Below are 123492 nucleotides of genomic sequence, written 5' to 3' on the forward strand. Positions count from 1 at the left end.
ATTTTGCATTGTAATCAAGGTAAAATTTACCAGATGAGCTAACTCTACATTCATCCTTCAGAGAGCCCAGGGTTATGACCTGTAACCAGGGCTGTGATACGTGACCCTGTTTGGACAAGAGGAGTTCTACATTATCAGCTAAGGCTAGCATGCCTGGTTTGTTTAATGCATCCCTAAACACTATGTGCACAATGCATACACACACACACACACACACACACACACACACACACACACACACACACACACACACACACACACATAACTGCTAATTAGGGCTAAGGAGCAGGCAAATCAAGTAGTAGTATTTCATTAAGCAAAACTGAGGCACATACTTCTTGGAATCCTCTACCACATACCTGGCCATATAAGTTGCAGATAATTCCATTAAAAATGTTCTAAAAGGCACTAGCACTACAAACACAGTCAAGAGGTCCAGTTCAATGATTCGATTAAACACAAGTATGGTCCAGTAGACAGCAACAATCATGTGGCAGCACACAACTTTAAAAAACATTCACTTCCTGTAAACTGTTATGAAGAGAGAAAAAAAACACATTTTTTATACAAGGTTATAAGAATGTTATCTTCAAAGCTGAAGTTGGGGATTTTAGCATGGATGTATATGAGGATTATCTTGCTTTTGAAGACAGCCTCAAGTAACCATCAGAGGACCTGCAGTTTGTGGCTACATTTTTCAGCCTTAGAGGTTCTTGCCATCACTCAAAGGCAAGCATTTTTACAAAGGGATCAATACTACAGTCTACAGTCATACTAGCACTACAGTTGTTAAATAGGCACAGCTGTAATGTAATGCCAGAATGATGACATCCTCAAGGAACATTGTAAAATGCTAACACTTTATATGTTTATACATGGTTAGTTTAGTTGTTAGCTATATAAGCTGAAAATTCAAGAGCTACAGTTATCAACTGTTCATCCTGATAGAGGTGTGTATGTCTTTGCCAGATATCATAGCAATATCTGAATGTGAACCACATGGTAATAGTGGGAAAGTCATGGGACCATCACTTAGAAGCCATCTTCCTAAGACTGTGAACAATTGAACCAATTTTGGTGAACTGTATGGTCTTTACCTTCCAGTATAGAGTGTGTTGAGGTGTTGTGATTTGGTGCTATAGGGAGTGGTGGCCTAGGGGAGAAGAAGAGGGTTCATCACTGAGAGGACCCTGGTTCAAATCCTCGGGCTGGCATCACTGTGGGTCCCTGAGCAAGCCCACCCCCCCAGGTTGCTCCCCGGGCGCCCCTTGGCTGCCCCCTGCTCCATGCTGTGTTGTGTGTACTACATACTCCATGTGTGTGATGGGTTAAATGCAGAGAATGAATCTCACTGCATGTATATGTATGTGACAAATAAAGCTCTTTCACTATATAAATAAAATTTAATTTAATTTTCATGCTAATCCTTCCACTATTTGTTGAGACTTTTTTCAGTCTAGGACTAAATAGTCATTCATTAAGCCATTTCTGCAGGTTTGTCTAAAAAGCCCAGAAGCGATGTCACAAAAACCAATGCTTACGGCACCTTAAGGTGGTACTTTTTTTTTTCTTTTCAGTACCGTCGGTGCTGTTGGCAGCATATGTAGGCTGTCAAAAAAAAAAAAGATACTTAAATTGTAAATGGCACTAAAAATTACTATCAGTTTGGATTCTCATTTGCAGCTATATTGATACCAACAATACTGGTGTCTTGGCCTCCTGATGCAGCATCTGGAACCAGCTCCTCCCCTCACCATAAACTGAACACGTGAACAGTAAAACTTTGCAAAGCATCTTAATTACTGAGACCCCAGTCTTTATGAAGGTCAGAAAAGCTCTCATTTCAACAAAATTTAAGCATTAAACAGTTATAATGGTAACCTGGCTAGCACACATGTTAACATTAGCCATTTATCTATTAGCAGTTACTCACATTAGCTGCCTGTTATCATTGAGATAGTTGCTAGTGGCTCTGGCTAATGGCACTAGGCAGCAAACACTATCAGTCCTGCCCATCTACAACATTAATAGACTGTGTTAATTTAATCTGTAACAACACCTGGGGATGTGTTGCATTCCACGTTTGTAATAATGAGACTGATGAGAGAAAATACTAAAGAATAGTCGATATTGAGCTCAGATGTTTTAATGCAAGTTCAGCCTTAGCATAGCCTTTTAGCAAAGATAAGTAGGTGATGTCAGTTGAGGGTCTTTGTCAGACTTAACAAAAAGCTTAAGTGAGTTGGATTTTTATCTGTCATGCAGTACCAACAGAGGAGATTTATTCTGCAGCAAACATAAAACTGGTAGTCCAGCAGATGTTACAGCTGCAAAAGAGCACAGGATTTAATTTTGAATCAATCTTGAATATCATAAAGAGACAAATGGTTACCTAAATCCACACAACTGTCGCTAGTTGTCCAAGATACCTGGAACTACATACCTGCCAAACACGTGCAGGTGGCAGAAGTCGATTTGTGAACCAGTTGCAGTAACATTTTACTGCTTTCAACTTGACATCATCACTAAACTTTGCAGGTGTGTGATGAAGATCACAATGAAAGCCAAATTCAAACAAAGGTGTGATACTCCATCAACATGGTCTCTACTTGATTTCTGTTTGCTTTACTTTGCATGAACTTAAGCAAGAAATAAAAAGATAAAATCATATCTAGAAGCGTCCTGAGTTTATTTTTGTCTCTAAAACATTCGAGCTGCACTGTACATGCATACATTCAGTTGCTTTTATGGGGTAAGTAGACAAATATAGTGATGTTTACTTGTAGAATTGGTGGAGCATGGGCACAACAGAGGATTAGAAATGTTGTGCATTATGTAAATTAGTTACACTGAATCTATATTCTAAGCTGACTCAAAAAGCATAAAAAACATATTTTCAGTGCACACTTAGTGTCAACCAATCTGTTTCCTAAATATGGAAACAAGTTCAGTCATTCACTACCCAAACATTTTTAGACAAACAGCAATTATAGTCATGTAGAAAAATAATAAATTATGTTGATGGATTCACTTTTGTGGATTCAATTTTCATCTGATATTTTGCAAAGTAAAGGCAAGATTAACAAGCCTGTTAACTTTGTAGGAGAAACTTAAATCTTCAACAAGATTATAAAACACTGAATTAATTGATAGCATTACCCTGACGTTATTTCAAGTGTGTTATCCAGTGATGTAAAACGATAAATTCCTCCTCCTCAAAATACATTTAATAAAAAGAGAAAAAAAAAAGGAATGGCGAGAGAAAGGAGCACTTCTATTCATGAGTTAAACTGCTGTCTGAAGTGTAATATTTACATGTTCCTCTTTACTGTAACTGTGTTGGGGAAGTTTACAGTGGCACTGTTCATGCTGAGTATTTCACATCATATAAAACATACATCTTGTATGTGCCCATCATAAATACATTTGCAAATAAATCCATAAAAACACGAAGAAAGAATCCCTGATTGGAAACAAAAGGTTGAATTAAAATGACTTAAATACTCACAGGAATGTAAACATTGCATGTGTTGTTTTAAAAAAAAAATGCACCACTTTTCTATCTTACGGTCTTTCACTGCTTTTTCACAACCTGCTTTGGCAGAAGTGTGACAGCTGTCCTTTAATGCAATAAAGCACGTGGACATTTGGATGGCTGATGGTATCTTTTCTACCAGTTGGAGTCGAAAACCCGCTTGCACATGTTAGAGTTTTCCTGGTGAAGAGGGAATTCGGAGCCGGGAACGAGCGACTTTCTGCCCTTGCGTGACACGACATTCTTCCCCGATGGCAGGCTCTCATACTTGGTCAGATATTCACTGAAGGAAGAACATTACAAATAAAAAACTGAGCAATATAGGAGATGATTCAAATATAGCAGCAAGTCATTTACTTTTTTTTTTTTTTGTCTTTTTTTTTACCTGACTGGGAAGGTAGTTTTGTCCATCTGCATGCACACCAGGAAAGGGTATTCTGAGAACTGGACAGTGGTGATGAAGTCCAGGGATGCCTCTGTTTCGAAGCTGACCTCCATACCCACTCTCAAAAAGTCCATGTCCACAGTAACATTGCCAGTGACCACTAATGCTCCCCTGAAAACAAGTGTGAAAAATCAGGTTTGAGACAAAATAGCAACATTAAAATATATTATACCCAAAGGTGATGCTTGCCACCAGGCAAGGCAGGCAAATAGTTGCAATGTGAAAAGTTTGCAATGACAGTATGAGAGGCCTGACCTCCTCAAGGGGGCCCCACCTGACTCCACTCACTCCTACTGCAAGTGGATTACATGATTCTGTTTAAACAAGCCTAATGACAAAAAGAAAAACCACTCAACAAAAACAAGGAGTTATCCTTCCTGGAGTGAACTCTGGTGAGAGATGATAAATAATTAAATATAAGATTAAAGATATGATCTGCTTCTTCTTTTAATATGTTATCAACACACTGGTGGCATACATGCAGTTAATTTAAGCCTGTATCTTGGTGGGCTTTATCAAATGAATGAGGGTGAAGTGAATAGAAGTTAACCATCAGTTAAAGAACTTCCACACTCTTGCCTTACAGAGATGATGGGAGATATGTGTCAAGTAATCAGTTTAATTTTTGCCAAAACATCTTCATTTGGCAAGTAAATAAAAAAAAAAAAGAACAAACTGGGTGTATAATAAAGCACGGACAATCCTCTGATTCCATGTAAACTTGGTTTGGTTGCTCCTCCTATGTTTGCTTGTTTATTTTTTGCTTCTAATGCTTTTAAAGGCTCCCCTGCCTGTGAGTATTGCTGAGTCTAAGTGTGGCTATTTGATGGGACCAGTGAATACTACTGGTATTTTTTCATCTTCAGTTACAAAGATATTATGATGCATTGCACATGATTGTCTGAAGTGTATTGCATTTGAGTAATGGATTTGTGTTATTAATCTGTGACATGAACTTCTGAAATGTCTTTCACCTGATAAACTCAAATTTAAGATTTTTTTTTAATTATTATGAAAGTACATTTTTAAAATGTAGCCAATCAGTAATTAGCACATTCTGTAGACTTGACTTATAAGACATTATAAATCATTTCACCAACCAGAAGGAAAAGTAAGCTTGCTGTAAGTTTGCTCATGGAGACATGGTGAAATGCCAATGTGGTTTGTTCTGCTTCTATAGATAGCCTGACAGTCTATTATCAGAGTAGAAGAGGTGCAACTATGGCAATCCATTCACCTGCCTCTGCCATTCCCCTGCCCACAAATAATCATGAAGTCCAGCTCCAAGATGTGACCCCCAACAACGGTCTACAAACTGAAACACTGTTTCCAACATCAGACAAAGACAGCTGATGACAACGAGCCTTTTGGCTCACTCAGCTACATCAACATTTATTTGAATGTTGACTATTGTATATTCTCATTCTCTAAATAACAATAAATTGACCGAATCTGCCTTGACTAAAATACTGAAATATTCGTTACCTTTCCTAATTGCATCTCACTGAAGCTTTACTTTTTAATGTTTCTCAGTGTTTAATGAATTAGTTAAACAGTTCTGGGATATTCTAGACACAAGCTGTTGAGATTTGATGTGGAGCGCTTTCTTCCACAGGAATGTTAAAAATCTGTAGCATTACTCTTTACCCTCTGTTTCATCACCGGATGCCGAGAGCTAACTGATACCAACCCAGTGACGTGTAGTTACCATTTTGCATTGACTGTAATGTTTTTAAAATAGAGAACCAGACAGACCTGATGTCACATCCACACAAACCTACAAGTGTGACAGGAGTGAAGCACAATACTGGAGCGTGTCCAAAGTGCCGATGGAACAAATGAATCAGGCAACACTTATAGACCTTCTAAAGTTCACATAAGTCCAACATCAACATAAATCTATTTGCAGTCGAGTGATGTGGTTTAGAATCGACGTTCAGAGATTGTTTTCTAAGAACTGCCTTTCAAAGGCGCTTTGACCTGTTTTTATGCCACTGGGAAAGTTGTTTATTTCATTGTTTTGAGGCTGTACCTGTTATTGACGCTGGTCTTGGACTCTCTGTACCACAGACTGATCTCCATGCCTCCAGAAATGTCAATGGCTAGCCCTCCTTGAAACTCTGCACTTGCCTTCAGACCAGACTGCAGCTCGATGACCTGCAGGACAGCAAATAGGAACAAATCACACAATGGATGCTAATTAAGATAGTATATGAAAAAAAAGAAGGAAGGAAAGTCCCATTCTGATAATTGATATGACAAGTTCTCCTTAATGGGGCATGAAAATATAATAAGTCTTTCTAGATATTCAGTAATGTAAACATGTGAAAATGAATCCTAAAAAACAAGCAGCTGTGTCTTCTAGTTTTCACTTTATATCACATTTAGTCTTTGTGTATAGTATGCAAAAAACAGACCAATGCATATCATCACTAAGTCTTCATCACAGTCTGACAAACATAATCAGTCATGAGTATCAGTCTACCCAACACATGTGGCCTATTATATATCCCACAGATGGTGCTAAAAAAAAAAAAAACCCAAACATATATAAGCCTGTAATAAGACAAAAAAAGAATCTCTCTTTTTGCATCATAAAAAAAAAAAAACCAGCAAATGCTATTAAATATAGGCTGTTCTTTTTACCGTCAAATGAAAAGACCAAAACTAAAAATGAATCACTTTTACTATCCAAACTAGCTGACAAAACATAAATTAATCTATGACTGAAAATAGCCCCAACAGAGCGCGGGGCTACAGTCACAGACAGGGAATAACCCTTTTCCTCTGACCGAGTGCAGTCAGAACCAATTCCATGTATCTCCACCAAAAAGTCGACACCAGCAGAGCACCACCGGGCCCAAAAAAAGCATAAAATAACACAAACCTTATCCTTAGAAAAGATATTAAAGTAAAATAAAAAGCATTGCTTTTAAAGTAGTCACAGTAAAAATGCCACATCCTTGTATCAGCTTTACACATTTAGACCTATTCACATTGGCATCACTCCCCTCAACAGCTGGAGTTATTAACTGTGATCCTTTGCTCTCTCTGTCTGTGTACACATACTGACCAATTGCATCTGAGCCCAGCATGACTCATGTGAGCTTTTTCAGCCCTGCGTCCTCTACGGTTCCTAAACATTTACTTTAAGTTTGACTTCAGCGTTCAGTCTCCTCAGTCTCCGTCTCCAGTGTCAAAGTCTACTTATTGCACTCTCAGTCATCCACGTGGCAACATGATGTAGCGACAATCAAGGCACTTGTGACTTTACAGTGTACACATGTATCTTTTTTTGATCAGTGCTGTTTTTCCTCAATGTGACCTTGAAGAGAGTGCACTGTAATCTGCAAATCTAACACTGTGCAGTTGATTAATGACCTTATTAATGACCTGATTAATGATCTTAATGCAGTGGCTTACCTCAGAATGATCTGATAGCAGGATGAGACCCTTCACTACATTTATGGGGTCTCCAGTCATAGAGAACATTTTGGACATGAGGTCACTGTAGCCCTTGAAGAAGGTGACAGGTCGCAGCTGTATGTCAAAAAGCAAAGCCGACATCCCAGCAAATGACTCCAGGTCTTCCTCCCCCTCATCAGGTGTGGCAGCAATCAGAGACTCCAGACCCTGGGCCTCGATCGCAACCTGGAAGAGAAATATTCACATTTCATGTCTCAGTCTATGTAGAAAATTCAGTGATTTTCATGATACTCGCTAAGTTTGTAATCACTGTTGGTTTACCTGTAATCCATGCAGCGTTGCTCCGTTACTAGCACCGAAAATATTCATGTTGCTTCTTCTCAGGATCCCAGAGCCTGAATACAGGATGTCCAAACTGTATGTGGAGGTCACATCAGCAGCCTCTGCAGGGAGCAGACTTTTACTTATTACTAATTCAAGAGCACAAGCAAGGCATTAAAAGTGCTCTGTTAGCATGCTTGTATCTGTGTTTGCTTAAAAAAACTGAGAATGAAGACTGGTAAAGATGGATATTTTCTTTAATTAAGCTGACTCACTTTTTATATTTTATCTCAAATCATAAATATTTCAACCAAATTTTGTGGTTTTGTTTTTTTTTTCAATTTTATTTATTTATTTTTTAACTTACGCGCCATGAATCCTGAAAATGCAGATGATGAGCCAACTTTTGCAAAGCGGTCATAGTTATGGGCAGTCATGTCCTTCATGGCTTGCCATAGCACTTTGCTGAAAAAAAAAATGCAGAAAATTCTTTTGTTTAAACATATCATCCATATATCTGTAATGCTTTGATGCATCAGTAGATTATTTCCCTATAACACACCTGGCAGGCATCTGGAAGCGAAGGATGTCCTGGATCTTTGACAGCATGTACTTGTTCATTTCATGTGGCAGGTTTCCGATGGACAGAAGCAGATTCTTCACCTCCATGTATGTGGGGTTGCTACTGAGGATGACATCGGCAGCGGCAGCTCTCACATTTTTCTCATAGATGCGTCGATTCTGGTGGTAAACCCTGTTCACTGTTTGTTTGACCTAAAAAAAAAAGATTAGATGGTAGAAAAGTATCTTGGTGTCTAATTAACTAACCATAGAGTAACATTCGGTAAATAAACTGTCGTGTACCTCACTGGTTATGAGAGTCGCATCGTATCTCTGCAGGCCAGTGAGGGCGATGATGCTGTAGGCTCCCACTTCTGACTCTGCATATTTTGTTAAGATAGGAATGGCCTCAGGGAGGAGAGAGTTTTTTAGGGCCAAAAGGTACATCTGGACCTCCGACTCAACCGTTGTGCTGTCGGGACCGTTTAATATCACCTTCTTCACCTGCTCCACAGTCTGAGGGATAAACACACAGCGGAAAATCATCATCAGTCAGCTGTTGCTCATTTTGATGGCTTTTCCAATATATTCCAGTATATAATGTACATTTTCAGGTCCTTAAGAGACAATGGGTTTTATTTAGAGTAACTTCTTTTCTAGATGACTCACAGGTAAGTTGCAGCCTCCTTTCTGACAGAGTTTGTGGACCAGGGCTCCCATAATGATCACCACTGATTCTTTGATATCAGTACTGCCAATTTTTCCTTTAGAAATTTCCTGAAAGGAAAGCGCTTTTTATTACAAATTAGTGAAAACACTGACTGCTGGCAGGTAATCCCACGTGAATCCTGCATTATTATCTAGAGACCACCTGATTCTTATGATGCATACTAAGTGACAGACGTCCTTAGACTTTGCTTTAATGTGAAACTCACCAGCAGGGCCTGGAGCATCCTCTCATTGGGATGTGAGGCAAAGCCACATGCATAGAGAAACCTCTCCTGCAGAACCAAACCTTTGGCATCAGTGAAGTTAAGGAATTCAAGCATGGCCTCTAGAGATTCAGAGGTCTGAGAGGATGTTACAGCATCAACCACTTGAGGTCTGATATCAGGAGAAAGAAGTTAAGACAGAGCAGTCAGTAAAGAGGAAATAAGATGCGAAAAAATAAAATAAAAAGTGGAGGAAGGAGCTCACTTACAGAGACGTCTTGCTGGCACTCTTCAGCACTTTGAGGATCTCATCCTTAGGCGCCTTTCTAATGGTCTGGATGAGGGCCAGGAAGCTCCGAGGAGCCCTGGCTTTGGACAGGCTCTCTGGCTCCAGCTGCTTCTTTTCAGCCTGCCAATGTTCGAACAGCTAAGAGAGAGAACGCAGGGGAGAGGGGATTGGAACACAGATCATCTTCAGTAAGTAATGAAAGTACAAAAATACACAGTATCTGTTTACCAAGACTGTACTATTAAGAGTTATTTTATTTTAATGACTAAAACAGCTCAACCTGAACCCAGTTTTCATATTCAGAAGGAGATTTAAATGCACTGAAAGAGCACCTGGTTAGGAAACATTAGCTCTTAGTTCTTTCTCTGTCCTGCTAGAATGAATGTGAAGAGATATTAAGGTTCATTATGGTTATTTTAATTAGCATTTTTAAAGAACTTCTACATTTGTATCCATGGAATAGGATGTCATCAAAGTATGGCATCTAGCAGGACAACGCTGCGTGGGAGTGAAGATCTGGTGCCTGTAGTAAACAGTTACTTACTGTTGGACAGCCTTTACACTGGGATTTGACTTTCTCAGCCACAATACCAACAGCTGCCAGTTTGGCATCTATTGACTTGACAACCGCAGCAGCATCTTTCCCAGCAGCCTCCAGTGGTCCTGCCTCTGTACCAACCAATTTCAGGCTTTGCCTGGGAAAGAAGGAGGTACAATTTTAAGCGTGCAGTCATGAAACACAGAAGCACAGATGAATTCACCATTAAGGCATTTACCTGGAAACGACTTGAGCTGCAACAGATCTGCGAGCGTTGACAGCCAGTGAGTGTGTTTCTTCGGCCACAGCTGAGCGGATGAAACCATTTTCGAGTGTGAACACTGTAACAGAACTGGACTTCCTACTCATACCCAAGACCTGGGTGGGGGACAAATTCAAAGCATCTATAAGCAACTCACAAAAGCTGATATTTTAACATGTTCAGAGTTGAGGATGCTGACTGACCTTACTGTGAGTGGTAAATCCAGTCTCTTCTGTCTTACATGTCTTTAGGTTCTTGGTTCTTGTTACTTGACCTTTTACTGCCTTGTACTCAACTGTACACCTCCCAGACACATCGTTCTGTTTAAAGAGATATCTTGTTTATATTAGTTACATGCATGAAAATATGTTAAAATGAATGTGAAATAAGAATTAGTTTGTAGTTTACCTCTACGACCTTCCCGGAATTGAGCTGCACCTGCAGCAAGCTGGCCAGGCCTCTTTTTAGATTTTTGACTGTTGCGGGTTCTGCCCAGTAGGAATAAAATGCTTTTGCCTAAAGTGTACATGTAAAAAGAAATCAACATGTCAGGGCGGAATTTTACACTCTCAAACAATGTATCTTAAACTGCAGCAGCAGTTAAAATAGCTACTGAGGCAAACAACCTTCAATTTTGCACATGCTGCAACTGACAATGGATTTACAGGTGTCAGTTTTCCTTTGCACACTTGTGTACAGAAACATGTGTGCATAGTTGTGACATCAGGGACTATTTGCATTACATACAGGCATAAGTGTTATTCTTTGAAGTGCAGCTCAAAATCAAACCTAGAAGGGCTTTGGTATACATTTAATACAATTAATAAAAGATCTGAAGCAAACATAATGTAATGGCTAAGATATATTTAATTTTTTAATCATTCTAGTTTTAAATATATTCATACATCACACTTGTACTTTCAACACAAACAAACATACTGGAAGTCGGTTACTTTAGGCTTCCAGTATATTACTGTTCAACATATTACTGTAGAATATGTTGAAACAATTGAAAAAAAAAAATGAAACATGTCAGCTCTTTAAGGAACAAACTGAGCAATCAAGGCTCTTTTGAAATCACCTTCTGTATTATTGATGTTGCAAATACACACAAGCAGTGCCACACAAAACTCTCAAATATATTCTGAACCATGCAGCTCTGTCACTCAGGCTTTATAGTAAACAGACTTCAAATGATCCAGATCAGGTTGACCCTATATTTAAATTATCACACCACAAATTTCTCCAATGAGGTTTCAGTTTGGCTCAATAATGGACTTTGACTCTCAGTCATGAGTTTAGAGATCAGCCAGTTACATCATCCTACAGTGTCTCCTTTACAGTATGTAATTTATTCGTGGCCCTCAACCACAATATCAGATAGGACCACCATAAATATACCCTCCACTGCTACTCTGTGTATTTTTCCTGCCACAGCCTGCCATCGATAAAAATAAACTAACAACACCAAGGGAGACACTCTTCTATCACATTTCACACACGCTTAAAACTCTGCTCCAAACTGGACCTGAGGTGAAATTTTAGCTAAAATGTGTGAGGCTTAAAACACTGAAATATTAAAAAATATGTCCAAGCATATCAAAAGTTCAAACAGTATTTAAGAAGATATATTATAAGTAAAAAAAAAAAGACAAGATAAAATATTAAATATTTTAAAATAGCAAAATTAAAAAGATTTAAAAAAAATTAAAAATATTAAAAATAGCAAATATAATAATGCCAGATTGTTAAAAGGAAAAAAAAAATCATTTGGCTGACATCGATAACAAAACAACAAACTGTTTATTCGTCCTACAGTTTGACTGGTAAATGCTGCACAGGCAGTTTTTCTAAGCATTTTTATATTTTTATGTATCTCTGGTTTATCTTTTCCTTCTAGCCTTTTAAATTGTTTATCTGGGCAAGTTTATCTAGATGTTCAATATTTATATATTTTTGTATATTTTATTCCATTTAAATTTACTTCCCCTTCAACCTATTTTTTGTTTGTATGCTGCTGTCTCACAGCACAACACAACACATTGCTTCAAACAAACTGTGTCATGGGTTTATTGCAGGTCTTTGTATTATAGTGTATTGCATTGTATTATATTGTAATAAATTTTTAAATGACAGCAGTTATTACAAATCAAAAGCTGAAGCAAATTGATTAGATTTCTTTTTTTTTTCTTTTTTTTTACAAACTGGGAATCCAAAAGTTCATCCAGTCTCATTAGGCTTCATTACCTTTACCACTAATGTGCTCATCAGCAGTATAAAGCTTTGAAACTGATGATGCCATAACTATTTTTTGCTACAGCTTATAAAGAGTGGTTTAATGATGAATATCTTAATTTTTGTGGCCCTGCACCTGTAATCAATTCCACAAAAACAGACTCATTCTAGCAGTTTCTTCAACATGAGTAGGAAACAGGAATGAAACATCTCACAACCAGAATGATCCTCCACCAACCCACAGTCAGTCTTTTAGTTAGGTTCTGTCATTCGCTGATTTATTTATTGACCCTTTGAACCAGCTGACCTTTGCACATACACACACGCACATCTGTCTGGTATTTCCGCTGCCAGCATCATCACTTTATCATAATCAAAGTAAGCTCATTAACTCTCTGATGACAACAACAGTGCTGCGACTGCTGCGAGGACACTACTGACTTTCTATCACTGCTTATATCAGCATGTCTTCCCTTTAAAAGAAAGAACGAAAACAACAACTGGCATTCAGAAAATGCTGATGTTGTTAGATCAGAAACTACTCTGATGTTCACTGGCTAAGACTGAAGGTATAACAGTGGCAGCATTAACGTTCTTACCTTTCCATTTTTTAGATGCACCAAGAAAGGTTTTGTTAGAGCTGCTAGTTTGTTTTTCCCCAAAATGCTTTCAGTTGTGGATCCATGTAGGATGTTTTTTTTCTCCGATCTGGGAGACACAGGCTCTATCCTCAAATTTGAGATCTGTTAAAGAGAGATTTATTAATTCCAACAAAAACCTGACATCCTTTTTTGCTTGCCTTGCCAGCATATCACAAGCTAGCAGTGAAAGAAGCACGCAAGCTTGAGTATGAGTTTCATTAAAACGGATTTGTAGTTAGAGTTCTAACTTGATTTAACATTAAATAAATGTACAATATAATCACATCATGTTCTCTCTCAGGATATATTTGGGTCCACATACTGCCAGTTGAATCAGCTGGTCATCCTTGTTGCTCTGATCTCTCCAAACCAGGTTAACATTCACATCACTTGAGATCCTGTAGCCACCACTGCCCTCTTTTGACCCCCTGGCTCTGTCTACCAGGACCTCAGTGGTGTAGCTGAATTTGTACAGCTGGGTGTTGTTCAGCCGGGGTCCAGCAGCAGCAGCACCTGAAGAAATACAGGAAACAAAACAAGCTAGAGTCATCTATGAAAAGACTTTCAGCTCAGGCAATTTGTTATTATTATTATTATTATCATTATTATCCATCGCTGCAGCAATCGAGTCTTTGTTATTTTTAGGAGAATACAGCTGTGAGCAGTGACTGAAAATCTTTCCTTGTTATTCCTTGTTGAAGCTCCAAATTTTTCCTGGTAAGCTGGTAAGCTGAGGGTGTTTATCAGAAAATCACATCAGTAACACAATAGGTTAGGTTTGTGAAAAGCCAAAGACATATTTTGGGAGTTTATTTCATTTAAAAGGTTTCTGCTTAGTATGGCATTTTAAATCTCAGTCATCAAACTCCAACAAAGAAATGGTGTTCAGACACTGTCCAAAACAGTCAATGCAGCAAACTGATTATTAAAACACTGACAATAAGACTGAGCAATGAGCGGATCTGAACATTTACAGCAAGTCTGTGCTTGTAATTTACGATGTTTTTAATAAGAATGTTCAGATGGACTGTTATGAGGCTCTGCATCTCTACATTTATAAGTTGCATCCAAATAAAATAACATTCACATTATTCATATACATTTTGTAACAAATTCACTACAATAAATGCACAAATTGTCATGAGATTCCTCCCCTTGTAGAGCTGCTATAATTCAATCAGCGGTCATTAACTGGGTGTGTTCCAAGTGAGAGAAGATAAAACTCTCTGCCAGGCTCTATTAGTGACAACCTTTCAGTTAGATATGACATCAGTCCACCGGGGAAGACAGACTGACGTGTCAGTACCTGATTTCATCACTGGTCACTGTGCCCTGATTTGATCAGTTCGTGGATCCATCTGTTCACTGGCCACAACTAGAAGGATCTTTCAGAGCGATCTGAAGCCTATCACCATTAGAAATAGTACATATTACATGCTTTTTGTTGGTTTACTGCTTCACCTCTTATCAACTGATGATTTCACCACACAGCACCATGTGAAGCCACTCCACTGATATTGAATGTGGAGGATTCATTCATTTGTGGATTTGAAAGTTTCAGTGTCTCAGAGACATAAAGCAAGAAAATCATAAACAACTTAGAAAGACCAACAATAATTTCTCCAACATCTCTTTTCTGCAGGCGCCTCAAGACGACAGCAAAGTGTCAAAGTTTTGACCCATTACTCCAAATCGAGAAAAAGTAGCTATCTTCTAGTCCCGAATAACGCAATCACCCTTCACTATAACTCACTGCTAAAAACTCCTGTTCCCTCTAAAACCCCCAAAGTCCCCTCAGAAAAACGCATCAACTCACCTTTAGCAGAAGCTGAGGCGGAGGAGGCTGCGCAAATCAAGAACACAACAAAAGTCAGCATTGTGTGTCCTCGCGTTGCAGCCAGATGAATGAAAAAAAAGAGGAGTCAGTGGATGAAGTGGCACCACAGGGCCAAAAAAGAAAGGCAAAGCAGCTTCAAGCTTCTTCTACTTAGTTTTATCGGAGGGGAGGGCAGACTCCAAACTCCACGCTCAAGTACTAAGTACGAGATAACCAGCAAATCATTAACCTCAGCAGCACAGGTTAGACAGGAACATCTCTCAGCAGCTGCAGCCATGTGTCCCCTTTTAACGCAGCCGTGCAGCGTTAGTCTGCGCGAGGACTTAATCGATGAAACTCGATTATCTGATTGATTCAAGTCATCAAGTAAGTGAGACGTCTGAGATTTCAGGTCCGCGGTGCGCGCTGACTAGTGAGCAAACAACAGAGAAAAGTTACTTTTGAGCGAAAAAAATTTTTTTTTATTTATTTATTTTTTCGTAACAGGGAAAAATATTGACAGAGAGTTTAAATTAACCACGAGGGGTATGAGAGAGAGGGCTCCTCATGTTGAACACCTTTCACCTCATTTCATCGTGCCATGAACAGTCGATACTTTGTCGTCGTGTCTTGGTTGGAGGAAATGGGCAGTCTGTGGGAGAAACCAGCCCCGTGGGTCAGATTACAGCATCTCAGTGGACCCTAACATTTACAAATTTCTGCTGTGGGCCAGAATGTGTATGTGTTTTATGATCATACCATATATACTGTACATATGTAGTTGCTCTTGTGCATACTGTACTGCAAATCTCTGCGCTGTTAATTGTCTCGCCTGTGTGGACGCCGGTTGATTAAGATCCCACTAATTAAAATGGACCCCCCTTAAGTCTGAATCTCTTTAAGTTTGCTTCTTGCAGAACTGTGACTTGTAGAATCTTATCCTTGTGAGTAAGGGGGCAGGTGAATAGCCTTACTGAGCTGAAGCTAATATTATTTATTTTAATACTATTTAAATCATAGAGCGGGGTCAGCAGATGCTGAGGTGCATAATGCGCAGAGGCTGCCAACTTTCTACAGAGTCAGTCCCTACAGACCTCCAAACTTCATGTGGCCTTCATATAGGCTCAAGAACAGTGTGTAGAGAGTTTCATGGAATGGGTTTCCATGGCTGAGCAGCCGCATCCAAGCCTTACATCACCAAGCACAATGCAAACTGTTGGATGCAATGGTGTAAAGCAGGCTGCCACTGGACTCGAGAGCAGTGGAGATGTGTTCTCTGGAGTGAGGCATCACTCTTCTCTGTCTGGATATCTGATGTACGAGTCTGGGTTTGGCGGTTGCCAGGAGAACAGTCCTGAACTGTAAAGTTTAGTGGGGTGGGTTATGGTGTGGAGTTATTTTTTAGGACTTGGGTTCGGCCCCTTAGTTCCAGTACTGAGACATTTTGGATAATTTCATGCTCCCAACGTTGTGGGAACAGAACCTCAACCTGATAGAACACCTTTGGGATGAATTAGAGCGGAGACTGTGAGCCAGGCCTTCTTGTCCATTTGTGAGGTCTTGCCTGATTCCACAAATGTGTTTCTGGAAGAATGGTCAAAAATTCCCATAAACACTCCTAAACCTTGTGGAAAGCCAGAAGAATTGGAGCTGTTATAACAGCAAAGGGTGGTCCGACATCATATTAAACCCCATGGATTAAGAATGGGATGCCTTTCAAGTTCATATGTGTGTGAAGGCAGACAAGCGAATGCTTTTGGCAGTATATATTGTAGCTTTCCTGCAGATAAGTGAGAAAGATGCGCGTCAAGGCCTGCGGCATACATACAAACAACAGAACAGAATACAACACTGTACAAACACATAACACAATGAAAACCTTTCTTCAGATAAAGCATGAAATATAATAATAAAAGGACCAAACAGAGTGTCTCCTTTGAGACACAAATTCGACTGATGGCTTATATTGCATATACACATTTACTGAAAATGTAAACATATATTTAAAATGATTGACTTGTTTTGGAGCCTGTCCCAGCAGTCACAGGGTGAGAGATGGGATACACACTACAGCTTGGCAGTCTGTTGCAGGGCTAACACAGAGAGACAGACAACTATTCACACTTACATTCAAACCTATGGTCAATTTAGAAGTGCCAGTTAACCTATCCTGTATGTGTTTGAACTGTGGGAAGAAACTGGAGCACCCAGACAGAACCTGTGCAAGCATGAGAACAACTCCACACAGAAAGGCCCCAGCGAGCTGGTGGATTCGAAACCAGGACCTTTTGGCTATGAGGCAGGAGTTCTAATTACTGAACCATTATGTTGCCCGCATCATAACAATGGATTTTTTTTTTATCCTGTTGTAAAATTTTAAATTTAAAGTTTAAGTTTAAATGCCCACAAATGTTTTTATTTCAATTTAATTTATATAACACCAAATAAACAGTCCTGGGCCGGTGGCCCAGTGTTTTATGTTCCTTTTGTATAGTTCTGTTTTGTTATTTCTGTCTTATTTTGGTAGTGTCTTGGTCCTTGTGCTTTAGGTTTAGTTTGCTTCCCTTTGTCTCGTCAGCGTTATTGTGTTCAGCTGTGCTCCCTGTTGTTTCTTCTTCCCTCATTATTCCCTGGTGTATTTAAGTCCTGTGTTTCCTCTGCTTGTTGTTGCGTCCTCGTTGTCCTTCTCCTGCTGTGTGTGCCCTGTTGTTGCCTTATATCTGGAATTGAAGTCAAGTAATTTTGTTGTAAACCTGAACTGGTTCTGTTCATCCCTGCCTTCCATTCTGCATCTGGTAAATAAAGCTGCGTTTTTAATTTTACCTCTGCTTCGTGTATCCTGCACTGGGGTCCTCTTCCTACCTGCCACACAGACATTTCATGACAGAAAGCTAATGACCCTACAATAATTACAAAAAAAACATACAATAACATACAGTACCAGTCAAAAGTTTGGACACACTCACCCATTCATATGAATAGGTGAGTGTAGGTACTTTCCACAGGTCGCCTGTCTATCGCAGGGATACCACAGAGTGGGAGACAACCATTCACACTTAAAATCACAGGTATGGGAATCACCAGTTAACCTGACATGCATGTCTTTGAACTGTGGGAGGGAGCTGGAGTACCCAGAGAACTCACACAGACACAAGGAGAAGATGCAAACTCTTCTTGATGCAAGATATTTATATTAATTACAAAGCAGCAGTTCCACGTAAAGTTATTATACCTTGACCTTCTAAGTTGTTAGTGCATTGGGCATTAGGTTTGATTATTAAGTGATTTCTTTGACATGCAAACAAATTGTAGATGCTGGCATCCACACACTGCATAAAAGGGTTGCAATCAGTAAAAAGAATTAAATAAAAGGTATTCATAAAAGAAGAATTATAGCCTTAGAGTTTTTCTTCACAATGCTATGAGGCGCTGCACAAGTGAAAGCAACAATAAAAAGGTGTGACTAACTCCTGAACTCCAGATAACGCCAATAAAGTTATATTGTAATAGCCTATAAAGTGAGAAAATAATGCATGTAAAAACAACATTTAGTAAAAGAAAGGTGTGGAGCTCATTAACCTGTTTTCAATGCCTTCACTGCAATGACAGGGTCAGCTTTGAACAAGGGACAACATCACATTACAAACAGGCACACATGTGGTTAGAAGTCGTTCACAGTCTTCCTCTGTTTAACATGGAAAGACTAGGCATGACTGAATGGACCAAAAAATCTTTTTAATCTGAGTAAGAGCAAACAAAGGGCAGCAATAACAGTAAAACATACATTTTTGAGACATCTTATATTGTCGCTATCTGAAATCTGGATAAAAAGGTTGTTGATGGTATTGTAGATACATGAATGAATGACACACACAAGGAAACAAATTCCCAACAATGCCACTAATTTGGCACTCATAATCACAGGACAGGAGAGTGAACATGTTTGAGAGGAAGACTGATTATATTAGTGGGAAACATGTCAACCTTTTTTTTTTCTCTCTCTTTACAGCCTAAAAAAGGATCAAAAATCACACTGAGGCCGATAACACCTAATGTATGCCAAAGGTCAATCCCTGATAACTCAGAAAACAGACACTCTGTGCTGGTTATTGGTGACATGTTGGTAGAAAAGTAAATGTGTGGATGTGTGTCTATAGTTCTAATCTAATTAACACTTCAACTAAAACCAGTCTTAGAGTGGACTGCTAATTTTCTTTTTGAATACACACTTAATTTGAGTGTTTTTAACAGCTAAAAATTCAATCAAGCACTATTAAGCACATAATGTACTGGTCATTGCTGGCCAGTGAACAACAGTGAGGGCAGAACAAGGATGAAGGCAGAACTTAAGTATTTCATAAGCTGTATATAAACATTTGACACATTGTTTATGATACTCTGAAGTGAATATGTAAGCACGTATAAGTGTTTATCCATGTCCAACACTAATTCATTATGTGGTCACCAATAAGTAGAGGTTGCTCTGTTAACAATGATGCTGTTGATGGATTTATAAATCAGGCATAAAGAGAAAGTAAAGTGGGCTTCAAAATACTGCAAAAATTAAAAATTTGCCGGAGCTGAACCACACTGCAGTGTACATGTACTTTTTCTGAAAGCTAAATCAAGTGACACCAAACAAGTGTTACAGCATTAAATAATTTTGTTCTTCACAGTTTTGCCTGATAATTTAAATAGATTTTCAGAAATCATCCAAAATCACAAGTTAAATTGATTTTTAAATGGTTTCATCTCCTGTAACTTTCATTGTTAGGTCCATGTGTGGGCTTAATGGATCACAGGATGTAATCAGTAGTTTCAGTTGCATGTTGAACTGACTGAGCTGAAACACTGAAATGATCTATTCTAATAGATCATTTAATAGATCAGAGAGTGAATTCAAATTTTCTTTCTGGTCATTTAAAAGCTGATATATAAACTGTTTATGCCAGCAGACTACTGAAACTTGTCTTAGTGTGAAAACATGAGACTCTGTTCCCTTCAAAATTCACATGAGCAAGACCAGATCCCTGAAACTGAAGGAAAAAATGGAATTCAGCCAATATTTATACTCACCAGCTACCTTATTAGGGAAACAATTTTCTGTTAGTGTGAATATCTAACCAGGCAATCACACGGCAGTATTTAGGCATGTAGATGTGGTCAAGATCACTCCATCCATTCACTTCTGCTTATCCTGTTCAGGGTCGTGGGGGGGCTGGAGCCTATCCCAGCTGACATAGGGCGAGAGGCAGGGTACTGTTGCAGGGCTAACACAGAGAGACAAACAACATCCACACCTATGGGTAATTTAGAGTGGCCAATTAACCTAAGCCCAGTAAGTGCATGTCTTTGGACTGTGGAATCGAACCCGGGCCTTCCAGATGGTATTCTAACTGTGAGGCAGCAGTGCTAACCACCTCGCCACCGTGCTGCTGATGTGGTCAAGATGACCTGCTGAAGTTCAAACTGAGCATCAGAATGGGAAACCACAAAGGAAATTTCTGGCATGGCCTCACCTACTTCCAAGGAGCGTGAAGAAGAGCAGTAGTCTAAAGTGGTTGAAGATCCAGCAACACTTGTGATACGAAGAACAGCTTTATTACTTTATTACACGTTGCTCAAGTAATAAAGTTGTTCTTCATACCACAAGTGCTGCTGGAGCTTCAATCTCATCAGACTGGGGAAGAAAGGTGATTTAAGTGACTCTAAATGTGCTGTGGTTGTTGGCCTGATCTGAGTATTTCAGAAACTGTTGATCTGCTGGGATTTTTACACACAACCATGTCTAAAGTTTACAGTGAATGGGCTAAAAAAGAGAAACTATCCAATAACAGTAACTCAAATAACCACTTTTTACAAACCAAGGTATGTAGAAGAGGCTCTCTGAACACACAACAGGTCAAACTTTGAAGCTGCTACAGCAATGTTCAGACTTACTGGTTGTGGTGTGATGGTGTGGGGGGATATTATTTTTGGCACATTTTGGGCTCCTTAGTACCGAGCTTATTTTGAACACCCCAGCCTACCTATACCTATTGTTGCTGACCATGTCCATCCCTTTATGACTCCAGTGTAGCTGCTTCCTGCTGATGGCTGCTTCCGGCAGGACAACACACCATGACACGAAGTTCAGGTCATCTTAAACTGGTTTCATGAGCATGACAGCGAGTTCACTGTATTCAAATGACCTTCACAGTCACCAGATCTCAATCTATAGAGCACCTTCGGCACATTTGCTGCATACTTGTCACCTTCAGTTAACTTACTCCCTAACATTCCTTCTGTCCTCCACCATGTTTTAAATATTATTGCTTGAGTGTATAAATAAGTGTACACAAATGAACCTAAACATGTGAAACCTTCAGTTGGAGACCAGTTAGAGGGTCACGGTAAAAAATTGCTTTAAAATAATATGTGTTTCATACACAAGATGGCGGTAGTGAGCTTTCATTCACCCAGTATCACTGACAATTCCTCCTCAGTGCTACCATTAATTTTAGTCTTAAGTAAGTGTGATATCAACATATAATCCTGACAAAGTATACACAGAATCACAAACAAAAGCATAGAAAGAACAACATTTATTCAGGTGTATTTACATCTCAACACAATTATTTACAAGAATTAGGAGCACACATGAACTAAAGTATGGTTATAATCAGGAGTATGTAGAAATCGCAAATATGGCACTAAGTGGTAAGTAAACACCATTTTGGCATTTTAACATTTCTCTGTAGAAGATTATACATTTGGTTAGACACCAGAAATACATTGAATAATATAATTTTGTGGTCAATGCAGAGGATTTGGCAGTAAAGGAAAGTTTCACAGGTTCACATTTCCTTCACGTGTTAACAGAAAACCTCATGTTATTGTTTAATATCACTGTTTGAATTTGAAAAAATGCTGATGACAGAGCCTGTGAGCTTTCAAGTACTGTATCCATGTAGATCAAAAATCATTTCTACATTCAGTTAAGTGCCACCAAGCAGTTTTGTTACGGCCCTTAAAAAAGGCTATGCCTAATTTCCAGTGAAAATGTCCGTTTGTCAGTGTTCGAGTTATTTCAACACACTGGAAACAACTGAAAATAAAGGAAAATGAATGAATGAACACTAACGGACAGAAGGATTATGTGCAAGGAAGGTAACTACCCTAAAAAAGTTGCCAAAACAAAAAAATTTCAAGCTGACAATTATGAAGCCCCATGGAGTTATAGAAGCATTTTTATGGAAAGCGCCCCGTCCAGTGGCTGCGGCTTGACCAGAATAACAGTCTGTCATGACAGAAGCTGAACAGCTGCAGTGAGCTTCATTATCACTCCTCTATGAAGATTAAAGTGCTTAAGGCTGAGTTTTGATTAGATGCCACATTGTTGGGGTTCTCGCATTATTTATTACAAGTTTACAAAGCCTATCACATCCATCACGTCTCATCATGATACAACATGTCACTATAGCCCCACAAGTCAGACTGTAACCTGTAACAGTGTGGTCACAGATCCTAAGTTGGTTCTCTTAAGTAGACTCCACTGAACATTCAACAAAGTGCTAACCAGCCGGCTCACTCGAAATTACAGACTATTTTACAAATACTTTAAAATACTTAACACGGTTAGAAGCCGATGTCCTGTCAGGAGACAAAAGGCATGCAGTGCATTTCCAGAATCACTTTTATCTTTGTACACAACCCTTACATGCAGCTGTTAAAATCTGCAGCTGTGAGACATATAAAACCACCGACCTCATTCTAAACGAAGCATTACCTCAGAGAAACTCCCCTTCCATTTGTCATCTGCACAAAAGATATTTCGTTTCTCGTTTCCTCGACACAGCCTTTACTGTAACTGTAGCTTGTACTGCAATGAATTTGCATTGGTTTTGTCTGTGTAATGGTACATTTAAGAGGTGGTGCTTCATTTAAAATACAGAAACTCTAAAAATAATTCAAATTTTCCTATTTACATATGAATGAGACTGTTCATACTGGACATATTAGCTGAATAAAGTATCTCCCTTCATTGTTGGCGTCCGAGCCTCAAAGTCCTGTAAAAAAAAATTAATTAATTAATTAAATAAATTAAAAATTAAAAACATTGCAGTGCAGTCAGTCTACAAGAGGAGAGGATCAATAATTTATATTGCAATGCTACTGGTGAATGACCTGCAAGTGCTTACCCAGTTGCCTTTGAAAACTCTCTGGAGGTCTTAGGTAAACAAACTGCACAAAAACAGGAAGCAGATTTATGAATGGGCACAATAAAACAAAATCAAAGACAGTAAAAAGCATAAACAAAACACGCTTTGCTGGCAGCACTGGGAGGCAGAGGCTTATTTAATACAAGATGTTCATTTTGTGAATTATAGTCCCATATTGAGTGAAATAAATAACCAAGATGGCTACAGTGAAATGCTGACTAAATACTCAGGCTTCAAAATGGGACTTTGCAAACCAGCGGGTGACGCTGATATTTAAAGACTTGTGTGGGCTGCAGCACATTTTCAAGTTTCAAATGAAGTGGCCATTTTTAAGTTTTAGAATAGCTGGTTCAGCTTGTTGGCATGCAAACATTTAACACTTAGCACTAAAGATGTAATCCAGCTAAGGCTGTTTGTGATTTAAAAGATGTTTGCAACAACTTTTATGTTTTTGACCACGACACCTTTTTGACCTGGTGGTGGTGCTTGGTACAACTCAATAGGATGACACAACTCAACCATGTATGTGTGTAACAATTTGGTGTAGTAGTTTCACTCTGAAGCAAAAAGGTCAAGCTGCTGGAGGCAACGCAGCTATGGTCAGATGATCACAAAGTCAGGATTTCATTTGTGGACCTATAATGTGGTTCCAAAACTTTGTGATATTTTGGTTCTTTCACTTGGAACCATAAAACACCCAAAGCGACCACTGCAGCCACCAGCATCAGCGCTGTACACGTGCACTTTCTGTACTACTGATTTTTAAAAAATATTTTTAAAACTTCATGACTTGCAGGAGTTTATTCTATAAAACCTTTTATTTTTTTTTAGTTTGAAAATATTTTCAGTACATCACAGTAATAGATATTCTTTCATATTTTTGTATCAAAAAAACAAAAATTCAGATGGCACAACTAAAGACTAAAATGATAAAAAAAGTAAAAAAGACTATAGACTAAAAAAGTTTCTTAAATTATAATAAATTTCAAACAAAATACTCAAATTACTGGCATATTTTTAATTGTTAATATAGTCCAAATTTATAAATATTTTTAAAGCTTTTAAGATAATCAAAATTATTTTTATCAGCAATTTGTATGTTCTCCGATGTCAGGATGGTGCAACCTTAAACCTGAGACTTTTGTTGTGAAGTTTTACATTTACAAAAGCAATAATAGTGAAACGGACATTTCATCACACAGAGTGGTTTTTAATGACTGTCTGAAGAGGTTTTCAGTGCTCTCTTAAATATGGATAAAAAACAATTAAACTCATATGTAGATCGACACGCTTTCCATATCAGATGGTACAACTATTAGAATTATTATTATCTTACTACCAAACACAAAAGTTAATGCAGGTGTCTAAGCAGAAGCCTGTTTAAACTGCAGACAGCTGCAGAAACCAGGTGGTGCAACCACAAGAAATATAACTTAATCAAATCAATAATGTTATTTAAGATTATCTATCCATCCATCCATTCACTTCCGCTTATCCTGTTCAGGGTTGCGGGGGGGCTGGAGCCTATCCCAGCCTGTCGAAGGGCCAACACAGAGAGACAGACAACATCCACACTCTCATTCACACCTATGGGCAATTTAGAGTTTCCAGTTAACCTAACCCCAGTAAGTGCATGTCTTTAGACTATGGGATGAAAACCGGAGTACCCAGAGGAAACCCACGCGTGGGTAAGATTATCTATTCAATTTTTTAAAATTCCTATCATTTTTATTTTAAATGTGTTAATTTATAGAACAAACTCCTGCAAGTCACGAACGGATTTTTTTTAAACAAAAATGACGGATACAAAAATATGTACGTCACATCAACGACTCTTGCTACCTACCAGCTCTCTCTCACGGCCTCGATGTCACTCACAAGATTCTGCGCTAAACAGATGCCAAAAATCTAAAAAAAAAAAAGAGAGAAGCAGAAATGTTAGGGAGTGGAATAAAAAGAGAGCTTAGAAGTTAAGGATAAACCGATCCCCACCTGCAATAATGCAATCCCAATAAATATGCCTGCCACCACTGTCAGGTTATCTTGAAGCCACTTCTCAAACTGTGGTACGCAGCCTTTGATATAGATGAATGTCCTCTGCTCGGAGTCCTGTCAAAACATTTACAAGTCAAACCAGTTTTGCAGCACGATAATCAAGTTCAGCTGAAATATATTGGGTTTTACTTTGCTTCGCAACCCTTAACAACACAGTTATTTTTAATGGCACATGATTCCCCTTTTCATTTTGTGGTCTCCCCTAAAGCCTTCCACAGTGAAAGCCTCTGATCCACTGTTACGTAGTTGTTAACACACACTCAGCTCACTGTTTTCCTGCTCTGAGTCTGCTTCTCTCTGGCTCACGTTTAAAGTCACGAAAACAAACAGAGCCTTTTCCTTACATTATGCTACCGTGCAGTACGGCCAAAGCAAATGACCGAGGCGGGGAGGGGGGATTTCAGTTCCCATTGCATTGCTGCCGCATGAGTAATGCCACAAGGCCCAAAGTGCTGATGGAGAGCCAGCTGCTGTATTTTCAGGAGTGAGTTGAGAAACATACTGAAAGAGAAATATTGTGTCCAGGGTGGAGTAGTCGATGACCTCATATAGCCGAATAAACCTGCCTGAAGCAAAATAAACCAATTCATAGTTTTGACTCTTTCCACTCTTTTTTTTTAATCCCTGTTACATGTTTCCATGAGGATCTCAGTCTTGGTGATAAATTTAGGTATCTGTTTGTGGCTCACCGCTTTTGCTCGGATGTCGTATCCACACTGAGTGTTAATGACATCCTCCTGCGAAGAGAAGATACACATGCATTTTAGGTTAGTTAGAGACTCTAGACTGGCCCTTGGCATGAAAAAGAATAAAGTGTGAATAAACGTTAAAGACGATGGTGAGTAAAACTAGACAGAAATGCCAGTCCATGTTTATATAGTTATCATGATGAATTTTGCATAAAAACCCTGAATTTTTGTGTGGTTGCGTTTGCTTCCCTGTTATTCTGCTTGTAAGTTTAGTATGCGTCTAGGGTGTGTCTGCCTTTCTGGTCAGGTCAACCTTCATGAAACTGCATAGGACCACAGCTGCAGATTTGAGAACAGAAACTTGGACTTCAGTATCAGAAGTCAAGTTCTGTTTTCTTAAAAGCAACAAATAAAACTGTGACAGGCAGGTCTACACAATGTGTAAAAAGTGATCTAATTTTATACCAGTGTATGTAAAACACAGCCGAGAAAGGAAACTGTTTGCATGTAAAGTCTGGTGGGAACAATTTTTTCCCTTAATGGTCAGCCAAAATGAAACTGTATATTTACAGCATCTTTTTAAGATTCATATTTTGGTAGGACTTCACTGGATAGGGAGTCACAAACCTGGAAAAAAGTATTATAGAAGCAGAGCAGAGGTTTGTGGCAAACCTTTGCCTTTTCCCTAGATGGAGGAGAAGAAAAAGTCTGAAGAAGTCAAAGCTTCAGCAGTACTTGCAGCATGTAGAAAAACTAAAAGCATTTCAGCTTTTGGCCTTCATCAGCGTCAGCATGATGATGTGCTAGAAATGAAGCTGTTCTATAAACTACATGTCTTAACCAGATAGAATAGAGCATTTATGGTTGTTTTTCAGGGGGGAGGTTTATGGCATTTGGTGACACCAGGAAAACATTTTTCTTTAAATGTCAGTTTTTTCTTTTAAATTAACTGTCCTTTTGATTGAAAGCCAGCATTAAGAGAAGTGAAAAAAAAACTTCAACTGACTTGAAACTGTCACACCTGAGATTCTTTGACAAAATATAACTCCAAAAGACACTGTTACACAACTAAACTGAACCCAACAAAAACTGAAAGGTAGAAATGGTAGAAAATCCAACATTAAGTGCAAGTGATGCCTCTGGGAAATAATGATATCCAACAACTACCACCCCCACCCCACCCCACCCCTTCCCATAGAACATGACCTTGATAGGACAATCTGTCCTTAGATTGTCAATATAAAAACTTTGCTGTGTCTGTTTTGCTGAAGCGGAGTGCTGTCACTGCTGTGCTGAGCAGTTAAGAGCATTTTTCTGCCAAAAAATGCCTCTGTCCAGATCCCCGCCCATCCGCTTTCAGACTTTTCTTTGCTGGCAGGGCCTTACAGGACTAAACACAGTGGCCTCAGCGTCCTGTTGGAAGCCAGCCATGGTATCTGATAGCATTAGCCCTTCTTCTGCAGAACAGAGATAATACGCTATCTGTCACAAATAAGGCCTTCACAACTTCCCCTCCAAGTATGAGTCTTTAATTTAAACTCTAAGACACAAAAACACCCACAGACTTATTTTGGTAGAAAGACATACCGCTGGATCTTTGGTGCAGCAGGAAAAGGGCACTCCACATTTCTCACGACTCGGATTTGAATCAGTACAGTTGAAGTAGATGTTCAAATTCCAGTCGTCAGCTCCAAAAGCTCCACAGCACTCCCACTACAAGGTTAAATACACACACACAAAAAAAAAACCCCTGATACATACAAGGTCACACAGAAATAAACAGACATCTCTAACACAAGGTAAAACTACTGGAAAGAAATCAGTACAACAAATAAAGAAACACAGTGCTCACATATTCCTGGGTGAAGTCGATCAGGTTCTGCAGATCAATGTCATCTCTATAGGCCCGAATGTTGTTGTTAATGAAAAAATTGAGCTGGTCCTTGATCCAGTCTTTGAAGACAAAGGCTAGGACGCCAGCAGTCAGCTCAAGAAAGAAGATGATACCCAGGAACACGGAGAACTGAAATACATAAGCATTCTCTGAATTTAATAACTGTCATCGAACCAATAAATATATAAAGATCTCTGAGAAAGCCTTTAGAGGACATACAAACTTGAGCAGGAAAGAGTTTTCCCGGAGTGCTCCGATGCAACCAGCAAACCCAAGGATGAACATCACACCACCCACCACAAGGAATAGCCAGACAGGGTCAAAGCCCCCCAGGTCAGTGATGGACGAGATGTTAGAGAGAACACCCTGGGGACAAAGCACATGAAATGAAAAATCACTGAAGTATCACTGCTGTCCACTGGTCTTAAGTAAAGGAATAATTTGATAAGCCTCTATAAAACCCATCTTTCACAATGTAAGATCAAAGCCAGCATCAGCAGTTATTTAAAATGACCAAATAACAGAAAATGAGTCATCAATTATTTTTGATTTGTTCTTTAGAGCTAGTAAATATAAATATATTTAACTTAGCTTGCGTTTCTTTAGCTTAGCTTAGCTGCCTGGGTCTGTACAATGCTAAACAAACATAATTTGACTTTTAAAGCTAATTTTTATGTTGTTCATTTGCCCAGTGTACAAACAACAAGCTAACATTTTAGCTAACATTAGTTTCTGCACTGATAAACCAAACAAGTTTTAGCATGCAAACCGATAAGCTACAGAGTTGCTACTACAGTTGTGTCAGAAGCTTACATACACTCATTATGGGCATGAATGTCATGGTAGTTAGCAGACATAGTAGACTTTTAATAATTTCTCTGAACTGTTCTTTTTCCAGGGTGGACTGATTATACAGCATACATCTTTAAAATAAAAAGATTTGGGATTTTCTTTTACACAGGGCCAAAAGTATAGAGTCTCAAATATACACACACACTTATTTAAATCTTTTAATAAGTGGTGCTGGAGGCTCTACAGTGTCTTTTAACTCAATAAAGTCAAGGCCTATTAACTTCTTGTTCGTGACTGACTACCACTGGTAGTTTCTCCTTGCCAGCAAAGAAAGGATTTGTTGGCCATCACTCCTTGGATTGACCAATACTCAAAACGATGGGAAGGTTCAAGGAACTCAGTGAAGATCCAAGAAGGAGAACTGTAGTCTCTTGGAGCCTTTTCTAAACAAATGCAGATTCCAAGATCATTAGTTCAAACAACTGTATGAAAGTACAAGTTATTCTGATGTGCCACAACTTTGCCTTGGTCTGAAATAAAACCCAAACTTTCACCCTCAGATGAGAGGAAAGTGGTTAGGATGTTCAGGAACAACCCAGGAACCACCAAGACTCAAGCCTGCCCTGAACTGTAAACTGCTTAAACACCAGCATCACTGTCCACAGTGAAGCACGTCTTACATCATCATGGACTAAGAGGGTGCCAACCAAAAAAAGAAACTCCTGCTCCAAAATTGAGACCTTCAAGGTATAAGAAATTTGTAGCTGTCCACATGGAGAAGCCAAATGACTTCAGGAGAAACATTTTACGGTCAGATAATATAAAGACTGAGCTATTTGGCCACAATGACAAGAGGTATGTTTGCAGGAGTAAAGGTGAGCCTCAACCTCAACCCTATTGAAAATGTGTGGACTATACTTAAAAGCCAGATTCATACCTGGAAACCAACCAATTTGGCAGAGAGTGGTCAAATATCCAGCCAGAATTATGCCAGAAACCTGTTGATGACTACCAAAAGCATCTGATTGAGGTCCAACTTGGACATTTAACCAAATATTAGTGGGGGTGTATGTATACTTTTGCCCCTGTGTGGATTCGAGAAAATCCCAAAATAATTTCAAACTTGTGCATCCAATTCTTGTTTTTTAAAGTAATTAAAGATGTGTGCTGCACAGTCATTAAACCCTGGAAAATTGCCATTCATTAATGCCCATGGTGAGCGTATGTAAACTTCTGATCACAATTGTATGTAGATTTTCTTACCTCTAGAGCCAGGCTAGCTGTGTCTCGGTTTGTGTCAGAAGCTAACAGTTTAACTTAGCCCACAGCGTGTGTGGCATCAAACTCTTTTTAACCAAACTTTTGACATTACATCAATCTAACAGTTAATCATGTTATCAAGAAAATAAATTAGCAGTTAACAAATAATGAAATAATATTAGTTGCAGTTGTGTGTGTGTGTAGAACGAAGCAACAATCAAGATCTTCAAATGTACTTTGGTGAAATTCACAATGCTCTCAGTAGACTGCTTTCTTTCATAGTACACAATGAATGAATCTGTGAAATGCATCAGATCAATTTATAGCCCATTGTTCATGAGTCCCACAGGAAAGTATGAAATTCCTTTCTGAGTCAGTAAAGCCACTGCGACCATTTCATGCACACAGACTAGTGTAAACCACATACAATGACTGGCATTGATATACTGAGTTTATAGATTATTTGCAGATACTTGCAAGTGAAAAACTTCACAGAAATAATTCGTGCAACTTGTCATAACACGTGTGTATAGAACTCACCTTTTCACTCCATGCCCACAAACCAATGGCAAGGAAGGCCACTCCAAGGAACTGACAGAGATGAGAGAGAGAGAGAAAGAGAGAGAGAGCAGGTTTATTTTGCTGTGACTGCAACATGTAGTCATCACACAGACGCACACTGACAGAAACCACAGAGAGATTTTCCTGGCAGTGGTCCATTACTAAATATTTCTCATCCCAGTCTGCAGGATCAGCAGGAGGCTTCCACATTAGAAAGCATCTTTAAACAGCCAGACTGTACAGAACTGTACGCCGCAGTGTAACAGCAGTAATCAGGATTATTATTACAACAGTAATTTAACATTTTATGGAAGTTTGTGTGTATAAACCCCCCCCCCCCCCCCCCCCCCCCCCCCCAAAAGTCTTGTAACTGTTATTAAAATATGTAAAATTATGTATGTTTCAGTGATTTTTTTAACATATATTTGGGATTTTTTAAAATCACTTTAATATACTTAGAAAACTTGTAAATCCACCTAAATTTTACAGCTGCACTGAGTTTTGGCTTCTTATGACAACTATCTGCAATTTTTTTTTTTTTTTTTACATTAAACTCATCACAATGTACTTTTTTTTCAGTTTATCAGCAGTGTGTGGTTTCCCGTCAAGGACAGAGATAAACTCAGTTAAAAATACGTACAGTTCAGTTACTAGTGTGATGAACTATTATAAATAAAACTTGACAGGAGATGTGCTCCAAAAAATTAAAACAAAATAAAATAACTAATTAAAAACAGAACATATTATAAGACACATCATTTGTGCAAATTTCAACTGGAGATGCAGTAAATTTAATTACTGTTGGTCCAAATTTTTACCCAGCAATGCCTTCACTAATAAGATTAAAATCCCACTCAGTGGCAAGACTTTAAAAAGTGCTGAAATTAAGGTAACAAATAATTAGGTTTTTAAATAACTGTTTTTAACCAAAGTGTTTTGTTGCTTAAATTAGACCCATTTATTCATTAGATAGTAACACTAAAGATATTTTTCTCAGGTGAAAGATAATGAACTTTATAGACTATCTCAAGTATTACTTCTAAGAGAGATGATGAGGCAGGAGAGGAGCTGTTTTTGACGCAACCAACTTCTGCTGATGATATCTGAATGGCACAAGGCTCAAATAAGTCACTGGTCACTGCACAGTTGGCTGAGAGCTTCTGCAGGGCCCAAAACGCTTTTCTCTTTATCAATCTGCGATAGACCAGAAGCACACTGACGCCATTTATGGCTTAAGTGGCAGTTGAGCTAGCGGGAGTTAACGGGTCATTTTGACATTTCACTGTAATAAAATTACTGGTTTAAATACATTCAAAAAAAAACAAAAACATATATATACTGATAGCTGCTTGGACTCAAAGTCCCACACTCCCACACTGCAATGGCTTACTAGGACACTTGAATTATTACTAATATCGCCACATGTTATCAGCATCTGTGCTTTTCCTGCAATAACAAGGCAAAATGTCTGCTGTGGAAAAGGCCTAATATGGCCAATGTTGCAAATCAGTCAGTTGGACTGGTGTAATTTACTGTATCAGATAAACACAGACATCCACATCTGGTTATTTAATTATTTAACCATTAACAACAAACAAAGAATGGGCTGTATTTGAAGGCTTAGATCAAGCAGTTCATTTATTGGCAGAAATTCTCACAATTAACTAATTACTCTGGCGGCACAGGGGCCCAGGGGTGAGCACCAGTGCCTCACGGCCAGAGGGTCCTGGGTTCAAGCGCAGGTAGGGCCCTTCTGAGTGGTGTCTGCTTGCACAGGTTTTCTCTAGGAGCTCCTGCTATCAAAAAAGGTCCATGTTGCCCGGTATGTCAGTCTGGTACACGCTCAAAAAAGACTCTTAATGTCAAGGGTTAAATTCCAGTTTAAAAAGTGAAAACTGCCAAACATTCACTTGAGCTTTTAGCTTCACGCCATTATGTGAAGTTTTGTGTTGTAATTTGGACCAAACAGTCTATTGACTGATGGAAAAAAAATATGGCAGAACAATCAATAATGAACATAATGTCCCTGCAGTCCTTTCAGCCCTTACTCAAACTCATACTTCATTCATCAGTCAGTTGTAATGTTTAATTTTTTTGTTTGATTGTTTGTTTGTATATGACATTATTTCCTGTGACCAATCCCCTAAAGCCAAGAATTATTTTAACCTAAGTACTGGAGAGGCAGCCAATACTCCCATTTAACACCTGGAATCAATGGCAGCATTACTGCTTTAAATTATAAAACAATTAATGATTAGCAATTATTTATTTTATTTTATTATGCTCTGCTGTTAACGTTGTGAAGCACTTTGGAGTGAGAGGTGCTACTTGGGCTCAGCACTGTTAATAACTAGTAAAGCCTCCTCCACCTCTTCCCCGCAACAACCTGTGAAAAAGGACCCATGCAGGTATTGTTTCAAGCTGAAACTGGAGGCCCTGGGCGACTGTGGGGTTGATGTGGGTGTAAAGCATGAGCGGAGGTGTTTTTGTTTTGTTTTCCCCTCCCTGTGGTTTCACTCATGCACAGAGAAGAATGACAGCTCTGTTTTCTCAGCCCAAACATCACTACAATAAAAATACATAAATATATAAATAAGGCCTCAGCTGGGGCTACCGTGATGTAAACAAGCAGATGATGCCGAGAGTAAAGAGAGAGCTGCTCTCATCCTGATGGAGGACACAGGAAAACAAAAGCAGGCTGATGGGTGACAGAGGGAGCAAGTGCACAGGAGCAAGAACACAGAAAGCGAAACCACTTCGAAACCAACAAAAAGATGAAACAGCAACAAATAAATAAATAAACACACCTCACAGCTAATGACGGGGAACAAAGACACATCAGTGAGTTAAAGTGACGATGGCAGGCCTGACGTCGCAAACAGCAAACGCGGGACTTACCCAGAATATAATGTTGAATCCGAAGATGAAATACTTGATGCAGCAGCTCACTTCATGAGCCTTGAAATGCTTTCCTGACATCATCTGGATGGTTTTCTCTTTTCTTCAACGCCGCAGCGAGAAGGAATCACATCTACAGCTGTTCTGTGTGTGGCAGCCTCGCTCCTCTGGAAACACCCTTTTATTTTTTTTTTTTTTAAGGGCTCAACACATGATGCCGTTTTTAGCGTCTAATTATTAACACCATCCTGATTCTCTGCGGATAAAAGGCGCAGATGAAGCCGCCGAGGAGCGTTCAGTCTGTCTGAGTCCCTCCACAGATCTCACCTTATTCCGGGTGTGCGGTCCTCAGAGGCGTAGAAATAAACCCACTGAAGCCGACCAGATCAAAACCGATGGTCTTCTATCTGACCCGTAATCTAGACATGGCTGTTATTTGATTGGCATATCTGGGAACCAATGATTTTCTTCAGAGGTCTGAGAAGGCGGGACTTCCTCTATGATAGGGTCTCTGACCCCATTACAACGACCGATATTACAAGTTACAGGGTAGTTAATCATTTATAACATATTTTATTAATCACTTACTAATTCTGTCTATGATAGACGACACGATACATAATTAAACTTTATCACACCCATTAGGCTATTAGGCCATAATGAGACTATAATTAATAATTTATGTTGATGTGGAATAAATAATGATTCATTCATGCAGCTTCTTTAAAGCTTCTCCAGCTTGAAGTTGCAGGGGGTTAAATCAATCTATGTTGATCTTTCATTGATTAGATTAGATTGATTGACTGAGACACCCCAGAATCAGGTTTATTGCAGGTTATTTTTTAATGTGATTTTAAAAAGAATTAAAAAATAAATTGCACCCCAAGTTTATGGAAAAAGGGACCTTTTTTTGGTAAAAAGTATAATTAAATAAAAATATCAAGTAAGTGTTGTCTTTAGTAACTTCTAGCATCTACTGATATTCAAGATTTTGTATTTTTAACACCTACGATTGCAGTTCCCAGAGGCTGTTTAGTCCACATGAAGAAAGAACTCCAGAGAAGACAGAATTAAAGCAGGAGAGATCTAACAGTGTTTACACCATGGACAGTATGGTTTACATGCCAGCAAAAAAAAAAGAAGAAAAAGATCCAGTTTAATGAGACACAAACTGCCTTGATGAGATGCTTCACTATTGTTTATATTCAAAATACACTTAAATCTTCTACTTTCTCAGTCTTAATCGTATGATTAGTTACAGTGTGTGAGATTTCTCTTTATATAGTGGATGTGAACTCTGTGCCTTTTGGGGGGTGTAATTGTTGCTGCTTTGTATTTACAGTGTTCTTTTGAACATGCTATTTTGCTGTTGTATGCATTGGTGTCATCTTAGAAATCACATTTAACTTTACGGTGGATCAGTATGACATACTAGTACTAGTATAAAGTACATTAAACCTAAGGAGTGCTGCCCTTCCAAACAAGCCATACTTGTTTTTTCTTTTTTTTTTAACTGTCATTTTACATGTTAAATGAGGCCAGCAGAGATGCAGTTGTTCGGCATTGTGTTAACACACACCTGAATGCTCCAGCCCAGCAAGCTGCCAAAGCCTCCACAGAGGTCAGACTTGCTGATTATCAGTTAATCAAGTGCATTTGATTAGTAGCACCTGGCTAATCCTATAGAAACAGTAAGGATGGACTGTTCGCTTGTAGGACTTTTGGTATAAAACCTGGAAAATGTTCAGTTTGATTCCTTCATGTAGTCATTCATATTTTTTCTTATTTTCTTACTCCGAAAACTGATTGTTGCTTAGATTGCCAGCACTGAGAAATATAATTCAATGTGGAAAAACTTTGCCCCCTGGTGACAAAAACTGTGTTCTGCATCACTGTGAGTCAGTCTGCTGAAAACACACAAAAAGAGCAGCAAAGGTGTAGAGCGAAAAAGTGAGAAATACTTATTCCAAGGTACAAAAAACAAACAAACAAACAAAAAAAAACTGAATAAACACAAACAGCCATTTGGAGAATTTACTGAGTTTTATTGCATAAAATAATATATTAATAATCTAATCTATTACACATATTGATTTACAAAACAGGATCATTAATGAAAATAAATATTTCTGTGCAGTTCATCTGCACTGTCAAAGCAGGCAGTGAAATGTTGAGATTTATATACATGTAGGTCAATAAAAAGACATTAAGTCAAAGCCATACCTCATGCTGAGAAAGCCTTCATGATGCGGACAGCAGCATGAAAGAGTCTGCTGCTTTCAAAGTCCGTGATCTGATACTGATTTACTGACTGACTTCTTAATTATCATCATTCAGCAAACCCACCGTCTTCGTTTACCTGTGTAATTGGCAGCGCAATTTAATGTACTCATGAGATTGTTCACACTGTCAATTCTCCCAAAAGACACATTAAAAATGTTTCTAATCACAGAAGTTAGTAACAACGCAAATATTAAAATGATTCACCATCAACTTTGGCTTCACTTACAAAAATAGAAATCGTTTTTATTAACAAAATACTTCATGTTGTTACAAAAATATTGCTTCAGAATGTTAAACATGACTGATTTGACCTTTCACGAGTGCACAAGTTATTTTGGCTGTTTGAGTTCCCAGAAGCCTCTGCGAGAGGACAGGAGTAAAATAATATTAGTTAAACAACTAGAGGCAGTTTTTCAGAACATGTCCAAAAAAAAGGTTCAAGGTGAAAAAGCTTTGGAGATCTTTGTCTCTTAGGGATTTGGTCTGCAGCACTCAGAAGACATCCCTTTTATATCCTACAGACATTTTTTCCCCCTTTTTTCGTTAAATAAAAAACAGCTAGATTAATGTTTCAGTTTTAGGTCAGAGGAATTAACACCTCATACATCCTAAGATTACAACTGCTAGCAGATGCCAGTACATTTTCTTGCCAAATGGTTTCTAACAATGCAAAAGCACAATCACCGACATGTTGCATCTTCATTTTCCTTTGGAATCCATCACATTGTTTAAGGCCTTTTTCAAAGTCTGAAATAATGAACAGCCCTGTAGAGTGGCTGAGATGTCTGGGCTGAAAATTAAAACCTTCAGCAATAAAGTTTAAACATTAGCAAGATTATTTTTGATTAAATAAATGTAAATATGATATTCTAAAATGCTACATGCACGTCTCAATTCGGATTTCTTGTTTTCTAGTTTGGGTGCCAATATCAAAAAGGTACCTGGTCATTCACTAATATATGAATGATATTATTTCCTTGGGAGTATCACTGCCTATTTAATAATCAGTTACCAAACTACAGTATATACAGATATATATTAAACCCTTTTGTCATATAGTATCCTGAAAAAGAAAAATCATAGTAGCATGCTTAAAATAAAAAGGAACAGAAATGTCCCAAAAATGTGTTTCTGATGTTTTTCTGTTAAAAAGCCCGTCAGCACAGAGGGCAGACGTCCAGCCCGAGGCTTTGCGTAAATGACCTTTTTTTAACATTTTAGTAACATTTTATGAACCAATAAACCAACTTGCTGTAGATTCACTGAGTGTATTAGGACTGGCTAAGCAACGTGACACTTTAATGCATTAGGCATTAATCACAGTTAATGACTCCAGTGCTTTATTGTTTTTAAACATGGTTTTATGACTGCACTCATGAGGTGCCATTATTGCTCTCATAAAGGCAACGTAATGCTTTACAGTGAGGTTTTCTCAGTTACCAGGAAATGTAGAAAGTCTCCTCTTTAAAGAAGTATCAAATGAATACTTTCACTCTTAAGAGATTTAATGGTCTCTTATGCAAAGCCTGAGATATGTTTGTAACACTGTAAAGGTTTCTTGGCTTTGATATTAAAGAGTAATTGTGTGTCATGTAAAACAACCTGCTGTTCTTTGACAGAGTTGCATAAAGATCTGCAGGAAAATGCAAAAATCCTTGAGGCTGGCCAAAATGTACATCACGTACATCCTCAAGTCATAAGAGCACCAGTTGATACAAGATGAGTCACGGACATGCTGGTGTATCTCGGTGTGAAAGCGTTAGCATAACAGTGCCTTAAGTCACCTTTATAGTAGACTTATGGACACAGAGTAGGGAAACATATGGCACACCAATGAAGGCCCATTTTTCACTGGGCCAGAACATGATGACGGGACCTCGCTCCGGTGCCTCGGTAGCAACATCAAAGTAGGCGAAGCAAACACAACCCAGGTAGGAAGCCAGACAAATGAGGATGTGCCTGTAAGAGCAAAATGACAACGAATGAGCCAAATGAGCTGTGAAATGGTTTAGATGCAGCTGTAAAAGTTGAACAATGTCTTCAGTGCAAAAATCCCTTTTTTATATATGCAATTCCAGTGTTTTCATAAAACAAGTCAAAAAGTACAGTGAGGACATTCGTCCAACTATTTCTACAGTCAAGTTAAAAAAGAAAGTTTTCATAGGACTCTTTGCAGTCCTGTGAAAAACTAAGGAAACCCTCACAGCTTCCATAACAATTAAAAGAGTAAGTAGCGGTCAGTTTCTGCTTATAAAATGCACTCGATTAACTGATCATCAGCAAGTGTGGCCATTTCGGTACAAGCTAAAGTTTTGGCAGTTTGCTGGTCTGGAGCACTCAGGTGTGTATTAACATAATCCCAGCATTTTCACTTCAGACCGTGCAATCATCAGAGAAATTGCAAAAAAATAAAAAATAAATCAAAGAGCTACATCGCAGACTCTACAGGCCTCGGTTAGCATGTTAAATGTTAAAGTTCATAACAGTACAATTAAAACATGTCACTCTAGTGTAGCAGCTGCCTAGTTGTTGTTGTCCCCCCCCCCCCAGTTTCTCAACTAGACCGTCATATCTGAAAACAGAAAAGTGTATGCAACATAACTTTAAATAAAATTGTTTTTCGTTTTAGTTTCACAGGATCAAATGAATACTGAATAAATGATACCATTAATAACTTATAAAGTACTGAGTTTTCAGAGTTAGCGTTGAGCTTACCAAGCACAGTGTAGGTAGGGAAAGTTGACAGATGACCACATTTCGCAGAATATCCTGTCACTGATCCAGCAAAGCAGAGCCAGTGCCCACCAGATCCCTGAGATCAGGCCCAGCTTGAACACACGTGGGTTTTCACACCTGTGACGACACAGCGAAGAACAATGTGAGCTGTGAAAATACAAATACACACACCTTATCTTCATATAATGTTCTTCATTCTTGCATCTCGTCATAGTGAAGGTCATGCAATACGCCATTTTTGTCTGTTTAGTAGTCTTATGGCTTTGTGGTGTAGTGGTTTACACATTCACCTAAGAAGTGAAAGATCTCTGGTTCAGTCCCGCTGGGGCTTGCATAAGGGCATCCGGCATAAATATCTGCCAAGTCAAATGTGCGGCGCTACCCACTGTGGCTTGTGTCTCTTGTGACAGCAGAAAGCAGCTTTACTGTTTTGGTTTTTAAGCTGAGTCTTGTGCATGCCAACCTTTGTGAGGATGATTTAATCAGCAAATACATACAAACAAAGCCACTTTGTCAAAATAGCAATAGATTTTATAGAATTATAGAGAGAAAAAAAAATCCCATATGAAAAACACATTGCTGCTAAACCCACTTTGACCACTTGTAGGCAGCATACATACATATTGCTTAGTCCCTCTTTACACATCTGGACAATACAGCCAAATATTAACATTAATTTGGAGTCAAATATCTACCTTTTTGTTTTCAAATAACTCCCTTACCTAATATCTAACTCTTCAGCTCCCAATGACATTCACTTACATAATCATTTACTCCACTGTCAATATAAAAATATTCATTATAATAGATATTGTCACAATTTTAGCAGAGTAATATACAACTATTTAAATATTAATCCTCATTTTCATGTTTAAGTTTCTGTTTGGGATTAAAAGGCTTCTGAAACTCTTCTTTCTTGCCTAAGGCACCTCGAGCCTTCCAGAGAGGAGAAACAGTTCAGTAATCCTCATCATACATCATACACCTCATCATAAGTCTCTTCCAGGATATACCGGCCTTCTTATTCAGTTTTGGTGCTTTGAAAATCACACTGGAGGATTTCCAGCTATTGTAATGGCAGTGATGACCACTCCAACTAGATATAGCTGCACAAATATCCACACTGACACACGACTGACCTACAGAGATGTGCTAATTCAGATGCCACTGACAAACTATTCTTAGTCTTGCCCTCCTTAGGCGCACCAGTCAGAGTCAAGCCAAACACTGAGTGCAGAGACAAAGACAGGGACGTAGAAGTGTGACTGACTAAACGGCGGTGCAGCAGTGACAGTTTGTCAGCTGCCCTTAAGACAATGCATTTGATGAAGTCAAACTATTTAACGAGCCTCTGGTTTTGAGTCACCGTTGAGACATGAATCTCTGGATGGCACAGACTTTTTCCAGCTCAGCAACACAACAGGATCGAGGTAAACAACAAACATCACTCTCAGGCAGAGGCTGAGGAAAGCTCTAAGTGAAAGGTGCCACTGACAGAGATCTTCAGGTTAATTAGCAGTCAGCTGCGGTCACACCAACAGATAAAGGCAGTCTCTGTGGATGTGGAAGTCATTCAGTCGAAAAAGCGCAGGTCTGAAATTGGCTCTCACAGTAGCTTCATGAAAAAAAAAAAAAAAATACCATGAATGTAACAGTTGTGACTGACCTTCACAGTACCGAGACCAAATCATGTGTAGAACAACACTCAGCTTATTATTATTTAATAAAGCAGGAATCACCTGACACTTTCTTATTTAATTAAAAGAATATATTTTCACTGTAATCATAAGGCTGTGGAAATGTGGAATTAGGGCCAGTAAAGAGTACCAAGCTTGGAAGAGATGCACTATAAACAGACAAATGTACCAGGCCACACCTCCTAATCTTTGAATTCATTCATTCAGCTGTATTCAGTCCCATTTCCATAGTTGCATAAAATCAAGGCAGTCTGCCTTTACAAACATTTGCAAAAGAATGGCTCATTCTGAAGAGCTCACTGAATTTGAGTGTAGTACTATAATAGGATGTTACCGCTGCAACAAGTCAGTGTGGTCACTGAATACATAAAAGTCATTAACACTCGGCTGATTGTTTAACATCATTAACGGCAGCACAAAAACTGTGCACCGGGCACTTTACAATATGGGCTTCCATGACTGGGAAGCTCCTGCAGGTGCAATGTGTAGGTAGCCTAGTACATTTGTCCATATAGTGTATGTTTGGAAGTAACTGACTGCCTGGTAGCAGAGTGCTGCATCTTCCTACATTAGCTGATAACTCTCTTAGAATACTAAGCTAGCAAATATTACCCATCACACCAGACCAAGTGTCATCTGAGTAGTCTATACTGAAGAACGATATGGGTTTGAGTTCAACTTTTAAAATTAAAACAAAACAAAAAAAAAAAACCTCCCATTTCTTATTTTAAAGTAAATGTGCTGATGAGCTGAACTGGGAAACTGGCTCTCTTACATAACTTGGCCAGAGAGAGGCATGAAAAAAGGGTGTCACAGCGATGAACAGTAATAGGAAGTTCAAAAATACATGGTCAGGAAATGGGTCATTAAATTGTCATCAATACTGTAATGTGAAAATGAAAGAAAAAAAAAATTATATAGACTGATTTTGGGCCCCAAAGTAGAAACAAACGTGAAAACACCTGTGAGCACTGCTGGCCAAGTTAGAAAACCAGACTCATTGAAACAAAACTAAGGGAAGACATGATCTCTGTTCAGCTGCATGAACGCATTTGTAAAATTATCTTAGAACTGAACTTTTCATCTGTATGTCGGCATCACGTCGCCCCGTGCAAAAGAATTGCCAGAGGAACTGAGAACTCATACTATGGAGATCTTGCAATGATTAAAAGAAGATAGAGGAAGATCAGTAACCAATTAAAAATTAGTAGAAGCACAGTAATCAGGAAGTACAGAGTGAGCCACAACACTGCTATCAGAGACACAGTTATGTCCTGAAAAACACATAATAAGCACTACTTGCACAACCTAGCTCTGAAACACAGACAGGCATGCCCTTCAGACTTGGTACAGGGGTTATCTGTGGAAATTAGAGATTATGACAGCTCAGGGAGTGCAAAACATCAACCTCTATGAAAAATGCTGTCTCGCAAGATAAAACCTTGCTTAAAACAAAACAAAACAAAACAAAACACACACACAAAGAACTTTGATGAATAATCGGAGAACACTCTTTGAGAGAACATAAATATTGCCTCACATATCTTTTTGTGAACCCTGCAAGGACTGCCACTGTGAATACATACATCTGACAGTGAAGAATGGAGGTGGGAGTGTGATAACAAGGAGCTGCATGAGTGCAAAAGGTGCTGGAGAGATGATGTATCTAGATGGCACTATAAATGTCACTTCATCTGCAGAAGCTTGGCAAAAGAGGCCTATTCCAGCATTGAGAGCGTTTAAAGAAGGGTGAAAACCATAACGTGGCCAAGTATGTTACTAAACTTAAATCCAGAAGAACACCTTTGTGGCATTTTAATGATAACTGTAGAATAATACAGCAGCTGAGAGAATGCCCTCTGAGAACTGCCATAGAGTAAATATATAACTGTTATCTTCTGAATACAGTTTTGTCATTCAATTCATATTGAAAAGAGTTTGTATGCAACAGGTATTAAGCCAGCTGTCCTAAATAACTTTGGGTAAATTGCTCTTAGCTAGCCAATGCCCATTTCCTGCTAGCGAACATATGTTGACAAAAATATCACCACACAGCCGGATATCTGGAAAACTGCACCCATCGGCTTGAAGATTATAGAAGGATGTAAGATAAGAAACATGGGATTAGATCAGTACTTCTCCTTTGAGACAGAGTGCTAAGGAATCTGAAGAGTAAAAGTGTGGGAGCCAAGGATAGGGTGGAGCCCCGCTGTGACTCTCCTCGCACTTGATTGTACATAAAGCAGGTCCGTGGAATACGTGACACAAAGCTGGGCATTCAACACAAGATTTAGTAACTCCCATTCCTCTGGATAATTTCAAAGCTGAAATGATGAATAACTAATTGTGGTGAGGAGATACACAAAAGCAGGTTTTAAAAACTATCTTGGATGACCACACTGGGTGCCACTCCTGTCTGAGGCTACAATTCACACAGGCTCACCAGAATTAAACAATAGAAGATTGGAAAAACATTGCCTGGTCTGATGAGTCTCAATTTCTCCTGCAACATTCAGATGGTAGGGTCAGAATCTATCAATCTGACTGTGTCCATCCTTTTATGACCACAATTTATCCATCTTCTGATGGCTGCTTCCAGCATTAGGAGTGATAACACGCCATGTTACAAAACTCAAATCACCTCAAACTGGTTTCTTGAACATGACAGTGAGTTCACTGGACTCAAATGGCCTCCACAGTCACCAGATCTCAGTCCTGTAGTGCACCTTTGGAATGGGATGGGAGATTCTCATCATGCTGACAAATCTGCAGCAGCTGTCATGTTGATATGGACCAAAATCTTTGTTGAACCTTGCTGAATCTATACCACAAAGAACCTTGCTAATACAGGGTTGGACCCCCTTGAAATCAGAAGGGGGTCCAACCCTGTACTAGAAAGGTGTACCTAATGAAATGGCTGGTGAGTGAATGTAACTTCTGGTGCCAAAAAAAAAAAAAAAAAAAAAAAAAAAACAAAACATGGTGGCAGCCATAAGTAACACTGAAGCTTCAAAATGTGGAGTCAAAACACCAGTGGGTGACTTCAGAGTGACTACATCCATCTTTCAATTATGATTCTAACTAACCTCATTAGCTGTGATATGTTCAATTAGCTCTTTCAGGTCCATCAAAATCAAAGTAAACACATACTAAAATAATAAAAAGGAAAACATCATCATTATCAAGTATCACAGATTTGTCATTGCATATACTGTCCTCTGATAAGTTTAGGGTTTAAACATTTATAATAGTGATGGGAATTCTGGCTCTTTTCAGAGAGCCGGCTCTTTAGGCTCAGCTCCCAAAGAAGAGCCGGCTCTTTAGGCTCGGCTCCCAAAGAAGAGCCGGCTCTTTAGGCTCGGCTCCCAAAGAAGAGCCGGCTCTTTAGGCTCAGCTCCCAAAGAAGAGCCGGCTCTTTAGGCTCAGCTCCCAAAGAAGAGCCGGCTCTTTCGGCTCCCAAAAGGCTCCTTAGATTTTTTTTTTTTTTTTAAAAAGTGTAAAATGAATTACTAATGTAAAAGCATACATTAGGCCTATATCAAACATTTCTTTATATGCTCAACATATAATAGAGAGCTCCAAATAAAAAATTATAAAACAAAAGATTGGAAATCAGAAACACAAAGGGCCTTTGAGGAGTTGATCCTGTTTCTCCTGCCTGATGACCTGCCCTGTTCTGTTCTTCTAATTACACTGAGGGATGAACAATTCGTATACAGCATACCTATGTTGGTTGTTTGTGCAGCCTGCTTGATATTAAATTTTAAATTTGCAGTCTACACTCTATCAGAATAATCCTTTACCGCCAGGCGATCGCTGCTGAATCGCGGGTTTCCTGACCTTACAAGCCGCAAACAGCTGATTAAGACGTAATCTCTCACCGCAGAGTCAGCTGGTCCAAGGAACTTGATCAGCTGGCTTTTCACCGTAACTCCGCGACCACTCGTGCTATCGAAAAAATTCAAACGGTTACTGAAAGCTCAGAAATTGCACTTCACAGTCATGTAGTGGTATTATGGTATTTGTGACCGGAAGTCCCCAAACGCCGGCACTTTTGAAATACGCTGTTTCTCGTTCGACATGTTTGGAGGTATAAAGTTATAATGTTTCCAGTTTTTGCTACGCTTTCCGTCACTCATTTTTCTCACCGTTCCCCTGTGTAGCCTCTATGTAACTCGCAACTTCCTCTGGCTCTTTCCTGTCTCCAAGCGCATTTTGCAGGAGCCCCTCCCTCTCTGGTGTTTGTTTACTCACTGCGCAGTGTGTCCGTGGACCCTCTCCCGCTCTGTGTAAACGATCATATGCTACCAATCACCTTAACCAATCACGTGCGGCTTCCACAAAAAAAAAAAAAAAAAAAAAAAAAAAAAGGAAACGAACGAAAAGGAAAAAGAAACGGCTCCCGTCGTTCACTTCAAAGAGCCGGCTCTTAGAGCCGGATCGTTCGCGACCGACCCATCACTAATTTATAAACTGCTGTATTCTGCTTTCATTCACATTGAACACTTAGTCACAACTACTTCGAAACCAGGGTTGTATTTTTTTTGTTCCAACAATTCCCTGTTTATGTAATACTTATAATGGATGCCTGACACACAGAACATGCTGTTTTTGTTCAGCTGGATGTTGACAACAAAATTTTTCTGTCCTTACTGAGGGCAGAAGTCCATCTGTCGGAGTAACAGGAACTCTCTCCCACTTAGAACAACAAAAACAACCAGCTTCAACAAATGACTGGCACTGGCAGTAATGTCAAGAATTACTAATAGGCTGAACAATGGATGACTTCTGGGACTGACGGTGGTGTGTAAGGGTTATGGGAAGTGGAGGCAAGGGGACATACGTCCACATTACTGTGATGGGGGGAAAACATTAAGGACACAAACACACGCAAAAGCAGCATGAAAAGCTTGTTGTGTTTTCAAGAACATTCTTTCACAGTTCTTCGAATTAGCTTGGAACAGATATTTCAGACAGGACAAAAGGTGAAAGGTGGCGTGTTAATTAAGTGCTGACTCCTTACAGTACTTCTCAGCACTATTTCACTTCTGTTATGTAAACAAAGAGTAAAAGAGGTGATAAAGAATATTGCTGATTAGTCGGGTTATCATAATCATATACTTCCCAAGCATCAACTCTGAAACATGCACATTTCTCTGTGTGTGTGAAGGTATGAATGAAGCAAAGCCAAAGCCTTTACAGAGGACTATCTGTTTACACGATTTGGGACTCATAAAAATTCCTTTTTTTTTTTTGTAATTTATGCTACATCCTCTGATGCTGCAGTCGCTTCTTATTTATGACCAGTGTTGTGTTTAGTTGGGTGTATGCCAGATGTTTCCTATGACAAACAAACCACTGCCAATAGCACTGATCTAAAGCCATCCTATGAGTCACACTAGAAGATGACAACACTTAGCTGGGTGCTAAGTTACATGAACACAGAAAACCAAGACACATAAAACAATCCAAAATTTCAGCACCGCTGGACTTGTTCACTTCTCTGCAAGCTTCCATTAGGTGGGCGAACAAGAACTACATCATTGACTTCACATGGTTTGCATTGACTTTCATGGAAAAGAGTCTTCTTCATAACGGAGCAGAGTGTCAGAGGGAGGGGGACCATAGTTGCAAAGTACAAGACACAGACAGTGCGTGCCACAGGCAGTTACTTCTCAGTGTTTCAGCCCCATAAATTTCTAACCGAAAAGTTCACCCTTATATTGAAAACATATTGATTCTTCTTCAGCTAAGCCCTGTTTATCAGAATTGCTGTGCTGTTTCTAAGTAGAGAAATAAGTGCATAAAACCTGTGCTTATAATGTATTCTTTTGGATACATTTAATATATTCAGCAGTACTGCTCATTTTTCAATCACTAGTTTGAGCCGTTCTTGACCGACTGCATTGGTCACTATTGAAATGAACAGGCTGCATCTGTGCATATCAATGAGTGCATTGTTAGTGTATTACCCGTAAAGCTTTCCAATCCTAGTGGTTTGTTTTTATCACTGCAGCCTCATGTTAACCTGTCCCACTGAGCAAATGTGGCCCTTAATGACTAAAACATTGTCTTACTGTAGACTGTGTTAAACCTTCCCATTTTAAAGCCTCATGTAATTTACTCAGCATGCCACATCTGGCTCAAACCTCTTCAACTGCTTACACTCATCTGTGCTGTTTAAAAACACACATGCATGCACGCACACACACACACACACACACACACACACACACACACACACACACACACACACACACACACACACACACACACACACACACACACACACACACACACTTTCACCTTACCTTTTCAATTCAGTAATGAGCAGCACAGTGCATGGGATACCCAGAGTCATAAGTGACACGGAGTTGACAACAGGTTTCACAAAAGCCAGTCCAGTGGTGATCCCTGATAAGATGCCAATGACCACTTTGAATCTTGACCTAGATGGATTAATAGAACAACAAACAGAGACTGCTGTAATACTCTATGAACATGACTGTGAGATGCAGAAGGAATGTTTACAGAAGCCATTGTAACCTGCTCAAAGTCCACATGATGAACACACTCAGCTCGAATCGAAAAGCTGGGCAGAATATTAAGTGGCAGCCAGAAGTGAGAGCAAGCAGACATGACAACTCGGTAACAATGGAGGGAGAAGTAAAGACATGTGATGCAGCTTTTACTGGCATCAGCTATCTTGGAAAGGCCTATTAATAAACAGGAGCGTCACAGTAGCATAGATATCATGTGACAACAGTGACCAACAGTGACCTCCAATCCAGTAACATGATAAACACATATGATACATATTTGACCATCTGAAAAAAAAAAAATGCTTGACTTGCCTTGAGGCACACCTGATTACTGTCAGACCTCCCGAATCAAGAAATCACTTAAACAGAACCTCGCTGGCAAAGTGAAGACCTTGCCTGAGACACTTGCCTGAGTTAAGCTCAGTGTTGATGATTCAACAATAAGAAAAAGACTGGGCATAAATGGCATCCAAGGTGAAAACCACTGCTGACCAAAAAGGCTCCTCTGACATTTGCCAAAAAAACATCTTGATGAGCCCCAAGACTTTTGGAAAAACATCCTGTGGACTAATAAGACAAAAGCTGAACTTTCTGGAAGGTTTGAGTCCTGTTACATCTGGTATAAAACTAACAGTCAAATATGGTGGTGGTAGTGTGATGATCTGGGGCTGCTTTGCTGCTTCAGGACCTGGATGACTTGCTGTAATTGATGGAACCATGAATTCTGCTCTCTACCAGAAAATCTTGAAGGAGAATGTCCAGCTATCAGTTCGTGCTCTGAAACATACCATCAACGTACCATCATACCATCAAGTCCACCTCTGAATGGCTTACAAAATAAATAAATAAAAAATGAAGGTTTTGGAGTGGCTTAGTTAAAGTCCGGACTTAAATCTGATTGAGATGCTTTAGAACGACCTTAAATAAGCCATTCACGCTGGGAAACCCTCCAACTGTGGCTGAATTAAAACAATTCTGCAAAAAAGAGTGGGCCAAAGTTCCTCCACAACTCATTGCCAGTTATCACAAATGCTTGACTGCAGTTCCTGCTGCCAAGGGTGACGCAACCAGTTATTAGGTTTAGGGGGAAATTACTTTTTCACTTAGGGACAGGTAGGTTTGGATAACTTTTTCCCTCAATAAATGAAATCATCATTTAAAAACTCCAAGTGAACTTGCTCAGGTTATCTTTGCCTAATATTAAAAAATGTTTGATGTGACAAATATGAAAAATAAAAACGGGAAGAAGACAAATAATTTTTCACAGCACTGTCATGCACAGTTTTGATCTCCTGAAGAAAGTTGCTTTATGTTTATAAAAAAAAATAATAATAATAATATTCACTGTAATCAACATACCGATCCCTCCTGAATATCCTGGGTAGATATCTCTTTGGAAACCACATAGCAATGGCACACATGAGCACCCATAAAATGGCCAGTTCATCCAGCATTTGGCCAAGGAAGCTGAGGGTGGCATGAAAATAAGTTGATCCAATACCTGTGAGAAAGAAAGACACAGAAGCACAGCGGCACATGAAATCTTAAGAATTGTATTAAAAGGGCAGGACAAATGAGACAGCCTGTATTTTCTTATGTATCTTTCATAAAATTAGAACATAACTGACAACAGCAAAGTTAAAGCCAGTTACAATGTCCCCGCTAAAACGAGGAGTTCAAACTGATAACCTAAAAACAGAGCACAGCGGGAACATCACATTCAAACAGGACTGTCATTGACAACGACAACTTGGGAAGCTGTTTTCAAGCTACTAAACATGGATGCAAACAATGTGGGTTTCAAACTGTTGTGCAAAGCCGGCTCTGCAACTATTCTATGAGTAGAGGCATTCATTGTGTTACAGTGAATGTAAAGGCGATTTTTTTTCGTCTGGGTCTTTCATTTCCAAACAGTTATTTGGAAATGAAGCCTTGAAATGAGAGCAATGCATCAGTGAGTCAGCCCCCTTTGTTTATCATGCTACAACAGACTTTTTATTATCGTGGGTTTTGTGGGAGATGCCAACATCTCAGCAGACTTATCAACGGCTGCTCCCAGTCAGTAGTTACTAATCATGAATACCTGTCACAGTACTCACCCTGGATGTCACAATGGGACTTACAACAGGACTTACAGAAGTATACAGTGAATGAAACAACAGCTATTGTATTCTATAATTAATCAGGCAAAAAAAATGACTAACTACGGACTATAAGGTGGATAAAACAGATATTTGAGTAGAGGTAAAATGGTAAAAAAAAAAAACTGTGCTCATTTTTTCCATTAAAGGTAGCACAGAAACACAGCATATGTATTGTTAGTATAGATGCAAAGCAGCCAAACTGCTGAGGCCAAGGCCAAAGAAAAGCAGCTGGATGTTGTTTTGTACTAGAAACTATAGGCTTGAGTCAAAGTTCACCTCAACCACAGAAACAGAGGAAGAGACATGAAACCACATGACCCACTGCTGGAACAGGCTTTGTTTTAAAAGCTTCCAGAATCAAAGAAAAATGGACGCAGTCCAAAATACGCAGATAAAGATTTATGGTATGGACCAAGACTGCTCAGCTGTCAAATAGGCTCCAACAACGCAAGGACGCTCCATTTATTTCCCTTTACATCCGATCCCACACAGGCAACAGTGGAAAATGTCCAGCTGGAGTGTAAAATTCTTAGTTTAAATCTGACCCCTTGCTACTCGGTCAGTTATGCAAATCTTGTTCAACTGCTGTTTTTTTTCCTGACACCCACCAAGGTCACCTTCTAGGAAAGGAGGGCGGGGTGGGGGTCTCGAGTTATCTTTGCTGACAGAGCAACCTGAGTGTTTGCAAAACAACACTGATGGGAAACGGCTCTGTATTCTCTCCAGCACTGTGTGTATGGAGAAGCACCATTTAAGGCCTAAATACTGAGTCAAATATAATGAATTCAAATGAAATCTGAAGACAGTGACAGAGGCCACAGCTGAGAAACTGTGCACCCCAACTTTGCCACTGCTGTACACGAGTATACAGATCATGCTTTTGGTCTAAAACCTGGAAACTAGTTCAAATAAAATGCCTTTCGCAACTACCTAGAGACCAAGTCGACATACTTTAATTTTCTGGTTTGTACTAGTTAACAGTCCAAATGCGCTCAGTCCTTAACCCTTACATACTGTTCAGATCTAATTTGACAGCAGTAAAAATACCTTAAATCCTTCTTCTAGCCTGAAATGTGATCATTTTTTCCAAAAGTTACCCAAAATACACAAAAATACAAATATTTTAAAAGATCTGACACTTCTGTGTTTTTGTACATTGAGGCTGTTCCTGGTCAAATTTGACCCTTACGTATTGAGACTGGATTTTAGATCCACCAGTGTGGGCCAAATCAAGGGAAATGGCTGTTTTAGGGAATCTTGAAACTTTGAAGCCAAAGACAATCTAAAAATAAAAACAAATTTGAGTCCATTTATTCTGAGCTAACAGATTCAAAACAGAGATCAGAAGACAGTTTGGGATATCATATCATAAAGGCACCTGTGCTTCCATTTCAGTGAGTGTGGGAAACACATGTGCAAATCCCACACAGGCAAGGTCTCCTACCACTGCTTTGAATGCACAGACTAGTTTACGATAAGCAAGATTTGGGCTTTAAGTGTTGATTAATACTGAATTAATATTAATCATTTTGAATGGTAGTTTTAAGAACTGTAATCACACATTTATGTGTATGTCAGATAGTCTATTTATATGTAATAAATTGATGTGTAGTTCAAAGGTTGTTGAAGACACTTGGCGGTCAAAACTGTGACTATGAAGGAACTCAATATGAATACTATGTAAGGGTTCATTAATTAACTCAAAAAGGTGCACATTTACCTTAATCCAATGCAATCTGATGCAGAAGACCTCCTTTATGAATCCTATAATGTTCCCTTTCTTTTTACAGTCATAACGGTGTTAGTGCAGCTCTTGGACTGGAACACATTAGGCTGATGTGGTCCAGTCCTTGTATGTATGCAAAAAGTGCAATACACTACCTTTAGCAAAAAGCCCATATATAAATCCAAAAATTGCATCACACAGTCAGCTATGATTTAGTGAAGAGGCAGAAGAAATGAGACCGATTAAACCACAAAAATTGGCAAATTTCCCAAGACGCTTGGAGAAACCGACCTGTTAAAAACTTTAGGACAACTGGTGAGGTGTATGACGTCACTTTTTTTTTTTTGCCTAAGTACCATGTGTACAGATCAGAAATGAAAAAAAAAAAATGAAGGGTTAAGAAGGGTCATCAGACAACTTACCGACCACAACAAGCAGAATCCATATGAGGTAAATCCCACTGTTGAAATGTTTTGCATATTGGCGGAACAAGCACATTAATATCGGCGGCAAAACAAAAAACAAAATGTTGCTGATCTGAAATGATAAACAAAGGGAAAGTCGGTCACTGATCCCGTTGCAAAATGACAGCATGCGTGTCAAAAGTTGATCAGTGTGCGGGCCTCGGTGGCTTCTCAGAAACTGACATGCAAATTTGTGAGCTGTTGCTAACAGTAAACATCATAATGCTGAAGCTGAAAAGCAGCCCGACTGTTCATCTAAGCTGTAGTTAACCTGAGAATGACAAAAAAAGCTATTTTAAAAAAGAAAAAGAAAAAAAGAGCAGTGCAATAGAGAGAAGAGGAAATGCAGAAAGGCTATGACTGTAAACAAAACTATAATATGCGAAACAGCAGGAACAACAACAACAAAAATAACCTCCGAGTCAAGCGACTCAAAACCGACCGTGTTGTAAAATTCAGCGATGCTGGGGTAAATAAGGTAATTGCCTTCACACCAGTCCACGTCGGAGCTGCCAGCCTGCAACTGGTCCCAAAACATCAGATTAACGTTACTCATGTCTGGACTAGTTCTGTCGGATGGACAGTGCCCAGCAGACAGCGCATAAAAACAACCGGAGGGGAGTCGCTGTCTGTGGGCTCGCTGACTACACGCTGGATTCTAAAGTCCGAGTCCAGGCACGCGTCGGGGACCCAGTGATAAACTGGGGCGATCGCTGCGGAGCTGCATTTTGAGTTCGTCCTTCTTCCACAAAGCCTCCTGCTCGTCGTGACGCTCAGCCCCGTCCGCTGACAGCTGCTCGGTCAGGGACTCAAAGAGTATTCAAGCACCGAGAGCATTCACTCCCACCCGCTTCCTTCTTCGGTAAAATGTAGGTCAGGAAGTAAGAATTTTGTTGTGATGCTAATTTTAAAGAGATAGAGAGTGAGTTCACTTCGTTTGTATGTCAAAACAAGTTAGTAGCCGTTAAACTTAACTGTACAGGTTTTGATATTTCTATCAGACTTTTATGCAAAGTCTGTGACAGACACATTTTCATCGTGGGCCACGACACTGAGTCAGTGAAACTTTTGAGATACATAAATCAAACAATTTGACATAATAACCTGAAATTTTGACTTAGCCCTGCCTGTCACTTTTTTCTTTACATTCATTTTTTGTTAATTCACAGTTAGATTTTTATTTTATTTTTTATGTGGACCCATGTACAAAATCTATAAACTAAATAATCATCTATGCATGATGTGTTACTTGTTTTTGCGTATTCTCTCTCTCTGTGTGTGTGTGTGTGTGTGTGTGTGTGTGTGTGTGTGTGTGTGTGTGTGTGTGTGTGTGTGTGTGTGTGTGTGTGTGCCTTTTTCTCATTCTCTCTTTTTTGTTGTATATCTGTATTTTTTTGTTTGTTTGTTTTTGTTTTGTGTCTTTTGTACATTTTGTGTGACATACCCGGTAATGAGAAGTTTTGCTAAAATCTAATGTTTATATGTTATATTTTCATCTACTGATGTTCATTAACAAATAAATAAATAAATAAATCCTTCATTTCAGGCCATTTGATGGTTTATCTATTTACTGCCTTTGTTGTATGAGAGAAGGTAAGTGATGTCTTTGTAAAACTACTGAAAATACAGCTGAAAATCCAAAGTTTATGCCCTTCTTTGCAGTCTTTTAAAGCCATCCAGAGGAACAGATTGAATATTATTATGTTTGACACTTCCAGTCTATAACATTTACTTCAGGAGAAATAGATTTATTTTAAATTACTCCTTCTACATACACTATCATATGTTACTTATGTAAAAAGTAAAAAAAAAAATATTAAAATTAAAATAATCTATTAGGACTGATAGGATTTTAAATAACAGTTAACAATTTCAGTAATTTATGAAACAAAAATATTTGATTCAGGCTAGAGCAGAAATTAATCGATTAGTCAGCTGATAGAAAATTAACCAGCCTGTTTCTAGGTTGTCAGATATGATAATCTGATGGTAGACTGAAGCTGTGGACTGTTACCAGAGAAAATAAGACAGAAACCAGTGAATCAAAAACATAATATTCAGATGAATTGATAATATAAATCATTATTAACAGAATCACACTTTTAGGCATTTCAGGTCTAAGGAATTTCTGCTTTTCTTTCTGTTTAAATTTTACATTTTCAAAAATGTTAAAGCTCAAATGAATAATCAAAAAAAGTCATTATTTGCAGTTGAGAAACCCAAATGACTACAAAGCTTTATGTTTAAGTAAAAGTTAAAAATGTATAAATTAAATCAGACATATACAGTAATATACTAAATCAGTACAGATAATCTGGTTAAAAGACACAGTTTTTAGCTATAATTAATTCTAATTGTATTAATGGTTGGATCTTGCGTGGGACAGCCCCGTTATTGTGCATACTCACAACACAGTGAGCAGTTAATTATGGTAACATTTATTACACTGGGTAAGTGTTTTTCAAAGAGATGCAGTATGTTTATTTTAAAGCTGATTAGTCAAGTATTCAAAGAATTTCTCTCTTTGAAACTTGGATGGTAATTATCTTAATATGGCAGCTCCTTATGCACTCTCTGTCGCCCTCTGGCCGACGCATGCTCAGTGGCTCAATAATAATCCCCTCAATGTGCAGACAGTTTTAAATCCACAAGACTTCCACTTTCATAAGAATTAAGAAATATTATTTATTTTATTTTATTTATTAGTCAATTTTTGTCTAATAGACTTTTTCTGCAGTCTCGGTGCCAGCAGCTACTTACTTGTATGTAAAAACTGCCTTTTACTGATAACTAGTCTGATTTTTTTTTCAATTTATTTTTTAAGTTTTTTATTTAATTTGGTTAATTCAATCGGTCAGAATTTATAGTATAACAACTGAATAACGTTAAAATTTACAGCGAACCAGTTATCGCGATAGCATTTCAGGTCTATGTGAGACCACGAGGCGGATATCCGGTCTCTTTTCCGTGGCGGACCGTCGGAGGGTCGGTTTGGCAAAATGAAGGTATCATACTTCTTTAACTGTGTTTTACTGCGTGAAGCCGCTTTCTGTTAAATATTACGGTACGATGAAAGCTGATGAAGTGAACTTTAAAGCGGACTAGTTTAACTCAGGAACGGTGGCTCCCCCGCTCAGGATGAGTTTTGATTATAATGATGAGAGCTAGCTGATGAGCCTGTCAGGGAGAGCGCTGTGGAAACATGGCCGCACACTGAGAGAAACGCGAGTCGAATTCAAGTCTCATTTTACTACAGTGAAGACTTGTTAGGCTCTTTTCTCCGCCTTCCCTGTAATGTGATTATGTTAGCCACCGAACCTACTGTTATTTCTGGCTTTGTCCAAACTTAACGCCGGAGATCTTTGATCTCTGAACCGGCGGAGACGCTAGCAGGCCCCTGATCCAATTTCTCAACCCCCGATTCAAACATTAACTCACGTTACACCGGCTCACAATTTCGGTAACAGCTGCTCCACCTTAATAACAGTATTTTAACCACATAAATCCTCGGAAAGGTAAAGCAAATTGTGCTCGTGTTTTTGCGAGCTTAGCTCGCTCTATCTACCTGCACAAAGACTTGCTAACCTGCTATGACATGTGTGTACTTCCAGTAACGTGTAAATTGCTTCTCTTTCAGCTGAACATTTCATATCCCGCTACTGGCTGCCAGAAGCTGCTTGAAGTTGATGATGAGCGTAAGCTACGTACCTTCTATGAGAAGCGAATGGCCACTGAGGTGTCTGCTGACCCTCTGGGAGATGAGTGGAAGGTAAGCTTTATTTAAAGTTATGGCATGGCACACCAGCAGACCCTTTCTGACTGACCCGTAGTCGTTAAGGGGGGACAGCGTGTTGCCAGAGGAACAGTGGAGCTGCTTTCCAGATGCAACCAGCCCCTATAACTGTGGCTGATTGAAACAGCTTTGCTCCCTCAATTTTTAATCTAATTAACTTGGTTTGAGTTATGTCAGGGTAGGTTTGGGTGATGATGTTGGGGGTCTTAACGGACTTGGTGGATTTTCTCCTAATTACTTAGAAAGGCTGTGAAGCAACATGTTGCTGTCTCTGCTTTCACAGGGCTATGTGGTGCGCATCAGCGGAGGCAACGACAAGCAGGGCTTCCCCATGAAGCAAGGTGTGCTGACCACCGGCCGTGTGCGCCTTCTCCTCAGCAAGGGCCACTCCTGCTACCGTCCCCGCAGGACTGGTGAGCGCAAGCGCAAGTCTGTGCGTGGATGCATTGTTGATGCCAACCTCAGCGTCCTCAACTTGGTGATCGTCAAGAAAGGTAGCGTGTTCAGTGCGCTTTGTCCCGTGTTATTTTGAATATCTCTTTGAAGTCACCTGTAAATGATGCTGATGGCACGCCAGCAGACCCTTTTTGATTCTCCAGTATTCATTAAGGGGGGACAGTGTGTGTTGCCAGAGTAACTGTGGAGCTGCTCACCAGATGCGACCAGTCCTACTAACAGTGGATGGTTGAACTGCATTGCTCTCCCATTGTGTTCACTGGTGCCAGAAGATGCAACTTGTATGTTTTTAAGCTTTTTGCATTTGTTTTTTACACTCATAACGCATAAGCTCATGAGCTTTGGTTTGGTGTGATCTGAAGACAAAACCATATCTGCACCTAAATTGAAGGGGTTGTTCCTTTGCCAGTGCTGCACCAAGTTTCTGGCTGGGAAGATTTTGTGTACTCTTACAAGTTTTTCTAATCCTGTTCTTATGCATTAGTGGAGAAATATATTGTAATTTTTAAAAAAGTAAAATCAGATCTTTTGGGAGCTGTTAAGGCACTTGGCTCTAATGCTCTGTGCACTTGACACCTCAAAACTGTCCAAACTGAAATTTCATTGGTGTGCAACAGTGAACAGTCAGTCGACCTGTTTCACATTCATAGTATTCACTGTTACAGACCTGTCCTGGATTGTTGTTAGTTTTGTTAGTACTAGAAAGATTTTAAATATACTTTAGATTTGATTGACCAATCATACTTATTGCTGTCAATCTCAGGTGAGAAGGACATTCCCGGGCTGACTGACAGCACTGTCCCTCGCCGCCTTGGTCCCAAGAGGGCCAGCAAAATCCGCAAGCTCTTCAACTTGTCCAAGGAGGATGATGTTAGGCAGTATGTTGTGAGAAGACCCCTGACTAAAGAAGGTAAGACTATTTAAATATCTTTCCACGTGACAATTCAAAAACAATGTAAAGTGCTGTTAAGAGCATGCCAAAGCAACAGGTGGCAATATAACCTTAACTTTATAGAAATGTCGGCCAGTCTACAAACAGCAGGCGCACACCTTTGACATTCGATTCATTAGTTTTCCAGACGCTAAGTTTGTGACAATCTTCAGCCTGGAAGCAGCTTTTCCGAAGTATTTTCAATGACCTAAAATGTTGTGTATGTGTGGGCAAAAGGCAATTTAAAAAAAAAATAAAAAATTTTAAAAGCACATTTCCAAATTACCCGTGTACATGTGGACAGTGCATCAGTATAAACAACACAACTCTGTGTGACTGCTGTGTGCCACTGCAGAGTTCAAAATGAGCTAAAAGTGAGGTTAAGGTAATAGCTAAATGTGTTTGACCAAAATAATTATTTTAGCTGTCTATTCAAGTGGTGGGGAGGTCAGGACACTGCTTGGCTTTCTGGGGTTTGTTGGGTATATAAGTACTTTTTTCTCAGTTTGATCATTGTAGTATTTGAAGTAGACTTGGTCTAACTTGGGGAAAACTCAGCGGTGGTGAAATATGCAGTCACAGTTCCTTTTTAATTCCTGCCTTCTGGAATTTAAGAGCAGGAACTGTTTTTCTCCAGCTAAGATAAAACAAGTCTTTAGACATATTTTTAAGACTGCATTATCTAATGATGAATGTGAGGTGAATTAAAACTGTATTACAGAAATTTGTCTGAATTCTGACCAGTATGTGTAAAGAATAAGTTTCACATCAGTTTTGTTTTAAGCTAAATACCTGACTGTTTGGGTGAAGTTTGTGCCTGTAAGGCAGAGCCATCTACAGCTCATCAGTAAACGGGAGCAGTGTTAAATACAGTCTTGTTGATGATCTCTGTGATTATTTAAATTTGGGGTAAAGGAGCTGAGATTAGGAACAAAAGCTGAAAAATGGGCTTTATGATAATAAACTTAATTGAGTGAAAGTGGAGGCTGCAGGTAGCTCCCAGGACCACTGTGTTGAAACCATTTAGTTTGAGTGAATTATGTTCTAAGAATGAATCACTAGTGGCTTTTGATTTATGTAGGGTGCTGGCATGCTCTCCAGAATTTGCCTCCTTTTGAGCCAGTACAGTACGAGTTGTATGTACAGACATAGAAAATGGGAACATTTAGCTTCACCCTCATTACCGTACTTGAGCCGTCAGTATTGACCATTTCAATCCTGTCACTTTGGTAGGAAAGAAGCCCAGAACTAAGGCTCCCAAGATCCAGAGACTGGTGACTCCTCGTGTGCTGCAGCACAAGCGCCGCCGCATTGCACTCAAGAGACAGCGCACCCAGAAGAACAAGGAGGAGGCCTCAGAGTACGCCAAGCTGCTGGCCAAGAGGATGAAGGTTTGTGTTAATCTAGGCTTTTATTATCCATAACCAGCTGTTGAAAATCCATGATTCTGCTACCCTGCTTTAGTCATGTAGCTGAGCACTAAATTTTTTTCCAGTTGTCTAGATTGGTTAATGAAGATAATGTGACAAATACTTTTTAGCCTGTTGTCCCCAGAGGCAACAAGCAATACTTGGAACAGGAAATCTTAATCATGCATTGGAACTACTGTATTAAATCAATTGGATTTCTCTCCACAAATACTGTAATTTATTTCCTTAAATGTACTTAATTTATGCTTGAATATTTAAAACATATAAACCCCTGGGATCTGCAGAGGGGAGGGTATGTGAGGTTGCATGTTGTTACCAACAATAATTTAGAATTTAAAGTACAGGACCACGTTTTTGGCATTTTTTGTTGCCTTGCATGTAATGGCACGCACCAGATTGTGGTTCAGCACTACTGTAAAATGTGTAAGGAGCATGTGATGGCGAATTGTTAGGCATGAACTTGGACATGTGGAAGCATTTTGATTGACACGTATTTGTTCTTGTCAACAGGAGGCCAAGGAGAAGCGCCAGGAACAGATTGCCAAGAGGCGCCGCCTTTCTTCTCTGAGGGCGTCCACATCCAAGTCAGAGTCCAGCCAGAAGTGAAATCAAAAAGTCGAATAAAGTCATGTTTTGCTGAAACAGTGTTGTGCAGTTGTCCTTTATTTTCAGTGTCATGTATCCAGGCATGTAGTGATTTTATGCAAACGGGGTGGAGGTGTGTAGAGGCTGAATTGAATTGAGACCATGTGCCATGCTGTCTTCTGTTTAACAAGTTGGACCAACGTGTCACAGCAATTATTTTGTCGTACTGGGTAGGAATATTTTAATTTAGTGTTTCCCTCCCATCACCCAGCCCTCCACCCCAGTAGGGATGTGATTTGTTAGAGGCATTTACGCTGAATGAGCGGATAAAAGCCATCCTGAAAAATGTTTAAGCTAAACATACTTTTTCAGCTAAGGTGATGGCAAATAGGTACGTTTTGGTGAGCTTGGGTTTGTTTTGGGGTGCAACCAAGTTAAATGGACTGTAAAATCCACACATCAGGTGTGACTCAGACTGCTCCCTCTGGTTTCCATGGTGTGTAAATATGTGCATGCAGCCCTTTTCTTGGCAAGCATCCAGAGAAAACCAGGTAGTGTTAGATCAGATAAAAAGCAAAGGTACAGGAGAGGGACCAAAGAACCAGGGCAGTCTGCAGTACCCACAGTCTTGCATCATTGTAACGTGATCACTTTCAGGTTGTTTTTTTGGAGGGGGATACTTAGTTTTTACATTAAAGTATCATCATGCTATTTAACATTTTGTATGTCTGGCTTTGTACATTTGTGTGTGCTGTGTTCCTAGGGTGACCAGATGCCCACCTTAAATGGGCCTGCACAGCATTGGTTTCCATTTTGTCCCTGTTGACAATGTTCCACTTTGACTCTTAACATGCACTTTTCATGAATACATGTGAAGGAAAGGCTTTTTATTATAGTCAAATGAAGGTTAGCTTGTCAAATGCTATGCTCACCACATTTTTTGCTAGTTTAAGTTTTGCACAGGAAAAAAAAAAAAATTTGCTTAAAATTTCTAGGACTATCAGATAAGAACTTTATTGATCCCAGAGGGAAATTCATATAAATATGGCTAATATGACAACCTATGGTTATATCCCTACTGAAACTCAGACTGTTAAACAAGACCATAAACTTCAGGTTCCTGTTATCGTATTTAACAAGTGTTGGAAGAGTCAAATATATTTTACTACCGCCCAGCATTGTCTCAAAGTTAGCAGTCTGATGGTTTGCATGAACAGTGGCCTGGGAAGATATCCTGGCCTGAATTGTTGCCTCACTCCACCCCTGTAAGGTGCCATAATATTTAATGGGTGTATATACTAAGTCATACACATTAGTGGCAGCGTTTGCAGTTGCCAAATGATTTTTTTTTTTTGCGCTGAGAAGCTACATAACCAAAAGAAGAAAAAAAAAAAAAGTTTATGAATCTTCAGACATTTATTTTACACCAGTCGTGACAAATTCAGCTCAAATGTATAATCAAATGGTTACAGGAAATGACATCAACGATGCACATATTACTTAGTTTTAGATCCATTGCCAAAACCAGACGTCTTGGCTGCCCTCCCCTTTTGGAAGCCAGATGTAGCCCGTACGCCCTTTAGAGGTATGGGGGGACCCTGACCACTTCTGACTTTAGACCGCTTCTTGTGGGTTGGCTGGGAATTTAAGTTGTACATCTGAATAAAAAAGAAAAATCCAGAGAACACCTGATTCTGCAGGTACTGAGGCAGCCTCTGGACTCTCCAGACCAGAGCCGGCCAGCTGGTCTGCAGGTTCTGAACCAGAGCTGAAGGCCTGGATAAACTCCCCATGACCTGTTGAGTTAAAAAAAAAAAAAAAAAAAAAAAAAAAAAAAGATACAAATATGAAGAATAAGAAAGAATAATGGTGCCACTGTTTTAAATTATTTATGTTCGGGTTTACATCATTGTAGTATTTTGTCAAAATGGTACTGGACACACAAGCAGCATTGTAAGGCCACTGCAGAACAAGCCATCTACAGCCATTTTAAAACAAAGCACACTTAAATGCAGAAATACGTTCCAAATACAGACTCAGAATATCTCACTGACAGCAGTGTTGAATTAAACTTTCTATATAGTTTTGGCCTTAAAACATATTAGGAGCAACTCTCAACACACCTGAACAGCTTGAATCTTGGACTCGACATCATGGTAAATCCTCCTACACACTTTAGCACTGAGTGAGCACAATCGCTCAGGGTAACGGGCCCTGAACGTGACAGCTTCAAAACCTTCCATCAAGTGGGCTTCTTCTAAAGATAGAAAGGAAAGAATCATTTCCAAAATATAACTAATTTCACACAAAACAATTATATTCATGAGCCACCTTCTTGAGTCGGGGGAAGCACTTTGTCCACCAGAGCCTCTGACAAGCTCAAAGCAGTATCCAGTCCCACAGTGGCCGCGTTGATGACCGTCTCCACAACTGAGTGGTTGGTGCCGTCGTTCATCGTGCTCGTCACCCAGGTGACTGCGTGGCGTACGCAGTCCATGGTTCCATTGGCTGCAGTGCTCATTCCAGCCTCAATCTCATGCATTTTGTTTTTGGCAGTAGTGACAAGCTGAGTGAGGAAAATTAATCAGAACATAAAATCCTCTCACTTACCATTTAAAGCTTTGTAAACTTTTTTTTTTTTTTTAAATCTCTTATAAGTTAGAGGACAGGAAATGTTACCTGATCTGTGGGTGACAGAATTACAGGGAATGAAGCCTCCAGCCAGTCGAGACTCTTGCATGCAATATAATCTACTGTGGAAACATGCCAGTGAATACAGTTAGTGTTTATCCAAAAACCAACTTCAACCTGGTAGTCAATGAATGGCATTTCATTTGCCTTTAATGTAATAATGTGTGTGCTGATGCTGCGTACATTCACTATATTGACATAAGTCAATATAGTGAATGTAGATCATCCAGATCATTAAATTCAGGTGTTCCAATCACTTCCATGGCCACAGGTGTATAAACCAAGCACCGAGGCATGCAGACTGCTTCTACAAACATTTGTGAAAGACTGGGTCGCTCTCAGGAGCTCAGTGAATTCCAGCATGGTACTGTGATAGGATGCTGCCTGTGCAACAAGTCCAGTCGTGAAATTTCCTCACTACTAAATATTCCACAGTCAACTGTTAGTGGCATTATAACAAAGCAGAAGTAAAATTGAGACTGTGAACCAGGCCTTCTCATCCAAAAAAATCAGTGGGTTTGACCTCACAAATGCACTTCTGGAAGAATGATCAAAATAAAAAAAAAAAAAAAAAATCCCATAAACATCCTAATCCTTGTGGAAAGCCTTCCCATAATAGTTGAAGCTGTTATAGCTGCATATGGTGGGCTGACATTAAACCCTATGGATTAAGAATGAGATATTACTCAAGTTCATACAGTACCAGTCAAAAGTTTGGACAAACCTTTGACTGTTACTGTATGTTTGTGAAGGCAGTTGATCAAATACTTCTGGCAATATAGTGTATATATACTAACCAGCCACTTGTCAGATTCTCCTCTTCAACTGTTCAACGCAAATATCTAGTCAGCCAATTTCATGGCAGCAATCCAGTACATTCAAGTATATGACATGGTTAAGACATCCTGTTGAAGTTCGTACTGAGCATCATAATGGAAAAGAAAGGCAATTTAACTGACTTTGAACATGGCTGCCAGGCAAGCTCCTCTGGGTATTTCAGAAACTGCTGATCTACTGGGATTTTAAACTACAAAACCCATCTCTAGGGTTTACAGAGAATGGTCCAAAAATGGCCGAACTGCTTTGAGCTGAGAAGGGAACAGTAACTTAAATAACCACTTGTTACAGCCAAGGTATGCAGAAGAGGATCTCTGAAATATACAACATGTTGAAGCTTGAAGCAGATGGGCTACAGCAGCAGAAAACTACACCAGGTGTCACTCTTGTCAGCTAAGAAGAGGAAACCAAGACTCAACAAAATTGGACTTCAGAAGACTGTTATAATGTTGATGTCTGCTGCAACATTTGGATGCTAAGATCAAAATTTGTCCTAAACAACATGAAAGCATGGCTCCATTCTGCCTTATATCAATAATTCAGGGTGCAGCGGGTATTGTAATGGTATGATGGGGAATTCCACCACGACCTCTTTAGCACATTTAGGGCAGCTTAGTACCAATTGTGCAAACTCCACAGCCTACCTGAGTACTGTTGCTAATCATTTCCATCCCTTTATAATCATGGCCTTCCAAACTTTTCTGCTTCCAACAGGATAAAGCACCATGCAGCAAAGCTCAAAACATGCCAAACTAGTTTCTTGAACATGACTGAGTTCACTGTACTCAAATGGCCTCAACAGTTGAAAGATCTCATTCCATATAGAGCACCTTTGGGATGTGGCAGAATGGGTGACTTGCATCAAGGATGTGCTGTTGACAAATCTGCAGGAGCCACAGGATGCTATCATGGGCCAAAACCTCTGAGAAATGGTTTCAGCATTTCAATCTATGCTATGAAGGATTAAGGCAGTTCTGAAGACAAAAAGGTGGTCCAATCCAGTACTAACAAGGTGTACTTAATAAAGTGGCCAGTAAGTATGCGCTAAAATATCTCTTAAAGAGCTCTTCAGCTTTCAAATTTCTCCAACTCCAATCCAGATTTTAGAAATCTCATCCTGTGACAGAAATTCTAATAAAAATGTTTGTATATTAGAGATTAAATGCGACTCCAAATCTTTGCATTACATTGGGATCTGGGATGTTGTAGTTGGAGTATTTACATCATTTTCTGTATAGATTAAAGTAGTTCAAAGATACAGATAACCAGCTGCTCTGATGAGATTTCCCACGTTATTATGAGCACAGTCCTAACAGCAGATACTTACTCTGGGGCTTCAGTTTAACAATGACGGGTGAAGCTCTGTAACAGGCTGCTATGCCTAAAGCTGTCACACTGCTCTCCAGCACTTCACACGCAGACTTCAGGCAGGGATGCCTGGATTTTGTGTCAGTGTACAAGACTGATAGGCTGGCACAAGCCGAACTAACTATAGGCAGCTTCGCCAGCCTGCCAGCTGCACAAGGAACCTTCTGCAGAGAGACAGCAGAGAGACGAAAACGTCAGGCCCAGATACACTGTATCCAGTCCACTTCGAAATGCCTTAATTTCTTTAGCGTTCATATGTCAAATGACCGCATCGCCAGAAGACTAAATTTAGATGTTTGAATAAAGGTGAGGACTAAGGGACCAGTCCTCGATTAAACTCACCTGGTTGTTGTTCGTGGGCATATTTCGGCCACTTCGATGAAAGAGAAACATGAGCAAAAAAATTAAAATGAAAACTTTCTCAAACTCTTTACATATTCAGCGTAAATACTAAAGGACACCAATGAGCGAGAAAACCTCCGCTCAAATAGCGTGGGAGAGCCAATTAGGGCCCACCTGTTCAGAACGCTGGTCTGCTCAACCTCGCGGTATTTCAAAGAAGATACGAGAACGTGATAAGACGCACATGAACCATCTGTTAAATCACGATAGCCAAATCCGGAATAACCACGAAGGTGTGTGAGAACTTATCTTTGTTCATTTAAATACTGTTGTAGTTTTTCTTTTTTCATCACTATAGTATAAGCAACAACTTTCAATAATGAAGGTCGACAGATATTGTTAAAGAGTGTCTTGCGAGAGTGCCACACCCCCTACGAAGGTGAATCAACGCTGTGAGCAGGATTTGAACCTGCGCGGGGAATCCCCATTGGATTTCGACTCCAACGCCTTAACCACTCGGCCATCACAGCTCTGCGTTTGATAAGACGTGTGCGTCACAAAGATTTCCTTCAGAGGAAAAGCACAATGGTCAGAGAAAAACAAAGTTCAGCTTGCTGTGTGCATCAGACAGCTGAGAGGTGATCCATCATGAATACTGATTTCGATGCCCGCATCAGCCTCCGCATCGCAAGGGTCAAATAAAGCATCCTTTATATGCACTGCTACTGCTACTGACAGAGCTGTGAACATCTGCAGACAGTACAGTGCTTTAGTCTGTATCAAGGTATAAATGCTCATATCTTGCTCTAATTATTAGCCTATAATCATATTATGGGGTTTATTTATCACGTTAATTATTGGTGAGCTTTCTTGCCTGTTCTCAAAATAGCATAAATATTGACATCTGCCTCACAATGACGGTTGCTTCTATTTGCTTATAAAGTCCGTTTAGAATTTAAAAAATGTATTACAAAGGCAGTTGATGAGATATCTTAATCAGATTTGTTCTATGTACTTAGTAGTTATCAAAGTTTTTAATCACATTATATTTGTGTATTTCAGGTACCCCATTTATGACAGAGGATGAATGAACCCCTATTAAAATGGATTGGAAGGGATGGCCCGACTCCCTGGCCACCTCGTTCACCAGATAACACTCCTGTGGACGTCTTTTATATATATATATATATATATATATATATATATATATATATATATATATATATATATATATATATATATATATATATACAGTCCCCTCTATATTATTTATTTTAGGCTCTGGAAGATCATTAGTTTTCCCGATGCAGAATTAACGGCGCGTGATGCCAGTAAACACCCAATTATGGATCAACGAGGCTCACTAACAGGTTTTGCAGATGTGAGTAACATGTGCCTATATGCAGAAGCCGACTGTTTAAATAAACATTTAAGTGGCAAATGTCGCTGATTTACACCCACAATCCAATAAAGCTTTATAACCGTAGTGCGTAATTAGAGGAAAAGCCAGTCACTGTTGTTAATCACCACGTGTGGCTACAGGATCTGATAGTTCAAAGATGTTCATATACTACTAGGAATTGGGGGGGCAGGCACTTGTTAATTTAACTTTTTTGTGTGTGTCCACTACAGCGGTGGACACAAGGTCTCAGGGGGATAATGCGCACCCAGCTCTGTATGCGCATACCGATGAGTAGGACAAAGGTGGTTTCCGTTAGAGGACGGTCAGAGTGATGTTTTGGCCCCCACAGAGGAGCACGCTCTGAGCCACGAGGTTCTGTCGGTGCTGCTGCTGCTGCTGCTGTGGATGAGGATGTGGCTGATTGCCGCTGCAGCATCTGGGAGCACAGCCGCGTCTCCTGCACGCAACGTGCTCCGAAACATCTTTCTTCTGTCGGCCTACGTCGAGGAGGGGAGGGGGCGGCGTCAGTCGCAGGGTTTGGGACTGCTGCCCGTCGCCGCCAAAAAAAAAAAAAAATAAATAATAATGCGAGACACAGGAGAAGCACGTGTAGTGGGTGGTCCTCAGCAGACGTCTTTCACGTGGCTATAGAGCAGAGCTGAGCCGCCACAACCGTCAGTCCGGTGCGGCAACAGCAGGAGACAACATCAGCATGGCTGTGGAGATGGAACCCGCGGAGTAAGTGCGCTCTTTGTTTTCATTTGTTTGTGTGCAAACATAAACTTCTCACTGATGAAGCAGAAAAAGTGATCACACCACCTGTTTGATTTAACGTGTAAAGAATGATGTTTTCTTAAACATTAGAGGCGCATTTATCTGCTGTCATGCATTTGCCGTTTATTTCATGACTGTATTATCATTATTATTTTGTGTGTATGTTTCTGTCCGTGCGATCAATGCCGCTTTCTCATTTTTAATTCGGAAAAAAAAAATAATCCACGTAAACTGAGCCTTTGCACGAGTATTTGAAATTACGCTGTTGTTTATTGTCTGCGTGACGTCTGGTCTGTTGTGAAACCTCCCATATTATTAATATCCTGTTTATTGTGATCAGTTTGGTGTAGCCTACAAATAGCCAATTTGGCACGTGAGACTGCTCAAACGGTTGTAGCTATACTATGTGTGAGGGGCTGTTTTGCAGTCAGGGGCTGATTCCGCCACATGTGCCTGTTGATCTAATATGCTCACCGCCCCCCTGGTAAAGAAGGGGGTGTGTTGTTTTTGTTGGTTAGTCATTCCTGTAGGGAATGCAGGAACAGAGAATTGCAGGAATCTCAAATTTATGCTTATCTTATCTTGTAGGGTGTTGTTTAAAGTGGAGTAAATTTAGCTAAAAAAAAAAATATATATATATATATATATATATATATAGGTTTGTGGAATCAGTGGGTGAGGTTAATTTAATCTGCAGGTGCAACTGGTGCAATTGAAACCATAAAAATGAATGTCCAGCAGAACAGTTCTGGTAGAGTGGCAGCAGAGGAGAAGACTGGATACAACATTATATCCAGCAGATGGCTCTAAAGTGGGACTAAAAGTCCACATGAGACAGAATCACTGGTTTTGTGCTGTCCTAGGGACCCTTTCCTTTGAAGGTTGTGCCCACATGTCGCAGCATCTGAAATAAGATACTGTTTCTGTGAGCTTTTGCCCTTTGTCTCTGCAGTGTGATCCGCCTGATAATGCAGTACCTCAAGGAGAACAACCTCTACCGAACATTGACCACATTACAGGAGGAAACCACTGTCTCCCTCAACACAGTGGAAAGCATTGAAAGCTTTATTGCAGATATAAACAAAGGCCACTGGGATTCAGTCCTGCTGGCTATCGAATCTCTCAAGCTGCCTGACAACATACTTATTGACCTTTATGAGCAGGTAAGCTTTTGGATGTTCGCCTAATGTTTTGCTTGGCTTGAAATCTGTCTATCTATCTACCTATCTACCTATCTATCTGATCACATTCTCATCAACAGGTTGTAATGGAGCTCATTGAAATGAGGGAGGTGGGCGCAGCTCGCTCGCTCCTTAGACAAACTGACCCGATGATCATGTTAAAGCAGACCCAGCCAGAAAGGTACAGCCACTTGGAGAACCTGCTAACATGCTCCTACTTTGACCCTCGTGAGGTAAGAAAGCAAAGCATTCAAACAGCTGCGTCAGAGAGTGCCTTATAGGTAAGTAACATCCTTTCATTCCCGCTGCAGGCATACCCAAAAGGAAGCAGCAAGGAGAAGCGGCGCAGAGCCATAGCTGAGGCTCTGGTGAGGGAGGTCAGTGTGGTGCCCCCTTCCCGCCTCATAGGACTCCTGGAACAAGTCAGTGTAAGTATACTTATCGACATTCTTGTGAAAAACTGGCTCTAATTACATGGCAAACAAAACATCTTAATCTATGGAGACGACAGTCTGCGATAAGAAGTCAAAGATACCAAACAAATTACCTCAGTTTTATCTTTTTTTATACACCAACATCACTTTAATTAGGGTTTCTTAAAGGTTACAAAGGGGTCTTTTCTGCAGTTCTTCCAACTTTAACTGTCTTACACGAACACAGTTTTTCTTCAAACAGTTTTGGTTAAATCCCAGAAGAGTCCCAGTAAGAATATTTCATGTTTTAGGGCAACAGGAAAGCACAACAGTCAGCAGATCCCACCCACACTTTTGTGGCTTCTGGTCAAGACCCTTAGCTGAGTTTTTTTTAGGTGTTAAAATATTTAAAAAATGTATGAACATTTCCATAACTTCCAAATGCTGCACATTCATGTCATGAATATTTAAGGGTGGAAAGAAATCATTTAAATTTGAAACCAGTTTTTGAGGGATTTAAAGTTTTAAGCCTGCAGGTAAGCTTTAAAACAAACAAACAAACAAAGCTCAGTTCTCAAAGACACACTGTACTGTACATCCTCCAGTGCGAGTTGCTATTTTTGATAGATTGGTTACACAAGTGTTGCCAGGTAAAGATTTGAAGTAACAGCAAAGTTACGACTAGCCTCCACTGTCTTTCAGTTATAACTTGTCTAATCCATAGAAGATTATAAGCGATCATGTTGAAAATGAGGGGAAAGAAACTCCAAAAGAAATTGGGCTTGAAAAATATTTCTAAGTGGGAAACAGAGGGGCGGAAATAACACAAGCAAAAGTACGAGTGCCACAATTCAGTCTTCTTGCTGCCAGAAGTTGCATTGCATTATTGGACAGCAACATGAAAATGAAAATAAATAAAGTTGGAAGCTCTCAGAGTTCTTGATATATATATATATATATATATATATATATATATATATATATATATATATATATATATATATATATATATATATATATATATATATATATATATATATATATATATATATTTTTTTTTTTTTTTTTAGATTTTCACATTAGCACAGGAGCCAGCTTGATGTTTTCTGCTGACTGTTTTTCTCCATGTTCCAGTCTATGAGAATACATACAGATCATCTTTCCCCTGATATGACCATTGATACCACTGCCAGTAAGGAGAGATATGTGGAGAAAGAGAGCTTTCCAAACCAGCTGTACCGCCACATCAAGGTCCGTAATGGCGTCTGGAGAACAATTTTATTTTGTAGCTGAATGAGTGGGGTTAAATATGGCATAGTTTTTTTTTTAATGGCTGTATTTGTGTTTATCATTCCTACACTGTTTCCTTTATCTACAGATATTCTAACATGCTTTTTTCTTTTTCAGAATTCTGACTTTTTTCCTCAGAATTCTGAAAAAATCAGTAGTCCAAATCCTCTCCACAAAATTTTGACATCACAGCTTCACCAGATCTTTATGTCATGCTTGGCTGGTTTAGAAGGGATGTATTGCCTGAAACTGCACCTCCCTCTGAAAGCTGCCAGCTGTTCATCCACACAAAGCTCATAGCCAGAAATATATTATTTGGGTAACTAAGCGACAGACATTGTCTGAATATCCCTGAAAGCAGCAGGCTTCCCTACTTGTCTACTCTGTTATTAAACTGCATATACTAATTGAACTGCGTGGTTCACTGCAAAACATTACAATGGACTGAACAGAAATGGAAAATGCAAATAAAATTAAAGCCTATAATGAAAGAAAAACAAACTCCAGTTCCTGTAAAAAAAAAAAAAAAATCATGAAAGTTGTTGGAAATGTAGACTGACAAATTAATTGTAGCACACTTTTTTTATGATTAAATACGTCACACCTGTACATAAGTGTCCACTGTTTGAAGGTTAAAGAAGAGGCTTTTATGTTTTTATTCCCTTGGTTATTAGCCCAGTATACACTTGCACACCCAAAACTAATTACTTTGTACACCTGAAGGCACTTCATCCAGTCTCTGGCTGTGCTCTCATCACTTAAATCCAGATGGAGCAGCATGAGTTGCTCATCCATGCTTATTTTCTGCCCAAGGTCATTAAGTGAGAATAGTCGGCCCACACAGCAGCAGGCTATTGGAAAACTTTATGTCTCCCTGAGGTCTCCTGATATTAATTAGCGCTTTATTTCTTCGCCCGTGTATGAATTTCAGGCTGCAAATCAAATAGGAAAGCATGTCTGCTGCAAGCGCTAATAAGCAGTTTCTTTGTGTGCAGTTTGGTCGGCGGTCACATGTGGAATGTGCCCGTTTCTCACCTGATGGAAAGTATTTAATTACGGGGTCAGTAGATGGGTTCATTGAGGTCTGGAACTTCAACAGTGGAAAAATTAGCAAGGTAAACTTATTTCAAATCATGAAACCAGAAATAGTGAACATATCACCTCCTACATACTGTGTAACAGCACAACTTCTTCTTTTTGTTTTCCTTGTTCGAACAATGTTTTGATGCTTGTGTTGACTGAATGAACTAGGACTTAAAGTATCAGGCCCAGGACAGCTTCATGATGATGGATGATGCTGTGCTGTGTATGTGCTTCAGTCAGGATACAGATCTACTGGCTACAGGAGCTCAGAATGGCAAAATAAAGGTTGGATTGGATTTTTGTATTTTCTCACATTAACAACCAATAACAGCGTGATGCGAAGTCTTTTTAAACATTTGTGAAAATGTTGCTGAGTTAATATAGTTACATATACTTTTTTTTTTAACTATTCTTTCAAAATGTGTGTGTACGTGCGTGTGTGTGTGTGCTGTTGGGGAAGGTGTGGAAGATCCAGAGCGGCTTGTGTCTTCGTAGGTTTGAGCACGCTCATAACAAAGGTGTGACTTGTCTGGGCTTCTCCAAAGACAACAACCAGATCCTCAGTGCCTCCTTCGACCACACCATCAGGTGGGACTCAATGTGTAGTGAACACACTGCAGACTGCAGCTATTCTCCTGCCCTACTTAATAAAGAGAATTTGCATGTGTGTTTATATTATGCAGGTGTGTTGCTTTGTGTAATTTTAGTCAGAACATTATTAGAATTGTCCTGCATGATGTTTAAATTTGCAGGGCTGATACTAATGTGTTTACATTTAGACTAACTATAAAAATATTGTACATTTTAAGTGGAGGACTTCGAGACCCCCACACAAATTACACTGAATTGCACAATTAACACTGAAAATAGAAATATAAAATCCTTTTTCATTTAAAAAAAAAAAAATGCATTTACAGACACAACAAAAAACAGTGGAAGCCACTTTAAATTGGAAGCCTTGTGGCAAAAGTTGCCTTGTCTACCGTGGGAGGAAAGCGCGAGATCTGACTGCCCTCAGACATGATTCACAAAAGTTTTGAAGGCGCACACATGGGCGTTAGTTCAGCAGGAAGAAGGCTGTGAGCTCTTTCTACATCCCACGGTGGATTAGCAAAATGTTGAAAAGTAGATTGGAGACAAGTTGGCAAAAAATAAGAAAAAAGGGTTGATGTTTTGCCCCCCCCCCCCCTGAAGTTTTCGTATATTTGTCCGTTTAAATCCTTTAATGCTTTCAAAACTGTCTGATAGAGCGCATTTTAAACTGTACCTGAAGTGACTCAGCATCTCTGCCACTTTAGGAACAGAATCCATGTTCATGAAGCGTACCATTCCCCCCCCCAAATCATAAAAAAATCACGCTCAACTTCAAGTGTAAGATGCTGAGGAAACATAAAAGTAGTTGATGCCTCACTATCGTCAGCAGTCAATGCCCAGCATCACATGTTTGCATATGTGCACCTGTAAATACGCAGTGCCTACAAAGTCTTCCTTTCGCTCCTTATGCATGCACTGAATCCCCTTCACCGTTGAGGAGCTGAATGTTATTTCTGACTCCTGGGGGTGTGGGCTGAGCCTCTCTGTGGTGTTGGAAGCACATGTGCTGTGTGGGTGTAGCTGAGAAACCATGTGCTCAGAGACAAAGCTGCAACGTGTTCCTCTACTTGAAATTCCACAAGCGGGGAGAATTGTTTACAAATGACATATCGTCCTGCAGGAGAAGAAGCGAATCAGTCAGCATTAGCCATTTTGTCATGGCTTAAGTAAATCTGCACCCAGCCACTCAGAGGAGCTAAAAATAGCAACATCGGCAGCTCAGTGGCACATTTTGCCTGCTCTCGAGAAAAATCCCCTCTTTGGGTTGAAGAGGGGATTGTTAGAATGAGTCAGCACTGCCCTTGTATTTGATTTCAGTGTCCTTTATGTCAATTAATCCCTCAACAATGTAATTTCCAGAATCCACGAACTGAGGTCAGGCAAGACACTAAAGGAGTTAAACGGCCATTCATCATTTGTAAACGATGCCTTCTTCACTCAAGAGGGATTTCACATGGTCAGCGCCTCATCAGATGGCACCGTGAAGGTACAATTTGCATTAACAATGTGGAGCCACATCAGCTGACTATACAAAGTCATTCAGATCTGTTCTGATTAGTATTATTAAATACTGCAGCTGAGAACGTGCTGCATTATTCTAAAATCTGGGATTTTTCCTCATGTATTATTTAGATTTGGAACACAAAGTCCTGTGACTGCGTCCACACTTTCAAATGTCTGTCGAGGACACCGGATGTCCCCGTCAACAACGTGATCCCTCTCCCCCAAAATCCAGAGCACTTTGTGGTTTGCAACCACTCCAACGCTGTGGTCATCATGAGCATGCGTGGCCAGGTGAGAGCTCTGCAACTCATTCTTATCATCCGTAGTCTTTAAATCTTACAGCTGCATTAACAGATGTTATTATCGATTCATCTTCAAGTTAATTTTTAATTAATAAGCATAACATTGTTTAAAAAAAAGTTTCCTATGACTGATGGTGATAATTGAAATTGTTTTATTTGATTTACAGTGTAAAAACAAAATATTGTTTTCTAGCTGAGTTACTAAAATTATATATATATATATATATATATATATATATAATTATATACCCCCCCCATGCATTCTTTCTGATGGCCAGTGCAGTGCAACTCATTTGGATGCAGAAAGACGTCTTATTTTATAGGAGTCAAAAAATTGGGAAAACAACCCTGTGTCTCTCTTTATTCAATACCTCAGTAAACACTTTCCTTATCAGGAGGGTTCTTCCTGTTAAAAGGGAGTTTTTCCTTCCCACTGTCACTGGCTCGTTTTGATTGTTGGGTTTTCTCTGTAACTACTGTATGGTGTTTACCTTACAATACCAAGTGCCTTTAAGTGACTGTTTGTTCTGATTTGGTGCTATATAAATACACTTCGATTGAATTAAATTGAATCAGTATACAGTCTTAGTTATCAGTTTCAAATCTTATTGAATACATTTAATTTTATAATTCATGGTACACTTAATTGTAAACTATACCATAAAACAGAGAGTGATAGCCTACATGCTCAATTTAAGCCTTCAGAAGAGTAGTCGACATCAGGTGGGTGACATCACAATGGCTAAATCACTTTTGTACACAGTCTAAATGAAAGCCAAAGCTTCCCTGGCTTTGTCAAAAACTTCTTAAGCACTTTAAAAATGATTTAAAATGGATTGATTATCTCAGCCTTTTGATGGCATTTTAGCTTCACAAAACACTTGACTATATTTGTGGAAGCTTAACATCTCTCTCTGTCTCCTCAGACTGTGAAGACCTTCAGCTCAGACAGAAAAGGAGCAGACTTTGTGTGTTGCACCCTGTCACCCCGCGGGGAGTGGATTTACTGTGTGGGGGAGGACTTAGTGCTCTACTGCTTCAGCTATACAACAGGAAGGCTGGAGAAAATGCTGACTGTAAGTGCTGCTGCTAATATTCACTTAGTATTAAAACAGTTTATGCATCTTATTAAAAATCTGGGCTGCTGGTGTTTTTCAGCCACTCCCTGAGAACCTTCTGGGTTGACTTACAGTAAAGTAGATTTGCCAGCTTGAAACTTTTATTTACTCACTGTGAGATTTCTTACTGTAAAATAAATATCATGTGTAGAAGACAAGCTTTACTGTATGCTGTCAGCTGTTGATCTCAACCATACAGTTGTTTCAGTGTTCCTACTGTAATCTCCATAAACGGTTTATGACCGTAAAATGTACCTACATTACTGCGTCTGCCAATTTTTAAAAACTTGTTGCAAGTTGTTGAAAAATATTTTTTGCCTTTTTTGGGCTATGGCTAACATTCAGCTTTGTTGCATATTTCCTACTCTTTTCACTGCACAGTTAGAGGAAGGCATTTTATTTTAATAAGCACTCTAAAGATGAATGCTGGCCAGGTATAATAAATCACTTTATGGTGGCTCTTCGCTGGCTAAACTTCAGTGCTGTTTTTGGCCACTCAAGTAGAGAAAAAACCCCATCACACATTATTATACAGCACTGTTACATTTTGGATTTGAACACAAAAATGTGCATTCTTCTTTGTTTAGCTTTCCATAATCTCAGTGACCTACCTCCTTTGGATGTTACACCTTCTTATAATACTTAAACATTCCTTTACACGGACTGGCTGCATGTTAACTATAAAAATGTATTAAACTATAAAAGCTAATCCTCAAACACATTAGCTTTTATAGTACTCCACTGTACATACATTTACAAAGAAAGCCACATTATATTACTGTATAGAACTCCCAGGATCTTTACCTTTATAGTGTAATTATTGTTTAGCTGTGTCACTGCTGCTGAGTAACAATAATAGGATAAGCGGTGGGTGGGAGCAGCTAATGGGTGATGGAGAATATGTGGTGATCTGTATTCTCTGCACCTACAGGTTCACGAGAAAGATGTAATTGGCATCACTCACCACCCGCATGAGAATCTGATCGCCACTTACAGTGAGGACGGCCTGCTAAGGCTATGGAAGCCTTAAAGTGTCACCTGCATCATAATATGGAGGACCTACACAGCTGTTTACATGGTGTATTAAATTAGTTTATTTGTGCCATAAAAATACTTTAAAAACGCCATTAATTAAAATGGAAATTCATCTGTAAATCATAAATTAATTTACGAACTGAAGTTGTTTTTTTTTTCCATTTTAAGGAATTCTGTGTTATTGTTTTTTTAAGGATGAGGTTCATAAACTCAGACACAGCACTTAATAGATCAAATCCTTTGCAGGTGAACAGCTGCAGAGAAGTCCACGTCACATGACTGAAAGTTCAAGAATAAACTTTAAACCTCTACAAATGATGAATATTTTTGAATTAATTAATTGTAATTTCTTCCAACCAACTAATATCAGTGTGTTTCATCTGATGGTGGATTAGAATCGGTTAGAATTGGACAAGGTGGAAGAGATGTTTTTGGATTCCTCGTCAAAATTTAAGGCTGTCAGTATTTTACATTCTCTTTAAGCTGACAAATTCCCTAAAAAAAAAAAAAAGATGATCTCAAAAAGCTGCAATTTAAAAATTCCCTGCCATACCTTTGTCTTTTTTGAAGTAAATTTATTTATGGAGTCATTTATAATTTATTACATCTTGCAGTGCGATGTTTAGGTCCTCCATACCCTACACACGTTTCCTCATGGATCCAGCATCACCAGTTTGAATCCCCATTTTCATCTCTTTTGTCTTTATTAGACATGAAAATGCATGATGGTGAACTGTTGTGAAAATAATAATAGAAACTGCCTCTTGTTTGGGCATAAACAAACAATATCAGGTATATGATTTATCTGCTTTAGTTTATAATATATATATATATATATTTTTTTAGCTTTGATTCAAATAATGATTCCAGCATCATGATTGGTTTTGTTCTCTGTGTACCCTGCATGCTACCTCAGTGCACTGTCTAAATATGGCTCTACAGTCATTTTTTTTAGTCCTTTAAAATATGCATGATGACAAATGATAAACCTCAACGGAGCTCCAGTGACACATTCTGTATCCTGTGCGTAAAAAAACAAAACAAATGTGTTTTATTTACACATTTATTGTCTTGTGTCTGGTGTTCCTGTGCATTGATACAATATGTATGCCTGTGACAGACTCCCTCTAGCGGTAACTATTTGTACTACCTGGTACTATCACGATCTGTCTTTGCAAGATATTGTTTAGCCACTGAATTTTATTTTTGGTATATTCATTATGTTGTACATAATACCTCCAGCCACATGATAAATGATAATAAAATTCAAAATCAGTTGTTTGTGTCATTTTTTTTTTATATCTCACTTAAGTACTAGATTTACTCCATACATGGCAATTATTCCAAGTACTGCATTTATAACATTTTTTTTAAAAGTACAATCAAATTGACTGTACAGTAACAATGAATTTTCAGATGGGGAAGAAATAATACAAAGAGAAGTAACAGGATTTAGTTTTGGAGAACCTGAGATGTTTCTAATTTTTTAAAGCTGTTTCAAACTATTCTACCTTTGTTTAGCGTGTCCTTGTAGTCAAAAGTGTTTGGAAATTGTGTAGAAAAAACAATTCTCAAAGACCAATCTAATGACATCATATGAGAACACAGTCATACAGTCATGGTGAAAAAGAAAGTACAGCATCTTTCATTTCTAAGGTCCTACGTATCAAAACATAACACCCCCCCCCCCCCCCCCCCCCCCAGCAGATTCTAAACTGGTTTTAATACAACCTCAGATGAACAACAACATGGCATATTACACTAGTACACCCTTAAGGATTCTAGGAGCTAAGAGGACAAGTAGCAGCCAGGTCTTGCTGATCAGTTAATCAAGTGCTTTTGATTACAAATTTTGGCAGTTTGCTGATCTGGAGCATTCAGGCTTGTGTTATCACAGTGCCAAGAAGGAAAGACATCAGCATTGATCTTAGAGACTGAAGTCCATCATTCTGCAATGAGAAAAATTATTCACCAGTGGAAAACATTCAAGACACATGCCAATCTCAGGTGTGGACGTCCCAGCAAATTCACCCCAAGGTCAGACCGTGCAACGCTCAAGTACAGGCCTCAGTTGGCATGTTAAATGTTAAAGTTCATGACACTAGACTTAGAAAAAGACTGGACAACAACAGGACAATAATCCCAGCAGTAAATCTATAACAGAATGGCTGAAAAAGAAAAGAACCAAGGTGTTGCAATGGCCCAAAGTCCAGACCTCAACCTGACTGAAATGTTGTGGTGGGACTTTAGGAGAGCTGTGCATAAACAAATGCCTGCAAACCTCAATGACCTGTGAAGAAGAGTGGGCCAAAATTCCTCCAATGTGAAAGGTTGATAAAGTTACACAGAAAACGATAACCGCAAGTTATTGCTGCTACAGGTGGTTCTATAAGTTACTGAATAATGGGGTGCAGTTACACTGACAAAAGTATTCCCTTGTCTGCCTTCACACGCATATGAACTTAACATCCCATTCTTAATCCGTGGGGTTTAATATGATGTTGGCCCACCCTTTGCAGCTATAACAACTTCAACTCTTCTGGGAAGTGTTCATGGGAATTTTTGACCATTCTCCAGAACCATTTTTCTTTATGAGGTCAGTTCTCCTACACCAAACTTCCTCATTCATGTCTTTATGGACTTTACTTTAGATGGCCCCTTCTTGTTGGAACAGGAAGAGGCCCTCCCCAAACTGTTAGGAGCATGAAATTGTCCGAAGTATCTTGGTAGTAGTATCTTCACTGGAAATCAGGGACCAAGCCCAACTCCTGAAAAACAACTTCACACCATAATCCCCCCTCCACCAAACTTTACACATGGCACAATACAGTCAAACAAATACTGTTCTCCTGGCAGCTGCCAAATCCAGACTTATCTATGAGATGGGTTGGGTTTGATTCATCACTCCAGGGAACACATCCCCACTGCTCTAGTCCAGTAGCATTGTGCTTGGTGATTTAAGGCTTGCAGCTGCTCATCCATGTAATCCCATTCCATAAAGCTCTCTATATACTGTTCTTGAGCTAACTGAAGACCACATGAAGTTTGGAGGTCTGTAGGGACTGGCTCTGCAGAAAGTTGGTGATCTCGGCACACTATGCACCTCAGCATCCACTGACCCTGCTGGGATTTTATGTGGCCTACCACTTTGTGGCTGAATTGCTGTCATTCCCAGTAACTTCCACGTTGTTATACCACTAACAGTTGACTTTGAATATTTATTAGCAAGAACACCAAACTGGAATTCTCTGAACTCCTGAGAGCAACCCATTCTTTCACAAATACTTGTAGAGGAGTTTGCATGCCTAGGTTCTTGATTTTATACACCTTTGGCCACAGAACACTTGAATTCAATGATATAGATGGGTGAGTGAATACGTTTGGCAATATAGTGTAGTTTTTCATATACTGCTTCTAAATTTTTGCTTCATTTTTGTTAAATAAATGTCATCTGAGGTTGTATGGACTTCATTTTAGAACCTGTGAGGGACAAGAAGAATTTTGAATATGCCCTGATATGTAAAACCTTAGAATTGGGGGGGGGGGGGGGGGGGGGGGGGTGTCTACTTTGTTTCACAACTTAACTAAAGCCCGGCAAATATTCAAATCTGCACAATTTCATTTAAACTGGAAAAAAAAAAACCCTCTATTTTCCTATTATTTTCCAGCCAACTAAATGATCACAAGAGTTTAAGATGCAGGGAGTGAGAAAAAAAATACTTTGAGTCTGGTTTAGAACTGTATCAGGATATCTGAATTTTAATATCTGGGTATAAAATCCAGTTTAATCATAAACAGTGGAGACAAAGGTTCTAAAAGATATCACACAAGCATTATTACACAGAAACTTACAAAGACCATCAAATCACATTTATTTAGAAAACATGAGCACAAGTAGACCACTGGTCCAAACATGCATCCAGTTAATTTAAAACCTTGGCAACATTTTTCTAAATTAAACTTTGCATCAAAATCCCCTTACATTACGAGGACTCTAATTCACATCTGCATTCAAGAATTACTTACATTACTTAAGGAGACCCCCCTCTTCTGTGAGCATGACTGTTTTACAACATCCAAGGTAAACACCATTGAAACAAAAACAAAACAACAACAAAAAAACTGCATTAATCAAGTAACTAAGTTATGATAAGGCTTTCAAACAGGCAGACACTTTAATGAGGTATTAAGTTTGCTGATTTTCCATAAACTCCCATTACTCATTTGGCTTTGAAAAGATTGACAAGAAATATGGAATATACCCTTGAACTCCTGTCGTGATTTGTCATTTAAACTCTGTCTTCTAATGATTTTAAACCCACTACTCAAATAAAAAAAACAGGCTACACATCACAAACATTTGTGAGTACAATGTAGCCACAACTTGGCACTTTTTAACCATGCCACTAATTTAATCATAAGAAATCATATCTATTCAAAATGGCCCTGGTTATGCTTTATTATTGTATAGTGATATATCCAATGCAGCAATGATAAGAATCAGGAATCATGCAGGAATAAGAAAGAGAAAAACAAATGCCATTAAGGAACTGAGTGCCTGTTAAAGTGTGCTGTGTAGCCTTTTGTGAACAGTTAAGGAACCTAAAAGTCACCCACAGAATACACTGCTGTAAAACTGCCAGTCACTGTATAACATCTGCATAATGCTCATCTAACCATTCGTCTGGCACACACACAAAAAACAAGCAGTTGTCTTGTAGGTCTCCACTAAAATGTCTTATCCATAAGCAAAGCACACAAAATGTTATTGTCAGAATGAGTGAACACAGGAGTCTTCATGCACTCCCAGGTCCCAAGAAACTTAAGATTTAATTGACAGACAGCTTTTTCTGACCAATCAGAGCAGGCTGGACTTTCCTGGAGGAGAATCTCAAAGAGAGAGGAGCTACAGCGGAGCATTTCAGGCAGAACTGTGGTGCTGCAGTGATGTGGAGTATGAGGAGTTTTTTTTAATATTAGCATGTAAACCTATTCTAATACAGTAAAAAAGAAAAAAAAAAACTGGAAAAAATATAGAATTCTGAAATTAGGATAAGCATTTTAAATATCCTTGCAGAATATAAGGCGATTGCACATACTTTTGCACACACGCTCACACTTATATTATACATTATAGTCGACGTGCGCGCCATAATCACAGACAGCTGACTGCAGCTCAAAAGAAACACTAAACTTAAATATTAGTTGTAAGCACACAAGACATTTGAAGTTATTTATCTTCACCTTCACGTCTTAATCACGACTACACTGATTTCCTGCCACATTTTGTTCAGAAAAGTCTGGAAATAGCCCTTGAAAGGGTAGAACAGCTTAAATGTTTTAAATCAAGTTTCAAAGCACATCCACCTCCACCACCATACAAACATTTGGTCCCCGTGAGCCCCTTTCAGACACGCGTGCCTTTCTTTCCATTAATCTGACATCTGAACTGTATGAATGAGCACTCTGATCACTTTTCCATTAAAGTTACAGCAGTGGGTCAGGTAATGTGTGCATACTGCTGAATGGACACAGTCAAAACAGACACACATGAGTGTGCATCTCTGTGAGACGCTCAGCTCGCTGTAGAACGCAAAACACCAGCTCAGTTTCTAATTTAAAAGGCTGGGAGAACGCGCCATGGAGGAACCGGCGCATTCTTCCAGCCTCTGTGGGAGGGGTTGGGGTTGACGTCCCTGCTCTTAATGACACCGCCACAAATACAAACTTTTACAAATAGCTTATATCGTGCACGTACCGTGGCTCTCTCCATCAGCCAAAGGGATGTCTGAATAAGCCACGAGGAGCTTTAACTTAAAAGTGATCTTTGCCTGCTGTCACTTTAACAGATGGATGGATTCAGCGCTGTTACATATTCCATGTCTGAAAGAGCTACAGACACCAAAAACGGATGAGTCTTCAAAAAGTGGTTCACAACAGCCGATTTAGCCACACTATCAAAAAAAAAAAGGTTATTTTTATACTATTGGCATCAGTTTTAGTGTAACTGCACAAAAAGCAGGTTGTCATAGTTTAAGTTTTTTCTTTCCCTGAAGCCTCTGTTACACCAGCCCTCATCTTTAATCACAGTGTGAATTGGAAAAAGGAAAAAAAATAAAAAGATTAAAACACGGTCCCAGATGACGAGGAATCCCATTAAGCTGAGTCTAAGTTCAAGTCCTGGAACTTTAACATCCACAGGGCACTGAGAAACAGTTTTATGAATGAAATTCAAACAAACTAAAGAGACTAACTGATTTCAATAAATGTAACTAAATTAAAAGTGCACAGATTAAAAAAAAAAAAAAAAGGTGCTTTGCATTGGAGATGAGGATCTGAACTTCTGGAATAGGCAGAGGACTGCGGGCTTTTTAAGACGTCTGGCACTGAACACCACCGGTGGTGGCGTAGTCGTCTTCATCCATATAGTAGTACTCATTTCTGTGTCTTCTTCTGTTCTCAAAGTCACAGTCCTCCAAGTCAGCATAGATGTAGAGGTCATCGTCCATACTGTCTGGCTGCTCTGTGTCCACCTTCTCTGGGAGATAGCGCTCCAGCTCCTTCAGCTTGTGTTTCGGGAGGAAATTGGCTTTTGGGAACACCACCTAATGGAAACAACCATATTTAAATTTAATTGCAGTGTTGCATTAGATCATACAGGTATATTATGATATTACTATTTTCGCGTAGTTGCAGAAAAATGCTAACATTTTATGGTGTTTTACTGCTGTTGATTTAAAGCATAAATATAAGTAAGGTTTGTTATTATAAGAGATGGCCATTTAGAGCAAATCGTTGCAAATATGATCATCATCAGGTGCTTTATTTATGTGTAATAGAACAATAAAAATATAAAAGTGTTAAAGAGATTTTTAAAAGCTGGGTACTGAGGACTTTCTTACCGAGAAGTGAATAATAAGACGCCCCTTCTCAAATGGCCTGCGATACGTGGGCATCCCTTCATTCAAGACACACTTAGTGTCTCCAGGCCTGATCAACTCCCCTTTGATAAAAAAACAAACAAAAAAAACCCCAAAACACACACACACACACACACACACACACACACACACACACACACACACACACACACACACACACACACACACACACACACACACACACACACACACACACACGAGCCACCTCAGTCATAAAACATAAGAGAGAATACTTTACATCCTTATGGTCTGTTTATATTTCCTCATTTCCATTCAAAATAAATGAGTAAGAATGAGTTTATTTAAACTATTGTACAGTCAAGGTCCAGTGGCCTTTTGACCATGTGGCCTACTTTCACTGTATGCATAACTGGAAATGTGGCGCAGTGGGTAGGCGCTTGCCTTGCAGCCGGAGGGTTGCCGGTTTGAGCCCCTGTCCCTGCGTTGCGTTGTGTCCTTGGGCAAGACGCTTAAACCACATTGCCTAACGGTAGCGCTGGTCTCTGACTGCATGACCTCAGATGCTCATCTCTGTATGAGTGATCTGGAACTATCATTTCGCTGTGCCTTGTGTGCACAATGACACAATGAGTTGAATCTAACACCTAAATACTTTTAACTGATCTGGAAAAAGGGGCTGTCAGTGTAACACAGGTTCACGTTTCACAGAGAAATCTTTCAAACATCAGTTGTAACTTGTTTCAAAGAGAAATATAACAGTTTCTCATTTCCTAAACAGTGAAGTGTAGTGTACCATGTAATGTACTACACACCTGCTAACCAAAGAACTCTCCATAAATGAACTGAACCATACATTTTCTTAAGGGTTCACCCACACTGACTGACCAGCCCTGCAAAACTGCTGGGTTTATAGAAACTATGAGATAATTCTTCCCTATTAGTGTCTATTCATTTTATAATTTTCTTTAGTAATATATTTATATCTTCCAAAGCAGAACAATAAAAAAAAAAAAACCCACACCTGAACCTACTGATGTTAATTAATTATACAAAAGAATATTTTTGCACACTAATCTGATTATCGATCAAAACATCTCCTGATCTAAGAGTATTTCATAATTTGATTTACCTGGATGTGATGTAACAAGCAGAGTTCTGTTGTCCAGTGTCTGAATGGGCTTCTTGAAACCACATAAAGCCTCAACCAGCTGCAACTCCATGGACATGATGAGGTCCTCTCCTCTCCTAATGACAACAGGGGGAAGGAAAAAAAAAAAAAAGCACAGGTCAGTTTTCTAAACAAGCCACATGTTCTGCTACTGCAAAGCGCAGATTTAATAAAGCAATGTTTCTGGTGTAAACATATCCATCTATCTATCCATCCATCCATGCTGATCTGGGTGCAGTCTAAGCAGAGATGCAGAGATGATACCTTCCCTCTCTCCAGCTCTTCTGGTTGGACACAGAGGTTTTCCCAAGCCAACTGAGAGATGTAATCTCTCCAGCGTGTCCTGAGTCTGACTCTAGATTTCTCTCCAGTTGGACTTGCCTGAAACACCTCACCTAGGAAATGTCCAGGAGGAAATCTAGTCACCTCAACTGGCTCCAGACCAGTAGAGCACCTACTGCATCAATCTGTCTATTAATCTCCTACCTCTTCCAAACCTCACTCATAAATAAGCCCTCTGAGATACTTAAACTCCTCCACTTGGGGCAGTAACTCATACCCAATCCGGAGTGGGCATGCCACCCTTTTCAGACTAAGGCTACATTCACACTGCAGCCTGAAGTGACCCAAATCAGATTTTTTTGCCCTCATGCGATCTATATCCGATCTTTTCATGCCAGTCTGAACAACACAGATGTGATTTTTTCAAATGCAACCCAGGCCACTTGGATATGTGGTCCTAAATCCGATACGTATCCGATCTTTAATAAATGTGACCTGTGTGTGTACGGTCAGGTCGCATTTATCCGACCTGCACGTCATTGATACTCGACAAACGTCACTATTCTGCGTCCCGTTACGCGGACGCGGGAAGGTAAACATGTATGACTTCCGCAAACATTGAGCACGCTCCCTACATATGACGTTATCGATCCCTCTACTGCACATGCAGGACACTTCCAGGTTTGTCTGCTGTTCACACACAGATCACATCCAAGTCGCATATATTTGGAAATGTGAACGACCACGCAAAAAAAAAGAAATTAATAAATAAAAAAAATAAAATAAAAAAAAATCGGAATTGGGTCACTTCAGGCTGCAGTGTGAACGTAGCCTAAGAACCATGGACTCAGATTTGGAGGCGCTAATTCTCAGCCCAGCCACTTGAAACACTGCTGCCAGCTGTCCTGTGTAAGCTGGAGGCTGCTGTTTGATGAAGCTAAAGCAACTACATCATCCGCAAATAACAGAGAGGTGATTCTGAAGACACCAACCCAGAAACCCTCCACCTCTTGGCCAAACTTAGAAATTCAGTCCCTAAATTCTGAATAGAGTTGTGCAGAGTCCAACACCCACCGGGAACAAGTCTGTTTTACTGCCAGGAATATGAAACAAGTTCTCATGGTTGTACAATGACCAAAAACCCCATAATTATAGTCATGCTCAAATTTTAACATGGCGCAAAACAAAATGTGAGAATTAATCTGTCTACATTGGTTTATTGTCAACTTTTGCATTCAATAGAACACACGACATTCAAGCACAGTTTCTTTTTACCTGGTGAAATGTGGATGGTCTCGTTGATCTAGAACAATGATGATATCTCCTGGCTCGAGTTCTGGCTCCTGGTCTCCCTCTCCATGTAAAACAATCTTCTGGCCATCTCTCATTCCTGTGTAAATTTCCCCGGGTAATGAAAGTACAGGTTTAGTTTTTCTTTTTTTTTCCTAGTTTCACCACCAAACACACACAAATGATTTATATTTCACTCACCTTTGTCAATGTGGACCTCCAAGATTTTCTTCTGTCGCAGGATCTTTCGGCCTCCACATGCTTTGCAGCGGTCCTTTTGGCTGATTCTCTTTCCTTGTCCCTGGCAGCTGGGACACACTGTGGACATCTGCTGCACCATACCTGGAAGTAACTGGTGTACACGGACTTGCATTCCTGTGCCATGGCAAGACATGCACATCTGTACCGCACCTTTACGACCTCCACGACCTGCCATGAGAACCAAACTGTTAGCAAACTGGAGAACAAAGTTAAAGCTATTATTAATTATAATTCCAAGGACATCTTTTCATTATTTAGCTTCACTAATCCCATGGTCATTCCATCTCAAATAAACATGGGCCATCTGTTGGACCATCTCTGCTTTGCATAACATTTTCAAAAAAACTGAACATATTTAATGATTGCTGTGAAAGTTTAGCTTCATATATCAAATATTTTTCAATATATTATTTTTGAAAAATGGTCCATCGACCCACTTTCAGGCCTTTTTTTTTGGCACACTGGAATTTGAAGCAATGTTTGAACATGAATATCTCAAAAACTAACAAAGATAAAAGCCTAAAATTTTCACAGGTCTTTCTTGCCATCAAAGTGAATCAGGATCTGTAATTTTGGACAGATTCAAAAAATCTCTGAATTTTGGCTAGTTAAAATATAAAAAAAATTTCAAGCCTTCTATAATGTCCCATTCTTAAGCACACATTGATTAAAAACTTTACAGTGAAAGAGACAAGTAGTGCCAATTTCTGAATGGTATACAGTTATATTTCACAAAAATGCAAAATAAAACATGTAGAATATTTTTTGACATAAAATAATTCATAGTCGTGAATCGAGCCAATATAACAAGTTGTACCACAAAAACAAAAATATCAGTAGATACTCTAATCCCAGCGGAACAAAATTCTGGGGTTTCCAGGTGGTACTTTCATTATAACTGAGAAAACTGTTTTGTTAAATGTTTTCAAGATCTACTCTACCTGACATTTTTTTTTCCTTCCTGCTCTCCGTGGAGACAGACGCATTTTTCTCTTCTCCCCAGCCTTCCCTATCTACCCCTGCTTTTTGCTGCTTCGCTGCTTAGAGCATCTCTTCACACATCCCCGAACTGGAAATTAAATTATGGATCTGGTCAACACAACTGATGGCTAAATTCTCATCACGAGGAGATTGGGAGAAGGGGAACGGGAACCCTCTTTCCTCTGGTCCGACTACACACCCGGCTGGCTATGTTATGGATTCCCGTGGGGATGGAAGAAAACGTTCCTGTACTGTTCCTGGCTGTACTGTGTCGACTTCTGAGAGGTAACCAGAAAACTGTAAGGTGTGTCAGTAAATAGTTATGACGGCCTGAAGCAAAACAATTGCACTATTTGGAATTTGGCTCCCAGACGGCCTTGGATGGCTGTCTATCTAAATCGTCTCTTGGAGATGTTATGTAAACAGATGCTCTTCACCCCCGCCCCCTGTTGTGACCTGTATGAACTGGTATCCTGGCAACCAAGGCTGACTGTACCATCTTATCATGAACATTATCATGAACTGCTAGTCTGGACGCTGTGTGGCCATCACAGTATCCTGCTCGTCTCCGCTGGCAGCCCCTCCCCTACCCACCCTAGTGCTCTCCAGGCTTTAAATGTGCTAATGCTTTGCTGAGGTGTTTTCTGGAACCTCGTAAGGTGTTCATAATGAACACAATACGAGATGATTTTTTTGAACCTACCTATCCCAGTGTATCTCTTTCTGTTTTCCTGCTAAAGCTAGCGCCGGCAAAACGGCTGCACGACCTCAGACACCTGCATCCCCTGTTTGTTTCTGTTTGTATTTCTCTTCGATGGGTGTTCTGGAACGCAAATTTCGTTATATGTTTACATATAATGACAATAAAGTCTTCTTGAATATGGACAGGGTAATATGTTAGAAACGATAGAATGCCACAGCATTTGATGGAAATGAAAATGTTCAACCTCTAGAGTGGTGAATTCAAATACACTCTAAGTGAAAAAATGTTGCAGCAGGCTAGTCTGTTTTGCCGACTGAGCTCCTGGACAGTCTGAGGTGAAACCTGGCAGAGTCGGAAAAATAAGCAGGGGAAAAAAAGTCAGCAGCCTCCACCTGTAAAACCATTTCTGTTTTGGGGGTTGTCTCATTGTCGCCCCTCTAATGAACCTGTTGTTAATTTCATTAACACTAAAATGGCTGAAATTGATTAACAGCCCCCCTCTGCTACTTGACTGATTGCCTGATCCCTGTTTGCCTGTAACAGCTGTGGCATTAGGGTTAGGTGTTAGTATTAGGGGTTCAGGGTTAGCATCTTGTATCAGACTACCGATCACACCATGTGGACACAGCAGCTTGGCCTCGCAAGACTGCACATGTGAAGTAATCCCTTTTTTGTTACTCTTAATTATTTTGCTACATTTATCTTTATGTATGAAAATTTTTACATGAGTACTTTTTGAGTTTTTAATGCCACTTGGTATTGTGTTATATTTAGAGTATCATCTGGAAACCCCAGAATTTTGTTCTATTCCAATTAGACTATCTACTAATATTTTTGTTTTTGAAGTACAACTTGTGATATTTGCTCAATCCAGCATGAAAGTTGAATGAAAATATTTTCATTTTTTTCTTTCACATTTTAACTAGCCAATCTCAGAGTATTAGCTTATTATAACTGAGAACTGAGATCTCAGATTTGAGATGGAATGACCCTTAGTAATCACAGAACAATAAGTAGCATCACGATGGTGTTTAACAACTTGAAATGAACCGCTCCCCTCAAACACACACAGAGTGGCAGCAGAGGAGACGAACTATGAAAGCAGCTAGTGTGCCCTTCAAAGACAATGGCCCCATATATGAATGCAAAATGCGGTAGGGACTGTACTGAAATGAAACAAGGGCACACTTGTAGCAGTCTGATATGCTTTGTTGTTGAACAAAGGAAAAGCCTTTTGGGATTACCAAACAAGTCCAGTGACACACATTAGCAAACATCTAAACAACTTCTTAGCAGAGACATACCTTCACATCTGTCACAAATGGTATTCTTTTGGACAGCTAGTTTTCTTGTTGCTCCATTATAAAGCTCTTCCAGAGTCACTGTAATCTGATGAACAATATTCTTCCCTGTGGTGGTGGGGGGGAAACATTGCACTGTCAGTCATATCACAGATTTCAGCAATAATACTTCATCTTGAAAAGTCTCCCAGAGATACCACTAATACAAGCTTTAATTATGCCTTTTCTCTTATATTTGTGACATTTGAAAAACTGTAATAAGTAAACAAACAAAATTCAAGATTCACAAATTCACACTCTATGCTTGAAGAATGAGACAGTTTTTCTGACTTCTCAGATGGTCTTTTGTCTCTGTGACAAATGTAATTCTTGTCTGAGACAAATTTTCTGTTTCTTCTGCAGTGAAGAAATCAAACTATGCACGATGATATGAGATCATATGACCTCTTGGTCAGACTGTGATTTTTCAAGAGTCTCGAAGATAAGAGTTTTGTGTATGGAAATCTAGTACAGTTTATATAGATGTATGTCTGATGTGGTCTTTGTATTCTTGCATTTTCAATAAAACCTTTTCTGTCCACCTTATTAGTTTAGAAGACTGTTAATACTTTTTGGAAATGTGTCACTCTCTTCTGCTTTAAACCTGCATTATTTTTAACAGCCACAACGGGAAACTTCTCTGTGCAAAAAAACAATAAAATGTTTAAATCTTGTAAAGTATGGTCCCATTTACAGTAAAACAGAGGATAAATCCTACCCATTACTGAGTCTCAATCGTATGAGCATCCAGTTTCATAGTAAGATATGCTCCTCGCTTTTGACATTTGATTTAAAACAACCAAAAACAAAAACTTGACTTAATTTGAGGTTTTAAAATGGGGGTCCACATATCATGGTCCAAATTTTATATATATATATATATATATATATATATATATATATATATATATATATATATATATATATACAGTCTAAGGATCTGAAGGGATTGAAACATCAGCAAAACAAACAAACAAACAAACTTCTGTCTAAGTTGAAATTAGTTTTCATGCACAACCTTTTCGCTCTCTGTGCATCCGACTGCCTCCACCAAAAAACAAGTCAAAGATATCCATGGGCGATGCAAAGCCCCCACCGCCGCCGCCGCCAGTTCCTCCTTCCTTTATTGCCTTTTCACCTCCCCGGTCATAAAGCTCTCTCTTCTTTGCATCTGACAAAACCTCATAGGCCTGTGAGATCTGCTTGAACTTTGAAGGGGGGCAAAAAGATAGCATCAAAATGTCAGAAGACCCTTGCGGTTGAGCAGTTGATGTTAATTAGAGTAAGAAAATAGTACATACCTTCTCGCCTTCTGTAGGATTTTTATCAGGGTGATACTTCAAAGCCAGTTTGCGATAGGCCTTTTTCAGCTCATCAGGAGTTGCACTGGGTTTCACGCCCAAAGTGTCATAAAAGCCTGTTTCCTTGACCATGTTTGCCTTGAGAAAGGGAAAAAAAACCCCACCAAAAAAACCCATCAATATTTAAATATTCAGTAAATTTTGTTTCTAAACACTTATCTACTAGTTAAAGCACTGCCAACCAATCTGGATGCATGCAAAATACAATCAGCATCATCTTTTGACTGTCCAGGGTTACATGTGGTGCTCCAGTTAACTGGCCAAGTTTATCCCTCATCTACTGTGTATAAAAATAGCACTAAGAAGAAACTTGTGACTTCACACCTAATTGTGCCTCTTATTATATTAACCTGTAAATTTTCTGGTGCACCAGAAAGTTCAAAGGGTTACACTGACACAATGTGTTCACCACATTAGGTACACCCATCTAATAGTACAACAGTACTGCTACAAATGCTACATTAAAACTAAGCTTAAAAGTGCCACCTTAATTTTTTAAAGAAATTCATAAATGTTCAGCTTCTGGTGGAGTGGAGTGGAGATGGCAAAACCTAATAGTTGCCTCGAAGACTTAACATCAGGCTATGCTGAACTGAACTGTTTTGACAATGCTGATCTAACAAGCCACCTTAAATCTCCATCTGGTGACTGTAAAGGGCATGGCATAATCTACTTCAACTTCATACTCATCAATCCATTCAGTGATTTGGGCACTCCTGAAAACTCCTATCAACCCGGAAATATTTCATGATCAGATGAAGGTGACGATTCTTCTGTAACTTTACTTCAAAAGGGAAAAGTAGCAACTGACTCCTTCACCTCATAACAGAGCCCCCACATTCCTTCACTGCTGGGTTTAAAGGCTCAGCTCTTTCCTATAGTTTCTCACCAGAACCGCACAAATACAGCCTCCTGGTTTATATTCGCACTCAATACAGTTTATAAAAAACAGTCAGATATTTAAGGAGTCCCACATAAGACGCTTTTTCGCTCTAAAATGAACGATATTAGTTAGTTTGCACGAGTCCGCTTCGTTTTCTTTCCAGCGTTAAGCAACCTGCCATCTTTGTTTTTGAAGCGATAACAAAACTTGGCAACTCAACTATTTTTAATCTTTTACTGGACGTGATGTTTGTATTCAGTCGGTTAGTTTATTACAAGATTTTATAAATACATAAAAACTCAGTGTCGTTAACCGACCTTTGTGGTCATTTTTCAAATATCTTCGATTACTTAAGTTTGATATAACCCGGCGGTGGTTAAATGTTAATGTTTGCTGTTAGATGAGGGGCACAGACTAGGGCTGCTCAGGCCCTACGAGGCTATTTGAGCTACTTAGCCTGGCTAAGACTAAAATGTTAGCTTTGTTGTTTTTTTCGACCATAACCCCCCAAATACACGACACTTTGATAAACACGGTGTATACAGATAATTACTGTTTTCCAACCTTTTATGAAGACACTGTTGTCGCCTCACAGCTTCAGCTCACAGCGACTGTTCCAGAAGATTCTTCTAACCCGCCTCTACCGTGACGTGTATTTCTCGCGACGATTCTCGGCGTACGTATGTCTATGACCAAAACAAGCGTGAGCTGTAGTAAATGTAACTCGGGCAGAAAGGCTAAAGAGAAACGATGATAAAATGCCAGTTTGCTGGCTTATCAGCGAGGAGGGTAATCATAAACCCCTCCGATTGCCTCATTTACAGACTGTTGTGTTGGGGCGAGGCCCAGAAACAACTATCAAAGACAAAAAATGCTCTCGGCAGCAAGGTAACAGCATCTCAGCTTTTAAATGCTAGCTGCGTTAGCAAATAGATCAGCTAATGAACCGAAGAAGCTCAAAGCGTCACAGTATCAAAATAAAAAAAGAAGGAAATTTCATAGAAGTTTAATAACGAGCACGGAGAAATCCAAAAATCTCAAGATAAAGAAATGTATTCTGTACATCCAATTTAAATATCAATTAAACATCATATGCTGTATATAGATGCAGATTTTTCAACCTAAACTTCTCTTTTGTTTTATTAAAGGTGTTGTAATATGACATGGAAGCAGCTAACTTTAAAGGTTTTATTGATGTGATAAAAAATGTGGAAACTTTGACCTGTGCAAATGTTATCCCTTTCCAACCAGTTGAACTGAAAGCAGAATGCAACAAAGGTTATGTCAAAGTTAAACAGGTAAGGTACCTAAAAAGGTAATTTTCATTGCTATTTGGACCCCCCCCCCCCCCCCCCAAATCTACTACCACTACCACTAATTACTATACAGTCTGTCTCATATCTCCCCTTTTTTCTTCCAAAGCTGGGCTTAAACCCCACCTCTGTAGACTCTGTGGTGGTTGGTAAAGACAATGAGGTCAAAATAAAGCCTGGGCAGTGCCTTCATATTGTCAATCAGCTTTACCCCTACACTGTACAGTTTAAAGAGGATTCTACTGGCAGCCAAGGTGGTACCAAGAGACCACGAGAGTCTGTTTCAGGGGACCGAGAGAGCCAGCGGGAAGCTCAGAGTATGAAAGCAGCCAAACAAACAGAAGGGATCTCTTTGTCAGCCAGTCACAGTGATGCCCCAAAAAGAAATGTAAGAAGAAAAATCTTGTTTTGATTATTGTAATGTATTTCTCTATTGACCATCTATAGCTCTTCCATGAATAGATTATCCAGAAGAAACCTGATATCTGTTGCAGGAAAGTGCTGGACACTGGAGCCAAGGCCTTAAGACTTCAATGCAAGACCCCAACATGCAGGTAACTGTTCTATAAAAGAGAATTATAATTGGTGTGATGCTTACTGCTGCATAGCTGGATTTTTTTTACTGCACTGAATTCTGACTTTATAATAGCCATGTTTTAACTTTTCCAGGTATACAAGGATGATAAAGTAGTAGTTATTAAAGATAAATACCCCAAAGCTCGCCACCACTGGCTTGTGCTTCCGTGGCAGTCAATTCCCAGCCTGAAGGCATTGCGTGCCGAGCACTGTGATCTGGTGAAACACATGCAGGAAGTTGCTGACCAAATGATTCAGCAGTGCCCAGATTCTAGTTCGGTTCCATTCCGCACAGGATACCACGCCATCCCAAGCATGAGGTAAGCCATAACTGTTGGTGAATGGTGCTGTAACACTTAGGCCATTTAAAACAAACAAACAAAAAAAAACCATACATATAGTTTTAAATCAGTAATCATCCGTCTATCCGTCCATCCATTTTCTCTCATTTATGCTTTTCAGGGTTGCAGGGGAGCTGGATAATAATAATAATACACTTTATTTATATCTAGTTTTTCACTTTACAAAGTGCTTCACAGAGCAACAAAGTAAAGATGGAATGAAACAAAACAAGCACTGGGTGGAACAAAATAAACATTAAGACCAATAAATTGTAGAGAGAAATTTAGAAAAGAAAAGACTATTCAAAGTAAATTAAAACAAAATAAACGTCATTTTTTTGTGTACCAGGCAGCTGCTTATTTGAGCTCCAGTTAGTGTAATATGCAAGCTAACCAGCTTGAGATGTGGATTACATTACATTACAGGGCATTTAGAGTTTTGTATTTCAAAGTCAGAGTTTTGCTTTTTTTTCCCTCTAAGTTTTATTTTCAGGAATAAAAGCTTGTGAAGTCAGTCATGCTCAAAGCTAAAAAAGTGTGACCAGAATCAGTTCTGAAGGTAAATTTTATGCAAACTTCTGTAAGCTTAAAATAAGTACACTATGTGTTTTCCACTCATTGTAAATGAACCTTAATTATTCATTTTCTGCATTGAATGTTTACATTTGTGCTCTAATTTTTTATCCTCTACTCCTGATTTGGTTTTAATTCTTCATATAAAGCACTTTAAATTGATTGTGTGTGTGTGTGTGACTTAACACTTAAAAAAAGTATTTAAAATATTTTAGAGCAATGTTATGTAGATATTATTTTTATGAAAATAAATACATTTAATAAATTGTGGTGTGGTCCCACTTGCATAAAACCTGCAACGCAAGCTCAAAATGAGAGGGGCCTTCAACACACATCTGGCCCAGAAACACACAAATGAATCTGGCCTTCTTAACTGTATCAGTTTACTACCTTAGAATAACAATGCTTTGCGAACATCTTGTTTCTTGTCACAGTATTTTAAAATAAAAGCACAGTGAGGCAGTGGAGAGAAACTTGGGAAATGTGATGGACAGTTTGGCACAGAAGCTGTTTTGGACATGCTGTTCGTGGTGCCATCTAGTGGCCAAGATCTGAACTGTGAATGCATCAAACTTGCCTTTTTAATCCAGTGATGTTTACAACTTAAACGTGACATTGAAATTGAAATTTATGTCGCTTTGGTTTCTCTCTTTCAGCCACGTTCATCTCCATGTGATCAGCCAAGACTTTGATTCGCCTTGTTTAAAGAACAAAAAGCACTGGAACTCATTTACAACAGATTACTTCATTGAGTCTATGGGTGAGAGTAGCTTTATTTTTTTTTTTTTAGCATTTACTAAGAAATCATTTGCCTTTAAAGCAAATAATTTATACTGTGGACTCAAAACACTGTTTTGTACCCCTCAGCCTAAAAAGGCTGGCGGAGTATTGTCACAGACGGGCGGCTAAGTTTTAACTTTGTGAGTGCGATAATAAGAATGATGCCACCTAGGATGTACAAATTCACATCATCGATGCATCTACTAAAAATCTTGGATGAATTTGAATCTCTGGTCAGAAGTCAAGTTTTCTGAAACTCTTGTGAACACGATAACTCAATAACGATGTCATCTAGGATTTTCAAATTGATTCCATAGGTGTATCTACTAAAAACCTTGGACAACCATTCTTACGATAATAATGCCATTCACAGAAAGTGACAGTATTCTCAGTGGTTTATATTTATGATGACTGCAGCATTAGCCATTTGCTTTTGAATTGAAATGGTAAATAAAGTCACTAAGGCTCATATGCACCCCGTTAAGATCTACTGAGACCTGGTAATTATGTGTTTTAGAACTTGTGCTTCCAGGGGATTTGTGCCACCTAAAGATTCTACTGCCAGGAGGCTGAGGCTGAGCACTGACAGCTGACAGTATTCTTCTTCCTACAGATGTCGTTCAGATGCTTGAAACTAATGGAAAGGTTGCTGTAAAGGAAGGCGCCAGTGAGTTGTTGAAACTACCTCTCCGCTGCCACATGTGTCACAAAGAGCTTCCCACTATACCAGCACTGAAGGAACACCTGAAGTCTCACTTTCCCAGATAACAATGTGACTCAAACTCATTTTCATGCTTTGGATTTTCATGGGATTTATGGCATGTTAAACTTTTTCTTTTTTAATTAGTTCAGTTTTATGCTTTTGTAAAATGTTAAGTTCCTGTAGGTTTTGTAATTTCAAAAGGTCAAAGGTCTTTAACTTTTGTTGCATTTTCAGCTGTTAAGAGGTTTATGTTTAAGAGGAAATTCATTAAGATGCGAAACGTTCAAGGTAAATGTCATCAGTTTAATGCAAGATGTTGGGATTTCATTTATTGTTCCTAACATTTCAAACCTATTAAAATATTTTGCAATAAATATGTTCTAAGAACTAAATGCTGCCTTTTTTCATTTTAAATTAAACATAATGGTTTAAGTCCTATAGTGCATCAGGTTTTGATTGATTTCAGTGCAGATTTGCAGAAGAGAAAAGGAAGCTGTCAATTTATTGCGTTATGAATGCATTGAATAACTTTTGGAGCCTGTAGGGCTGCCACAGAAATCAACATTTGTTTAAAATAAAGCTTTAGAACTTACGCAGTTGTTACTTAATAATAAAAGGCCATGCTGGAAAAAATCTGTACCGCTTTGATATGTTGAAGTAGTAGCAGACAGTCAAATAACATGTTCAAAAAAAAAAAAAAAAAAAAAAAAAGGTGCTTGGGAGAAATGCTGTTTTTTTGCTGCTATTGCAGTACTCCAAATAAAAGATGAAGCTTGCTCAGCCATCTACTTCTAATTACATGATTGAGGAATCTGTCTAAACCATTGCTAGAACGCAGCCTCTTTACACTCATATGCATATTCCTGCTTAATGTGGCTGAGCTTGTGTTCATAGACTACATGACTGACATCTCACATCTTTTTGTCATGACTGTTATCTTGCTCTTCCTCCAGCTGCTCCCTTTAGGAATCGCAGAGGTGGATCACCTCCCTCCATCTCATCCTATCTCTAGCATCCTCTTTTGTCACACCAACCATCCTTCACTACATCCAAAACCTCCTCTGAGGTCTTCCTCGTTTCCTCCTGCCTGGCAGCTTCATTTTAAGTAAATTGTATTAGTAAACAATCGAGAGTGACCCTTTGCTACCATCTAGTGCCGACTTTTCAAGTAGGCCGGGACGCATTTCGGGATTTGTGTAACGAGCAGCTGCTTCTGCATAGGATATCCGGAATTTCAAAGAAAGGATGACACATCGTTATCACCAGTCACCAAAAACTGAAGGTAAATAAATGTAGTTGGCCCGTACGGGGATCGAACCCGCGACCTTGGCGTTATTAGCACCACGCTCTAACCAACTGAGCTAACCGGCCATGTTACATCCATTTTCAATCTATAGTATATATAGTAACATAAGTGATGCAGTGGTCCGTTATGACCTTAGTTTGCATTGGCGTAGCACACTTTTACTAAAAACGTTCACATTTAATTATCAATTTCAAATCCCAGATAGCTGTCTGCAGGCTAAAGCACGTAGCAAACATTAGCTTTAGCGAGCAAGTTTTACACGTGTTCACTTCCTCTTCCACGTGGGGGGGTATTTCACATAAGAAGTCTCAGTCCCTAACAGGGCTGCATTTGGCTTAAAAATATGTTACTGCAGAAGTGGAGACAGGTTCAAATGTTTTTTTTCCCTTTATTTATTTAGCAGGCCTGCCACTGTCCGTGGCTGTATTTTAAAATATTGTGCATATAAAATCTTAATTTGCAAAGTAGATATTAGTGTATAAGTAAATAAGTAAACAGTGCAGTAAAATGTATTAAATTGGTTTAAAATTGCATAATGGTAAATCCTTGATTAAGGTGGTATTTCAACACACTACAAGTACTGTTAGTGTCCCAAAACACCCAAACCATTCACAAACCACGGTTATATTATTTGTTTATTATAAAAACAAAGTAAACACTTAGGATAATATCACCTCAATAATTTTCACACACACACACACACAAAAATTTAGCTGCATGTAGCATAATGCCACCATAAACATTAAGCAATGTGTAAAACAAAATCTTTCATCCTCAAGTGTTCAAGCTGGTCCAAGTGTTTTAGTTCATAGAGGAAAACAAGAGGCTGCCATAAGAGCACGTCATCACCGTAGCATTAACTCCCTCTCATCCTCATCTGGCACCATCAGATTGTCCACTGAGAAATGAGCATCATCTCCTATACTCTGGAAGATATTCTCCTCACTTTCGCAGCTCTGAGTACCATTCACACAGTCTCTGGCTTTCACCCGTTGCAGCTCGGTGCTGTCACTGGCATTGCTGTCCTCTGTACTCATGCTGGCATCACTGCTGTCACTGCTCTCTTTGGTCTCGTTGCTCTCGCTGCTGGAGCTGGCATTGCTGTCACTAGTGGCAGCTGTGGTTTCTGTGCTGTCACCGGCGCTGTCGCTGCTGTCTGTGGGGTTCACCAGCAGGTTTGTGTTGGGCAGCTCATTACTGTCCTCTGCGCTCAGGGCTTTCGCTGTATTTGGAAACACTCGTACCCAACTCTAAAGCAGAGAATGAAGAGAGCACGGTGTTAACTAACTGTAAACTCAGCTTAAGCAGTTTTCAATAAAATGAACAGGTAGCATAAAAGGTTTATCACACCTTTCGGACATTCTCTTCACTGCTCATGCTGTCGTCTTTGGTTTCAGCCATGGCGTCTATCTGTGGAAGGGTAGTGAACCACATGAGCCAAGAAAACATCACAGTAATTCTGTACTACACATAATAAAATAAATAATATATGTGATTTTGCTTCATCTTACCCCATCATTCTCATCAGATTGACTGTCACTCTCTTCTGAAGTCTGTTTGTGGAAAAGAAAACCGTTATAGATTGCAGAGAGAACAGTTTTACTTCAGTTTCATTTGATTCCAGTTACATTAACTTTTAGCATTTGAATTTGCATGGTTATACCCACGACTCTTAATAATTTGATGATGGTTTTAAGACTTTGAACCAGAAATAACACAATCGTTTAAAGATAATAGTGATGTCCGGTATGCACAGTAACACTGATGGCTCATAGGCTCATAGGACCCACCGTGTCCTCTGTTGTGTCCTCCGATGTGTCCTCCGATGTGTCCTCTGTGGATTCTGAGGATTCTGACTGTGAACTCTGTACAAACACACGGAGACATTTTCAGTGAATACTCAAATGATTTAGATGTGTGTATTAAGATGAGATGTTTTCTTGTGTGTTGTGGCGATCTCAGAACCAAAATAACTCACTTGATTTGAGACATTATCCTCTGGGCTCTGCAACACAGACAGGAACACAGAGCCATTTGGGTGAAAATCAGCAGTTAAACGTGATGCAAAGAGTCAGAAATTTACCATTTACTCATTACTGAAATAAATATACACATTACCTGAAGCTCCGAGGTGTCATTTTCAGCAGATTGTGAAACAGACACACTTTCAGTCTGTGAAAAAAAAAAAAAAAAAAAGCACAGAGCACCATGTATTTTAATTATATGCTATAACTGCGACATCAACAATAATCACATTCATTTAAGATTTCATTTATGTCAACCCTCGCTTGGAAAAGCTATTACTGCCTTAGTGGGTGTAGACAAAAAGTATAGTAAACAATAGTCTCTGAAATAGGAATCATCTTGAGGTCTGGAGAAATTTCCAGGAGCCACGCCTATCGTGAGTTTTTTCTGCTGACTGTTAGAGGAATGCAGCTTCACTGCAGGCAGGCTGTGTAGTTATAGATCCTGTCATGTATGAAACTCAAATGTATGAAATACAAATGTGTGGAAGTTTGTTTCTGCCACTGAAAAAAAAAAGCCAACCATAAGTCAAAATTTAGACTTGCTAACTCAAACTTGTGAGAAAATGACTTGAAATAATTTGACGTTAAATTGAAATTTTGAGATGTTAGCTTGACTTATGGATGACAATGTTTTTTTTTTTCACTGTCAGAAACAATATGAACGGGATGCAATTTGAGGAAAAAAGAGAGCATTCATGGGGACACTTACCGAGTTTGATTCAACTTCACTTGATACTGAAACAACATTATATGAAATCTGTCAGAAAGCAAAAAGAGAACATGGTTATTTAAAGGAAAACACTTTATTATTATTGTTGTTGTTGTTGTTGCTGCTGTTATTTCTAAAAATGCATGTAGTCGTGATGTGCATTAGATCCATTTTATTAATGCAGAAAATATTTTACTTTGAGACTCAGTAGCTTATTACTGCTTATTATTATTAATGATTATGTTTGCATGTTTGCAATTGAGTCCTTCAACTTTAGAAACACTTTTAAATAAATAAAAGTGCCAGGTGGGAGGCTGTTTAGTGAAAAATAAATAAAGTATGCTGAATAAATATTGACTAATTTAATGTTGTGTTTGTTTTGCTTTCATACTCACAGGGTTGGAAAAAACCATTCCAATCAAGCAAAATGTTATGATGGGAACCTTCATTCTGTAAAAGAATTATGTAATTAATATTCTTATTGATTTCAATTCATTTTAAAGAGTAGCTGCTGTGTTACATCAGCAAAAATGAAGCTTTTCAGGACACATCAATGTTGCTCTTTGAACTTCTAGATATTAAGTTACTACAAACCGAACTGACAGGCCAAAACTTTCAAAGCCATGAGCAGTAAAATTATTGAAAAAGTAGGAGTTGTGAACAAAAGTAAAAGGTAAAAAAACAAAACAAAAAAAACAAGCAGTAAATAATCAGTTACCTCAGTTAATTTCAGAGCTGGTGTAAAGAGATGCAGCTGGTGGTCCTTGTTCAGTCTATAAGGCAGCAAACAGGAGAATCTGTCTGTCCTGAACCTCGTATGGAAGCTGGCAGTCAATCCAGTAAAAGCACGATGCACAGATATGCTGGAAGGAACTCCAAGGGCTGCTTATATACGTATGTTCATTTAAGACGATTGCATCACTTCCTTCCGGATGTGTCTTTTTTGTCGTCATGCGAAGGTGTATTTGTTCCGGAGAGGGAGTTCAGAAAACACACACTGGCGTGATGATGATTACACAGACACGCAGACACACACACACATACATGCACACACACACACACACACGCACACACACACACACACACACACTATGTGCGGTTTTATTCAGTCACCAAATTTCCTACACCCCCTCTCACATCTTTAGTGAAATATAATTTAGCTAACTAAACTATAGGGTCTGTGGCCTGTTGAAAAAATAAACTCACCCACTCAGAGAGGAAAAGAGGGCTAGACAGTTTCATGCTTGTTTCTGGTGAAACTGTTTTGGGGTATTTTTTTTTTTTTTTTTTTTGCTTTTCCCCCTCTTTGCTTTCTATTTGGAGTTTTGTTACTGTTCAGATCACATAATGAATTACACGGAACAGGTTACGAGTAGTACAAGTACCACAAGGGCTATAAAGTCTTTTGCCATTTTAAATGGAAATAAATAAACAGTCTTAAAAAACTTGAGGCAGCTACACATAACTTGATTAGTTTCAGTTAAACACACACACACACACACACACACACGCACACACACTATGGCAAAGTACAGTATTAATTTAGTCTATCAAAACAAAAACAAACCATATTTTGTATTCACTGCTAAATGATGTTATTGGAAATAGTGCTTGTTTTTGGAACATTAGCCATGTACAGTATGAAGCCCAAATAAAGGCTTCTATATATTTCCTCCCAGAGGCATATAATCGCTTCCTGGATATACTTATAAGGTCAGGCCCAAAATAAGATTACAGAATTCCTTGTTTAACCTCCCCTTGGATTTCAGCTGTGCAAAAGAAACCTGTAATTAGACTGAATGTTCACCAGTCCAGAGCTATCCGCCAAAACCACAGGGGAGGAGTGGAGGAGAAGATGATTGATGCTTGTTGTGATACGCAGACAGTCAACAGTGTCTGCACGTTCACCCTAAGGTTATTCAAGGTTTAATGATGTAATTATCTTTTTCAGACTGACATTGGATACACCTGTGATATTAATATTCTTTATGAAACTAGGCATTTGTCAGACTGCTAATAGAGAGGTGGTGCTCCAATCTGCCCGTTACGATTACGTGCAACGTAATCATTTTCTTCTGTTTTGCTTCCTTTTGCCTAAATATGTTTGAATTAGTAGCTAATTAGTGGTGAAACAGTGTGTTAATAATCTCTAGTAATAATGCAGGCTAATAACGGATACCAGAAATCAATTGAAGTTTACTAAAAATCACATCATGACATTCATACGACATTACATATTTTTGACTGTGATCATATCACTTCTTCAAGCTTCTTTAACAGATGGCATCTTTGAGTCAATATGGTATTGGTTGATGGGTTGATTGTGTTTAAAGCTGATGTGTGGATTCTCTGAATATCAGTTAATTAAGGTAAAACTTTTGAAAGATATTTATAAAGTTCTTGCTCCTATAACCATTGACTCCCGTCATACTGTTGTTTAATGGCTTCAAGAGAACACACTTGGGATTTTGTGACACCTAGTGGCCAATATTGTGTATTGTTTCTGTTCTGTGGTCATGCTGGTTTGGACTGGCCTCATTCTGCCATAAACAACATGCACATACTACTTTTCAAATTTTCACAAACAACAATTAACAGAAATTATGTTCAGCATGAGGCTTATCCATCTGCAGAAAGCTCTAATGATTTTTCAAATATTTAAATGACAGTAAACATTTGATTCTTTATTTTGTCAGCTGCGTTATAGACATGAATGACATACTACACATTTGGAAAAAGTGTTTATTGAGTTTATTCATTAGGGATTTGGGGTTTTCTGTCTAACTGATTTGAAAATCTGAAGTTTGAGTTTGATGTATTTTTTGCTTGGCTGATGTAATCAAGAATGAATACAGCTGACAGAGAAAGTAACATGTTATGAGAAGAAGAGAATCCTTTATTTCAGATAGAGACTTTATATTTTCTCTTTGTGTTTCTCTCAATATGAAGCCCTTCTCTCAACGTCAGCATCATGTCAAACTCTATTCTGGCGCTGCTTCTCAGCAGAAGATAACCTCATCTCCTTAAAACAAAAAACCCGCCCCTCTGTTTAATAGTGTACAGTACTGTACAAAAGTCTTGAGCCACCCCTCACTTCTTGATATTTTGCTAGGAAAGTGCAGCAATTTATTAAAACATGTGCTAACATAAATGGAAATGTGGTATACAAAACAGAGGTTGTATATTTGTAATGAGCTTGAAAGTGAAAATTTACTCTTCAGCACAGTCTGAACTCTCTTAGCCATGTCTTCTCATTTCTTTAAGTAGTCTTCAGGAATAGTTTTCCAGGCTTCTTGAAGGACATTCAAAGCTCTTCTTTGGATGCCTTTTGTTCAATTCTCTGTCAAGATGATCACACACTGCTTCAATAATGTTGAGGTCTGGGCGCTGAGGAGGCTAATCCATCCGAGTGTGTTTTTCTATGCAGGTATGCTTTTACTGCGTTGACAGTGTGTTTGGGATCATTGTCATGCTGAAAAAAATTAACCAGATGCTTTCCAAATGGTATTGCACGGTGGATCATGCAATTTACTGTGTTCATAATGCCATCAATTTGACAAGATCCCCAACATCACGTCTAAAGTCTAAAGCATGACAGAGGCTCCACAGTGTTTAACAGATGTAGATACCATTGTACCCTTCTCTTGAATACAGCTTGTCCTCAATAAAAAAAATAATAATAAAATAAATCTGCCAAATGTGGTTGTGAGCTCTGGAGTGCCTATTTTTTTTTTTTTTTGAGAAGCATTTTGAGAGGCGTTGCATATTTTTTGGAGTGGATCACCCAACAGAAGCTCAGCGTGGGAGTGGGATCCCTTTGTCCGCCTCTCTCTTTATCTCTGTAGCCCAAAGGCCCTCCCAAAGTTAGCATTGGCATTGTAGACCCTGAAAAAACTTTGTGTGTGCATACGTGTGTACATGTGTGTGTGTGTGTGTGTGTGTGTGTGTGTGTGTGCGTGCGTGTATGTTGGATGGCAGTTTGTGTGGACAGAGTGCACTGTCTTGAATACAAAAGGACATCTTCACAGGTTCAGCACAGGCACGCTCTGGTGTTTGTGTGGGATACTCGTTTTTCTTGCAACTGCCAGCCTCAGGTAAAATCCTAAGTACTGATACTAACACTGTTAAATAGTGCTTTTATTAGTGCAGTTTATAAATAAGGAAATAGCATGTTTGAGATTCATCCTGTTTACTAACTAGTTTGCCGTGAATCTATGGTTTGCTGTAGGCAGCGACTGTGGCTTGATCTCTTATGCAGCCATTATTGAGAAAGTCACACCTTTATGTTACTGAGCTTTTGACAGCGATGCCTTGTAATGTTATTTTTTGTAGAAAGTGATAGTAATATTTAATTTACTCTCAATATTTCCACCAATCTGGTGAGTATAATATTAGAAAAATATAATATTTTGCTTAGTCAAGGTTATGCATAATCTTTACACCTGAAAGTTTTAATAGAATCTATTATTTTTATTAAATAGTGTGCAGTCATGTAATATGAGTAGTAGTAGTAGTAGTGTCTCATAACTTTTAAATAAAAGTAGAAATAGTGACTTCTTGCTCTGGTTGATTCTTGCACAAAGTGTACACCCTCCCGCCTGCATTAATTTCATGTCTGAGAGCTGTGCTGAGAGCCATTTTACCAGACAGACCCAGCAATGTCTGTGTTGTTGGGCTCCAGAGACACAAAAAAGTTTGTGGACTTAGTCAAATTTTTCCAGTCTGGTGGTCTCCGGTGTTTACTTTAGCTCTGAATGTGACTTTTGAGAGCCAGGCGCATATCAGAGGCCTGTAACCTTGGTGATAGTGGAGGCTGGGCCCACAGCTCTGCTTGTCATGAATGTGTTGGCTGCATACAGATGCATTCGGTTGTTTCCACTTTGAAAGATGTGCCAAGTTCACATCTTTCTTGTGAAAACTTCTGCTTTTTAGCCTTTTTTGTGATCATTTTCTGAGAAATTTAATTCTGCTGTGATTTAAAAAACATCAAAACTTACATGTAATTGTTTTTGTAATTTTGTCCAGTGTTTAAATGATTCACTTTAACGTTACAGGTATGAGGGCCTGCTTAGTGTTCCTTTGCTTACTGGCAGCAACATTTGCTCTGTCTGTGAGTAGCAAAGTTATTGTTATTATTCTTAAATTGACAAGTAAAATTTGTCAAAAACACAACATGAGCTATGTTCACTGTACAGATACATATTACACATTTGTCCAATTATCTCCAGGTAAAAAGTAAATCCCATGGAAAGCATCATGGATTGCGTAAGAGTTTGCACACAGCCAAAGAAAAGGTACTGCAGCATGTTTTACAGTTTTAAATTCTAATACTGAATGAGTCAGTAAATATTTTTCTTCTCTCCTGCTTAAGGATGCTATCACAGAGGAAGCCAATAAGCCAAAGATCTTACCCACTTTAGTCACATTTGAGGCCAGCAGCCAGGAGCAGGAAGATGAGGAACTGAGTTCTGAAGACAACGCTAACAAGGAAGATGAAGAAGGAGCTGAAAAGCGAGAGAAAAGCACTGCAGTTCTGTTGAGTGAAGAAGAACTGGCAGACCTCCTGAAGAAAGAGGCTGAAGAAGACGATGAAGCTGAAGCAAGAGAGCTGGAGGAGGAAGAAGTAGGTGCTGATAAAGGCAAGGTTGAGTCTAGTGAGGCTGTGGAGATCACTGAGGATCAGGAGAAGAATTTAGACAGTAACTCAGAGGCAAAGAAAGATTTACCGGATGAGGAAGAAGTGAAGGAAGAGACTGTGGAAGATGTAGTAGAAGAGAAGGTGCAGAAGACGACCCATTTAGAAAAGAAGAAAGAACCCGTTGGCAAAATGGGTGACAGTGAAGCACTGCCAGAGGAAGATGGCAGCACAGAATCAGTGATTCCAGTTGATCTTGACTATGCTGCTGATAGTAGCCTTCTACAACATCTACAGACGGCACCAGCTAATGTCAAAACCCACTCTGATGACACCAAGTCTGTTTCAAAAACAGACATCCCAGATGTTAAAGAGAAAGAAACCAATGAGAAAGAGCTGGCCAGTATTGCTGATGACTATGAACAAGGCATGCAAAACACAGAGGCAGCACACAGCGAGGAAGTCCCTCAGACCGAGGACAAAGATTCTCCAACCCAAGACATAAGTGCCAGTAAAGAACCTGAACCAAATGTGGACCATCAAGCACCGATGGGCAATGCAGAGCTTGAATTGAGGGCCAGGCTGAGTGGAAAGGAGGAAGAGAAGAGTAAGAATGACAGTGGAAGTCACACCAAGGGAAAAACAAGGAAGCAAAAGAAAAACCAAAGGGCAAGGAAGCACTCTCCACACAGGGATGAAACACAGCCTGAGCAGGAACAGAGCCAACAGGATCCTCAGGAGTCTGAGGGCAGCAACATTGATAATACAGTGCAAAAGGCAAAGAGGAGAAGGGCAGGGAAATGGGTAATGCTTATATAATCTATAGATTTCCTTTCTTTACAGTGGATTATCATTGTTTTAATATTGCAAAGGCTGAGGAGAACATATAAGGCGTCACCTGTACTATTGAATATACAGAATTACTGGCCAATCTCAGTTACCCACAGTTATACAAAGTGTTTCTGTTGATTATACTGGCCCACAACTTTACTGCTTTGGTTTAGTTTCACCACTCTGTGGTACCTCCTTTCCACTAACCCAGTGTTAGTGCTAGGGTGGAAACAGTTCTCAGCCTTTTCAAAATAAACCCACATGTGAGCAGGTTTGAGAACTGAGTTGAAGTTTGGTTAATTTTCTTGATAAAAAGTGACAGTGGACAGAATCTGCACAATGCATCTGCAAACAACTCTCCCATAACCACCGATGTGATGCTTTGTGAAGCTATAGGAAGCTAATGACCCAGCTAGCCAATCAATCTGCCAGGCACCAGTGGAGTGTAGAAAAAGCAGTGATTTGTCACACGTCACAAACCAGCTTTAAAGCTTTTCAAACCTACCACATGCTCACTGCCCACCTTAAAATGACAAAGTTCACAACTTTAATCTTTTAAAGTTGATAACGTTGTCAATTCAGCAGCATTAATCAGCTGTTTACAGTCAGAGTCCACTGTAGTAGCAATAAGATTGTATACATTGCATGATGTCACCCTTACATGTTTTTTAACTTTTCCCAGGGTCCTTTAGTAGGTATGAATCCAGTGCAAATCAGAGCCACAGTTGATCTGTACCCAATGGCCAGGCCCTCACTTGGTGGAGGCACACATCTCCCAGAAACCCCTGCTGGTTGGTGTTTGCTGTTGATTATTTTTTATTGAAAGCTTCCTCGTTAACCTCCTCTGACAGGGTTACTAGTATTTCTAGGTCCATTAACAGGCATGTGAGAAAATGATGACAACAGGATTATACGATTAAACTAAAACATCTGTAGTTGAACACAAGACTGAAACTGGTAAACATAGAAGAAACTTTCAAACTATATAATGTATATGATGCAGGCTGATAAAAAGCTTCAAGGAATTTTTTTTTCTTCTTAAATTTAAAGCTGTGTCATTCATATAATGTGTTGTTCTTAGAGTATAGAAGTGCAGAGTGTCTGGTCAGCAGCAGCATTCACCATATACTAATACAGCATCCTAACAGCCTCATAGGGGAATCTGCTGACTGGATCATTTTGCTCAAGCTTCCGCATGAATAGTGCCTCTGTGCTTCACAGTCACTACCAAAACACAGCCCTGCAGGCTTAAGGAGTGAATAAGAGAGATCAAGTTGAATTTAATCACTATACCAACTCTGATGGCAAAGGAATGTAGAAAATGATGTGGCCTTATTGTAGCTCACTGGCTTCCAATGTAAGAAAAAAAAAATCAAAAAAGCCAGTGCAAAATAAATAATTTATATCACTGTTTCTAGAAATCAGGCGAATTATAAGTCAGCGATCTGATCAGCGTTTGCCTTTTCTTCTAGATCCGTGTGAAAACTTCCGCTGCAAACGTGGAAAAATGTGCAAACTTGATGCGGACAATAAGCCAGGCTGTGTGTGTCAAGAGCCGTCAGAATGCCCTCCCAGTGTGAATGAGTTTGACCATGTAAGTGCAAACCACGTTGATTCCTATGAAAGAAATATCACCTTTACTGATAATTATTCATTTATGTTTATTTTATACTCATGCATCATTTTATGTTATGCTCTGTGGTTGAGACTCCCTTATCTGCTCGTGGGCAGCAGCAGCCTTGTGCAGCTTTCAAATTGTTTAGTGAAGAGAAGAACAACAAAGCGCAGACGTTGCTGTTGGGAGACGGTATTTTGACTTTATCGAAAGCCAAAGCAGAGTTCTTTTCTTTAAGATCAGCAGTAACTACTGTACCCTGTCTGTTATGGCGAGCCAGCAGGATTTTCCTGATATTATTTGCCCCAGACTGCTTGTTGTGAGAAGGCCAAGCATCTGATGGTAGAGGTGAAAGTGAGCTGTAAACCACACATTTGGAATTTTATCTTTGTGTTGGGTCCTTGAATGCACAAGTCCTACTTTTATAAAACTCTGAAAGACATCTTTTGAACCTTCAGGCTGCAATTTCCAGGACAACAACTAAATGTATCTCTGCATTTCATTTAGGTTTGTGGGACAGACAACAAAACGTATGACACATCATGTGAACTCTTTGCTACTAAATGCAACCTGGAGGGCACTAAGAAAGGACACAAACTTCATCTAGACTACACTGGGCCATGCAAATGTGAGGCTGTACTTAGCTGCTATGCGAACTGTATCATTTAGTATGGTGAAGGAAGAATTATTTGACACAGCTTATGCTCTTTTTCTGTCCTCTCTCTCTCACTCAGTGATACCTCAGTGTGTGGACACTGAGCTGGTGCAGTTTCCTCTACGAATGAGGGATTGGCTTAAAAATGTGCTGCTCCAGCTCTATGAGCATGACTCCATGACGCCTGGCTTCCTCACTCCTAAACAGCGTTTCAGAGTAAGACTTACTGCTCAAAAGTATATATATTTTTAACAAATACTTTTTTAACAAAAAAAAACCAAACAAACAAAAAAACAGTTAAAGTGTGGTCTTCTGTATTCTTCAGGTGAAGAAAATCTTCGAGAGTGAGCGGCGCCTCCATGCAGGCGATCACTCTGTTGAGCTCCTTGCACAGGACTTTGAGAAGAACTACAACATGTACATCTACCCAGTACACTGGCAGTTTGCTCAGCTGGATCAACACCCATCTGATAGGTACATTGTCATACACTGTTTTTACATATACTGTGCTTTCTAAATACATTTATATGTTTTTAGCTGTAATGTGAGACATTCACTTTCTTTTAGATAACCTATCATATTGTAGGCCAAGGCTTTTCCTGCATTGTTGTGGGCTTATCTTATACAAAGGCACTATTGGTTATAGATTGACATAAAGAGATATATGTCATAGATGACTGACAGACTGTAAAAACCACAGCACACCTGACACAGATGTAACAAAAAGCTTCATTTGGTTGCTCCCTTATTCAAGTGGGGTCTCCACAGCAGACTTGATTTGGGAGATTTTTACACCAGATGCTCTTCCTGATGCAACCCCAAAGGGATTTTTTTTTGTCTCCTCCTGGTCTCTAACCTCTCACATGTTAAGTGAATGTATAAACCACTACACTATGGGGACACTCATGACATGGCTATATTATAAATAATTAAATAGGCAACAACAATTGTAGCAACAATAATATAAAACCCAATTCTGGACTAATTTGCCAGGAAAATTATTACTCATTCATGATGCACATACTATGTGGTCACAATGATCAAAAGCTGTTCTTTTTTTTTCACAGGTTTTTGTCCCACTCAGAGCTGGCCCCCCTCAGGGTCCCTCTGGTGCCAATGGAGCACTGCACCTCTCGCTTCTTTGAGGAGTGCGATGCCGACAAAGACAAACAGGTGTCGTTTAAGGAGTGGATTTCCTGTTTTGGTATCAAGAATGGTGAGAGCGGCATCATGTCTTATATTTGTGAGAAACCTTCCCATAAGTGGCCTAATACATTTGTAGTCAGGGCCAATATAATCACAAAGCTAGTGGGGGTTTCAGATGAAGAGCCAGAATGTTGCTATAAAATATGTTCAGGATTTGATGTTTTCTTGAGCTGTTAGTTAATAATTGTGGTGACAGCTTTAACTCTTTGTAACTTTTCTCTCCGCAGAGGATATGGATGTCAACCTGCTTTTCTGAACTTCACTTTGCTCCTCGTCTATCACATAAGATTGCAAAAGCTGCTCCAACGCTGTAGCTTCAACATCTGGCTCTTGAAGTTTTGTCTGTTCAAAAAGATACTGTACACTCTGTAAAGTACAGATGGAACAAATCCATTTTACCTCTGGCTATAAAGGACATTTTGTGTAAGACTAAGCATGGACATTTAAATCACTGATCTGTAATTTAGACTGAGCTGCTTGAACCGTTTATTAGAAGAAATAAGTAGTTACTTTATTTTTTGCCAGTTGTATTCAAAATCTTTACTCCAATGCATTCCAAACTGGGGCAAAGTTTACTGCAGCTAATAATAGAAGAGACATTGTACATTATCCAGTGCCCAGTAGTACCAGGCATTTCTGTGTTAGACCGATTTAGTGCAGGATTACTTTTTAAAAACACAAAGGTATAGAAGACAATTACAGACCCCTGTTTGTAAATGTAAAATAGTAACTATGTTGCCTAACCTAGTAGCAAATGTATACATGTTTGTCTTCTGATATTATGTTTCAAAACAGTGCAAATTAAAGTCTGTGGACAGCAAAGAACTTCACAATTTCATAATATTTTCAGTGAACTCTGTTGCTTCTTTATGTTTGTGCCGAAATAAAGCTCCCCACAAAAGACCCTGGTAAATGTCAGATCCTGTTCTGAATTTTTTTTTTTTTTTTTTTGTGTCTGTGTTTGTGTTCCTTTGTGAGATGAATGTATGAGCTCAACAAAAATGGTTTTAAGAATGCAAGTCACTGGTAGTTAACTGGTTGATTTTGGTTTGCCACTAGAGCCTAAATAATGGCCTCCTACAAGGCAACAAAGCAAAAAAAATAGCCTGCTGCTTGGTCATGATGAGTACAGCATCTCGTTGTTTTGAAATAAAGTGTTCTGATTGGATCTTTTCTGGTGATCACCTAGTCTGACGCCTTCTATATAAGTAAAGAAAGAAGCAGCTCTTCACCTGCTGATCGTCTGCTGCTTTCAGTGAGCTAAAACATGTACTGCATTCTGTGGGTTATTTTTCAGAGCCTGGCTCTTGTGGTGGAGAGTGATGTGTCTTCAGGGAGTGCTGAGGCACTTGCCAATAGGGGAGTGAACAACAATGGAGGACCAGGAGCTGCCAAAGGTGCAAACATCGGGGCTCAAAATGGGGTTCCACTGATTGGTGAACCCTTTGTGGCACAAATAGTCCAAGTTGGTAGTTCATTCTTTATCCAGCCACTTGGGAACCCTGTAGGTCAAGCTCCCCTGCAGCAACTAATTCCAGTTGCAGTTCTCCAGCAAGGCGGTGCGCTTCTTATGGGCCAAGCAGGAGGAGCCACCATGAAACTACAGGGGCTGGCGACTCAGCAAGCTGGAGGTGGGCCAGTCAACGTGTTTGCGGTGCTGCCACAGGGAAATACCGGTGGAGTGCCTCAGGCTGTCATGTTGACCCCCGGTCAAGTGCAGCTGATGTCAGTAGTCGGGCAAAATAACAAGCAACCCTTGGGTGGCATTGGTGGTGCTGCAAAGCCAAGTGGCAGGGTGAGGTTTCAACGGTCAGTTGCAGCTCGCCTCAGGAGGATGCAGTCTCCACCAATGAAGATTATGGCAACTGAAGATGAGGAAGAATGCTCTGGGGTAGAGACTGAGGAGACGCAAGTGGAATGAAACCATGTATTTCTCACAGATTCACTGCTAAATCCTGATCATGGTTCCTATTAATACCGCTTCATAGTTTGGTATTGTAAATCATTGCAACTAATGACCAATAAATGATTGAACTTCTGTTGTACAAAATAAATCTGTGTCCTTGAACAAAACACTGAATAAATTCAGTAGCGTCATGGGTGTGGCTCCTCTGATGGCTGTTATTTTTGAAAAAGAGGCAGATAAAAATATACACAACCTTCTGTTTACAGTGCACTGCTTGTAGATACTTGCAGAGGGTCTAATTTGAACATCTGAAAACCATAAATCCATCACATCAACACTAAAATCCCGGTATGAGTGGAAAAAAGCATGTGACATTAAAAAAAAAACATAAATCAATTATATTTGCATTAGGGAAAACCATTTGTCCTTTAAAAGTGCAAACAGGGAAAAAAAAGAGTTTCTTAATTAGAAGGGCATGACAGTGTGTAATTAGCTCCAGACCAGACTTCCACAGAGGGTGTTTACCTGGTCTGCTGTCGGCTGCAGAGTCAGCAAATGGAAAACATTCCCAGACTGCCTCACCGTGTGACAAAGCAACCACCCAACCACACAGGGAATGTATGTAATAGCTCCAAAAATGTTGAGAAAATATTCTGATGAAACACGCTATATGGTTTCTGTTTTTGTCTTCTTGTTAAATGTCAGAATTTTACAGATGAACTGATTTTCTGAGAGTCACTGTGAGTGATTGTATACATCGAGTGCATGGAGTGTGGGTGGGCACATAAAAAGTTTGCGACTGTTATAAAGTCATCACAAATTACAGTAAGGCACCCGCCATGTCTGGGGAACTTATTTCAACTTTTAATTATAAAACAGCAGCAGGCAACGTGCCATTTATACTTCTAGACATGAATCAAATCACAAGATGCCATTTATACTCGGGTGTTTTCGTGGCATCTCAAACATCTTCTCATAAACAGTCTGTAGCTTGAAACAGTGTAGGTAAAATCTTTGATAAAATTTAAGCACACACACACATTTTTCATGGTGTGATCTACAAAAGTACTTAATGATGATGATGATGTCAGTTGTTTGTCTCTTATAACCACAACCCACAACATTAACATGGCCCATATTGGTTTTAAGTCAGGAGCTTCCAGAAAACCCCTAGAAACCAATCCCGCAACACTGAATCACTCTGTAATGTTTCTGTGGTCACTCAGCTCTATCGCGAACAATGCCAATGTCTCAATATGTTGAAGTTTCTTTGAAAACACGTAGCCCACTGCATTACATTTCTTTAAATCGTATTATGGAAAACCATAGGTGCCATATCGCAAGTTCCTATGACACACAGGTGACAAACACAGCATGTCAACAAGCCAGTGTTCTCCTCTGTAATTGGCTCATAATAATCTCTACGACTGATAAAAGGCCCTTTGAATACAGGGAGTTACTGTTACTGCTTTCTGGGCACATAAGAGTTGAAGCAAGAGTGAAAAATTGCAAGCTGTCTGTGTTTTTACAGGATACAAGGTGCAGAATGAAGCTTCTTCTCTTCACAGCATTTGTAGCAACCATCAGCTATGTGAGTAGAATCTATCTATCTATCTATCTATCTATCTATCTATCTATCTATCTATCTATCTATCTATCTATGCTAATGTAATGTCTTGTCTAAATTTATTTCAGGTTAATGCAGGCAAGGTAAGATACAATTAGACTATGAATTTATACATATTTTGCACAATAATCCAAATTAGGCCATACTCAAAAAGACCTTTTCCTGCTCCATGCAGACTGCGAGGCTGCTAGCAGCTATAAATGCTATGAACGCTATGAATGCTATGAACGGAGGAGCCTTAAATGGAGGAAACCCTGGGATGCTGCTCGGTGGTCTGAACCCACCTATTGTAGCTGGTGGTGGAGCAGGTGTCGCTGGGCAGCCCCAGTTTGCTCAGGTCAGTGCACTGGATTTGAATTTGAATATATAAAGCTATGATGTAATTTTATACAGTTATTTTACAGTAATTCTAAATAACAGTGATATTGGCATTTTCCCCTCTCACAGTTTGTTCCTCGAATTCCTGCTTTTGTTGTCCCGGCTCCCATTGCCAATTTCTACCCTGTCCCTGGAGTCAATGCGGTTAGTGTGGCACACAGAACTCAAAAGTTATGCAATACTGTTACAGGTTTAAGAGCAGCATCTGTTTTTCTTCTTTACTATCAGGTTCCTTTCATGGGAGTACCCCAAATGGCACCAATCAATCCTCCTCCACAACCTCTGGTGGTAATTAATCTTTCCTTTTACAACATCAGCGTATCAGTGGTTACTGGTTGCCAAAATGATAAATTTGCTGTCTTTGTTTAGGGGAACACAGGTGCTGCTGCACCACAGCAGCTTCCAGTTCAGCCTGATCCAGTCTTAAGATTCAGGGTAGGAAACAATGAACTTGTAGCTTCATAGATTGTGTGAAATATAAATGAAAACTACACCGGCTAAATGTTACTCTGTGACTCCTCAGCGTCAGATTATGAAAGCGGTAAACACCTTGAAGAGTACTGTGGATACTCAGGTGAGACTGTGTAAAAGTACAAGCACAAAACCTCCCACACCTACTCGCAATTTGTGAACTGCATATTCTGCTAGACAAATGATTGTTGTTCCCTTCTTATTTCTTCAGGTTCCAGCTCCCTCTGCATCGACAACAACAGCGCCCTGTGACAAGGATAATAATAATTAAGCTGATGCCATTACTGTAACATTAGCTTTGAATTATGCAGACAAGAAAGATTGGATATCATAATATTAAACATTAACATTTGTGATAATTCATAAATTGATTTTATGATTGATTTTAAGTGTGCTACAGTGGTTTGCATTTTGTGGTATCACTTATTTTGAAATGTATTTCAGTCAAAATAAATTTCATGTTTGCTGTCTAATAAAAGTAATCATACTACAGAAAAAAGTTTATTTTGTGTGATTTTGCACCAATATAACTGAACATCATCAGTCATGCAGTGGATCTGTGCTGCCATCTAAAGGACATATATGATAATAGTTTCATAAAACTGCAATTCATTCTTGACAGTGAAGAGGCTATCTATAAATTGTGATTAGAAAAGAGTGACAAAAAGTAGATTTAAACAACAAACACAACTACCAAACCAATTCTCACTAATCCCACTTAACCAGTTTTATGGCGTTACTGATCGGACCAGGTTTGCTTTTATGCAGAAATATTTGTCCAGGAGATGAAGGTGAAGTGTGTGATAATATCAAGAGGAATGGGTGAACACACATATTACAGCAAACATGGCCATCCACTTCTGAAGTTCTACTGTCACTTATTGATAGACTTTCAAATAACCCCTCCTACATCCATCCATGGTAAATCTGAAGATGGTTAAATTCAAATGAGCTGCTTCACTCTCAGAGTGCCAGGATTGTGCAAGTTGTTTCACAGTCACACAGCCAAATGAATGAAACAGAGCCATTAGTGACATTTAAGACTTTCCTCCTATGACATGTAAATGGACTGGACTGCATTTAAACAGTGCTTTAATATAGTACTTTACATCCATTCACATAGACTTTTATTCTGTGCACAGAAATGGGTCCATCAGAGGCAATTTGGGGTTCAGAATCATTCTCAAGGACACTTTGACATGTGGACTGGAAGATGATTTGCACTAGGCACATATTAAAACTACTTCAAGCTTAATTGTATTTCAACTCTAATAAAACATTACTGAATACAACAACATAAAAACATGAATGCATCAAAAAATAGACTGCACATAAAAACAAAAAAAGTCAGTCATTGTAGCTTAAAAAAAAAAAGTCCTGAACATAACACTGAGTACACGCAACCATTAGTACAAATGATTTGCCAATGAGACATCAGTCTGAGCATGATGTGACAAATGTCTGAATATAAGCTCCCACTTTTTGCTTTTCTTTTTTTTTTTTTCATGACATGCAAAAATTCCTGTTGGAATTACAATAATTACACACTGTTGTATTACACTTTAACACTGGCACATAAACTTTACTTACTATAGAAGATCATACAAATGAAGTGTATATTGTACACCTAAATTCTACAGTGATGACCTGTACATGCAGTTCTGGTACATTTCTATATTTGCATAAAATTTTAAACTGAGATTATTTGGACACTTCTTAACAACTTGAAACAGACCGTGTCATGGTATTTAGAGACATGACTTACACCTAATTACACACTTACCTGTTCTGTGTTGTAAGTGTCTGAGCCTGTTGCCATGAGAAATGTCTGTCACACTGACCGCATATTGTTTGGACAGGTTGGTGGCAAACTATATCAGACCAGATGGAAGAGGTTTAAAAGGGACACGGACAAGGTAAGGAGGCAGACTCAGAAAGAGAAATCAGAACCAGAGAAACGGTAAGATGAGCTTGTCGCGTCTGTGAACATGGTCTTTGTGTCTTTGTGAAATGTATGGGTTCGATGACGCTCAGTAAACTTATGTGATTTCAGTGAGTTTGTTTGTACACACTCCAGGACATCATGAAGCTGCAAACTGCTCTCCTGTTGATTTGTCTGTTTAGGACAAGCTTTGCTCTGCCGGTAAGTTATGGCTTTATAAATTATCCACATAATGTGTCATGTTAAACATCCCATTTAGTGCTTTTTCACTGTTTCTTTTGCAGGTCCAGATTGGTATTATTGCGAGCAATAGCAATGAGGTAAGGAGCTGTTAAAACATTTCTTTTTGTTGGACAGTTAAAGAAATATTAGTCATTCTAATTCTGCCCTTTTTGTGTTCAGATCCTGAGACTGAATGGATTAGCTCTTGCAGCTCTGGGACAAACGCAGGTAAAGACTGAGCTCCAAAACCAGTGTGTTGCTTATCAGATGCTAATCACGATGCAGCTCTTTATTAACCTGACTTACCCTATACTGTGCTTTCCAAAGTAAAACATTAAAAAGTCTGCTTTTAAAAAAAAATCAGGCTGACATGACCATACCCTCTTTCTGCAGGGCTCGTCAATATTACCACAGTTTGTGCTGCAGCAACAGCCCGAGGTGTTGTTCACCCCACAGGTGGTGAACTTAAACCCTCAAGTGGCGGGTCCTTTTGGGCCCCAGGGACCCCAACTGCTGGTCCCCAACCAGGGCAACCAGCTGACACCTATGCTTCTCCCCAATGGCCAGCAAGAGCAGCTTGGACCTCCACAAGACCCCAACAATCCTAATGTTCCTCAGCAGGCCCAAAACCCTATGCAGGTATGGCAACCTAAAAACACATTGTTGTTTTTAATCATTGATTTATTTTGGATGTTGGATGTGCTAAAGTTTACGTGCATCTACAAGTAATGAATTAGCAATTGCTTTTAAATCTTTTTTTTTTTTTTTTAGATGTTTCCACAGTTTCAGTATCCATCTTATGGATATCCTCAGCTTCGCAGGCATCAGGTGTGAAATCCAACATCCTGCCCTCTTTTGAAAAGTCGATACATTTATTTAGATCTTCAGTGGACATTTAAATTGTTTCTGTCATCCGCAGAGTTTCCCTTACTTTGTACCAGCTTATGGCTATCCCCAGCAGAGGAATAATGCAGTGCTGCAGCCCAACAAAGGCCAGCAGAACCTGGAGAGAACAACACAGAGACCACAGCTCCCTCTGCAGGTCAGACATGAAAAATAAGCTGGAGTATAGCAAACTCTAGAAAATGATAAAAAAAACAAAACAAAACAAAAAAAACCTGAAGGAATCTCATTTGTAAGAGCAATGACATTTTGATAAATGAAAATGCACTTTCTAATGTTCTAGTGTTCCTGTAAGCCTTTTAGCCTCCTGCTTTTATTTAAGACAAGACCTGATATTAATTTGATGCAACAAATATATTCAGCAAAAACATGCCTTCAGGCAAAAAAACTAAAATGACCAAAAAATGCTGCACCAAGTATCTCTACTTTGAAGTTTAAGATCTTTGTTACAATGATGACTCAAAGACAACTTAATGATAATAACATAGCTGCAGATGAATCATGACTGTGTGGCTACATTAACTGTGATGCAATGACAGCTGTCTGCCATACTGACCACACTGTCAGTCTGTCTTAGCAGATAACCTCTGAATTTATGCCACCACAGTGGCACTTAAGTGCTGAGTGATACCTCACACATAGGTTATTTATCAGTGCCACTTATGTAAGCTTATTTATTCAGGATGGTGCTTATTTCCTGCTAGTTTTATGCTTGCAATTCACTGACAGTTTAGTGGTTATTAAAAGAAATCTTACTTAATTACTGTTTATGCTGTGACTTTAAAAGTTTGCAATCTAATGTTTCTACATATCATCTAATTTCAGCAGGCTTCCAAGCCAAAGCTACAGACAGAGGTGAGTGTTCACTGTTGCTGTTCTTTGTTTCTCCTAAATTAAGCAATAGAACATTTTGTTTAGCTGCTTCATGTTTTTGCTTCTGCTCTATGACAGACATGGCCACTGGGGTCAAAGAAAGAGCCTACCACAATTCCTCCTGACCCTCGTGGTGACACATCTGGCCCCGGAGTTGATGAGGTATGATTTTATACAAGTACAGACAACCTTGAAAGGCTTCACATACACGCATATCCATACATTCAGTCGTTGATCTCATTTGGGAAATTTGATTTTCAAATATAATGATTTTCAATAACATTTCTTTTGAAATTTCTCTAGGGCCAGGGTAACTTCCCATTCCTGTTTGAGCCGTAGACGTCACAGCAACAAGATCATTAGGCAAAAAATGAATTACCTTTTATTTGGTCACAGCCTGACTGAAACTTACTAGAATTTTTTTCACTGCTTTTGTAACATTAAATAAAGGACTTTGCCATATAAATTTGTGTCAGAACTGTAATTGTTGTACGCAAAAATAAAGACTTGAATTGCAGGAATAATTTCCTAAAAATAAAAAACACAAAAATGAACTATAATCTCCTTTAAGACTTTCTAATGTTTAATAATCAACCTTTTTTTTCTAAGGAAAATGGTGTTTGAAAAGCTGAACATAAACAGAAAGCCTTGTTCAATGGCTGCATGAGAACAAGAGAACCAAGAATTTCTAATGCAGTGAAAAATACCATCAATCATTTTCATAATGACTTGTCTAACTCGGACCATAGAGTAGAGAGGGTGTCTGTCTCCCAAATCCAAACTGGGAGCGGGTTCCACAGAAGAGGGGCCTGAAAGCTGAAGGCTCTGCCTCCCATTCTACATTTAAATACCCTAGGAACCACACAAAAGCCAGCAGTCTGAGAATGAAATGCTCTGTTGGGGTGATATGGTACTATGAGCTCTTTAAAATAACATGAGTCCTAAATAGTCATTAGACCTTGCATGTGAGAAGAAGAATTTTATATTAAATTCTGGATTTAACAGGGAGTCAATGAAGAGAAGCCAATATAGGAAAAATATACTTTCTTTCTAGTCCCTGTCAGTACTCGAGCTGCACACATTTTGGATCAGTCTGCATCACTCGGAGACAAGATGTTTTTATTTGAGAAATATTGCACAAATGCAAAAAAACAGTCCTACATTTTTTAAAAATATGTGCATTAAAGGGCATATCCTGGTCAAAAATGACTTCAAGATTCCTCACAGTGTTACTGGAGGCCAAGGTAATGCCATCGAGAGTAAATATCTGGTTTGTAAGGTAGAGAACAATAACTTCAGTTTTATCTGAATTTAGAAGCAGAAAATTAGAGGTCATCCAGGCCTTTATGTCTTTAAGACATTGCAGTTTAACTAATTGGTGTGTATTGTCTGGCTTCATGGATAGATAAAGCTGGGTATCATCTGCATAGCAATGAAATGTAAGCTATGCCTTCTAATGATACTGCCTAGGGGAAGCATGTATAATGTCAATAGAACTGGTCCCAGCACAGAAGCCTGTGGAACTCTGTAATTAACTCCCCATTTACATGAACAAATTGCAGTCTATTAGAAAGATATGATTCAAACCACTGCAACTCAGTACCTTTAATACCTATGACATGCTCTAAACTCAGTAATAAATTATTATGTTCAACAGTACCAAACACTGCACTGAGGTCCAACAGGATAAGCACAGAGATGAGTCCACTGTCAGTGGCCATAAGAAGATAATTTGTAACATTCACTAATGCTGTTTCTGTACTGTGATGAATTCTGAAACCTGACTGTTACAGCCCCCTGCCTGCAGGGTCTAGGGCAGCCATCACCAATAGGCGGACCTCCGGACCGAAATGGTGTCTCAAGCGGACCCGAACCTAATACCAAAACAGAAATAACCACTTAATTAAAATCTTGTTGAGCGCTTTCTGGTTTACCGGCGCAGCTTTTACAGTCCTTATGGTAGTAGTGAAGCTTCCAAGGAAACCCACTGACCAATTGCATGCGAGTTTGGCTATACCACGTGATACCACCAAGTTGGTTCCTGCCGGCTGGTAAACTTTGTAACAAACAGGGTTATTATAGTTAACGAAAATGAACGAAATAATGAAAACTGAAACTGAATAAAACATTTTCATTAACTGAAATAAATAAAATCTATAATTAAAAGCAAAAAACAGTATTGTGAGTTTACAAAACTAACTAAAACTAAGAGAAATTATAGATAAAATGACCTTTGTTTTTGTAATTTTATTAAAAAAAACCCTTGTGGATTCATATGAAATCATTTTTTTCTGCTCTAACAGTTTAAGCTGGGAGCGCCATCGGGCAACTGTGTGCGTGTGTGTGCATGCTGACCGCATCAGTCCGCAAAGTAATGGCAGCGGTCTGCCGAGAAACCGCACTGATCCTTCAACGTAACCTGACGTGCGCCTCCGGAGAAATCGAACTACATGTCGGGTCCACACAGCCGACAAGGTTGTGATTAACCTGTTCAGTCCTTGTGCGTTTCTGGTTACTTTTTGCTGCAGTGTTTGAATTCATCAGTGAGAGAATAACAATCAGGAATAATAATCAAAGGATTAATATAAGGAGTCACAAATGTAAGCAAATTCCTGGAGGGAGACTGCAGAAACTGTCGGAATGGATGTGAGGAAATGAAGAAAGTGGAAAAACAGGGACAAATATGCAGCCAAGAAACTGAGCACAAAGAGTGAGGACCAAAAAAGTCCCAGCCGGAACCGCATATAAAACACCAGCACGCGACCGCAAGGTAATTAACACACACAATCCAGCTACACAAGCATAAATGGTTGGCCACTTAAGTAGGTTGTGTACAGAGGCCGCAAAGCTAGCTCTCCGAGCAGCTCCAAACCAGAAGCAGCTTCATGTGGTGAGAACATCAGGATGCAGCTGGATTTGAGCTTTGATTCCTTCAAAGAGTTTAGTTTTTGTCCAACATTTGCTGTGTTCTGATGTTTTACACCACGTGTTCTGCACTGAAGTTTGTTGGAGAGTTTATTCAGTTTTGGAGTTCATGTTTTTCTTTATGTTTCTCCTTGTTGATGTTCATGTGTTTCCTTAATATTACACACATTAAACATGTAATGCTGCTATTTTGTGAACAGTTGGTTCACAAAATAGCATGGTATCTTTTGTCGAGTTATTATTACACAATAGTCACTCTTGCACCTGACAAAGTATGAAAAACTAAAACTGACGAAAACTAAAACTAAGCATGAAACCAAGTACAAAAACTAATGCTCTGAAAACAAACAAAAACTATATATATATATATATATATATATATATATATATATATATAAATAGTTGGACTTCCGGACCTTGGACTCATGAAATTTTGTCTGGCTGGACCTCTTTAAATTTTATTTGAATACCCCTGGTCTAGGGGTTGCAGGGAGCTTAACACAAAAACACAGGCAAACCAGAAATGGGATCTTGCGTGCACTTAAAAGGTTTATTTACAGTTATTTACAAACCACTATCTACAAACCAACCCAATACCAAAAACAAAGCAAACAAACCAAATACAAAAAGAACAAACTAAAGGAGGCATGTTGGATGTCAGGGTTTCCAAGGCCAAAATAACAAACAAAATCCCCCCACTTTCTAGAAACAAAAATAGTGCTAAACCTCGGGGTGAAAACAAAAGACAATACTTAAGCTCTTGGCTGGCCACAAAACAGGAGAAAAGAGGGAACACACAAAAATGGCAGAGAACCCCTACCAAGCTTCCACAAACATGAGAGCATTAAAAAGAAACCACAGCAGAGCCAACAAAACAAACACCAAGGTTTTTCCACTACCAATCATAAACACATGGCATAACTGGGTCTCATTACTGCCAACATTAATTATTATTTTACCAAATCTACATTTATCCTTAGCCAGCAGTTTCAAATTTCCTTCTATGTTGCCTGCTCTGTCCCCTGAAGACAACTGTAATTGCAGGTGTTGCTAACTTCACGATTCTCAAATCAAGGTCACCAATAACCAGTCTGTTCCTCAGTGAGTGTGTCGCCGAGTGGGGGAAAAATAATTTGGAACATGATCGGGTTGGTGGTGTACCAGGGACTTCTGTTTAGGACTATGCTTCCTCCCCACAGTCACCCCGCTGGCCTGATTTCCTGGCTGCTTGGAATCTGCTGAGGTAGAGTTAATGTGTTATTCCTGTGTCTCCCTCCCAGGTGTTCCTAATCCCCTCGTTACCTAGTGTGTTTATATTGTCTGTGTTCCAGTCAGTCTGTCACGTCATTGTCATCGGTGCTCGTCCTGTGGTCTTCAGTCAGTTTTTCAGTCCGTCAGTCAGTTTAAGTTTGCTCCCTTTGTGTTTCTACAACCCTGTCTCCAGCATTAAAGCTGTGTTTTGAGTTTACCCCCCATGTCTCTGGTGTCTGCTTAGAGGTCCTCACTTCTGCCAGCCGCAGCAGTTCATGACAGGTGGTTAAGCTACATTGGTGCAGGGGCTTGCTAGCTATGGGATTGTCCAGGGTATGGAGCTGGGTCTCCAATTCACTGAGCCTGGCCTCCAAAGCTACAAACAGGTTACGCTTGTGACAAGTCCCGTCGCTGCTACAGGAGGCCAAGGAGTAACAAAACACACACACACAGAGCAGGAAAGTGCAGGAAGGACAGGTGACTTGGCCAAGAGCTAATCTAATAGCTAAGCTTGGGTAGGCTGAGGGGTTTAAATGATGCTCAGCTGGAACTAAATGTGTCAAGAAAATATCCCCCACACCATTATACCACCACCACCACCACTACCAGCCTGCACTGTTGATAAAAAAGCAGGATGGAGCCATGCTTGGAAGTTGTTTACAACAAATTATATTACAGCAAAAATCGAGACAACATTTCCAATTTTCTATTGTCCAATGTTGGTGACCCTGTTTGAATTTTAGTCTCAGTTTACTGTTTTTAGCTTACAGGATTGGGACCTAGTGTGGTCTTCTGCTGCTGTAGCCCATCTGCTTCAAGGTTGGATGTGTTGTGATGCACTAGTGCATACCTTGGTTGTAATGAGTGGTTATTTGAATGACTGCTGTTTTCCTGTCAACCTGAATCAGTTTGTCTCTTCTTCATTCTTTCTACCATTCTCTGTAAATCCTTAAAATGGTTGTGTGGAAAAATCCCAGTAGATCAGCAGTTTCTGAAATACTCAGACCAGCCTGTCGGGTACTAACAAATTAAATTAAATCAGCTTTCTTCCCCATTCTGATGCTCAGTTTGAACTTCAGCATGTTAATGAGCTGAACAGGTGTACCTAACAAAGTGGCTGGTGAGTGTAAAAGGGAAAAAAGATGCAAAGAGAAATCAAGCAGGAAATAATATAATAAAAACATTTCAACATACTGTTACAATCTTCATGAATCCACTGCAATAATGATTATGTCATATATTCTTTAATATTCAGAGCAAGCCACAGCACGCCAAAGACATGAGAACAAGTAAAGTAAAATACAAAATTATTTTTCAAGCTGGTCTGGTGGAATTTTCTGTTGACCTATTATTTAATGCCCATCGTGTTTTGATACTCGTATCTGACATTTGATATTGGAAAACACATATTTCTTAATCATTCAGTCACTCTGACAGTAATTGCTGTTTTGGACTTAATAAATGAAACAAAACAGCAATTACTGATTTTTACATATTGTTGCCTTGCCACTGTCTTCTCAGTGGTTTCGATCAGTGGTTTTGGTCACAATTACAATTTGACTGGTTGTTTACTGATTACTAAGTAAGTTTATGGTGTAAACTTCTATTTGAATAGACTCAGTCATAATAGTAGCTCATGTCCTAAAACACAAGAAGTCAGACAAGAATGCCAGCATAACTAGGCGTTGGCTGTCTGCCTAACTAAGCCATTATTGTAACTTGATTCGTAATATTAAATCCAGTGGATTGTATTATTCTGATACAGGTGATGACATAAATGCAACATATCCATATGATAATGTTAATAATAATAATGATGTTTATATTTATTTATTTATTTTTATATATATATATATATATATAGGTCATTATTAACATTTTTTAAAATGACAACAGCAACAATTTTAAAAAATGCCCATGAAAATTTATGCTGACAACAAAGAAACAAATTAAAACAGAAGAACACAAATTGTTGTCCTTGAGATTATTACATTTTATTACACACAGCATATTCTAAATAAATAAGAAAAGGCAAAAAAAAACTAATGTCTCATGAACAGTAAGAGCCATACTTCTCTATTTGTTTACCACCTGACTTTTTTCCCATTTACATGCAGAAATGAATAGATTGATATAGAAAATCTTAATTCACAGCTAAGACAAATTTTCCTTCTATCTTTTTTTAAAAATATTTGTCCTGACATTTGATTTTTAAACATCCTTGAATCCATATTGTATCTGTCTAATCCGAAACAGCCTCTGAAAACAATTTGGAAGTAGATTACTCTGTGCTCTGTCAGTTTTCAGTGCAATGAACCGAGCTGTAAAATTTTAGGGTGTGTTGTTTAATGACTAATCCAATGGTTGGGTCATAATAATCCCATCCATTTATAATTCTTATAGCATTTTTCTGCCACATGTAAACTGGATTAGTGTTTTTTATCCTGTCCGGGTGCTGACAGGATCAGTATGTCTGGGGGGGAGATTTCTGTCTTTAATCGTTAGCCACACCTTGAAAAGAGGAGGTGGAAGATTTCTTAACAATGGTGCTCCAGGAAATGTATATAAGAAGAGTGCAACATTCATAGCATCACTACAACATCTTCCTTTACTGTGAGAGTTTGCTGCAGCTCTGGTAAGATTTGATCTAATTATATGACTCTTTGTTCTCAATTTATTTTTTTTGCTAGGATATGATTATATGTAGAATGGTGATTCTTCTATTAATGTAAACAATTTTTTTCTATTTGATTTAAGTCTTTATTACCATTTTTGTTCAGCAGGTATGATCACTAACACCATGCTGAAGGTAGTATTTGTGCTTGGATGTCTCCTGAGCCTCACTCTGGCTCAGCCTGTAAGTGTGGGATTACTGTACATATTTATCACTACTTACGCATTCATGTACCATTACTTGTATTGTAAAAAAGTAAAATGAAGCCCATACTGAACATGTGGATTTTCTACAGATGGATATGATGCACAAACGTCTTGTGCGCTCAGGCTCTGGCTCTTTCTCTGGGTCAGGGGTGAGTGCTTTCTTTATTTTCTAATATGCAAAACACATGAATGTCAGTTATTGTGAAACTGCTGAGAAAATGTTGCACTTTATGTAAAAACAAGAAATGCTTCTCATACTCTTGAAGTGCAATAATTCGACCATGATTATAAATTATTTTTGATGGACGAGTGCTTTAGAAGTCAGAGAACTGTGATTTGACTGATATTGTGTATGTTTTGTTAACTTTTTCAGTTTGTTCAAACTTTGTCAGTTTGAACATTTGCTCCACATTTGATAACAAATATTTCATTTTTTGTTAATTTTACAGGAAGCCAATCAGCTGCCACAGTTAAGCAATCAACAGCTGCAGCTACTCCTACAGTTACTACTCGCCAGCTTTACAACAACTACGACAGCTCCAACCACTACAAGCGCTGCAACCACCCCTGCCCCAGCTGCGACTACTTAAGATCTGAAATTT

At 39.1% G+C, this 123492-nt stretch overlaps 11 protein-coding genes and 2 non-coding genes across 16 annotated transcripts; 5 read left to right on the forward strand and 8 right to left on the reverse strand.

Moving 5' to 3' along the window:
* Positions 1-2672: 2672 nt before the first annotated feature.
* Positions 2673-15265, reverse strand: mttp (microsomal triglyceride transfer protein). The gene is made up of 18 exons (XM_030733770.1): positions 15002-15265; positions 13508-13698; positions 13144-13287; positions 10718-10825; positions 10513-10629; positions 10286-10425; positions 10054-10204; positions 9490-9647; positions 9224-9392; positions 8958-9065; positions 8592-8804; positions 8290-8501; positions 8095-8192; positions 7728-7849; positions 7404-7631; positions 6013-6137; positions 3921-4091; positions 2673-3818 (listed from the first exon to the last, which is right to left on the reverse strand). Exons 1-18 carry the CDS (start codon positions 15060-15062, stop codon positions 3671-3673), a joined length of 2664 nt encoding a protein of 887 aa, XP_030589630.1. The 5' UTR covers positions 15063-15265; the 3' UTR covers positions 2673-3670.
* A 6297-nt stretch (positions 15266-21562) lies between these two features.
* LOC115782338 (tetraspanin-5) lies at positions 21563-33768 on the reverse strand. Its single transcript, XM_030732473.1, has 10 exons — positions 33352-33768; positions 30433-30483; positions 28060-28206; positions 27799-27969; positions 27534-27659; positions 25947-25994; positions 25195-25311; positions 25049-25110; positions 23182-23224; positions 21563-23049 (listed from the first exon to the last, which is right to left on the reverse strand). Exons 1-9 carry the CDS (start codon positions 33433-33435, stop codon positions 23212-23214), a joined length of 819 nt encoding a protein of 272 aa, XP_030588333.1. The 5' UTR covers positions 33436-33768; the 3' UTR covers positions 21563-23049; positions 23182-23211.
* Positions 33769-36951: 3183 nt separating this feature from the next.
* Positions 36952-51749, reverse strand: acer2 (alkaline ceramidase 2). The gene is made up of 6 exons (XM_030741194.1): positions 51386-51749; positions 50902-51016; positions 47969-48110; positions 46379-46516; positions 38350-38487; positions 36952-37593 (listed from the first exon to the last, which is right to left on the reverse strand). Exons 1-6 carry the CDS (start codon positions 51497-51499, stop codon positions 37410-37412), a joined length of 831 nt encoding a protein of 276 aa, XP_030597054.1. The 5' UTR covers positions 51500-51749; the 3' UTR covers positions 36952-37409.
* Positions 51750-53846: 2097 nt separating this feature from the next.
* Positions 53847-58195, forward strand: rps6 (ribosomal protein S6). The gene is made up of 6 exons (XM_030739520.1): positions 53847-53948; positions 54581-54712; positions 55020-55230; positions 55956-56102; positions 57357-57514; positions 58064-58195. Exons 1-6 carry the CDS (start codon positions 53943-53945, stop codon positions 58157-58159), a joined length of 750 nt encoding a protein of 249 aa, XP_030595380.1. The 5' UTR covers positions 53847-53942; the 3' UTR covers positions 58160-58195.
* A 1344-nt stretch (positions 58196-59539) lies between these two features.
* Positions 59540-63447, reverse strand: LOC115789060 (perilipin-2-like). Its single transcript, XM_030742244.1, has 6 exons — positions 63377-63447; positions 62994-63198; positions 60818-60891; positions 60470-60704; positions 60262-60395; positions 59540-59934 (listed from the first exon to the last, which is right to left on the reverse strand). Exons 1-6 carry the CDS (start codon positions 63425-63427, stop codon positions 59635-59637), a joined length of 999 nt encoding a protein of 332 aa, XP_030598104.1. The 5' UTR covers positions 63428-63447; the 3' UTR covers positions 59540-59634.
* A 377-nt stretch (positions 63448-63824) lies between these two features.
* trnas-cga (transfer RNA serine (anticodon CGA)) lies at positions 63825-63906 on the reverse strand. Its single transcript has one exon. It is a non-coding gene; the product is annotated as a tRNA-Ser (tRNA).
* Positions 63907-65419: 1513 nt separating this feature from the next.
* LOC115786791 (WD40 repeat-containing protein SMU1-like) lies at positions 65420-74092 on the forward strand. The gene is made up of 12 exons (XM_030739205.1): positions 65420-65516; positions 66505-66715; positions 66814-66966; positions 67045-67161; positions 68281-68397; positions 69432-69551; positions 69688-69804; positions 69980-70107; positions 71473-71599; positions 71746-71907; positions 72845-72994; positions 73968-74092. Exons 1-12 carry the CDS (start codon positions 65491-65493, stop codon positions 74064-74066), a joined length of 1527 nt encoding a protein of 508 aa, XP_030595065.1. The 5' UTR covers positions 65420-65490; the 3' UTR covers positions 74067-74092.
* A 3834-nt stretch (positions 74093-77926) lies between these two features.
* On the reverse strand, positions 77927-89888 carry dnaja1 (DnaJ heat shock protein family (Hsp40) member A1). Its single transcript, XM_030728998.1, has 9 exons — positions 89807-89888; positions 88300-88437; positions 88017-88206; positions 86963-87067; positions 83915-84142; positions 83699-83813; positions 82103-82218; positions 80974-81074; positions 77927-80676 (listed from the first exon to the last, which is right to left on the reverse strand). Exons 2-9 carry the CDS (start codon positions 88429-88431, stop codon positions 80443-80445), a joined length of 1221 nt encoding a protein of 406 aa, XP_030584858.1. The 5' UTR covers positions 88432-88437; positions 89807-89888; the 3' UTR covers positions 77927-80442.
* A 13-nt stretch (positions 89889-89901) lies between these two features.
* aptx (aprataxin) lies at positions 89902-93920 on the forward strand. 3 transcript variants are annotated; one of them, XM_030729019.1, is made up of 7 exons: positions 89902-90130; positions 90494-90540; positions 90782-90943; positions 91050-91109; positions 91225-91451; positions 92702-92805; positions 93439-93920. In XM_030729019.1, the coding sequence occupies exons 1-7, from the start codon at positions 90001-90003 to the stop codon at positions 93591-93593; spliced, it is 885 nt and encodes a 294-aa protein (XP_030584879.1). In that variant the 5' UTR covers positions 89902-90000; the 3' UTR covers positions 93594-93920. The 3 variants fall into 3 exon arrangements, with proteins under 3 accessions (XP_030584879.1, XP_030584887.1, XP_030584871.1); XM_030729011.1 differs by having other exon boundaries at positions 89903-90130; positions 90665-90943; XM_030729027.1 differs by lacking the exon at positions 90494-90540.
* A 780-nt stretch (positions 93921-94700) lies between these two features.
* Positions 94701-108414, forward strand: sparcl1 (SPARC-like 1). 2 transcript variants are annotated; one of them, XM_030741328.1, is made up of 11 exons: positions 94701-94810; positions 102625-102680; positions 102799-102864; positions 102942-104009; positions 104719-104827; positions 105509-105630; positions 106159-106279; positions 106386-106522; positions 106632-106780; positions 107374-107522; positions 107740-108414. In XM_030741328.1, the coding sequence occupies exons 1-11, from the start codon at positions 94774-94776 to the stop codon at positions 107766-107768; spliced, it is 2043 nt and encodes a 680-aa protein (XP_030597188.1). In that variant the 5' UTR covers positions 94701-94773; the 3' UTR covers positions 107769-108414. The 2 variants fall into 2 exon arrangements, with proteins under 2 accessions (XP_030597188.1, XP_030597196.1); XM_030741336.1 differs by lacking the exon at positions 94701-94810 and adding an exon at positions 101586-101664.
* trnai-aau (transfer RNA isoleucine (anticodon AAU)) lies at positions 94826-94899 on the reverse strand. The gene has a single exon. It is a non-coding gene; the product is annotated as a tRNA-Ile (tRNA).
* On the reverse strand, positions 95630-98420 carry scpp1 (secretory calcium-binding phosphoprotein 1). The gene is made up of 9 exons (XM_030741348.1): positions 98289-98420; positions 97966-98020; positions 97571-97618; positions 96953-97006; positions 96813-96839; positions 96625-96699; positions 96346-96387; positions 96185-96244; positions 95630-96084 (listed from the first exon to the last, which is right to left on the reverse strand). Exons 2-9 carry the CDS (start codon positions 98017-98019, stop codon positions 95680-95682), a joined length of 765 nt encoding a protein of 254 aa, XP_030597208.1. The 5' UTR covers position 98020; positions 98289-98420; the 3' UTR covers positions 95630-95679.
* A 2550-nt stretch (positions 108415-110964) lies between the features above and the next one.
* On the forward strand, positions 110965-116263 carry LOC115794601 (uncharacterized). Its single transcript, XM_030750236.1, has 17 exons — positions 110965-111009; positions 111114-111128; positions 111221-111382; positions 111493-111567; positions 111652-111711; positions 111793-111858; positions 111947-111997; positions 113754-113854; positions 114019-114037; positions 114121-114156; positions 114239-114286; positions 114452-114697; positions 114830-114886; positions 114978-115100; positions 115787-115816; positions 115913-115996; positions 116138-116263. The coding sequence occupies exons 1-17, from the start codon at positions 110965-110967 to the stop codon at positions 116171-116173; spliced, it is 1254 nt and encodes a 417-aa protein (XP_030606096.1). The 3' UTR covers positions 116174-116263.
* The last annotated feature ends 7229 nt before the right edge of the window (positions 116264-123492 follow it).

This window comes from Archocentrus centrarchus, chromosome 1 (assembly GCF_007364275.1).
Source record: "Archocentrus centrarchus isolate MPI-CPG fArcCen1 chromosome 1, fArcCen1, whole genome shotgun sequence".
NCBI lineage: Eukaryota > Metazoa > Chordata > Actinopteri > Cichliformes > Cichlidae > Archocentrus > Archocentrus centrarchus.

What these genes read in the sequence shown, in the direction of transcription:
- LOC115794601 (XM_030750236.1), top strand. Translation starts at nt 110,965, where the DNA reads ATGAAGCTTCTTCTCTTCACAGCATTTGTAGCAACCATCAGCTAT. An exon ending in TTGCGAGCAATAGCAATGAG is followed by an intron (nt 114,157 to 114,238) that starts GTAAGGAGCTGT and finishes TTTTGTGTTCAG; the next exon opens with ATCCTGAGACTGAATGGATT. An exon ending in CTCAGCTTCGCAGGCATCAG is followed by an intron (nt 114,887 to 114,977) that starts GTGTGAAATCCA and finishes TGTCATCCGCAG; the next exon opens with AGTTTCCCTTACTTTGTACC.
- rps6 (XM_030739520.1), top strand. An exon ending in CTTGGTGATCGTCAAGAAAG is followed by an intron (nt 55,231 to 55,955) that starts GTAGCGTGTTCA and finishes TGTCAATCTCAG; the next exon opens with GTGAGAAGGACATTCCCGGG. An exon ending in AAGACCCCTGACTAAAGAAG is followed by an intron (nt 56,103 to 57,356) that starts GTAAGACTATTT and finishes TCACTTTGGTAG; the next exon opens with GAAAGAAGCCCAGAACTAAG.
- mttp (XM_030733770.1), bottom strand. Translation starts at nt 15,062, where the DNA reads ATGCTGACTTTTGTTGTGTTCTTGATTTGCGCAGCCTCCTCCGCCTCA. An exon ending in ATTCCGGGAAGGTCGTAGAG is followed by an intron (nt 10,630 to 10,717) that starts GTAAACTACAAA and finishes CTCTTTAAACAG; the next exon opens with AACGATGTGTCTGGGAGGTG. An exon ending in AAGACCAGCGTCAATAACAG is followed by an intron (nt 4,092 to 6,012) that starts GTACAGCCTCAA and finishes ACTTGTTTTCAG; the next exon opens with GGGAGCATTAGTGGTCACTG.
- LOC115789060 (XM_030742244.1), bottom strand. Translation starts at nt 63,427, where the DNA reads ATGTTTCTCTTTCATCGAAGTGGCCGAAATATGCCCACGAACAACAAC. An exon ending in TTCTGTCACCCACAGATCAG is followed by an intron (nt 60,705 to 60,817) that starts GTAACATTTCCT and finishes TTCCTCACTCAG; the next exon opens with CTTGTCACTACTGCCAAAAA. An exon ending in GCTTCCCCCGACTCAAGAAG is followed by an intron (nt 60,396 to 60,469) that starts GTGGCTCATGAA and finishes TTCTATCTTTAG; the next exon opens with AAGAAGCCCACTTGATGGAA.
- LOC115782338 (XM_030732473.1), bottom strand. Translation starts at nt 33,435, where the DNA reads ATGATGTCAGGAAAGCATTTCAAGGCTCATGAAGTGAGCTGCTGCATC. An exon ending in GATTCAACATTATATTCTGG is followed by an intron (nt 30,484 to 33,351) that starts GTAAGTCCCGCG and finishes CATCTCTGTCAG; the next exon opens with TTCCTTGGAGTGGCCTTCCT. An exon ending in ACTCTTTCCTGCTCAAGTTT is followed by an intron (nt 27,970 to 28,059) that starts GTATGTCCTCTA and finishes TATGTATTTCAG; the next exon opens with TTCTCCGTGTTCCTGGGTAT.
- sparcl1 (XM_030741328.1), top strand. Translation starts at nt 94,774, where the DNA reads ATGACACATCGTTATCACCAGTCACCAAAAACTGAAG. An exon ending in CCAGTCACCAAAAACTGAAG is followed by an intron (nt 94,811 to 102,624) that starts GTAAATAAATGT and finishes TTAACGTTACAG; the next exon opens with GTATGAGGGCCTGCTTAGTG. An exon ending in GGAGAAGGGCAGGGAAATGG is followed by an intron (nt 104,010 to 104,718) that starts GTAATGCTTATA and finishes AACTTTTCCCAG; the next exon opens with GGTCCTTTAGTAGGTATGAA.
- LOC115786791 (XM_030739205.1), top strand. Translation starts at nt 65,491, where the DNA reads ATGGCTGTGGAGATGGAACCCGCGGA. An exon ending in TTATTGACCTTTATGAGCAG is followed by an intron (nt 66,716 to 66,813) that starts GTAAGCTTTTGG and finishes TCTCATCAACAG; the next exon opens with GTTGTAATGGAGCTCATTGA. An exon ending in CATCAGATGGCACCGTGAAG is followed by an intron (nt 71,600 to 71,745) that starts GTACAATTTGCA and finishes TGTATTATTTAG; the next exon opens with ATTTGGAACACAAAGTCCTG.
- acer2 (XM_030741194.1), bottom strand. Translation starts at nt 51,499, where the DNA reads ATGAGTAACGTTAATCTGATGTTTTGGGACCAGTTGCAGGCTGGCAGC. An exon ending in GATTCTGCTTGTTGTGGTCG is followed by an intron (nt 48,111 to 50,901) that starts GTAAGTTGTCTG and finishes TCTTTCTCACAG; the next exon opens with GTATTGGATCAACTTATTTT. An exon ending in AGGATATTCAGGAGGGATCG is followed by an intron (nt 46,517 to 47,968) that starts GTATGTTGATTA and finishes TAATCCATCTAG; the next exon opens with GTCAAGATTCAAAGTGGTCA.
- aptx (XM_030729011.1), top strand. Translation starts at nt 90,001, where the DNA reads ATGCCAGTTTGCTGGCTTATCAGCGAGGAGGGTAATCATAAACCCCTC. An exon ending in GTGATGCCCCAAAAAGAAAT is followed by an intron (nt 90,944 to 91,049) that starts GTAAGAAGAAAA and finishes TATCTGTTGCAG; the next exon opens with GAAAGTGCTGGACACTGGAG. An exon ending in CACGCCATCCCAAGCATGAG is followed by an intron (nt 91,452 to 92,701) that starts GTAAGCCATAAC and finishes TCTCTCTTTCAG; the next exon opens with CCACGTTCATCTCCATGTGA.
- dnaja1 (XM_030728998.1), bottom strand. Translation starts at nt 88,431, where the DNA reads ATGGTCAAGGAAACAGGCTTTTATGACACTTTGGGCGTGAAACCCAGT. An exon ending in GGAGGTCCACATTGACAAAG is followed by an intron (nt 83,814 to 83,914) that starts GTGAGTGAAATA and finishes AAATTTACACAG; the next exon opens with GAATGAGAGATGGCCAGAAG. An exon ending in GCTTGTTACATCACATCCAG is followed by an intron (nt 81,075 to 82,102) that starts GTAAATCAAATT and finishes TTTTTATCAAAG; the next exon opens with GGGAGTTGATCAGGCCTGGA.
- scpp1 (XM_030741348.1), bottom strand. Translation starts at nt 98,019, where the DNA reads ATGAAGGTTCCCATCATAACATTTTGCTTGATTGGAATGGTTTTTTCC. An exon ending in GAATGGTTTTTTCCAACCCT is followed by an intron (nt 97,619 to 97,965) that starts GTGAGTATGAAA and finishes GCTTTCTGACAG; the next exon opens with ATTTCATATAATGTTGTTTC. An exon ending in AATCTGATGAGAATGATGGG is followed by an intron (nt 96,245 to 96,345) that starts GTAAGATGAAGC and finishes ACCCTTCCACAG; the next exon opens with ATAGACGCCATGGCTGAAAC.